The sequence below is a fragment of the Dipteris shenzhenensis genome, chromosome 14 (genome assembly GCF_047967505.1).
Source record: "Dipteris shenzhenensis isolate YYH24624 ecotype China chromosome 14, Dip_SZ_1.0, whole genome shotgun sequence".
Taxonomy (NCBI): domain Eukaryota; kingdom Viridiplantae; phylum Streptophyta; class Polypodiopsida; order Gleicheniales; family Dipteridaceae; genus Dipteris; species Dipteris shenzhenensis.
Window position 1 is genome coordinate 19486137 of NC_141609.1, and position 117367 is coordinate 19603503.

Consider the following 117367-nt stretch of genomic DNA (forward strand, 5'->3'; position numbering starts at 1 on the left):
AGAGATACTCCAACTCTGCATGCTTAATGATCAATTTCCAAGGCATCCAAAAGCAGCTCAACAATTTAATAGTCTAAAGCTTGGATACACCTCCACTTTGGGTAAGTATAAATATAAGTGCATGGAGTGGCAAAATCAAAAAGTAATAATTTCCAAGTTGCAAATTCAACTACTAGGTCAAGCCGATGATGATGCGGAGGGGTCAGCACAAGATCTTTTGATACAAGGCATCACTACGTTATATCAAGAGCTTGTTGCAGTCCTCCACAGCAAGAGGATCACCTTGAAGGAAGAATACGTATACTCTGGAAACACTTGCAAATCAAAATGTTACATGCAGTATTTGATTGGACTAGACCAGTAAGCACAAATAATCTTTGAGATCTATGCCAACACATGGATGAAGACGAGAGGAATTGTCTCTAAGTGGATGCAAATCTCATACGGTTAAAGGCTGATGCAATACTACTATATGAATGCTTGATGGGAAGCCCCCATCTTCAGGTAATAGAGCTAGGCTCCTACCTTTACTGCAACAATCACCAACAACTTCCATGGGATACAACTCCCAAAAAAATCCAAAATTAAAGCTGTCAATGCCTACCAGAGGCGACAGGGATCTGCCAGAGGAATATGTGGTCTACCTATAATCTAATCTCCCATATCTTGCCACTCTCTATTCTGATCTACTCACATCCCTACCTAACTCCAGTACTATCCTCCATACCTTTCCAGAAATCCATGCTAATCCATATTCCTTGCCATGCCTCTCAACACTATCGCCTAATCCAAGAATCTAACTCCTATCATCCAGTTACACCTAACTTTTTTCCAACACTTGACAATCCATCCCTTGAGGATTATCAAGTCGCTAAATCAATTTGTCCTGCTTCCCTCCACTTTCCACCAACTCCCTACTTCTAACTTCTCAAATTCACTATTTGCTTCGACGTCAAGCTTTTTCCCTATAACCTCTTCCTCTCCCCCAAGACCACATGTTCCTCCAATCTCCCTTGAGTTTTCAATGGAAGACACCATTAATGATTCCATTAATGAGCTTCAAGAATTGGATAATCCAATTCGCACACCCACAAGGGAGTTGCAACAAGATATAGTTAGGATTCCCATGCCTGGTAATCCCATTGGTGATTTTTGGAGGCAATACCCAAACATGCAGTCAAGAGGAGGATGGGACCTCTTGGGAATTTCAATGAGTATCCGCCAAGCACAAATCACTCCAAACATTAGCATGAAATTGGAGCCATAGCCTGCTTGGTGTAGACCAAAGCTGCTCAATGAAAAGTACCTCCTTGAATACATGCAGGCTCCATCTCCCTTTTGCACACATCCCACATTTGATGCAGTGCCCCGTCGCTACCGGTGGGATGCCAATCATCATGATCCAGATAATGCAGATGCTCCTCGCAATTGGTCATTAATCAATAGAAACTCTAAAATCAAATGGACAAGCCAGGAAACACTCATCAAATCCTTGGACAAACATGCATCAATTATGCAAAGCAATTATGACAAAACACTCAAGGAAAGTGCAAGATACAGTGAAGCCTTAGCAATCATCCTGGAGGTGTCCCTCACCATTGACAACCATTTGCCCAACCTCAGCTTCAATCCAAATCAATAAATAGATGCTCAAACAACAAGTCGCCTCTTTCAAACGGCCATATCTCTTCAAGGGCATTATGTGTGTTTATTTGAAGAAATGGTTGACACTGGCTTCTAAAAAACTGAGCAAGCAATCTACGGTGTTCGTGGATTACAAGGAAAAAATCGACAAGAAGCTCCCTCCATCTATCGCTACTGCCATCTTTACCATACTCATTGGGTAAAGAAAACCGCATCACCACATCGTGTGCAGACCCAACCATAACTCGAGGATGGGTAATCAGATCGGTCTAGGGGAGTTGTTAACCCTATGGCAACAAGTGCCAGAAGTGCAGTCTAAGACAACAACTATGAGAGCATTGTGTGTGTAGAGTAGTGGCAAAGCTCCGCTTGTAATATCTTGAGCCTAAAAGATAGTATGATAAATCTTAAAGGATGAGGATAGCCAAAATCCTCTCTAGAAAAGATCCAATCATACTTGCAAAATCAGGATCTAGAGAGAGAAACTAAAAGCCGACACTTTCGGAGGTCCCTCCACTTTGTGTAGAGACCCAAAAAGTCCCTCCACTTTGTGTAGAGACCCAAAAGTTCCCCCCACTTTGTGTCGAGATCCAAAAGGTCCCCCCACTTTGTGTAGAGACCCAAAAGGTCCCCCCCAAAAGTGGAGGGACTCCTGTCCAAAAGGTCTCCTACAAAAGAGGTCCCACCACGGAGGTACCTACGAATTGTGTAGAGACCAACATGTATAAATATCTCTCAATGGAATGAAGCTCCCAATCTTTGGGATTCAGTGTTCAAGCTCACTATTGTATTCATATGATTGATCTCCATTGCGTCCATGCTCTCTTACATTATCGTGTTCTAGCATGCCCTTACCCTTGCACTCTCTACCCTTGTACTCCCTCCTCCTCCTTCCTCCTCCCTTCTCCTACCTCCTCATCCTCCTCCTCCCTCCTGCCTCCTCCTCCCTCCTCCTCCTCCTCATTCTCCTTCCTTCTCCTCCCTCCTCCTTCTCCTCCCTCCTCCTCCTCCTTCCTCCTCCTCCTCCCTCCTCCTTCTCCTCCCTCCTCCTCCTCCTCCTCCTCCCTCTCCCTCCCTCCTCCTCCACTCTCCTCCCTCTTCCTCCTCCTTCCTTGGCCCTCCTCCTCAAGACTTACCGTTCAAATCCGCGAAGGAGACTAGCTCTCCACTCCTCAACCTTTGACTCCTCCTAAACCCTACAACCCCCTCTAAACCATGGAACTCCTAGTTAGTTCTCTCAACCCTGTCCCCCTTCGAACCTTGAAATCCCCTTCTAAACCCTTGAACTCCCATGGAAGCGAGAGCCTCCATCAATCGTTATAATCAAGCCCTCTTTCTCATTCATGCGGGCATGAGATCTGCTTTCCATGCTTTAGCCTACACCTCTCATCGGAATATGACCCAATGACCTATGCTACACTTGTGAACACCTATGCTACAATGAGCAACGACACGACTGTAGGTGACCAACACCCTCAGAACCTGCATTTGGGTAAAAGAGGGATACCAACATGTATGTCTTCATGTTCATGTTCAATACAACTTAGTGTACAAGTAGCTATATCGTGTACACTCCACTCTCTCTCCCTCTCTCACTTCCACTGTTGTGGTATCAGAGCTACTAAAATGAAGAAGGAGGGCTTATCATCTCGAGAGCCCCAGGGCTTGTGCCTTGATGAAGCAAGGGCTTAACTCTCTCTCACAGAAAACTCTCTGAATGGAAGATGCCTCATGGAAGGAGGGCTTGACACTCATGAAGGGAGTGGGAGCACCTAGTGCTCTAATACCATGATAGTGGAAGTGAGAGAGGCAGAGAGAGAGAGAGAGAGAGAGAGAGAGAGAGGAGTGCACATGATATAGCTACCTATACACTAAGTTGTATTGAACATGAACATGAACATGAAGATATACATGTGAACCCCTTAGGGTTAGGGTTAGGGCTGGGGTTAGGGTTAGGGTTTTTCCCTAATTCCCTAGAGGTATGGTTGGTGACCTACCATGTGTCACTATAGAGATAAGATTCAATGGAATCTAAAGATCCCATCAGTTTCTTTTAAAGATTCCATTGAAGCTGAAGCCGGTTTTGCGAGCTAGTCTACCGTGGAGGTATTGCTGGTTATAGCTATGGAGGCGGCTCGCTATTGGAGTCGATGTAAGGATGGTCTTCTCTGCCTCTGGGTGGTCATTAATGTTATGATCAGCCATTTGGAGCCTTCTAACTATTGAGTGCCACACAGGCACGGTTAACCTTCTTCTCTGCGTGTGACACATATTGCCACATCATCCTTGAACACTATCATCATTTTTCCCTCTTTTGTGATCCAATCCTTCCAAGGGCCATATCTTTTGATCAAGAGGTAATTTTGTAGCACTCCAAAAAAAAAAATTGCTTGCCAGCTCATGCTCTCCATGATAAGCACCTTAGATTTGCCATCAGACATTTCCATATGTCTAAATCATAAAAACCTCTTCATTGGAACCACCTCCTGATCTACTACAATGCAGCTAGCACATAAAATGAATTAAGATAAAATTATTTTGCTGCATTTGATACTTCAATGTGTAGTCTAGCTGTAGACTAGCACATCCATAGAGGAGATCCAACTCCACCAAGCCAAGTCAACCATTGCCACATTACTCGATTAGTTCCCAACAGCGTCAGTCCCATCGGATCTATCATCGGTGATTCACATTCATACACTGAGAACAGCTCAATCTCTTGGCATTTTGCACTTCAACACCTCAGTGTGACAGTTGGTAGAGCTATCCCTCTCTTGGATTTAGAATTGTTGCATTCTTCTAGTCTACCGTGGAGGTATTGCTGGTTATAGCTATGGAGGCGGCTCGCTATTGGAGTCGATGTAAGGATGGTCTTCTCTGCCTCTGGGTGGTCATTAATGTTATGATCAGCCATTTGGAGCCTTCTAACTATTGAGTGCCACACAGGCACGGTTAACCTTCTTCTCTGCATGTGACACATATTGCCACATCATCCTTGAACACTATCATCATTTTTCCCTCTTTTGTGATCCAATCCTTCCAAGGGCCATATCTTTTGATCAAGAGGTAATTTTGTAGCACTCCAAAAAAAAAAATTGCTTGCCAGCTCATGCTCTCCATGATAAGCACCTTAGATTTGCCATCAGACATTTCCATATGTCTAAATCATAAAAACCTCTTCATTGGAACCACCTCTTGATCTACTACAATGCAGCTAGCACATAAAATGAATTAAGATAAAATTATTTTGCTGCATTTGATACTTTGATGTGTAGTCTAGCTGTAGACTAGCACATCCATAGAGGAGATCCAACTCCACCAAGCCAAGTCAACCATTGCCACATTACTCGATTAGTTCCCAACAGCGTCAGTCCCATCGGATCTATCATCGGTGATTCACATTCATACACTGAGAACAGCTCAATCTCTTGGCATTTTGCACTTCAACACCTCAGTGTGACAGTTGGTAGAGCTATCCCTCTCTTGGATTTAGAATTGTTGCATTCTTCTTGCACGCACACATGCCACCCATGTACAATCATTTTCATTGACTATTTTTGGCATTGGTTCCTACACATGTATACATTAGTCTTATACAAGCTCTTGGCTACTCCTGACATGCAATTGTCATCTTTATTTTACAAGCTTGATCCTTGGCACATCATAGTTCTCACATGACTTAGTTCTGACTCCATCCTTTGCCATAGATGCAGATGCTTAGCAGGAGTTCAGTTTTGATCATGCACTTATTCAGCAGGTAATCACCCTATAGGTATTATTACCTTATATAGTCAGCTTTTGGAAGCTCTATGGCACATGGAAAGCCTTGAGGAAGCAATTTTGAAACTGTCCATGTTGCTTACCTTAAGGATATTACTCAAGAAGAACAGGATGCCACTCTCTTCCTTTTTGTAAGCACGGCCTCTCTAATCCCCCCCAAAAACTAACCACCTGGAAATCTTGCCTATAGAGTCCCTTCTCCCTCGTAGCTTTCCACTTCCTTGCCCACAATTGTCACATGCTTCCTTCACTCATGAGCATCCAACACCCAACCAATCTTCCCACGCATCCTACATTGGGTGGACCACTTCCTCATACACACAAACAACCCAACACACTCCACCATTGGACACTATTTTGGAGCCACCAACTTCTATAGCAGCAGTAGAGCTGACCTACTAGTAGATCATAATCTCATTGATCAGATCCTACGGCCAGCCTTGTTCCATACCAGCAACTCCTAGGACCCTCTACATCTTGACACTTCAACGACAGAGGAGGAGCAATTCCCAACCAACAAAGAAGACACGCAACCCAAGGAGCCCACACAAGAAGGGCCCGACTAGCACCATCTCCTCTAGCCCTTCTAGGACAAGTCCAATCTGGAGAAAATTCTACACTACAAGGGGCAACTCGAGGGCTCCCAACTCCTCTTAGTTGACATTCTAGAGGTGTGGCTGCTAACAAAACTTATCGAAAAGACCTATCAACATTGGCACACCCACCATCCACACACAAATTATGGGGAACTAGACCTTGCATGCCCCCCAATGACAAACGTAGGTCTCCAACCTACATGGCAAATCCCATTTTTGTAGCAATATCATTTTTACGCACCTGTTGCTATGCTGGCCGATCTCGCCACACCCACCTATTTTCCCATAAGGCGGTGGTCACCATGGTCAATTTTTTGGGATCGCCAATAAAATGACTTTAATCTCCTCTTCAATTTTTCCCATTTTTGATTTTTCTCCTATTGACACTGCCCTCAGCTTAGTAGCTCAAATGGAGGCATTAAATGATACCTACGACATGGTGCCGACCCTGTAATGGTAGCCACCTGCCTTTTTTTTTGGTCCTCATTCTTTTCCTCAGGGACCTCCTCACCAAGGAAATAATCATTGAAGAGGACTCCCAAAATCTAAGCTTTGAGATAGTGTTCAACCTCAACACAAGCCCTTTCCAATTCTAGACAAGCACATGTACTTTCACGTGAAGAACCTCCACAACCATCATATCCACATGTACAAAGACATGTATGATACATAATTTTGGAAGCCTTGCCCACAATTTTGTCCCATCTTCAAAAGCCAACTCGATTGCTACTCCATTATGCAGGTCGTCACTTGCTCAACCACACTACATAAATGCCGGATCAGCAAATGGGTTCTAGGCTAGGATTGGTTTCTCTTTGGCCTCTACCGTCTTTGACTGTAAATATCTCATCTTTGGCCTTCAATGGTTCATCTTTGGCCTTGGGCACAAGCAAGCAACAAGTGGTTAACACAAGCACTATTTGGCACTAATATATGGTTAATGCAAGTGTTATTTTTGGCACACGGAAGAGTGCAAAGCTACAAGGCAAAAGTTGCAAGTAGATGAGAGGAGGAAAGGATAGGATAATCATGTCTTGGTGCCAAATGGGCCCAAGACTTATAAAAGGGGGGAGAGAGAGAGAGAGTGGTTCAAAGAATAGGGTTAGCCCTCCCTTCAAAAGGTGGAATGTATAAAAGGCCAAAGGTTTGACTTTGGTCTTCATTCTTGTATGCACATGCTTTTGGAATACAAGTTCTCTCTTTCCTCTTTATTGAGTGTTGAATATTCTTGCTTTCCTCTTGCATTGCCCTTGTGATTTCCACTCCATCCCCCTTCACTCCCCTCTTCTCTTCCTCTCCCTCTCCCCTTCCCCTTCCTCTCCCTCTCCCTCTCTACTCCCCCTTCTTCTCTCGTGGAATCACTTGGCAATAATCTAGGAGTCACTTGTGATACATAAGTGGATGGTTTGTGCTTGTGAAGCTCTCACAAGAAGTTGCATGGGATTGGAGTATCCATCGGCATTCCCCCAAGATCCCCACGACATATGAGTCACCGTTGAGATGTCACACAAGTGTATCATTGGCACATCTAGTGGATAGGAATTTTGCAAAAAAATCTGACCTAAACCCACCAAAATGTCTCTAGGTTTAATAATTTAATACTAGTAAAACCTCTTCATGAGGTATTCTCACATCAATACAAGGCCATACTAGAACGAGCTTGGTGTAATAACAAGATTCAAACTGCTCCTAGACATAGATGTCTACTAATACCGAATGACTTTGCCTAAGAAAACTGAATGGCCAAAATATATTAGTATATTTGTAAAAGCTTTGCATGTTTAAAAGCAAAATTGATATATGTGTGTTAACAAACACACAACGGCTTGAATTTGACTGCTATAGATGAAATTCATCCCCTCAAAACTATAACTTTTGGTTGTTAGCACATCACTGTCAATTTTTGTAACTGCAAATTTCTATTGTAGAACATATTTTGATAATAGAACATAAATATGCAATTATGAAAGAAACCATGATCATGAAGTGATAAGGCACATGTAGCTTAATAAAGCCACACACACATCCAAATATATATTAGAGAGAATAAGAATTTGTAGTAGTTTCATCTACTACTAGTGTTGTTTGAGTGTTGTTTTTGCCCGAGTATCCTACTTCAACACTTCCTACTCAACAATGGTTTCCTATGAAACAAGAACAAACTTTTGTGATATCCCCACTTCCATGTTTGTCTTGATCCCATAGGGACATCCTGTTCATTTAACAAACACATCATTGATTAAAAGATTAACATGTTCTTTAGCCTTATGATGAATAGGAGGTGCTTCCTCATTCTGTAACACTTTCAAAGTAGCATATATACCCCTTCATTTGGCGTAGGTACTCAAACTTCATATCTGCATCCATATTTTTAACTCGGTGAATCCTGAGTGAGTTGAGCTAGAGTTCCCATAGCATTTATGAACAACTCTACTTTAAACATGGCATCTTCATCCTCCTGTTCTCTAGGCTCTTCTTCCAAATCAAGCCAAGAGTGATCTCCTTGAGAGGACTGCAACTCTCCTCTTCCCAATCAATTTTCATAAGTACGTCCTTTGCTAAATTCTCTTGGTTGTAAGTGACTCCCAACATAGTACTTTCCCCAGCAACAACCACAAGCTCACCTCTTGAGGAAGATGGTGATGTCTCGAGACAATGAAACCACTAAAACTAGCCTTTAGAAAAGCTAAAAGGTGGTGACTGAAAATTAACCAACAAGTACTATTATTACTTCCACTTAGAGAACAACTTTAGCATCACAAGACATCTCAAAAACCACAACAATAGCTAGATTACTTCCTCACTGCTCCTATTTAGAAAAACTAGACACTAATTGGCCCCAAACCTTGATGTATCTTTTGGTATTTCTTTATTCCTTTATTTAGTAGGCCAAAATACAGTAAGGTTAAATGCCCTAGCACTTGTCCAAACACAGCCTAATTGAATCTCAACACTAGCAGGCACAAGCAACCCACTACTCAGTCAATTCTTGGCTCAAAGAGGCATTCAATCCCAGTGCATAATCCATTTCCAACTATTCCAAAATCCCATCATCTACAAGGTAGAATCACCCTCTTCCTGGGCTGTCTAAGCATCAATCCCTCACACCTACAAGGTTTGAACTTTGCACATAGCCTAGAGCTCTTACTAGCAGCCTGACTCAGCCACACCACTCTCATAGGCTATCACTAGTGCCAAACCCATGTTGTCCTCCCCAAATTACCCTAGCTAACAAAGAAAAGAAGGTGGCTCTCCATGAAAACTGTCTAATAGAGAATTCTGGGCACATGTAACGCCCTAAGCTATAGGTGCTAACGGAACCCTGTGCTACCATTTGCATTATGTGGGTGAGTAATGCTAGTTGTGGCCTTAGTTGGTAAGCTAATTGGGGAAATGTCTTAGGAGATCTACATTGGGTAGTGTCATGGTTTCCCTAGTGAGCACAATAGAGTAACATCCTTGCTCTAAGGTGCGAGAACTCATTATTGGGATAATTTCTATTGCAAACCCACACCATACATTATCTCTCCATGGGGATAGATGGGGTTCCTAGGAGCCTCTTTTGATTCTCCTACCTTTCATTGCTAGATTCAAAAGTTTAGTGGCCAACTCTTTCATGTTCATTCTTGTGGAAGGCACACTTGTCTCCTTGGCTACTTTTGATGTTGAAGCCTTCATTATCTATGATAAATTTGGAGGAAGGTGAGGACATCTAAACTAGCTTATATGATGATTTGACAACACAAAACACCAAAAAGCAACTCATATTCACCTCAAATTCTTCAAAAACATTAAAAGTTGCTTTTCCTCTTTCTTTTCCTCGACATCTTCCTATTCTCCAAATTCAACACTCTTAGTTAAGATAGATGGAATCGGGCAATGGGTAGATAACAAAAGGAGACAAAACACATTGCAAAAGCTACCTGGCTATATCAGTGCCAAAAATATGTAGTTGTGACGATGATTCATGTGTCATGGGGTTGTTGTCAATACGCTAGTGAGATCTACTCCACCCAACTCTTGGTTGGGAGCAATGCAAAGGCTTGTCGACTACTAGTGTCATCACTCCAGCAGCTTCCAGACTTTGCAATATGACTCCACAAGAAGAAAGGGGGTGGAAAGATGGAAAGAAAGAAGGGGAAGGGAATGGGAATGAGCAGGATGAAGGGGAGGCAAGAGAGAGGGAGTGGCAATCACAAGGGCACTACAATGGAAACAAGAAAATACTCAAAACAACTCATGGAGAGGAAAGAGAGCTTGTATTCCAAACTTGTGCAAACAACAAGTGAAGACCAAAGTCAAACTTTTATTTTTATATACACCTCACATTTTAAAGGGAGGGCCAACCCTATTCTCTTACTCTAGTCTCTCTCTTCTCTCTTTGTACAAATCATTAGGTCCATATGACTCCAAGGCCAACCTATTTAAACAACAAGTGAAGACCAAAGTCAAACTTTTGGTCTTGTATACATCTCACCTTTTGAAGGAAGGGCCAACCCTATTCTCTTACTTCCATTTTCTCTCTTCTCTATTTTTAATCACTTGGGCCCATATAGCTCCAAGGCATAATCACCTATACATTCTACTCCATGATCTTATTAGATCTATAAAAATGTCATGATGTCAAAAGGCACCTTTGTTAACCACATTTTGAGTATGAAAGTCCATTGTTTGGACCTACAAGGGTATCCAAATCTTTGGATTTTTATTGTAGCATTCAACCAAGGTAAAAACCTCGAAGTTTTTACAGCATAAATGGTTTACAAAGATGTAATTTTGAAGGCAAATTTGTCCTTAACAATTAGAGCAATAAATTCTTCCCCAAATCAAGTCAGCTAGGTCCACGCAACAAGTGTCACTCCAAAAACAAGTCAAATCAAGTAAATGGAGCAAAGACAAATGTTGGAATACAAAATTGGCTCCAAATCACCAAATATTTCCCAAAAAACATAGAAAAGCTCTCAAAAATACTAAGACAAGAGTTGATCAGCTGACCTCTATGCAAATGCTATCCAAATACTCCAAGAAAAGTGACTCAGCTCCAAGGAATTGCTCCAAATGTGGCAATAAAAAAGGGATAGCTTCAAGCAGAGAACATTAGCTAAAGCCACAACCTCTAAAATTTAATTGAGTTTGTATGTAGTAGCAAATAAACAATAAGGTGGCACCAATTTTGGCTATAGATAGTGGCGATTTTTGCTACAACAAACGAAACATCCCCAAAAAAAAGTTGTCGTGGTAGTCCCAAAAAGTGTGTGAAACCAAGAAAATAGAATTGGAATAGTCGAGCTATTTTTAATGTCAACCAATAGCAAGGCATAAGAATGGAGGGATACAAAGTAGCGATAGTTCTAGCTCTAATGGCAAAGTAAAATGCAGGTGATGAAGTCCCTAAATGGGGGCCACAACAAGAACAATAGCAAATGCCCCCCAAAACATTCCGGTATATAAGCGACTGAGGTAGCTGACTTTTGCTAAAGGAGACCTTTGCTATATGGTGACAATTTTTGAGTCAACACTAGCTAGAATAAGCAAAGCTTCCCCCAAATAAGGTGGTGCTTTACCCTGAATGTTGATAGCAATAACTAATGAAGATCAACTGAAAAATAGGGACTTTCCTCCATAAAGAGATGGCTAGTAGCAAGATGGTAATAATGTTGTTGTCTATCTGATTGAAGACCACCAAAATGGTAGCATAGAGGTGACCATATTATAGCATTGATGAAAATCGAAAGCCTCTTATAAAAATGGCAGGCAATCTGCAAACTTTCAGTAGCAATAAATGGCACAATTTCTCCAAAGAATGATAACTAACAACGTAACAATGTTGTAGAGAATACATTATGCCAATGTTGGTGTAAGTACATAAGAAGATGAGGGCCTAATTCCCACACACACAAGGTGCATGCATCCCGATGCGAGGTGCACCACCAAGCTGGTTCACATGCTCCGGTGTGAGTGTCGAATTGGCACTCTGGTGGCCATATCAATCCCTAGAGGCCCAAGCCATCGGTTTGAGCATCTGGGTGCTAAATGTGGAGTCAGCACGCATACTTGTATGCTTGGCCAGTGATCTCAGGTCAATTGTCCATCTTCTCTGCTCTAGTCTTGCTCAGCTTTGCTTTGCCCTGCCTTGCCTGTGACATGTGCCCATGATGCTATGCTCTGAGCCTTTGACTCAGCTCTTCTCTATCTCTACCCTGCCATGTGTTTGTATGCTCAAGCACTTGGTTGCTTCTTGCACTCTACCTGTGTGGCCCACATACCAAGTGGCCAGGCCACCCCCATGCAATTATAACATGTGCTTACATACATATATTTGTATGTAAGCACATATATAACATGTGCTTACATACATATATATGTATGTATTATCTACATAGATAATACTTAGGTATGAATAATCTATATATAAATGCATGCGCACGCGTGTGTCTCAAGGAGAGATCAAACGACTATGTGAAGATGGTAGAGAGGTTCAAGAGTCTGGCAAGGTGGTTATGAAAAGAAAATACCTCACAATGTGAGAATGAAGAAGAGAATCTTGCACACACACACACATCTGTACACATGCACGCAGACCCACCTATGCGTACACACTCACTCTCTTTAGACACACTCATACTCTCCTCACACATGCGAGCACATGCACGCATGTTCCATTCTCAAACTCGCATGTATGTGAGTGTATACACACATGCATGTGCTCTCTCTCTCTCTCTCTCTCTCTCTCTCTCTCTCTCCACTTTTATGCCCACATAGTGAGAGCTTTGATTTTCATAACCACCTTGCCACTAGACTCTTTAGCCCTTTTCACCACCTTCATGGAGTCATCTGATCCCTCCTTGAGACTTGGTTTTTTTTTTGTTTTCATCTCGAATTATCCCCAATGCCAAATGCAATAGTATAATTCTTCCATTTAAGGCCTTCTTCAACAACCTTTGGTGTTTACCATTTTTGTCTGATTCCTTGGTGAAATCCTTTTAATTAATTTGGCCCATCTTGTTAATTCCTTTCCATATTTTGGAACATTGAGCATCATGATCATATATTCCTTTTAAGAACTACAAGAAGCTGTTTTTATAGTAAAATTAAATTCATTGACCATTGGCACTTAAGGGATTTTGCTCCCATATCAAATTTCCCTTTTTCATATCTTGATTGGAAATAAAATTCTTGCATTGATTTAGCCCATCAAGGTTTTTTTCACTTAGCCATTAACATGCTACAAATCCATTTGATGCTCTCTTGATCAAATAGGATTTTGAATGTGGTACCATATAAATACAACCTATGCAATTTTGATGCATAGATTACTCATATGTTGAGCAATTCGGATGTGCGTCATCTAGCTTTTTACTCTACTTGTAGACCACTTCATCATACCTATTGCAAAGTTAGTAGCATCTTTTTCGACCGTGAATGGTTCATTGGGATCCACTACTTTCAACACCAGGGTGCTATAGCCACCTCCAAATTTTTTTATTTAGGCTTCTTCACAAATGAAGGTCTTTTCCTAATAAAGCTAATCCATCGTCAAAACATTCAATTTAGTACTATCCAATGTAGTGAATTGATGGTAGAATTATGATAAAGCTAGGAGTTAATATCTACAATTCCTATAAATTTGTGGGATGTGGCCATTCTACTCAAGCCCTAACTTTATCAGGTTCCATACTTATTCCATCTTGGTATATTATATATCCTAGATACTTCACTTCTTTTGCAAGTAATTCATACTTAGATTCCTTTACAATAAGAGAGCGGTCCCTCAATATCTAAAACACTTGCCTCAAGTATTGAAGATGCTGCCTTCAAGTTTTATTATAGACTAAGATATCTATAGCTACATCTATATCTATGTCTATATCTACACACAGATGCACACACACACACACACAAAATGATAAAATAAAATAATTTTGATTAGCAAAAGTGTCTCACATACACAGACACTTATTTCTTCACACACACACACACACATGTATACTTTTCCAACTATGAATTATTCTTTTATGTACCTCCGTGAAATCACTCATTCAATCCTTACTCCACTTGTGACTTAAACTTCACATGTGGCTTAAATTTTCTTTAATTATCTAAGAATCCATATGGTTGTCTATATTCCTAGGTAAAGTGATAACAAGTTCAGGAAAACAGGCATTATTTGTCTACCCAAACGTAACTATGATAACACCTAGTTTGTTTGGATGGTGGCAAGTAAGTGGACCCGGACCTCAGAGCCTGGATGCCTGAGGATTCAATGTCTTTTTTTAACATTATGTTTGTCAAACTCAATATTATCGAAAATTCTTCATTTTGATCAAATTTTTGCAAATTCTAGTTGTTGCATTTTCAACTTAGATGTCTCAAACATTTTTTCCTTTTTTAACTTTTTATCCAATTGATGGAATTAATTGTATGGCTCAATTATTGATGGGACTTTTTAATCTAAACACACACTTTGATTTCCCAACTAGCCTTTGGTCGGCCTAGTGTCATATAGTTAATATCCATTGGATAATTCTTTAGCATGGATAATCCCTAGTCATTTTATGATTCGCCTTATTTTTTACTAACTTTTATATCTATTTTGCATAAGTGGTTTATGCATTTACTATTGGCATCATTTTTCCATTTTGACACTTATCACATAGATCCACTTTTATTCACTTATTATCAGTAGATGGGAAGTGAGTTCCACATGGTGGGCTTACTCCCCACCATGTGGTCTTACCCTTTGGGTTGGGGTGGGCCACACACACAAACAATATATATATATATATATATATTAGTAAATGTATCTCACACACATAGACACTTATTTCTTTACACACACACACACACATGTATACTTTTCCAACTATGAATTATTCTTTTATGTACCCTTGTGAAATCACTCATTCACTCCTTACTCCACTTGTGACTTAAACTTCACTTGTGGCTTAATTTTTTAAAAATTATCTAAGAATCCATATGGTTATCTATATTCCTAGGTAAAGCGATAACAAGCTGGGGAAAACTGGCATTACCTGTCTATCCAAACGTAACTATGATGTTCTAACACCTAGTTTGTTTGGATGGTGGCAAGTCGAAACCTGGATTGCCTCAGGATTTGACATTTTTTTTCAATATTATGTTTGTCAAACTCAATATTATTAAAAATTCTTAATTTTGATCAAAATTTTTGCAAGCTCTAGTTGTTGCATTTTTCAACTTAGATGTCTCAAACATTTTTTCCTTATATGTTTTCCTTTTTTTACTTTTTATTTAATTGATGGAATTGATTGTATGGCTCACTTATTCATGGCACTTTTTAATCTAAACACACACACACACACACACAGGACACACACACACCCCCTTGTAAGACTAGAGTATATCCAATCATATAAATTCACATTTTTATTGTTCTAAAGTCTTGAAATCGACAATGAAAATAAAAGAGAAAACGAGAAAACTATGAGCTAACAAGAAAAAGTTTTGAAGAACAAAAGATAGCAAGCAAAGCAAAGCTTATGTCATCATCAGTGCCCAGGCATAAGCAGCTATACTAGGTTTCTAAAGACCTACAAAGTCTCTTGGGCAAACCCAGTGCTTACTAAAATATGGCAAAACAACAAAAGGGAAAGAGAGATATAATAAGAAATAAAGAAAAAAGGAAGAAGGTGACTAAGAAAAATTAAATAAATAAGTCAAGAAACAAAAGAGATTTATTTCAAAAAATAAGAAATAATCTCTCTCTCTCTCTCTCTCTCTCTCTCTCTCTCTCTCTCTCTCTCTCTCTCTCTCTCTCTCTCTCTCTCTCTCTCTCTCTCTCTCTCTCTCTCTCTCTCTCTCTCTCTCTCTCTCTCTCTCTCTCTCTCTCACACACACACACACACGCACGCACGCACGCACGCACACATGCGCGCACGCGTGCATGTGTGCCCGTGCGCATGCGCACAGAAAGAATGGCAGAATAAATGAATTATTTAAAACATTAAAAACTAAAGGAACCACTTAACTTTTATGTACACTGATGCAAAATTAAAGTCCTTATGTATAAAGCAAATGCATAATGAATTAACTCTTTTTTTTTAATAAAAGAAAAGCAGGCTATCTAGCTCCTTGCTTTTTGTTTTAGCTTATGTTCAATTATTCTAAACTTGCCTTAGGCCGATACACCATCCATAAAAGACTTCATATCTAAGATTGTGCATACTTTTTTCATTATTTTTATTGGATTATACCTCTTGTGTATTAGCAAAACGATCAAACTACTACATTGAGTGATAAAAGCCTCCTTAATTGTACAAAGGAGGGAAAACCTATGGAATTGGAAAGAAATGACTCCATATTTTTGCATACATAAATGTTTGAGTTAATGTGAGGCATTGTAATAATGTGTGAACCACTATATTTAGGTTGATGTTTATCATAAATATCAAGCTCTAATCTGAGGGTTTCAAAGGCCCTTGTGCCTGACTAACCCTTGTTATGTACTACACTGCACACATATTCATATATATATATATATATATATGAAAGACATAGAAGATAAGGGTGATTGCTCTCTCTTTCTCTCTCTCTCTCTCTCTCTGGCTAACGTTGTCTCTCTCGCTCTCTATTGTGTGTAGCCTTCCCCACAACTAATATCAGAGCTTTGGGGTTCTCTATCTCCTTCCTGAGCATGGTGAAGAGATCGTGTGAGCTTTGCATTCGTGAGGCAGCGAGCTAGGAGTAAATTTTGAAGCAATGATGATATTCAAAGTTTGAGGTAGAATTTCGACTTGAAGTCTTTAGTGATGTTGTAGAGGACTTCAAGACCTACACTTTTGCTTTTTACTTTGTCTCGATCCAAACTCTCTATCAAAAGATATAGCTTTTGCAAAAACAAGCATTGGAGAGGAGAAACACCTACACCTTTTTCTCTGAGTGTTGGATCCGGAGATTGAGACCACCATTTGTAGTGCCGTCAATCCCATTGCATTCGAGATGGTCTCAAACCTCTACTTGTAAAGTTGCTGGCCATTCTGAGGTGGATTGATAGAGTTTTGAATCTCTGTGACAACGGCCATTTCCTTCTTAGCTTTGCCATTTCCACCGTGTATCAGATCTCCCACTACAGGCATCCATTTGCAATTTCGTATGTTCCATTCGATCCAAAACCTTTACCTGCAAATTCCCTTCTGATTCCGTGAAGGTTTGAAGGCGTGGTGAATCTCTCTGTTGTCACGTTTCTCTGCTACAAGAAATTTCTCCAAAGTTCCAAGACCTTTCGAATGGATGCCACGTGGTAGATAAGGGTGACCCCCTTAAGTAAATTTTCATGAGGTACATTTTTAAAGTCAAATGCATGGTTGACTTGCTATTTCTCCATCACCGGAATGGATTTTGGAGTTGCGGCAGAAGAGAGAAATGTACAATTTGCGCCATTGATTTTGGACATGCATTGACACCCATATTTTGAGGTATCTCAAATTTGCTTTGTAGTATCGTCTTGAGGTCGTGATTTTGGGCATACGTTATGCATATCACTTTGGTTGCAGTTTGAGCTATGTGTGCTCATTCGTGGTTTGCATTGGGTCATAGTGGATGCTTTACAGGCCATTTGGATGCATTGTGGTCCTTATTGGATGCGCTGATAGGCCCAGATTGCCTTGTGGGATGTTATTTTGATGGACACTTTGCACATGGATGCTATTTTATGCTGAGGGACAACTTTGATACATTGCAGTTGATGCACTGATAGTGCTATGCTCTCTTGGATGAGATATTGTTGATGCATGCCCATGGATGGTGTTTATGCTTGAGGCATTTGACACTTATTAGCATTTAGATTAGTTGAGATTTTCTTTTGGGCCAGATTTGCTCATATGGATGCATAGTATATGCATATGAGTCAGTTGCATTTTGATGCTTTGAGCTTTGAGTTTTAGTGATATTGCACTCTATTGTGGCATACACATTTGGGTGCACCTGGTATTTGGTGTCATTCTTTCTTGCAAGTACTAGCATTTGGGATTTTGCTTTATTCGCATCATGGCATCCTCTTCCATGTCTGAAAAGGAGGTTTTCAGCATTGAAAAGCTTTCTTTGTGGAAAGAAGAGATGATTGATATGCTTATTCAAAAGAAGCAGATTAAACCCTTGGAAGGGATTGCAACTAAGCCTACAACTATGTCTACAGGAATGATTGGAATGAGTTGGATGCATAGAGATAGATTATTTCACAGTAGTAAATGAGAAGACTACAAAAGATTTGTGGAAGAAATTATGTGCCACTTATGAGAAGGAAACTACCTCTAATAAGTGGCAAGAAGGGCCAAATGAAGAAGGATTGCGACAAGCTGAAAAGAGAGCAATAGGATGGCTTCACATTGGTAACGATAGTAAAACATGTGGGTATTGTCCTTATGATAAACCTTTGCCTCTTTATATTTTTTTAGTGGACTTGTAACATATGAACTTGCCTTTTTGAGATTTATCAAGAGTTATAGTCCTCAAATTTGGCTTCTTAGCACAATTAGTCCTTCCCCAAACACCTAAAACATAACTTCTCATGTTTTGCTTCAACAAAATCTTATAGTTTTAAGAATGTGTATCCTTTCCCTTTTAGCTTCTTGCGTGATGTTTGAAAAACCTTTTTGAATGGCCCTTTATAAGGAAACTAGGTGGACTTGGTAGAAACCTTCGTTTGTGTATAAGCCTTGTTTCGCCCTTATTAACCACCTTTGGTTTTGCTATGGTATCATTATATATATATAAGCATAGCCTCTTCTAAATTTTAAGGAATTTTTCTTATTAACTTTACTTTGTAATAGTCTTCGAGAGCCCTTACAAAATTGTATATCGTTTGAAATTCATCTATACCTTTCAATTTGAGTACATATTATTGGCATCTTTATTTCTCTCAAACTCTTTCCTATTGAATACTAGTGGCTTTAAGTCTTGCATAACATTGGAGGTTTCTTTTGGATGAGAGATACCCTTCACATGTAGAAGATGTGGTAACAATATGTGGAGTGATAAATAAAAAATCCATTAGCTTTTATGCTATTCGCAAGGTTTTGAAATGTATTTAAAATGGTGGCTAATTTGTTTTTTTTTAAGACACGGGTAAAAGGAGGAGAGAGCTAGGAGTTAGTGGGAACAATTGCCTCTCAATGCTCACAATGGTACTTGAGCATTGCGTCGTTAGAAAGCACCTTTACGGGCTTCTATCATGGAGGGGAAAAAGAGGGGAAATAAAGATGGTTTTTTGGATGTTTTTTTCCTTGGAAAAGCATCTTTTGGACATTTTACCCTTGGTGCATGACATAACAATTCAAGAGAAAATAATAGAGGGCTATAAAGAAATGTGGTATCAATAGTAGATATATTGTCACATCTATAATTCTCAAGAGTAGGGGAAACAACACCTTGAGGTCTAGAGCTTGGAATGTTATTTCCACTGGTCCCCACTATTTCCCTCGTATTTCTCATGGTCCATCCATCAGTAGAAGATACCCAATGGCTACTACGTTCCTACATTGTGGAGTTCCTTGACGAAAAATGTGGACTCATTCATGGCACCATATTTGGGATGTTGTTTTGTTGTGTTTGGACTTTCTCCCTAGCTCAGGTCTTCTAGGCATGCATACTCGGGAACAATCCACACTGCTATTGCTTACTTTGATCATCTGGAGGAATTTCAGGGGCTTCACTTATCACTGTTAGTGGAAGTGGAGTGCTCTCCAGCTTTAAGATCAGTAAGGATTGGGAACAATTCCAAATTAGAGGAAAGGTGTTTCATGGGCATGAATAAGTTCTTACCTCTCCCCCCAACACACACACACACACTTACTATCCCTTCCTCCATTGGTTTGGCCACTTGCTCATTAGATCTCCTCTCGACAACCCCCCCCTTAATTTCCCTAATCTCCTTTCCCTCAAACTCCCTTATTCTCCCCTTAATTTGTCTCTAATTTTCTCCGTATTTTTTTCTCAATCCCCCCCCCTTTTTTTCCATCTCTCTCTCTCTACCCTCTCCCTGTCTCTCTCTACCATCTCTCTCTCTCTCTCTCTCTCTCTCTCTCTCTCTCTCTCTCCCTCTCTCTCTCTCTATTGTCTCTTCATTTCTCTCCCTAACCTCATTTCTCTCTCGCTCTCTCTCTATTGTCTCTTCATTTCTCTCCCAAACCTCATATCTCTTCATTTCCCTCCCAAACCTCATTATCTATCTTACTAATACTTCCTTAATTTTTCATTTTTCATTTTTCATTTTCTCTTTAATTTTTCCTAAACTAAACTCCCCTTCTCTCCCTAACCAACTCGCACTCTAACCTTCCCTAACTACCCCAAACTAAGTCCTATCCTGCCAACTTAACCCTTTTTAAGTTTAATTCCCCCCTTAACCTTTTAATTAACCCTCCTCGGCTCTACTGCACTCAATTTCTTCCACACTTACTCCTTTGACCCCCCTCGACCTTTGGTTTCCACGCCCCTTCGACCTCCCCACCTACTCCCTCTCATTAAACTTGACTGCTTTGTGTACTATATAAAAGAACCCCGTCCGCCTACACCCCCTCCTACCTCTACCCTACTAAGCCTCTAGTTATATCCCAGTCTACCTTCTATGTATATAGATATACTTATGCTTATTTCTTGCTTTCTAATTATCCTAATTCTTTTTACTAACTCTACCTTGTAATGGCTTGATAAAATTCCTAGTTCCCTAAACCTCATCAAGCTCTAGTAAACTAATTCCCCTAGATTAGTTACTCCCAAGTTTCCCCACGACTCTTTGTCACTTCAACAGGTGGCTTTAGGATAGGTACCCCCACCTTCATAACTACCCTACCCCCCCGCCATTTATCTTGGGATTCTAACTGAAAAACCCAATTGAGCCTTCTTGGGCCGCCTTGCCATTTTGAACGCACGGCTATTCACTCCCCATCTACACACTTCCCCATCCTTTAGAGGCCTATCTCTCTAATGCCGGAGTCTGGACTCCCTGACTGTTCGCCCTCTGCACACCTCGAGGGCATACTATGGATCGTATAAAATTATCGGGCTCCCCACCCCTCTCCTACCCGACCCTCCGGACTACCTCTATCTCTCCCTATTTAAGCCCCTCCCTCACATGGTCTAATTCACTCCGCACGCTCGCCCGTTGTTTCCACAATGCTGCACTTCTTACCTCCTTCGAGGTGATCCTGCTCTTTGTCCCACGCGCTGTACCGCCGATGCTCGCCCCACTAGAGATCTTTAAGGGATAGAAGCTCCCACCTGACTGCACTCAATAGTCTCCATTGTCATTGACTCTCCAAGCCTGCTTAAATCCTTGACTGCGCTGCCCGGTCCCCTCAGTGACCACTGCGGCTCCTTAAGTGTCCCTCTTACGCACGTTTGGCACGACTCCCTCGACTCTTTATGATCTTAGTTCACGTTTACCAAGGTCGCACGACCCTCCAGATCCATAGACTGACAAGGATAGTCCATAGCGACAGTCTTCCTTTTTTTTTTTCAAATTTATAATGCAATTCACCTCTTGTTAAACCCCCCGCCCCTTTTTTTAAATAATTCTACTCACCTCTTTTTACCCCTCTTTTTTCTCTCATTAACTACCTTTATTCCCCTTTCTTCCCTTTAAACACTCCAACATCGTTCTTAAACACATTTTTTACAAACCCCTTTTCTTCCCAAGTTCCTCCCACTAATATTTTAAATACCCTACCCCCTCTTTATACCCTCTCCCTTCTTTATAACCTCCCCCTTCTGTTCATACACTTAATTCTCTCTCATAACCTTCTTTTAGGATTACCTTTCCTTTCTCTTCTCTCTATGTTTTCAGAATATCCCATTTTAATTCCCCCATGCCCTCATTATTATAGTAAACTCTTCTATTATCCCATGATTTACTTGTAAAAGATCGACCTCGCTTCCAAAAAACCCTTTCTCTCTCATTGCAAATCTTTCACACACTTACCAAAAAATATTTTTTCTTGGTTTCTTCTTAACCCTTGGAAAAAAAACCCCATACTAATTTCAACTTATTGTATTCCCTTTCACCTTTCTTAGCACACATCTAGCTAGTTAAGTTTGTTGCTCAGCTTCTATTTTTGTTGTGATCCCGATAATAAGGGAGGGGTGTTTATGACACCTGTCTTCCCAACTAAGTCAAAACATGGTTCTTATCATTTTTCTTGTTGGATGGTGGCAGGTGAGCAGACTCCCCTCTTCAATAAAAGTGATGCTTGCCAGGACTTATCCAAGCTCAACTTCCATACAGTTTCCACAAAGTCATTTCTACAAAAGTACCCACTGCTAGTTTCCTTTATAAATAGGGATTCACCGACTTGTACAAACTTTTTCGTTAATGCAATTAGTCCTATTTCTTTGTCTAGCTTTGCTCTTTTGTCTTTTCACTATGCAAAGGGGTGTTGTAAAATCTTCCACACACACACACACACACACACACACACACACACACACATGAGGGGCACGGCCTACGCTGATAGGTAGCAGAAGTCCTTTTTGAGGCAATGCATGCAACACATGTAGTACGGGTAGCAGTAAGAGGGAATCAAATTCAGAGATTTCGTTTCTCTTATACTTACCTTCATGAGATTTCCTTAGCGGTGGCAGAGAGCTGAGATGTAGAGTGTTTTTTCGAGCATTAATTAGAAAAAGAACAGAGAAAGGGACAAAAAACGAAAAACTACGTGTATGCACAATGACACCTGCAAGTGAGTATATACAATAAGTGAAAGAAATGAATGACTTTTGTCATTCATAAGGCCTGCCCAAAATGTAAAACAAAGGAAAAAGAGAGAGAGAAAGATTGACAATAAAAACGAGGGGCCCTAAGTCTTGAATGCTCACTGGCAAACTCGTCTCAAAGCGATTAGTACACTTAACTCCCACTTGACGACAACCAATCAAAGCATCATACCTATTTTAAAAGCAAATTAATCCTAGAAAGTTTTAATTTCTTGTTTACAAAATGAGAACGATTGCTAAGGCAACCCAGAGGGCAGGCCAAAAAGAAGAGCCAAATCAGGTGGGAGGAGACCAGGAGTTGGCAAGACGATAAATGTCACGTGAAGAGGAAGGAGGATGATGAGGACGATGGAAACTGCAGCAACAACAACAAGTCTTCTCCATCACCACCTTCATTTCCATAGACCACCATCCCAGCTATGGCGATGGAGCTCTCCCCTCCTCCCCTCCTCCTCCCCTTCCCTTCGCCTCCCCTCCCCCTCCCCCCCTCGCCCTCGCCCCCGCCCCCCCCCTTTCATCTCTTTCTCCCTCTCCGACAATCCCACCCCCCTCGAATCCTTCTTCAATTACCACCAATCCTTCTTTGAATGCCAGGAACCTCGTAGCATCCCCCGAATCCTCGAAGCTGGCTCTTTGGCTCCTAGCTCCTCCGTCCTCGTCGTCCTCGGTAGCCAGGAGTTCGTGGACCGCCTCTGCATGGCCTCCTCAGCTTCCGTGGAGGTCGCCCATTTCTCCTTGGACGTCTTGGCCGATATTAAGGAGAAGCACGACGATGCTCGCTGCTGGCACATTAATGTCGCAGACTTGTCAGAGTTTTCGGGGTCATTCGACACCATCTTTCTGAATTACTACCCGATTTTCACGAGCTCTCTCACGAAACTCTTGAAGGACGTTACAAAGCTTTGCAACCCCGGTAAGCTTTTCAGCTCTTACCTTTTAATGGGGGGAAAGGGACCTATCCTGGGACGTTACTTGATGGTTCATGACATCCAGGCGGAACTGTCGTCATCAGCCTCACGCAGGACAAGAAAAGCTTGCTTTCCCTTGGGAACCAAATCCCTGGAATATTGCAGTCTTCTCTTCCCGACGAGAAGGACATGGTCAAGATGGTGTCTGCCCTTCCACTGGAGATCGTCAGTTTTCAAGACGAACCGGGTTGCTACCTCGTAGCTCTCAAGGCAAGTTCTGTAACCCACAATCAGATAATAAAAACAATGTGGGGCTAAGTTTTCATTTTTTGGCTTTGAATAGTGTCCTTGTTAATCCTGCTGCATTGAGTTGGGCTTGCCTGTTATGTTTTGATGAATTGCAATCCTATGTTCACGAAGGGCACACATACAGGAGCTTTCCATTTCATTTACAAACACTCCATCACTAAGTTTGAAGGTGAAATGAGCTAAAGACACATATGCCTAGGTTGTAGTTTATGACCCTTGAACTCGGCAAACTTGCACTTCAGGCTTGTTGCATTGTGATTCATAGAAGATACGGGTGGAACGGGTCCTTGGGGTGGAACTACTCCCTGTGTTGGTGCCAGATTTTGTGGCAGAAATGGATTTTGTCGTAGAATTGGATTTTGTGTGTGTTAGAACCAAATTTTGTGGTACATCCGGATTTTGTGGTAAATTCGCCTTTCCCCCATTTCCCGTTTATTCCATGTATATTCCTTTCTCCCGTGTGCCAGCACACCTCCCCCTACTTTCATGCCATGACGATTCCATGTGTGGATGCTCCACGCTTGCGCTTGGTTGGTGGTTTCCAAATCCCCATAACGACGTAACATTAATCATTTTTCTCATGAAAATATAATACAACACCGTTTTGTAACGAAAAAAATGGTCTCTTTTACTGCGAAAGAAAAGGTAAATTATTTCAAAACAACAAAAGGATTACAAAATCTTCCATCATCTCCACATATTAAGCCTCTTCAAAATGTCAAGGCTTTTTCACACTTGTGTCGGCCATCCTCTTTAGCTAAAGTTCAGGAATGAGCAACTCTAAAGATGTACATGCGCATTGCTTTGCCACTACCTTGATCAAACATATACGGGCCACTAAGTCTAGTGTGCGTGCACACAACGTTTAAGCAAGGGCCATGGATGGATCATTTGTCTTGTAAGAAGAGCCACTAAGTCTAGTGTGCGTGCACACAACGTTTAAGCAAGGGCCGTGGATGGATCATTTGTCTTGTAAGAAGAGGTCATTGTTTCCATCATCACGGGTGTGCAATCAAACTATACTTTTTAAAAGATCCAGAAGATAAGAACAATGCCATTTCCTTTTACTTCCAGCAACCTCTACAACGCCTTCAATGAACTCATCTAAGTGAAGCAATCCCTTTGACTTGTCATGTGCTTGCTAGCACTAGTGTCTATCAACTGGGCATGAACATGTGTGTGTTGGTAGATGTCACTGCCCCACCTGTGAGCCCCCATATGTATTATGAAGAGGACATGGGGGAGGATGACCTGCAATAGGACAGGGATTGAGTCAGATGCCACGTGGGCTGAGAACAAGCAAGCTGAGGGGGCTGAAAGAAGTCTTCGGGAGGCTTCGCACGCCTATGAAACAAAGTACAATCACAGGGTGACTCATACAAGCCGCTATGGGCTGAGGCAAGGGGTTCGCTAAGACCCCTACCGAGTGCTAAGAAAAACGCAAAGAAAACCATAACTCAAAAACAATACACAGATACTCAAAATGCTCAAAAGGCATATCTTGGCGCCATGGTGGCTCTCTTGTGAAATGTGAGGATATTTTGGAGGTGCGTCTTTCGTGTCGTCTCGCACAGTGGTAGGGAGGGTGTGGTTTTCGAGAATTTTGTATCTGGCGAGCCATGGCAAGAGTGACCCCTCAATTTTGGCGCTCACCTCGGAGAAAGGCTGTGATAGGTCGGACATCCATGGTCGTGGTCTAGCCACTCTCTGCTCTCGCGCTCCATGTTGTCTCCTCCCACTAGCCCACTCTGTCCTCATATCATCAATCTCCTCCTCCACTCTGCTGTGTCTTGGGGCCGACTCAAAGGCATAAAAATCCGTGACATGGAGGGGCACTCAATTGCCAAGAACCTATAAGGGAAAGTCACAGTTTACCCTTAAGCAGATTGCCATTTTTCGCAAACCGAGGGGAAGCGTTTATGATGTGGAAATGAGGGTCATGTGGCTGCTCGGTATCTTGAGAGACCTTCGTTCTCAAGGGAGTAGAAGAAGCCGCAAGGACCCACCAAGGCCAGTGGCGGGAGGAGTCTCAGATGTATTGGGACAAGTTAGTGATCTTGAAGCAAGAGAGTCTCCAAGATTTTGAATTCTAAAAGAAAAATGATTCGCTATCGTCTAGTGCACCTTTTGTCATTGTCTGCTGCACTTTTTGGAAGGAACCCACTCACTCTCTCTCTTGCTCACTACCTGAACTGAGAGAAGAATAAACAACTACCTGAACTGAGTGAATAATGCACTTGAAACACAAGTGGAACTGTGGAGTGAGTGTGAGAGTCTAAAGGAGGAATACTGAAGAGGAAAATAAACAACTGAATAAATGTATGCCCAATAGGGCTGAATACAACTGAAAGAATAGATACTGTATGGAGGGGATAACCCTCACTGCAAAAGACTAAAGAAGCAATGTAAAGAGGGAACTGAACCTTCACTATAGGAACTGTGAACTGCTCTAAATAAGCAGCTGCTCTGATGCAGACCCTTGCTGCTGCTGTCTGGAGCTGAACTGGGACCTATAGATGAACCTGTAGATGCCAAGGAAGGGGCAGATCTGCTGCTCCTTGAAGCTGGCCTATTTTGCTGTGGATCCCTGCTGTTGCTGGTGAGAACTGCTGCCCCAAACCAGTCCTAGAAGTGGATGAATTGATGGTCCAAGGGGCTGCCCTTATTTAGGCCCTTTGGGCCCTAAATCTCACCGACCAGGGGCAGATTCCTGCCCAGACCTGGCCCAACTAATCAGGTTGGCTCGGCCAACCACCGATTGCCACGTGTCATATAGACTGATGACATGGCCTTGCCGTCGTGGAGTTGCTGATGTGGCTGCTCTATACAGCTGTGCAGCTGATGACGTGGTTGCTTGCATGGCAGTCCATGCTGCCCTACGCAGCTGATGACGTGGTTACCTGCGTGACAGTCCATGTGGCAGCTTAGTATGCCACGGGCTGAGGATGCCCGTGACATCTTTCACTCTCACTTCAAGGACCCTTGGACCAAGTCTCTACTCTTTTGACTCTTTCGTCTGCCTAATGGGTATGTATGGCGGCCCTTGTTGGAGGCTATTTCTATCAGAGACAGATTGGGCTTGAGTGGAGAGCTTCAGCATCCCCACTGCAGCTTGACTCAGCATTCTAGGTTATCACGTACCTTACCGCGTCAGGGAGTATGTCTCTCGCATTGCAGGGAGATGTAGGCTACCATGTTTCGCCCTATCTTTATCCATGGCTTTGATATCTGAGGGTGACCAGAGGTGTCGGTATGCATGTACATGCAGATGGTCTGAGAGTTTGGGGCTCCGCATAGATAGATTACCCCCCTTTAAGTACGATGTCAAGACCTTCTCCCTCCTGCTCATGTATCATGTGAACCAAGCTATCTAGGAGGATCCCTTACAGCTACACACAAAGCTATCTAGGAGGATCCCTTACAGTATCATGATTTGAGGCCAGAGCTAGAGATGGCACGTTCGCCAGTGGGTCGAGGCACAAATCAGACTAGGGGACCTTCCCTTCATGCTCACCAGATCAAAGGCACGGACGACGGTAGTGACGGCGGCATGTATTCGACGCAGGGGCAATCTAGGAGACCACAGCCAAGCACACATACCGACAGCTGTCAGCGCTTTATCATAGGCATTATGCCACCGCAGCCTCGTACATAACTGACCCCCTCTTATGCATGACCTCTCTGCCAACTTCCAAATGAATCATCAGTGCTGCCAGCTCCCATCTTCTCCATGAGATCAGAGGTTTCTCTTTGTATGTTGGTGTCTTTATGATTATGGCTATTTTGTTTTCATCATGGGTGTTGACACCTGCTTAGAGACTACACCCTTTCAGCTCATTGTATCAGGTTCTTTTGCTCTCATAGACCCTTAGGTCTTTCAAAGACTATTCGTAAACTCTTTTTCTCTCTCTCTCTCGCTCTGTGCGTGTCTTGTGTGTGTGTGTGTCTCTCTCTCTCTCTCACACACACACACACACACACACACACAAAGACACACTCTAAAGCTGACTCTTTAGTTATGACACTCTGCTTGTGATACTTGTGATGTTAATCTCAAATTAGACTTCCAAATATTTTCCATGCTTGAGCTGAAGACTTGGTACTGATTATGTGATCTATAAGTGTAAATCTAATATTTGTTTGCAATGATGGGCACTGCTTGTCCATCTTTTATCTCTCAATCCTCAAATTTTCTTGGCATTAGTAAGGGGCTTTGCACGTGTGCACTCAACTATCTTCCATAAGTCCTTGGTAATGAAAAACATTTATATGGTGAACTTCCATGAACTTCTGGAAATTTTTGAGCGCCATTGAACTTTTCTTCCACACGAAGCATGTTGTCTGTGGCTATGCTTGTAAAGGAAAGACCTGTTCGAGGGTACTGCTGTTGAAAGAAAGAATGACACAATAATATGTCAACGATAGTGAATCTAGGGTGTGAGTTTGCTGAAAGGACCAAAAGGTGGCTTCATAATAGTTTTTTTTGCCTTGTACCACGGGCAAAGTTCAAACTTGCAAAAATACAGCAAGAGACTGCTTTTGTACCAGACTGCCATCCCCTTGTTTTGCATGCAGAGTAGCTTTTACTGCAAAAGTGCACAAAATTGCAGGAAAACACAGAGTTCACCAAGAAGCATGATTTATTCTTGCCATTGTGCATGTTTGTAGTTTCATCTTCTGCATAATGTTCTGTACATTTGTATGGACTTTTTTGAATACAACCTTACGTCATTATGGATGATGTCCTTACAGTGATTCGTGGAATAATGTTGGGACACCTGAGACCTCAAAAACTGCTGAAATTTGCTAAAAAACACACAGAAATTAGTGGGTGAGACCACGTGCTAATTGCGCAGAATCCACCTTGGGCCTGCGTCAGGATGCTTGAAGCAGGCTGAAGGTGAAAACATGCTGTTTGAAGCTGTCTCTGGTTTGCTGAGTTTTCATATGCAGCATGAGTTGTTTCTGGAGATTCTCAAATTCTGGGGAGAGATGCTTTGGGAGGCTGGCTTTGAGACCACAACTCGAAGAGCACAGCTGAAATGAATTGCACACATTTAAGGAACCCTAACCCTAAATGAGATGAAATTCTAGAGTGACATGTAGCATTCCACATGCTACATGCCTAAAATTTTCTTTGACAGTGCAGCCCTTGTGCTCCCCCCCCTTTGCTCGACATACAAGCCTGTTAGAAATGAATCCCTACAGAGGGTATCCCACAGCGGAAGACCGATAGAGCATCCCCAGGAATTACACGCTCACTACGGAATAAATACTTCTTTACTTATGTGTACCTCACAACCATTAGTGTGTGTGCAAGCCAATAAATAGACAATGCTCCAAGAAAGATATAGAATCCACAATGGTATATATCCGTCCAAAACCAAACACAATACAAAAGAGATGTAGAGTCCCACCAAACCGTGGTCTTCTGATCTTACCAAAAGCGCTCCTACTATTTGCTGGTCACCTCTAGATCCCTGAGCCCGCATGCTCCTCTCTGAGCTTATGTAGACTCTCCGTCTGTGATCCCCACACCTTATTGCCGTGGAAGACATCCTAGGTGTTAGAAATCGACCAACAAAGGGTATGCACAGCGGAAGACTGATAGAATAGTGCAGGAGCTCACAGAGTGTGTGTGTGGGAGTGGAATCACAAACTTCTTAAACTTATGTGCATCACATAGATGTGCAGACTCATCAATAGACAATAATCCAACCAGATATAGAAACTACCAAAACAATATATTTCCGTCCAAAGCTATGCACACAATACAAAAGAGATAGATTCAAAGTCCCACTAGAGTGTGGTCCTTTGATCATACCACAAGGCACTTCTACTATCTGCCGGATATCTCTAGACTTGAGCCCGCGTGCTCCACCTGGAGTGTATGTAGACTCTTTGTCCAGATCACATCACCTTGCTGCCCTAGAAGACAGCCAAGGTCCAGCCCTTGGTATCTCAGTCTGCAGCACACCTTATATTCTCCTTTACCTCCAGGATGAGGCCCAAGGGAGTGCCTTCAGGCTGCTCCTGTCAGCTCCTTTGTTTGCTGAACTGTTGGATACAAACTGAGGCTGGGGCCTCTCCTTTTATAGGCTTAGAGCCCCTTCAAACTGAATGACCAGCCAGCCCTAAATGGGCCAACAGGCCTGGTTGGTTGCAGCCCTAACCAATTGACCAGATGGTTGGCTGGTTGGCTGCCTTCCAGCCCTATATAAGGCCCAATGCCAGGCCCTTTGCAGCCCTTCTGCTGCCCCTCCATATCCTCCGTGCAGGTGCCTCCAAGACCTGCTGGTTCCGCCTTTTGCTAGTTCATGTCCACGCATACAAGGACCTGCACCAGTCCTGTACAGCCATGTGTACTCATCCGTACCAGAGGCGCTGCTGTTCCGTACTGTTCCTGCAGGGTCAGCACTTTTGCTGCAGTCCTCCATGGTAGCTTGGTCTTTGTGCTGTCCACATGACAGCCTGTTTGCTGTCCATGTGGCAGCCCCTTTTCTTCTCTCTTGACACATCACCTGCTGCTCCGACCCTCTGCTGAGCTCCCTTGCAGTCCCAAGCAGTGCATACAGATGCCTTTGCAGTCCCGCAACCTGATCTGTTCCAGGCGCCTCTGTCTGAATACCAGACCTGCTCTGACCAGCTCCATTGCAGCCAGGTACACTTCCATGTGTTGCCCACATGGAAGTCTGACTGCTGCCCATGTGGCAGCCCTGATTTCACGCTGTTCATGCTGTACTTACTGCCCACATGGCAGCCTATTTGCTGCCCATGTGGCAGCCTTGCATTCCTTCTCATCTTTGCCCCCGTGGAGATTCACGTGGCCTTCTTGAGACCTCCCTGTTGCCCCTCCCCCAGGCTCACCTCATTCGGGCACTCAGAGATGGGGGGGTGACGACCTGAACTCCAACAGCTACTGCTACAGATTTGCAGAATCGTTCATTGGTTATCAGCAAATGTCCGTATGCAGCTTGTGTGCACCTATTTGAAGGGCTGTGTCATTGCCTGGTGTACTCCCTAGACCTATGAGTTGGTCATGCTTCCATGCTCAGATTTGAGTCTCTGATCACGTTGACACCTAAGCCATGAGAGTGCTTGGTTCAACCTCTGAATTATGCTCAGCAGTTAGCCTCTGAGATTGCCTAGGATGCACAGTCTGGATGATGTCATAGTCTCTCACCCTAGCTCCGAAGGGGGGTTTGTTGGAATCGGAGTCCTAGTGTGTGTGGTCCTAGAGTCCTAGGCCATGTCCTACAGTCGAGTGAGTGTGAAGAGTCTTGAGGCCACTTGTGCCACCTCATGTGGTAGGTGTGATTCCTCCCCTAGATTATAGGATCTAGATTCTCTTGTGTGTGACCTCATCTATGAGGTATCAGTGTGGGAAGATAAGGCTTGCCCAGCCTATAAATGAGGCCATGTACTTGCTACGATTCACCCAACTATCAACATCAGCTATTGTGCCTCAGCTTTTGTCTCCAATCATGTGATGAGTGTCTCTCACCCTCTCCCCATTTTCAACACATCAATCAATCAAGTATGTGTGTGATGCGTCTGAATTGAGGGGACGGAAAGCTAGATGGGCAAAATTAATGCAAGATTTTGATTTTGAAATACGTTATCGCAAGGGTTCGTTGAATAGTGTGGCGGATGCCTTAAGTCGAGTTAAGTTTGTAAATGCTATGTCATTTACAGAAATATCCTCAGACCTATTTCAATCCTTGAGAGGGCTTTGCGGAACTGATAGTCATTTCAGTTCTTATTGGCAGAGAGTCCAGGATGGGAGCTCCATGGTTGACCAAGACTCAGGGATTGTGCCACCTACGGTACAAGTGGCGGGAGGTCAGTGGATGATTAGGAACGGCTTGCTGTTCCGGAATGGAAAGATTTGTGTGCCAGATGTTCTGGAACTTCGATCCAAGATTCTCTGGGAGTGTCATGATGCTCCTAGTGTTGGACATCCGGGTATACATCGGACTCTGTCTCTTGTGAAGCATAACTTTTATTGGCCTAAGATGCGTGCATTTATTGAAAATATGTGGTAGGTTGCCGGGTTTGTCAGGTTACTAAGGCAGAACGCCTTAGAAGCGCAGGTTTATTACAGCCATTGCAAATTCACGGTAATAAATGGGAAAGTATTTCCATGGATTTTATTACTGGTTTGCCTCGAACGCGCAAGGGTCATGACTCCATTTGGGTCATAGTTGACCGTCTGACAAAAATGGCTAGATTCTTACCTACTAGAACAACTATTTCAGCTGTTCAGCTGGCTCACGAGTTTGTGGACCACTTGTTTAAGCTGTATGGTTTGCCCTCTGACATAGTCAGTGACAGAGACTCGAAGTTTACAAGTAACTTTTGGACATTTGTTTTTGAGAAGTTAGAAACTACTCTGAGTATGAGTTCCTCAGATCATGCACAATCCGATGGCAGTACAAAGAAGGTCAACCAATTGGTTGAAGATATGCTTCGGGCTATAGAGAAACGAAAGAGAAACCATAGGGTTTGCAGTGGAGCGATCAGAAAATAGACAATACTCAAATACAACTGAAGAACGGAACTTAGAAAACATAGTGCCTGTCGGTAATATGAAAAACTGAATACAAGAACCTCAAGCCATCGTGTCTGAAGGACCGTGGCTGAGGTGAATCTGTAGAGAGACAGTAGAAAAGATAGCAGCAGAGGGAGCGTCACGCAGTCCTCCGTGTAGCTCAATGATGACGAGGATGATGGGAGCTGAAGCTGCCCTTGGAGATGGCTGAAACCAGCATGCTCTGAGGAAGGAACCTTCAGGCTATCTGGAATAGCAATATGATGAAGAAAAGGAGCTGATCTGGGGCAGAAGAAGCTGATCTATAGCAGAGGAGCAGAAGGGGACAGATCTGGAGTAGGATGGGACAGATCTGGAGCAGAAGGAGCTGATCTGGAGAAGAGGAGTAGAAGGGGACAGATCTGGAGCAGGATGGGACAGATCTGGAGTAGAAGGATCTGATCTGGAGAAGAGGAGCAGAAGGGGACAGATCTGGAGCAGGATGGGACAGATCTGGAGTAGAAGGATCTGATCTGGAGAAGAGGAGCAGATCTGAGCAGAGGAGCAGAAGTTGTGACAGATCTGGAGGAGAGGATGGAGCAGCCAGGAGGCAGGAAGGAGAGGCAGGAGAGGGAGACAGCAGAGGAGAGGTAGATGGAGCGGGCGGGCCTGCAGCAAAAGATGGAGGAGATGAGGATCAGCTGCAGGTCCTGTCCTGTCAAGGAAGTGTGAGGGCAAAGGCCTTTTATAGGCCAGACCTAGCTGGTCGGCCAGCTGGTCAACGGGCCTGCCAGCTGGTCGGCCAACTGGTCGGCCAGATCTGGTCGGCCAGACCAGCTGGACTTTCTGGCCATTTGTTTGGCTGAGAGAGCTGGCCTTTTGGCTGGCCTGTGAGCTATTTGGATTGCCCCGTAAAGTGGGAATTGCTTAGTTGCTGAATACCCCCTCTCAATTGCCAATTTTGAGGGGCAAGACATTGTGTGCTTGGAGCTTCGTGTAGGGATGTCGATGGTGGTGCTGGCTATTCCTGTGAAATGCCCAATAGAAGATCACAAGAGGAGTGCCCTTGCAAGGGAATTGTTCACTTCCTCAAGTGTCGTAGTTACACGTATGATACCAGATAGAAATAAGAACACTGTGAAGCTTGAGAGAATAAGCCACCCCCTCTCACCGCCGAAAAGGTGGAGGAAAGTGCAAAGGGAAAGAACAAATTTGTCGTAGCAGTACTGATAATCCAAAGAGATCGGAGCTGAACAGTGAGCCAGTGTGTGTCCGATCTTGGACCTCGGGAGAGAGGAGTCTATTCCCGCCTCCATGCAGGTAGAATATTCGAAACAACAGTCATCTAGACACATGTGAACAGAAAGGGTCCCTCCTAGGGAGAACTTGTAGATCCTGGAAGTCGATGCCGATGGAGGTAGAGGTGAAGTGTCATGACCCCCTCTTTCAAAGGAATGGGGAGTGTCAAGCCAGAAACCTAGAAAAGGAGGGAGGGATGGTAGTAGAAGATGGAGGTAAGAAAGGAAGGGAGGGATGGCAATAGAAGATGGAGTTCTGAAAGGGAGGGAGGGATGGGAGTAGAAGATGGAGGTCTCTCCCTTAGTGCGCAGCGGAATGAAGAGGAAACTGATATGTTCATAGGAGTGATGCTCCCTGTACCTATGGCCTCCATGAAGAAGCAGGATCTTTAGATCACCTGAGATCTGGGATCTTTAGATTACCATGGCTCTGATCACCATGGCTCTCATCACCATGGCTCTGATACCATATAGAGAAACGAAAGAGAAACCATAGGGTTTGCAGTGGAGCGATCAGAAAATAGACAATACTCAAATACAACTGAAGAACGGAACTTAGAAAACATAGTGCCTGTCGGTAATATGAAAAACTGAATACAAGAACCTCAAGCCATCGTGTCTGAAGGACCGTGGCTGAGGTGAATCTGTAGAGAGACAGTAGAAAAGATAGCAGCAGAGGGAGCGTCACGCAGTCCTCCGTGTAGCTCAATGATGACGAGGATGATGGGAGCTGAAGCTGCCCTTGGAGATGGCTGAAACCAGCATGCTCTGAGGAAGGAACCTTCAGGCTATCTGGAATAGCAATATGATGAAGAAAAGGAGCTGATCTGGGGCAGAAGAAGCTGATCTATAGCAGAGGAGCAGAAGGGGACAGATCTGGAGTAGGATGGGACAGATCTGGAGCAGAAGGAGCTGATCTGGAGAAGAGGAGCAGAAGGGGACAGATCTGGAGCAGGATGGGACAGATCTGGAGTAGAAGGATCTGATCTGGAGAAGAGGAGCAGAAGGGGACAGATCTGGAGCAGGATGGGACAGATCTGGAGTAGAAGGATCTGATCTGGAGAAGAGGAGCAGATCTGAGCAGAGGAGCAGAAGTTGTGACAGATCTGGAGGAGAGGATGGAGCAGCCAGGAGGCAGGAAGGAGAGGCAGGAGAGGGAGACAGCAGAGGAGAGGTAGATGGAGCAGGCGGGCCTGCAGCAAAAGATGGAGGAGATGAGGATCAGCTGCAGGTCCTGTCCTGTCAAGGAAGTGTGAGGGCAAAGGCCTTTTATAGGCCAGACCTAGCTGGTCGGCCAGCTGGTCGGTGGGCCTGCCAGCTGGTCGGCCAACTGGTTGGCCAGATCTGGTCGGCCAGACCAGCTGGACTTTCTGGCCATTTGTTTGGCTGAGAGAGCTGGCCTTTTGGCTGGCCTGTGAGCTATTTGGATTGCCCCGTAAAGTGGGAATTGCTTAGTTGCTGAATACGGGCATATGTTTCTAAGAGACAATCTTCATGGGAAGATTATCTACCTGTGATAGAATTTGCTTATAATAGTGCAAAGCATTCGGGCACTGGTTACAGTCTTTTTATGCTTATGTACGGGTTGCAACCTAAGTCACCAGTTATGATTGGGTTAAAGGGAATCCAAAATGATGTTGCAAAGACCTTCTTGCTAGACATGCAGGAAATGTTGCAGTTTGCCAAGGAGTCTATTACAAGTGCCCAATATCGAGATAGATTTTATGCTAATAGACATCGTTCACCTAGAGAGTTCTCTGAAGGAACGATGGTATATTTGCAAATTCCCAAGGAATCCAAGAGCCTAAGTATTGGTTTGGTTCTGAAGTTATCCTCCAGATACTGTGGTCCGTTCAAGGTCATTAAAAGAATTGGACCAGTTGCATATCGACTAGAATTCCTCCTGATGTTAAAGTACATCCAGTATTTCATGTCAGTTGACTGAAAGAAGTATTGGGTGCAGATGATCAACTTGCTTATCCTCAAGAAATAATAGAAGTTACAGATTTGACTTTTATTCCACACGAACTTGAGTATATTCTTGAATTTCATGAAAGACAGATTCGTAATAGAACTATCACGGAATACAAGATCAAGTGGAAGGATCGTGTTGAGGAGGATGCAACATGAGAGACATTACAGAACCTCCAGAGAACATTCCCGGGTTTTTTAGCGAACTCAGGAGTGAGTTCTTAGAGGAGGGGAAGTATGTCATGTGCACGGATTGGTATCCTGCATGTACTGGGTACACAAGACTAGCTCAAGTAGCCTGGGGAGGCTTAGAGCTAGGCAGGCTTGATTCTCGGGTTGAGTGGCAAGGGTACGAACCAGTTAGAGGTCTTCGCTATTTTTAGCGCTTGGGGTCGAGTCTATGTAAGGGGCCCAGAGGTTCAGTTCTCAGAGAGCCGATGGGAGCAAGTTTCATTCCCAGGTGCTAGGTCTGATCCTGGATTGAGTCGCAGACGCGCGCCTACATCATAGCGTAGCCCAAGGCCCAGCAACAGATCCCAGGCTTCACAGCGCTACCTGGTGGTATGGGACACCAGGCTGGTTTGGATTTGGTTGGGAGTTCGTGCCAGTAGCTCAGCTCATGGCTCGGAGGGGACATCTCTTGATTCGGGATCACATCCCGTAGATGTCGTGGTTGGGTGGTGAGCAGCCTGCTCAGTTTTCTCACGTTGTGTGTGTTCTTGTGTTTGCTTGCAGATCAGAGGTTTCAGGAGTGCTGGGACGTGTCACCGCTGGAGCAGGGTACATGTTTAGGGTGCTTTTCATGGTCATAGACAACAAATTTATGAGTGTATTTAGTAAAGAACACTACAGAAGCAAAAGAAGCCAAACCACAACAAGGCACCAATTATTCAATCAAACCATGGACTTACTTTGAGTTTGATCGCAGGCACTACAAGCATCAGATCATCGTCAACAAAACTAATTGGAGCAAACAGCCTGCAAGCCTGGAGCAACAACAACGAGCAAAACAAAACTATATTTACCAGACTTCCAACAATGATTTGCAGAAATCATTGATGTGGTTTTCGATGAAAAATCATGACTCGATTGACATATGGGCTACAAAGCAAAAAACATTTACAGTTGCACACATCCTGGAACTCGGCCAGGCCTGATAAAGGAAAGACATAACAACCCCCCTGTCTCCTAACTGGGTACATGGAAATAAGTGGAGCCTTTTATAGGACAAGGCACACAAAAATGACAATTACATCATTTTAGGGGGACTACCCAAGGCAGAGTACCTAACACACATGACTCTAGAAAGCCCACTCTTCATCTATCACCTCATGGAGGGATAGACCAGAAATAGCAGCAGTGCAGGCTTGTTCCTAAGGTCCAGAAGGTGTAGCCTCATCGTCTTCGTCCTCGCTCTGCTCCGCAACCAGATTGGCATGTTCTTTGGCTTGTACGTTTGCCATTTTCTTGAAGCAACGATCCTCTAGATGGCCAAGTTTTTGATAGTAATTACATTTAAGAGGTTTTCCGTTCTTCGTGGGCTTATTCTTGAGAAAGAATGCTTTGCCAGATTCGAAGGAAGATTCTGCTTTCTCTGTAAGGCTACGGTCCTCATCAATGAGATGAGCTATCATATCCTTAAAGCTCATATTGCGGCTGACTCTTAGGACAGCAAGGATCTCATTGTACTTGGAAATGTCTTCAATAGTGGAGAGAAGTACAGCAACTTGATCATCATCTTCAACAATGGCTTGGATGGCAGATAATTGTTGGAGAATTGACCCAAGATTGCTCAAGTGTTCATTGAGGGTTTCAGTTTCCTTCATCTTGAGCTTGAAGAGTTTTTGTTTGAGAAATACTTTGGAATTATAGATCTTATTTCCAAACAAATTCTCCAACTTTTCCCAAACGTCGTTTGCTGTCTTATCAAAATCCACATGGTGGATAAGGTTGTTAGCTAAAGCTAGGCGAATGATAGCCATTGCTTTATCATTTTGGTTCTCCCACCAACTGATTCTAGCATCATCACCTTGGGGTTTTGGCTCCTTGCCATTGGTGATATTCCATATGCCTTCTCGCATAAGAAGAAGCCGGAGTTTTGTCTGCCAAGTTGGGAAATTGCTCTGTGAGAATTTCTCGATGAACGAGGAGTTTTTTATGCTATCCATTGGTGGGAAGGTCTTAGCTGTTATTACAGCCAGTGTCTAAATCCCTTACAATGTTTACTCAGATTTCAAAAAAGGCCCAAATTTTACATGGTAGAAGCTTCAATTATGCCAAAGGAAGACACAGAACAGAAAAGCCCTAAATTTTAGGGTTAGGGTTGCTGCAAAATTAGGGTTTGCAGAAAATTGGGGCTTTTCAAAATTTCCTAGAGCATAGTGTTCTAGCAATACTAGGGAAGCTTCAGACGATAAAAGCCCCAACAAATTCACCCAAAATGGGGCAAAAATCTTCAAAATCGCAATTTAGGGTTTTGGGCTCAGAAAGGGGCTGGAAAAGTGTGAGCATGAGAGTAGGCAGAATATAGCGCATATTTCAAGGCCGGCTGTACGGACAGTAGGCTTGTTTTTACGGTGCAACACTCCGTACAGTCCGTACGGGTGTACGGTTTGTTTGCTGGTCAATGGAGAGGCATAGGTCCAGGCTGATACGGGCTCTTGTACATTGATGCTGAGGCTAAAGAGTAGTCGATGATGAGGCTTGGGTAGGAGCTCATGTGGAGAGGCGAACGAAGAAGATCAATAGCGTAGCTCCAAATAGAGAAAGAGGAACGTCATTAGATCAGAATCTAGAGTCCAGCTTGCAAAATAGGTAATCACGAACTGGGTAGTTTGCAGAGGAAAGCGTGAGAAGAATGCAAACGCAGAGCAGCCACGTAGAAAACCTTTGCCTACCTCGCGACCTGTACTCAGGAGATCAGCCCAAGAGATACGCGATGAACAGCTGCAGATAAGCGATGCAACTTCAAAGGATATGTCGGGCAGGAACTAGAGATAAAGGGGCACAACATCCAGCGTGAGTATCAGTAGCACATGTCGATATAGATCAGCTCCTTCATGCAGCAGTTGTGACAGTATGGCCCATCAGTACGAATGGCAGGCAAGCATCAGAGGCTATATGGCACGCGTAGGAGCAACAAATCAGGCCTGTTTTGCGAGCAGATGACGAGCAAAAAGAGAAGGAAGGTGGTGAGCAGAATGAGGAGGAAATGGCGGGCAGAATGGCGCAGCATCAGGGAAGATAGCGGGCAGAAGAGGAGAGAGTGAGTGCACTTCAACAAGGGAGAGTCAGGAAGGAACATGGCTGGCTCTTTCTTTAGTTCATGTCGTCACGCCGTCCTCTTTGTGTATGGCGCAGGTCTCAGACAGCAGCTCCACGAGTATGATGTGCAGGTCTCCATAGGAGAGGCTCGGGAAGGAGTAGGAAACGAGGCTCTAATACCATTTGTTGAAAATGGGGAGAGGGTGAGAGACACTCATCACATGATTGGAGACAAAAGCTGAGGCACAATAGCTGATGTTGATAGTTGGGTGAATCGTAGCAAGTACATGGCCTCATTTATAGGCTGGGCAAGCCTTATCTTCTCACACTGATACCTCATAGATGAGGTCACACACAAGAGAATCTAGATCCTATAATCTAGGGGAGGAATCACACCTACCACATGAGGTGGCACAAGTGGCCTCAAGACTCTTCACACTCAACTGTAGGACATGGCCTAGGACTCTAGGACCACACACACTAGGACCACACACACTAGGACTCCGATTCCAACATGATGATCTGTCAATACAAGAAACCTTGAACAATACAAGTAGTGTCTCCAAACCTTCAGGGCATACACGATTGCATAGAGTTCTTTTTCTAGTGTGGGCCAACGATATTGGGTGTCGTCTAGCTTCTTACTCTCAAAAGCTACAGGTCTGCCCTCTTGGAATAAAGCTGCCCCAATCGCAAAATCACTCGCATCGGCCTCTAAAACATAAGGCCGGGTAGGATCGGGTAATGCAAGAATGGGTGCTTCCTTGATAGCAAACTTCAAGGTTTCAAAAGCCTTGTTCAATGCATCATTCCAAGAGATCGGCTGGGTAGACGTGCGTCCACGACCTTTCAATATGTTTATCAGGGGTGCCGTGATGTGTGAATAATCACGCATAGACTTCCGTAGAAATACCGTAAATCCTAGGAAAGAACAAAGTTGTTTCACAGTTTGAGGGATAGGCCATTCTAAAACCCTCTGGATACGATCCAGATTAATGCTTATACCTTCAGAAGAAATCTTGTGTCCTAAGTAAATGATCTCCTTCATAAAGAAGTCACATTTACTCATCTTAGCATAGAGCTTATGCTATCTTAGAATAACTAAGACAATCCGGAGGTGTCCTATGTGATCCTCTAGCGTTCGGCTATATACCAAGATGTCATCTAAGAACACTACAACGAATTTGCCCAGAAAATCTCGGAACAAATCGTTCATCATTTGTTGGAAGGTGGCAAGAGCATTGGTCAAACCAAAAGGGAATACAAGAAGCTCGTAGTGGCCATACCTAGTTCGGAATGCGGTTCTATCTATGTGTTTAGCATAGATACGGATTTGGTGATAACCCGTACGCAAATCAATCTTAGTGAAATACTTCGCTCCGGCCAAACGGTCTATTAGATCATCGGAACGAGGTAGAGGGTATCGATTCTTAATTGTCACTTTATTCAATCGTTTATAAACTCCATATTCTTCATGTAGAATCCTTCTTCTTTCTTAAGAGGACAGGTGCTCCCCAAGGTGATTTACTTGGGCGAATATAGCCCATATTTAAATAATCCTGTAGCTGTGAAGCTAACTCATCCTCCTCAAGTTGGCTCATTCTATAAGGTGGAACACTAATAGGTTGAGCCCCAGGTACTAAGTCTATGCGATGATCTACTGCCTGTTTTGGAGGTAAACTTTCCGGCAGTTGAGCAAAGAATACATCCATGAAATCATCTAACAGCGTTCTCAATTCACGGTGTTCAAACACACTTAAATCATTTTTGTTATTAACAGAGACAACAAATGACGAAAGCGGAATCAAAACACACTGATAGACATCATAATGAGAAGTGTTTAATATATTCCGAAGCTGCATCACAGATACAATAGGTTCCTAAGAAGAGGGAATGTTATCACACTGAATACAAAATTGGGTGTCCTTATCCAAAGAATAAAGAGTATGGTCCTTCCATCCAATGATTAACAAGTCCACATGCTCCAAGTGCATGACATAGCACGTAAGAGCCGCTGTGTATTCTTGAATCCGGATAGAAAGGGCTTCAATCTTGCGATCCCAAAACTGCTTCCCAGCTGGAAGCTGCACCTCATAGGTGTGATCGCTAGGTATCGTGGATAGCCCCATCTTCTGCACAAGTTTGTAATTAACAAAGTTATGAGAGCTGCCCGGGTCAAAGAGAATGTGAACTCTTTGGTCCCTAACTTCTCCATAAACTCGGAAAAGATCATGGGAACCAAATAACAAAGCATTAAAAGTGCAATTACAAGAGAGTAGGCAAGTAATGACATTTATAGAAATACCTGTCATCGCAACTTGATTAGCTCCCTTGGCTTTGGTACCCAGACCCGCTTGGAGCTTCGGTCCCGACGCTTGCTTCTGGTTCATGCGCTTAGGACAATCATTCTTAGTGTGGCCCCGCTCCTCGCAGAAGAAGCAACATCCTTCCTTCTTTAGCTTCAAGGTACGAAGGAAACAGGCACGACCATTCTTTGCCTGAGTCAAATGTTTCTTGGAGGCGTTATCTATAGACTTCGACTCCCCGGCACCAGTGGTACACTGGAAGAACTTCCGCTTGTTCTTCCCGCCTGTGTCGGCAACTGTGGTTCCCTTTGCGCTGGCCATGGTATCATCATAAATACGTGCGTAATTCATGGCCTCTTGCAGTGTGGTACACTTGTTGTTCTTGATTTGTAACTTGTACGAGTTAGGCAAACCATCCACAAAGAAACCTAACAAGGTCACTGGATCCATCTTTGTAGCTCTGCTCTGCAAATCTCGAAACCTCTGAAGATAAACCTCAAAAGTCAAATTCAGCTTGGACATATCGAGGGCTTTGAGCTTGCCTACGATATCATAATCTTCCTCCTCCTTCAGAAACTCTTTCTTGAAGACCCCTTCAAATTCGATCCATGTTGCAGGCTTGGGTTGGAGTTCCTTCCACCACAATAAAGCCTTTCTTGACATAAACCCGGCTGCAAGCTGTATTTTCTTGTCATCTGGATAAGGGTGAAACTGGAAGTGTACTTGCCACTTGTGCAACCAAGTGTCAACAACCTCCTTGGTATGAGACTTTTGGTCTCCGGGAAAAGGATTTGGAGTGATGTTCGGACCTAACACTGAAGCCATGGCATCCACATGCGTGAGCGCCTGAACAGTGCTAGTCAAAAGTGTGAGTGTGGTTTGAATCCCTTGGAGTTGCTGTGTCAACCCCGTTTGATTCGTGTTAACCTGCTCAAACTTTCCATCAAGAGCAGTGGTGAATTCACCGAAGGCTTTTTTCGTAATCAGATCATCGTAGAGACCCTGGTCATCATCCGCATGGTAGTTCAAATCCTAGTCTCCCATCGCAAGCTCAAGGTCTACAGAATCAGCCATGACTGAAATCTGATATGAAAAGAAGATAGGCTAGAGAAGAGAAATAAGCAGGTGGCCTCGGAACTAGGAGGTAGATACGAAGTGGAAGCTGGCCAAGAAGGAGGCGATGGAAGAAGGGAAAGCTGGTCGATGAAGAAGGTAAGCGGGCTGAGCTGAGCTGACGATTCAGCTCAGATTCTGGAACCTGGAACTCCGCTCCTGGCCGTCCGTACAAAGTGCTGTAGTAGGCTGTACCAATATTCTGGCTCCCGGGCATGAAGGTGTAGAGGGGCTGGAATTCTGCGCAATCTACAGGCTATGGGAGAAGGCAATTTGGCCGAACTTATAGCGGGAGAGCAGGCTTTTAGTAAAGCCCTGCTTTTCCAAAAGCTCACCCTCCAAAAACGGAGGGGTAGCGCTTTTTTTAAGCAGGCTTTTAGTAAAGCCCTGCTTTTCCAAAAGCTCACCCTCCAAAAACGGAGGGGAAGTGCTTTTTTAAGCCTCCAGGCCCCCCCGAAAAGCAGCTGTCCCAAATTGCGATCTGTTCCTATCCTATTTCGCACCTTCCTGCGCTCCCCTTCTACCTGCCATCACCATGCCTGAGCAGCCAGCCGACATGTGGGATCCCCCTTTGGTTCGCCCCAACTTTACACTCTCTCCTGACTCCCTTTTGATGCCTCTACCTGGTCCTCACTACTTCCTCCTAACTACACCTTTGTCCCTATCTCTCAACTTGTCACTTCTTGCAACGAAACCTGCACTCTCTCTCTCTCTCCTTCCTTCTATCCCAATCTAATACCACTTCCCTTAAGCGATGAACCAGCAGACACTTGCAGGGTTTGAGCACGAATTTCGAAATTAGGGCATACCTGGAGAAAAAATCGTCCAAAATTCTCGCAACAGAAGTTTCTACCTCAGGAGTTGGCTCTGATACCAACTGACACGTCCCAGCACTCCTGAAACCTCTTATCTGCAAGCAAACACAAGAACACACACAACGTGAGAAAACTGAGCAGGTTGCTTACCACCCAACCACGACATCTACGGGATGTGATCAGGAGATGTCCCCTCCGAGCCACGAGCTGAGCTACTGGCACGAACTCCCAATCAGATCCAAACCAGCCTGGTGTCCCATACCACCAGGTAGCGCTGTGAAGCCTAGGATCTGCTGCTGGGCCTTGGGCTACGCTATGATGCAGGCGCGTGTCCGCGACTCAATCCAGGATCAGACCTAGCACCTGAGAACAAAACTTGCTCCCATCGGCTCTTTGAGAACTGAACCTCTGGGCCCCTTATATAGACTCGGGCCCCAAGCGCCAAAAATAGTGAAGACCTCTAACTGGTTCGTACCCTTGCCACTTAACCTGAGAATCAAGCTTGCCTAGCTCTAAGCCTCCCCAGGCTACCTGAGCTAGTCCTGTGTACCCAGTACACGCCGGATACCAATCCGTGCACATGACAAGCTGTCTCTTTGCAAGCCTAGACCATCTCCTCAGCAGCCTCATTGTCACAACCGTGATTTCACGCTGTACATGCTGTACTTGCTGCCCACATGGCAGCCTATGTGCTGCCCATGTGGCAGCCTTGCATTCCATCTGATCTCTGCTCTCCCTGTTGCCCCTCCCCCATGCTCTCCTCATTTGGGCACTCAAAGATGGGGTGTTGACTCCGACAGCTACTGCTACAAATTTGCCGAATTGTTCGTTGGTTATCAGCAAATGTCTGCACGCAGCTTGCGTGCACCTATTTGAAGGGCTGTGTCATTGCCTGTGTGCAACCGCAAACGTTTTTTGCTTTGTAGCCTGTATTTCAATCCAGCCATGATTTTTCATTGAAAACCGCATTAATGATTTCTGCAAATCATTGCTGGCTGATGCTTGTAGTACCTACAATTAAACTTAAAGTAAGTCCATGGTCTGATGAATAATTGGTGCCTTGTTGTGGTGGTCTGGCTTCTTTTGCTTCTGTAGTGTTCTTTACTAAATGAACTCATAAATTTGCTGTCTATGACCATGAAAAGCACCCTAAAGACGTACCCTGCTCCAGCTCTCTCTTTGCAAGCGTAGACCATCTCCTCAGCAGCGTCATTGTGACAACCCTGATTTCACGCTGTACATGCTGCACTTGCTGCCCACATGGCAGCCTATGTGCTGCCCATCTGGCAGCCTTGCATTCCATCTCATCTCTGCCCCCGTGGAGATCCACGTGGCCTTCTTGAGACCTCCCTGTTGCCCCTCCCCCATGCTCTCCTCATTCAGGCACTCAGAGATGGGGGGGTGACAACCTCAACTCCGACAGCTACTGCTACAGATTTACAGAATTGTTCATTCACGCAGCTTGTGTGCACCTATTTGAAGGGCTGTGTCATTGCCTGTGTGCAACCGCAAACATTTTTTGCTTTGTAACCCGAATTTCAATCGAGCCATGATTTTTCATCGAAAACCCCATCAATGATTTCTGCAAATCATTGTTGGAAGTCTGGTAAATATTGCTTTGTTTTGTTCCTTGTTGTTGCTCCAGGTTTAAAGGCTGTTTTCTCCAATTAGTTTTTGTTGACAATGATCTGATGCTTGTAGTGCCTATGATTAAACTCAAAAGTAAGTCCATGGTCTGATTGAATAATTGGTGCCTTGTTGTGGTCTGGCTTCTTTTGCTTCTGTAGTGTTCTTTACTAAATGAACTCATAAATTTGCTGTCTATGACCATGAAAAGCACCCTAAAGATGTACCCTGCTCCAGCCGTCTCTTCGCAAGCCTAGACCATCTCCTCAGCAGCCTCATTCTCACAACCCATCGGGATAGGCCACTGTAGTCCATTCAACCAGCCAGCTCAAGCACTGCCGTGTCAGCTTCCTACTGGTGTCTACCTCTTTTGGTAGTTCATCTATATCTTGCCCAGCCCTCGTACCCTAGTCAGACAGGCCACATTTTGTTGATGTACTGCTTGCGGAGCCATGTCCTTCTGTGATGTAGCTCTACTCTTTCTCTATCTTTTGGTTTCTGGTTGGATGATAGAGAGCTGGGACTAAAATCTTACGATTACTTGCTTACTGCAGAAATTGAAGGCTTAAGGAGGGAGGCTCTTGCTTTGTTGGCTGTTCTGAGTTCGATAGCGAAGGATTCCTTCTTGGAGATGCTTGTGCTCAAGGGAGTCTTCAAGTTTTGGGTGGTTCCCACTTACATTGTGGAAACCCTGCAGTTATCATTTATTAGCTTTATTTCCCTCTTGTTGGGAAGAATTTTGAAGTATTAGTTGTATGTTTCACTGAGCCATACAGGATAGTGTGCAAGTAAGGTTGTGTCCAAATTTTTGAGGAAGATTCTAGTTCCTGACTGTGTATCTGATTCAGATGTTATTCCAAGGTGTATTTTATCACAAAGGCACATTGTGCCCTCATTTATCCTCTATGATGTGTTATATGCAAAATCTCTCTCTCTCTCTCTCTCTCCCTCTCTCTCTCTCTCTCTCTCTCTCTCGCGTGCGCACAGTGTAGGAATTCTGTTTTGCAGTTATCTTGTTTCTTTTAAATTTTACTTTTGGACATCGAACAAAAGTGCATTACACGACATGCCATTGACAAAATTGTTGGAAAGGTTCGCTTCTTGTACCAGAGTAACTGCTGCTGAACTGGATTCTAGTGTTCTTCTTCGTATTATACTTTGAGGCTAACAAGAATTCTACCAACATATTGTTGTTGCTTGAAGCACGCCAAAGGCATGAGCATTCACAGCAGCAGTCAAGATTCTTCTTCATTAATCTTTTAAAATTGAGCGCTCTACATCTTTACTGGTCTGTGTTCTGTTTGTGGGTTATCGGCATGCATGTTTTGCTTTCTGTCGTACTTTTAGCTTATACATGCCGTCAGAGGAAAGGCTTCATATTTAGTTGCATTAAATTTCTTTATATAAGTGTACATGTGGCATGCATGCGCATGCTTGATGGAGGGTTAGGAGTTTTTTAAACGATTGGCTTAGTCTAGTGTCCATGTGCCAATTATCTGTTCCTGGGGAGGGAAATGCACCTGTCTGGAGTGCTGAGTATTATTTTATATAAATAGCTAAAAAATGTGCCTCAAGCTGATCACGACACAATACCATGTATCAGTCTCTTTACCGTCCCTATGCTATATTGATTGTCTTTATGCTAATCATTCTTTGCTTTCCTCATATCATGTCTTGTAGCCATCATCTACGTGCTTGCAGATTTAGAGTAGAAACTTACAAGAAGCATGCATGCATTATCTGTATGGTGGTAAGCAAAAGTTTCAAAGGAGCAAGAGTGGGAGTAGCTTGCTGAGGATTGGGAGCAAGGGGATGGGGAGGTTTTGGGGGCAACAGAGGCAAGGGAAGCAGAGAAGGGAGGAGGGTCCACAAGCTGTGGGGTTGCAGGAAGAGATGCAAGGGGATCTTAGGAGAATTAGGTAAGACAGAAGAATTGGGGGGAACCTGGGATGGGGGTATGAGACTAGAAAGAGTTTAGAATCTGTTCTTGTTCATGGGACATGCAACTACTTATCATATGTCTCAAGTGTACAGACTTTGTGCCTGTCTATATAGAACGTTCAGATTTATATTACAGGTATCCTGACATGCTGTTCTGGCAAGGCACACCTACCGTAGTTTTCATTTTTCTGTTTCAAGTGTGCTGCCCATCTCAAACCCCCTTCTCACTTGACGTCTTCCTCTCACTGTCCCTCATACTGTCTACAACCTTGCTGTGCTCTCTAATTTCTCCGTCCTCTGAAATTGCCACATGCTCTTAGTGCCTTGTTGCTCCATTCCCTCGTGGATGCCACACATAGTGGTCTAGAAATGCCACCCTTCCACAAGATCTGTTCCCATTCCTCAGCGGTTTGTTCTGGAAATGTGCTGTTTGTTGTAGCACGTCACTCAAATCAGGTGGTTGCCCCTACTTTTGGGTGATTGTGCTATGGGTTCATGCTCTCTTTCAACACCCTTGCAACTCATGGTCGTATGCTTGTTTGTAGTGGTTCATGCTGAAGGTTTGGTGGATTCTAAAGCAGGGATTACCGATTACATTAATTTGACTGTTGGTTAAACTTCCCATTTAATGGGAAGTACTGCATAGTTTTCAAACACACAGCTGTGATTATGCATGCATGATGTGTGCCAGTTTGCTTTATAATTCTCTCTTTGTGTGGCCATCTATTTCTGTATTTCTTTTGCGTCACTAGTCATGTAACTATGAGGTTACAAGTTAATTATAGACCTAGCTAGGAGGATCAAAATGTAGATTCTTTGCTTTTATACTTGGCCATGCATAGGTTTTTAAAATACAATGTGTTCCTTATATTTCCTAAATTCGTGCTTCTTTTGTGATGATTTTAAAAGGTCAAAACTGTGTTGCTTTCACAGCTCACAGGATCATCTCCTACAGGAGCGAGTAAGGATGCTGATCGGGTGGCTGCTTGCAAAGGTGCAGATAGACTTTTGACGGCAAACATCTTTCCTTAAAATTTGGTTAGCAGCCTTTATGGGCTTCTTCACAGCTTCGATTTGATAGATAGTTTGACATTGCTTATTTTAGATTCTTTATGTATACACAGATTTAGCACCCTTGCATGGACCATATAAAATTGTTACATGTGTTGGAAATTCTTGGAATGTCACTATCATTAAGTTCGAGAGTGGTTGTCAGTAGGAGACAAAGAGTTGTCCTACCTTCCCACAGAGGGCAACATAGCAGATATGTTTACAAAGGCACTTCCTCGTCCCAAGTTCGAAGTCTTTTGACATGCTTTACACTTGGTTCCCTTTGTTACATGATCTGGCATACCTTGTACATTCATAGGTGGCTATATCCTTTTGGATGGACATGTGCCACCATGACCAGAAAATACCAGGTATTCTGAGACGTTTCTAGAATACTTCAGCCCATACCATGGAGGGTGGTTTGTAGGCCATCTTCTCCCGGCCGTATTGATGCCCTCTGGGCCCTGGTATGTGCCATGTAGCTTTAGTTATTGGTACTTAGGTCACCTAGTACTTTAAGTGTCTTATGACACCTAGTACTAGTGGTACCACTAGGACACTAGGTCCTAGGGTTCTCTTATATAGTACTTTGTACTTTCATTTTCATTCTACTAGTTGATGTGACAGCTTCCACTTCTTGCTCCACTCTTGTGCATCCTTTTGCTTCTGTGAGCCTATAGGGCTAGCTTGTGTGCTAGTCCCATTACCTTGTTGCGATGTTCTAGAACTCCTTTCAAGTAGCTCCCTGGCTTTTATTGGCGTCCATCTTCTCAACTTTGTTGAGGGAAGCCATGACTTAACCCCTAACCCCCCTCATCAAGAAACGTTTATGTAAAGTTTCTATTCTTTTCTACTAAATCCTAGAGAGCCCGGGTGCCGTGTTGATTGTTTCCAGGGCACTCCTTCAAAGGTAACATCCACTAGTTTGCTACTTGTCACAATCACCATTACCTTTGTCTTATCTATATTGACCTGCATTCCGGAGTGTTTTGCAGAATTCTCTCAGCCCATCCAAATGTGCTTTCAAGCTCTCCTTGTCTTTTGCAAATAACTCTACATCATCTGCATAGACTAGCAAAGCGGACCCTGCAATCTGAACGTCTTCCTTGCTGTGTATTCTTATCCAAGAGATCGAAAAGGGTTGGTGAGAGGGGGAAGCCTTGCTTAACCCCTATGTTACTGCTTATATGACCCATTGACTAACGGTTGTGCTAACTCTGCTAGAACCCTCTCATAGAGTTGGTGCGTGGCTTCTCTGAGTTCTTGAGGGACTTAAGATTTCCCATAGGTTCTTACGTGGGACTGTATCGAAGCAACAATAGACAGCCTTTGCAATGTGTGGCTCCTTTAGTTACAGGCAGCAGCCCTTATGGCAACCAGATGATCAACCGTCGAGTGTTTGGGGTGGAACCCTGCTTGGGATAGTGCCCTGACTCCTTGTTGCTCTGCCCAATTGTTTTTTTTTGCTTAAGCACAGAGAGAGAGAGAGAGAGAGAGAGAGAGAGAGAGACTGAGCTTGCCTTTTATAAACAGAGGAGAAAGTGCTCCCCTTGTATATAAGAGGAGAAGTTATTCATGGCCTTGGTCGAGGAAGCAGACAGTTGGGATTCCCTACAGGTGCAATGGTTCCAACGAATATTTTGGATTGAGTTGGATTGGTCTGTTTGTGCATCTGCAGCAATGTGTGAAGCGTGTTCATTTCCTTATCATTTCATTGCAGCAGTTTGCTTTAGAGTAATGTATAGGTGACATATCTCTGTTTGCCTTGGAATGACTGACTGATTTTTTGGTCATTTTTTGAGTGTGAACATCTTGTCATTTTACTCGGAAAGTAAGGTTGCTTGCATAGATTTAACATATTTTCTTGATATGCATGCCAGCCAATCTGTCTATGGAACGTCTACCCTCAAAGGTCACAGAATTGGAAAAAGGTGTATATTATGGGTGGGCTCAAATTGTAGGATCAGGTCTTGATTCTAGTGTTCATCAGATGGTTATGAATGTTGGGAAGCGACCCACTTTTGGAAGCAGTGATAACGTTTCATTGGTAGTCATTTGACCCACTCTAGGCTTATTTAATGAAAAGGGAAAACGTTAAACTATCATTTTCATTATTGCATTTTGCATGTTAGGGATTTCTAAATACAGTACCCTAGGTTCAGTTAAATATATGCTTATTGTTTTTGTATCATGATTTGTATTTATTCAGTTGAAACAGTAGCATTGATTTTGGTCTACTTCAAAGGGAACTCCTTAAGTAACGTTACGTGACATATTTGCATCTTATATACATGGCTTTATTTTAGTTTAGCTTGTGAAAATAAAAAAAATCGTAATGTGTGCAATCATGCACTTTCTTCTATGCAATTTGAAATTAAACCAGAACTAAGTATGGACTTGTTAGTTTAATTGATCTCGTGTTTTTGAGTTTAAATTTTGTTTCCTTGCTTTGTTTGTCCTAGTGGAAGGGGCACTACAACTTCACTTAGATAGAAAGACCTGATTTCTTGTATTTGTTGATATATCTAAATGCTCAGTTTGTGAGGGCTAGAAGCAGGAGATTTAAAGTAAGATTGGGCTATACCTAAACTATTAGCCAATAATATCTGCTCTGTACAATACATCCAACAGAAAAAGTATAACACACAAGTGGCATGTGTAGCTCCTGTGAAAACAACAGCCGATCACTCATGTCGAGACCAGTAATCATAAAAACAAAGAAACGTGGGATGAACATTATGCCCGGTATAGAAGGGGAAACTGTAGCAGTGTGCAGCCCAAAATTCAGTAAAGAGAACAAAAATAGAGCAGCCTGCAGCTCGAATCCCAAGCAGCCAAGTACAAAAGACTAGCACAGCTGTCTCCTTGCTGAAATTGTTTCTTCCCAGTCTTTCGAGTCGATGGAGACTTGCTGGTGCAAGGTCCTGGTTTCTCTTCATCAGTGTGCTCATCCAATTCGGCACATCCTTCATATCCTTTGCTACCAGCCTCATGTCTTGGTAACCAAGCATACCATCCAGTGGCCTTACTCTTTAATGTCTTTTGTTTCCTTGGGGAATATAACAAATGTTTTTTAACAAATTAATAGAAATGATTGAAGGGGAGCATTCTGTTAGACTAAACAATGGTGTGGAAAGTGAAAAGACAGCAAAATAAACAGTGCAAAGAATGGTGTGGAAAGTGAAAAGACAGCAAAATAAACAGTACAAAGACAAGTAACAGTAAACTTGCAACTGCTTTTATGAAAGTTAGGTGCTATAGAAGACTTGTTGTTGTAACCTGTAGTGGAGGCCATAGGTTCTTTGTGCATCATTAGCTGTATCATGTACGCGATTTCATTGTACTCATGTTGATAATCTCTTCTTTTCTTTCCACATGTTATGTTTCAAGGACATAACTGATTGCTATGGTTTACAATCAGTGTATACAAATTTCAAATAACAAAATGATCCTGGTATGGAGTTATCTTTTATGACTTATTGTTTTATGCATAGGAAGTGCACATTATACATGATTATGGTGTCAATTTCTATGGCAAGGAACTTCGAGTAGTAGTGATGGGATTTATCCGTGAGGAGATGCAGTTTTCCAACATAGGTATGCACTACTGAAATCTAAGCTATAGATTTTTGTGTGTGTGTCTGTGTGTGTGCGTGTGTATGAGAGAGAGAGAGAGAGAGAGAGAGAGAGAGAGGTCCTCGGGAGGCCTCATGGGCCTATGGGACAAAACACACACCAAAAAGGTAAACACCAAACATCAGTTATAGACTGAGAGTCTCTTGGGAGTGTGTACAGCACTCACAAAGTCATTATAGGAGGTTAACTATGGTCTACTACAAAAGATGATCAGCCTGCATTACATCAGTTTAAGACTGAGAGTCTTTAGGTTTGGACTCGAAGTCTCTGATTAGTGCTTTTCCATCTCTGTAAACAGCCCATTTTCCTTCCTTTTGAGCATCCTTCACTCTAGTCAATTCAGTGGCCTTCGGTTTGAGCTGAGTTGGGGTGAGCTCCTCCCCTATCCATATTTTAGTACCTTTCAACTTATTGGTTGCTTGAGAATCTTGCTTCGTGTCCCCTCCTGTAGGACAGCTATTACATCTTCAGCATCCCACTCTATTTGTGGGGTTCCTTCTATGATATTTTCTTTTGACTTCCTTCAAATCAGCCCTCTAGTAGCCCTTTTATGCGTATGAGTCGTGCATTAACCACTCTCTTTTCCTATTCTTGTACATCCGATGTGTTGACTTTAGTATCCAATTTTGCTGTAATTTCTTGTTTCACTGGTTGGAGCTGAGTTGTAACCAAGTCCTGGACTTTAGTCACCATCTGTGGTGTGGGTGCTGCTGTATTGTGTATCTGCAATACTTCGTGAATGATTTCCTATTTTCCTTGTCCTTCCCATGCATTTGTTTTCCTCTCTAGAGCTGCAAGTATGAGCTCAACACGGATTTCCTGCTGTAGGTAATAAGTATGCTGTTGTGGGTCTATCATGCTTACCATTCTCTTCTGCTGCAAATAGTTCTTGGCATATGGGGAAGGTGTCTTTGCAAACACGTAAGGGGGAGGTGAAGGGAGGGCCGCAACTGAGGAGTATGAGGCTTTGGTCGGGGTCGAGGTAACAGTCTTGGCCTTGGGAAAAGGCACGGGCATTCTAGCTTTTTCATGGTGGCCTGCATGTATATTGGGCACCCCCCTGCTGTGACTAACCCCCAGGGTTGGGTTGGGGGCTCAGCCCAAACCTTGGAGCGTGAGTCCGGCTAGAAGCTCCTACTCCGGCTGATGGGTTGGTGCTGATGAGGAGGGTGCTGCTGATGGGCTGCCAATAACGAGGGAACTGGCAGCGCAACTACTGCTAGCTAGAGAGAGAGAGAGAGAGAGAGAGAGAGAGAGAGAGAGAGAGAGAGAGAGATGTATTAACGTCCACGGGAGGCCCGCAAAGAGAGAGAAGGAGAGAGAGAGAGATGTATTAACGCCCACAGGAGGCCTTGCGGGCCTATGAGACAAAGTACACAGAGGGGGAATCCTTACAAGATTTTACAGCCTTATCAATTACTGCCTGCTTTCTAGGCCCTTCCGAGATGTGAAGTCGGGCCTTTACTTCTGCTAGCTCCAATCGTAGCTCTCTCACTGCTTGCTGCAGATAAAAAATCTGATCCTATTGCCCGAGGATGGGCCGTTTTGAGCCTTCTTGTTGGTAATTCCGTGCGTATGGAGAGGGTGTCATGGCTGCAACTGTAGAGTACCGAGTCCTAATGGATCTTGAAGGAGTTGAGGGGTGTGAGGGGGACTTGGAGGAGAGGGTAGGCCAATCCATAGTTGGCTGTATGATGAACCCCCTGGCTTAACCTAACCCCCGGGTTGGGTTGGGGGTTTAGTCCAACTGGGGGTTAGGGAGGACTAGAACTAGACTAGGATTAGACTAGGTACGGACGGGAGATATTGAGGATGGAGAGGTGTTGACGGGTAAAGGTACGGCTGTACGGGAGGTACGGTTGTACTGAAGGTACGGCTGTATGGAAGGTAGGGGAGGCTGTACAGGGGAGAGGGTGTACGGGAGAGGTACAAAAGATACGGGGAGGTTGTACGGAAGGGACGGTACTGGAGAGGCTGTACGGGAAGGTACGACGGGAGAGCTACGGGAGGCTACGTACGGAAGGTACAGGAGCTAAGGGAGGCTACGTACAGGAGGGAAGGTACGGGGGGCTACGTATGAAAGGTACGGGAGGAACGGTATGGGGGGGAAGGTACGGAAGTTACGGGAGCTAAGGAAGGCTACGTACGGGAGGGAAGGTACGGGGGGCTACATACGGAAGGTACGGGAGGGAAGGTACGGAAGGTATGGGAGAGCTTTAGAGCTAGAAGCTTCACTAGAGATCCCAAACACACAGCAATCAGCTGCCTTGGATGCTCTATAGTGGGCAAGAGCAATGCAGCTACTCAGGTTAGGTGCTCCTCAATGAGCTTCAGTGGCCATCCGTAGTGCAAGCTCCTTGGACAGCACCCTCCTGCATTGAGAGAACTGAGAGAGAGAGAGAGAGAATGTGAAAGGATACTGAAAAAGGCCTGGTTATGCTCCACTTGCTGCTGTCCACCACAAGGCGCCTTTGTTCTCGCAATGAGAGAACTAAGAGAGAGAGAGAGAGAGAGAGAGAGAGAGATAGAGAGAGAGAGAGAGTTTAAAAGTCTTCAGAAGACCGATGGATCTATGAGACAAAGAGAAACCTGATACAAAACAAGCTGAAAGGGTGGAGGTACTAAACGAGCATCAAGACCCTTAGTAAAAAGCTAAATGCCACATAGTCATAATAACATCATATCAACATCAATATGGCCATCTCCATCACTACCACCGCATGTCATCAGAATATAAGGCGAGAAGCCTAGATCCGGTCCAGTATCACAGCTGCAGCCCCCCTCCCCCTCAAGGACGGTGGGGGAGTGGTAACATGAAATTAGAGATACAGTGCGGTCGAATGTCCATGGGCGCGGCCATGCACTGTCTCCTGGTTGTGACTCTACGTCTGATAAGGGCTATGGTGACCCCTATTGGTCGCACTCCTGAACATGGAGGGAACGTCCCCAAAGTGTAATCGTCGCCGGCTCTGGATCACATTCGTGTTGGAGGCCTGCGGGGTGAGAGCCTATGGAAGAACTAAGTGATCATACTTTGAGAAGAGCTTGCTAGAATGCCTCGTGCGTGTCTTTGTGATCTAAGTGCTCTCGGTGTCTTGACTGTCTCATGAATGGAGTGGCCAAACATCTTTGGTCTAGAAAAGAGAGCTCTCTGAAGAGACAAAAGTAGCACCCTTGGATCTCATAGTATACAGGGCATCTCAAAATGTAATGCTCCTCCGACTCGATCTCCTGTATTGCCAGCACTTAGCTTTGGTATGTGCCTTGTAGGTTAAATCAACTCATAGAGTTGACTTCACTGGTAACCATATGGTTGACTTGGGGGCCATATAGGCCACCCCTTTGTATTTTCTCCTTATCCATTTGCAAGTACTCTATTTTGCGTTTGCTTGTTGTCTGCTCCTTGCATTCCTTTTGCAATCCATTGCTTCCTGCACCCAACAATGGTATGAAAGCATCTAGATCTCGACCTTCCTGTGTCCCTTGCTAGATCCTATCTTTTGGCGTTGGCTTGTTATTGAAACAACTCGACATTTAGATGCTTGATGTTTCCATTTGCTGGTCACTGCATTCATCGTCAACAAGTCTGCGCCAGTCTACCGTACATCGTACGGTAGTCGTCTGTACACACGACGACTTGCTTTTCGTAAGTGCGTCATCTGCCGTACCAGAGTCTGTACATTGTTGTACAGCTGAGCGCCAACGCTCGTACAGCTAGCGTCCATACATCTACAAGTCAATGTCCATACAGCCAACCTGCCAGCTTACTCCAGCCCCTCCTCCCACACCCGACGAGGCCAGATGGGATGGTAGAGATGCCCAAGCACATTCTATCATTGTTTTTTCAGTCAGGAGACACATCATTCCTCACATTTGGTCTTACAAGATATTGAAGGCTGTGTGGGACATCTTGGCTAATTCGCAATGAGGTATGTGTTGCTTTCTTATGCAGGCAAAAATTGGAGAATGTCAAAATGGAAGAGGGGGACAGCACGGATGCATACATCACAAAAATCAAGGATTTTCAAGAGCAGCTCATCAATGTGGATGAAATTATTCCAGATGCTCAGGTAGTGTCCACGACACTCAATGGACTTCCCGAGTCCTACCAGGGGTTTGCTACTACATTGAGGTTGGTTGTCATGGGCAATCCCAACACTTATACTTTCGACCAGCTTGTTTCCCTTCTCCTGCAGGAGGAGCAGAGTCGCACAAATCGTGCTGCCTCTCAAATTGCAAATCAGGCTTTTGTCGCTAATCACAAAAATAAGGGAAAGAACGTGCAAAATTACAGCAAACCAAAGCCTTTGGAGGTTCATCTATTGCTGGACACTCATCTAACTCTGCCTTGTCTGATGCAAAGAAGAAAAACAACAAACACTATAATTATTGCTGGAAGCCACGACATGACATTTCTAAATGTTGCAAGCGCATCGCCCCTGAAAAGAAAAAACAGCAAAAGGGACTTACTGTCACTACTACTGCTCCTGCCCCCGATCATGGTCATGAGGCAGCAAACATTGCTCACCATGAGTAGGCTTTCACGGTGACATGGGAGTACCATCCAGAGAAGCATGTTACAGCCTTTTCTGTCTTAGATTCTATTATCTAGGTCAGATTGGTGCTTCGACAGTGGTGCTTCCAAGCACATCACTTCTTGCAGATCACTCTTTCAGACATTGGGGGCTGCTCCACATGGTGGCACAGTGACTGAAGGATCTGAAGGGGGAAGAAGAGCAAGAGGGAGAGAGTGTCAGAGAGAGAGAGACTCAAATGTGCGGGTGTGTAGTGATGAGCCACACCACAAACTCATTAGTTTTATTAGGATTAGGTTTTATCCTATGACTGTCTTAAGACAGTCATAGATGTCTTAACTTTAATAAAGGGGTGGCAATGTGCCTTTACCCCAACAACCTCCCACCTAAAGGCCAATGTGCCTAAAGGGGAGAAAAGAATAAAAATTACAGCAATATACAGTTACTGTATGCAGGACCATAAAATAAGAATGGTCTCATCCTAATCCCATGATGTGGCGGCAATGTGCAAACCGCTCAGTAGGCAAGCTCTTAGTGAGCAAATCTACAGGATTATCATCAGTATGCACCTTCACAAGCTCAAGTCGCTTGTCTTCCAGTACCTCCCTTATGAAATGATATTTCACATCTATGTGCTTGGTCTTCTGATGAAAGACCGGATTCTTTGCCAACATGATAGCACTCTGACTATCACAATGCAAAACTGGCATATCTCCTGTAATGCCCAAGTCTCCCACCAGCCGAGTAAGCCATATTGCTTCCTTGCAAGCCTCAGTGGCTGCAACATATTCAGCTTCAGTGGTTGACAGTGCAATGCATTTCTGCAACCGAGACACCCATGATATAGCACCAGACTTCCGGTTATCTGCATTCCCTGCATAGTCTGAATCTGTAAAACCATGCACCAATGCATCCTGCCTACCATAGCATATGCACAAGTCTTTGGTACCCTTGAGATACCTCAAGACACCTTTCACTGCTTCCCAGTGCCTCTTGCCTGGATTTGCCATATACCTGCTGATGACTCCCACCACAAAAGCAATATTCGGACGAGTGGCAACCATGGCATACATCAAAGAACCAACTGCAGATGCATACGGAACCTTGGCCATTTCAGCCTTATCATCATCTGATCTGGGGCTGTCCTTACTGCTGAGTTTTAAATGTGGAGGCAACGGGGTACTAATAGACTTCCCCCCCTCCATTTTAAAGCGCTGCAGTACTTTGTCAATGTACTCTTTCTGTGACAGAAACAAAAGTCCCTTGGACCTGTCACGAGTAATCCGCATGCCAAGAATATGATTTGCATCACCCAAGTCTTTCATGTCAAAAGACTTATGCAGTTGTTTCTTCAAAGCACTAATCTCATGCTGAGATTTACTGGCAATAAGCATGTCATCCACATATAGAATGAGTAGCATCAAACTGCCATCCTTTGCCCGTTTGGTGTACAAGCAATGATCGGTCTCACACCTATGATACCCTTGGGACTGCATGAAGGCATCAAATTTCTTGTACCATTCTCTTGGCGCCTGCTTGAGTCCATACAAGCTCCTCTTGAGCTTACACACAAGCTGCTCTTTCCCTTTAGCAGCATATCCCTCTGGCTGACTCATATAGATCTCATCATGGAGATCTCCGTGAAGAAAAGCTGTCTTCACATCCATCTGACATAAATCCATGTCGTCATGAGCAACAAGAGCTAACACTGCTCTCAAAGTAGTCATTTTGACTACAGGGGAAAAGATCTCATCAAAGTCAATGCCCTTCTCCTGCTTAAATCCCTTGGCAACCAATCTGGCCTTATACCTCGGTAAAGCATTTGAATCCACTTTGACTTTGTAAACCCACTTGCATGGCAAAACCTTTCTGCCTGCAGGTAACTGCACCAAGTCCCATGTATCATTTTGAAGTAGGGAGTCCATTTCTGACTGCATGGCTTTCTCCCACTTCTTTTTCTCTGTTCTTCCCATAGCTTCCTTGAAGCTGGAAGGCTCACCACAATCTGTCAGCATGATAAAATCAGCCACATTATTGGCTCCTGGAACAAACCTGGCAGGAGGCCGTTGTACACGGGTGCTCCTTCTAACAAAATGTTCCAGATTAGGCTGCTGTCCAGCCTGTTCTTCATGCATGACGGGTGGCTGTACCACCATATCTGGCTGTTCTACAGCCCCATCTGCTGGCATATCCAGTGGTGCATCATTGGCAAAATTATCTGGCTGATTTTCAGCCTGTATACCCTCTTGAACAGGGTTATCTGCAGCAGCCTGCTGCTGCATATAAATGGGCATTCTTTGCTGTCCAACATCATCATAAATAACCCTCCTGTATTCCACAGGTTGCACGGGTTCCTTGTGTACACTATCCTCTTTAAAGATGACATCATTGCTGCGTATAATCTTCCGTTTAACGGGATCCCATAACCTGTACCCCATTTCACCTTCGTCACCATAACCCATAAAGATGCATCTGATAGACTTTGGATCCAGTTTGGTGCGCAGTTCTTTGCGTACATGAGCAAAGCACTCGCGGCCAAATACACGTAAGTGCTTATATGAAGGTGGCTTGCCAGACCACACCTCCTCTGGCACTTTCAACTCCAAAGCCTTGTTTGGCGACCTGTTAATAATGTGAACTGCTGTTTGCACGGCTTCTGCCCAAAAGCCATGGGGTAATGCAGCATAAGACAACATACATCGAACCTTCTCCTGAATAGTTCGATTCATCCGCTCACTTGCACCATTTTGAGATGCATTATGAGGGGCTGTGAGTTCCTGTTTGATGCCCTTAGCTTCGCAAAACTGCACAAAAGCATGTGACACATACTCACCCCCATTATCGGATCTGAGGCATTTCAGCCTACGACCTGTCCGATTCTCAACCTGAGCGACAAACTTTTTGAAAGCATCTAAGGCATCGCCCTTATGCTTCAAGAAATAGACCCACACTTTGCGTGTGGCATCATCAATGAAAGTAATAAAATATTTTGCACTCCCTAGTGATAACTGTGGCATCTCACACAAATCAGTGTGCACTAGATCAAGTGGTGCTCTATTTTGGGGAGTTCTCCTCTTATGAGGAGTCACAGAATGCTTGCCAAATATGCAATGATCACAAGTAGGCAAATCTGAAAAAGAAAGAGACGGCAGATAACCCAAACGTGACAGTTCTTGCATTCCTTTAACAGACATGTGTCCCAACCGGCTATGCCACAATGAAACCTTTGGCAGCTCGGTTATGGCAACAACATGATTACCCACACTGGAAACATAAAGAGGGTACAAGGTATCACTCTTAAAACCCTCAGCCACTACAGCCTGGCCATCAGTAATCACCCATTTGGAATCCCCAAATGTGGTGTGGTAACCACTGTCATCCAATAAGCCAGTGCTAATCAGATTTTTCTTGATTTGCGGCACATGGCGGACACCATCAAGCATGAATATGCGTCCATCAGGAAATATTATCTGTATACTGCCAATCCCTGTAATCTGACATGCATAGTTGTTCCCAAGATGAACAACTCCATGAGTACCTGTGTAGGAAGTAAACCTCTCCCTATGAGGAGTAACATGAAAAGAAGCACCTGAATCCAAGAGCCAGGTGTGCATGTCATGGCCATCAATAACCAAAGCATGTGCTATTACAGCAGAAGAGCATAAAACATCATGTATGTCACTGTCACTGTCCTCTGCTGCAACATTCACTGTATCCAAGTCATCTGCCTTGGCCTTGCCTTTGCCTTTGCTTCCATTGCCTGCATCCTTTGTTTCAGCCTTCTTGGCTTTCTGATCCCGTATGAACTTGAAGCACTTAGACTTCACATGTCCCTTCTTGCCACAATAAAAGCATTCAATATCCTTTTTGCCACGGGACTGACTGCGGGATTTGGACTTACTAGCAGATCTCCCCTTCTGCTGAGTCCTGCCTCTATCCTGTACCTGCAAGGCATTTGAAGACTTGCTGCTCACATTATTCTTCCTGCTCATTTCCTCCATAAGGAGAGAGCTCTCTACATCAGCATAAATAAGAGTGACATTCGAATTTGACAGGGTGGTCTTGAAAGTGTCCCAACTCTCAGGGAGGGTACACAGCAAGAAAGTAGCCTTGAACTCCTCATCAAGATTCAATCCCTGTGCAATCAGTTGTGTAAAGATGGCAACTCACTCAAGTGTGAGGTCATAGCTGTACCTTCCTTCATGCGAAGATCAACCAGCTTCTTCAACCAATAAACCTTACTGGCTGAGCTCTTTTGGGCATACAATTCTTCTAGCCTTTGCCATAGACCATAAGAGGTCTTTTCAGCCTGAACATTGAACACAAGAGTATCAGAAATAGTGAGCATGATAGCTGCCCTTGCGGACAAATCAAGCTCTTCCCAGTCATCAGCTGCCATGTCAGATGGCTTGACACCCTTCACCCTTATGGGCTTAGAAATCTTCTTTAACAGAAGTACATTCAAGCACTGTTCTGCCCATAAAGCATAATTGTGTGCTCCTTCCAGTTTCTTTATGTTCAGAATTGAAGAATCACTTCCCCCTGATGCCATATCAGATAAGGAAAGTATCTAACTCACTGGAAGTAAAAAAGACTGAATAAAAATTCTGATTTCTCAGAAAAAACCTGCTCTATTAAGAGCCAGGAGCACTCACAATAGTGCTGTTTTTTTTTTTTTAAAACTGTCAGGAAAATCTGCAGCAAAACAGTAAATGTCCCTGCAAAAACTGTACCTGCTGACACACTGTACCGTGCTCAAAGAGGCATAAAATCTCAGAATGCTGCAGCTGCTCAATAAGTGCTTAACAGTGCATAATCAGCTGACAAGGCACAAACACTGCTGTAAACACTGCTGTACTGGCTGTACTGATCACTTCTCCCACCTCAGATGAGGTATTGCACTGAGTTAATATGCATAAACCACTTGGCAAACACCCAAAAAAAAATGACACTTCAGCCTGTCACAAAACCTGCAACAGAAAATGGGATAAATCCCAAGCAATCACTCTTCTGCCAAGGGGATAAAATGCATCTGAAGATCTCTGTCGGTGACCCAAGTGCTATCAAACAAAATCTGGGCAAAAGCCCCTTGATCTGACACCTGAACCAGGTGAAAAACACCTCAACACTGAGGTAGTATGCAATATGAAAGTCTCTCTGACAAAATCAACCAACAGTGTAATGCATATACTGTCCTGTGTAAAAATGACATACACAGATCCCAACGTACAAACACTCAATGAGGAACCTTTTGAGCACTGTCAACGATGGACAGTTAGGGACCGAGTAAACTCGATGCGCCCTGGCCAAGCGTGGCTCAACTGAGGTTCTCTGAGTGTTGCACAAGAAATGTGACCTGCAAGAAAATGTCACCTCGACACTGCGGAAATCGAGACAAATGTGTGCTCTCTGGCACCACACTGCCTCAAGGCATCACCTGCTGGGCAAAAGCCCTATGATCTGCTCACCCGTAAACTGAGATGCAAACCCAGTAAAAGCATATGTCCTCTTGCAAAATCAAGGCATGACCTTCCCAGAACAAAATAACTGTGCAATCAACCACACACTGTGGTTCTCTTCACCTCAAGCACGAGGGAAATGAAGGTACTTGCTGTACTTTCAAGAAAAACACAGTTTTGAGAACTGAAAGATGATCCTGAATGAAGAGAAATGAAGAGCAGAGTGCTCTTTCTCCTTCTCTTTCTTCCCCAAACAAAAAAAATGTACCTGCTGTACTTTCGTACTTGCTGTACTTGTGCAAAATCCAGATCCAAGGAGAAATGTACTCCTCTGACACAGATCCAAATAAAAAATGTACCTCCCTGACGCAAAAAATCGGAATCAGCTCCTTGCTCAGTTGAAGGGCCTGTCAGCGTCCGTACGGTAGTCCGTACTGTACGGCATAGGGCCGTCCGTACGGATGTACGGCGCGCAAAAATGAGCCTGCGCCTGCATCTGCGCGATGCGCTGCCCCCTGCGAAGTGGCACGCTGCTTCGCTGCCCTGCCCTGCGCGATGCGCCGCCGCCTTGCCTGCTCGCAGCTGTAGCAGCTAGCAGCTGCTGTTGTAGCTGCTAGCGTTGTTCGGCGCCGCCTAGCCCTGCTACAGATGCCCGCTCTGCCTCGCTACTGCCCCGCTGCCTCGCTGCAGCGCTGCTGCCCTTGCAGAGGCTAGGTAGAGGTCGAGGGGGTGGGTAGGCTAGGGTAGGGAGTGGAGTAGGGAGAGCAGGGGCTCTGATACCAGTTGAATGATCTGAAGGGGGAAGAAGAGCAAGAGGGAGAGAGTGTCAGAGAGAGAGAGACTCAAATGTGCGGGTGTGTAGTGATGAGCCACACCACAAACTCATTAGTTTTATTAGGATTAGGTTTTATCCTATGACTATCTTAAGACAGTCATAGATGTCTTAACTTTAATAAAGGGGTGGCAATGTGCCTTTACCCCAACAGTGACGTGTGCCAACAATGCATCATATCCCGTGAAAGGGATTGGCCAGGTCGAGATCACTTCAGTTTCAAGTGATATGGTCACGCTTATGGACGTTTTGTTTGTCCCAGGTATCGTCTCCATTGTAGCCATATCCTTGAATGGCTTTCGGGTTCTCTTTGATGGTTATCATGTGCCGTGTATGACAACCGGTATGATGAAAGCATAGTACTTACTTGGTCACTTTTTTATGGGCTGTGTCATCTTAATGTTTATGACAAACATCTTGCTATAGAGGCAAATTTGGTGTGGCTGAATCTGTAATTTCAGATTCCCACTTATGGCATACGAGGTTGGGTCACCTCAACTACAAAAGCTTGGTTAAAATGCATTCACAGGACATGTTGGTTGCTCTCCCACCCATGCATGCACCGGCTAAACAGATGCTTGTTGGGCAAAATGCAGCGTTTCTCATTTCCAAAGGATGGGACAGTTGGTGCATCCAGGAAGTTTCACCTTGTGCGTAGAGATGTGTGCAGGCGGAATCGGACAACATCTCTTGGGGGCTACCTTTACTTTTGTACCTTTGTGGATGACTACACCAGATTCACTTGGATATATGGCATGAAGGCCAAATCTGATGTGTTCTCATGCTTCAGACATTGGCTTGCCATGGCTGAAAATGAATCCGGGAACAAGCTCCTTTCTCTACGCACTGATAGGGGGGGTCGTACATGTCCCATGAATTCTCTGATTTTTGGGCAGCTTGGGGTATTATTCATCAATGAATTGTGCCTTATACTCCGCAGCAGAATGGGCTGGCAGAGAGGAAAAATTGGTCAGAGATGGAAATGAGCCGGTGCATGCTCAAAGGGAAGTCTTTGCCAAATAAGTTTTGGTTGGATGTTGTTATGTGCTCCAACTATGTGCTCAATCGGGTACCCACAAAGGCCTTGAAGACTATCACACCTTACGAGGCATGGCACGGCTGCAAACGTGAAATTTCTCATATGCGGGTGTTCGGGTCATTGGCTTATGCTCATGTGCCATCTCAGCTGAGGCATAAGCTTGAAGACAAAGCTGTAAAATGCATATTCATTGGCTATAGCACATAGAGCAAGTGATACAGGTTGTATCAGCCAACACGAGAAAGGTCATTGTTAGTAGGGATGTTATATTTCTGAAAATGTGCCTTTACCTTGGCTGGAATGCAAAAGACAGCCTATTGTTGATGCCTCAGATGTCTTTGATACATTGTTGCCTCTCTTTCAATCGCCCACAGATACAAAGAAGCCAGTGCAGAGTGTTGTGCCATACACTTCTAGCAGTGCTCATCCTCCACCTGTAGCTCGTTCACCGCCTCAAAGCCCGCTTGGTTGCAAAGGGCTATGCACAACAGCACGGCATTGACTTTGAGGAGACCTTTGCTCCCACATCATGCATCACTACTATTAGGTGTGTTATTTATATGGCATCTCATCGGCATTGGGAGGTTCATCAGCTGGACATCAAGACTGCCTTCCTTCATGGTGATCTTCAGAAAGAGGTTTATGTCACGCAGCCACCTGGTTTTGAACAATTGGGTTCTGAAAATATGGTTTGCCAGCTTAGAAAAGCCCTCTATGGATCGAAGCAGGCACCACAAGCATGGTATGTAAAGATACATGCATTTTTGACAGCCTGTGGCTTTCAGAATAGCCCAACCAAGGCCACGTTTTATTTTCGAAAGAGTGCATCAGAATTTTTAATTCTGATTTTATATGTGGATGACATGCTTATCACTGGGCGAGATATGGAAACAATTGCAGACTTCAAGGCTGATTTACAGCAGTCTTTTGCCATGACAGATATGGGCCGGTTGCACTATTATTTGGGCATAATGTTTGCATACGTTGAGGGGGTATAATGACGAGTCAGTATATTGGACAGCTCCTTGATCGCTTCCAGTTCGAGGATTGCTTGCCTACATTGGAGCTTGGCTTTCGTTTCTCCTCCGAAGATGGAAACCCACCATTTGATGCGTCCCTTTATCAACAGGCTGTTAGTTGCCTTATATACCTTTGTCATACCCGGCCTGATCTTCAGTATGCCATTTCCCAATTGAGCAAGTACATGCACAAGCCTAGCATGCAGCATTGGCAAGCAATGAAGCAGGTCTTTCGATACTTGACGGCCACACAATATTTGGGTTTACTCTATGGTTCAGAGACCCCACTTATTTTGCATGCATTTACGGACAACGATTGGGCAGGATGTTACGACACGAGGGTGTCATGCAACGGCAATTGTTTAATGCTTGGAGCTTCATGCATCACTTGGTTCAGCAAGAAGCAACCTACAGTTGCCACATCCACTTGTGAGGTTGAGTACAGAGCGGCTTTCACAGCTACAGTAGAGTGCGTTTGGCTTTGCGAGTTACTCGTAGATCTTGGTACCATTCAGCCCGACTCTACTATGATCTACACTGACAGCCAGAGTGCTTTGGTAGTTGCTAGAAACACAGTGTTTCATGCGCCCACAAAGCATATTGAGGTCCACTACCACTATGTCCGAGGGCCCTGGAAACACTGCCTTTCTAACCCGTCTAGCGAGGCATATCCTCTTCTCAGAGGGGCCTGCATGGCTGGTCTCATCATAAAGATAGGGCCAGAAAAGAGAACCCATAGGTATATGTAGGACGAAACAATCTCAGCCTGTGATCCATCAAAGGTGAACCACTCTTTATGCATGGTTGCTCTGGATGTATTGAAGATCATAGCCTTGGCCTTACCAAGATTGGCTTTCAAATTATGTGACTCGCAAAAAGACTGCAATGCATCTAAATGTCTTTGGAGGCCCTCCGCAGAGGAAGATAAAAGTACCACATCATTTGCATATAGTAAAATCTGAATCAAAGCGCTAGCTAGAGAGCCTCTAGCCCTTCCCAGTGTCTACATAAATGTCTCGATCTCATCTATTTAGAGGCCAAACAGGGTTGGTTAGAGAGGACACCCTTAGTTCTCATGATCTCATTTGTCCATCCAGCTCCTATTCGGACTCTACCTGAAACCCTCTCGTATAGTGACATGACAGTCCAAATGATCTCGTGGTCATAATTCAACTCCTGCAATCGTCTGATGAAGTGGGCTCTTAGTACCGTATCGAAGGCCTTGTGGAAGTTCACAAAGCAACAGTAGACCCTCTGCTTCCGTACCTTGGCCTACTGGATGACACACTAGAGTGTGAGTATGTGGTTCATGGTCCTTGATCACGGCGAAATCCTTTGCTCTGAGTCCTTGTATCTTTAGGAATTGACTGACCTCGGAGTCAGGCACGGATGCATAGAACTTGGACATGACATGTACAATCATGATGGTCCTTTAGTTTTTCGAGGTGATGGGATCCCCTGCCTTGTGAATGGGTAAGATGGTATTAAGGCTCCAGGTGTGTGGAAAGCCAAGGTAAACAGCTTCATTGAAGAGCTTCGCTAGGATAACACAATCCCTCATGATCTTTCGCTCGGCCATTATGAAGCTTCATCATAGCATCCTTAACACCCCCTTTCGTGGTGAGGTGAGGTCAGGGACGGGCTGGTGTGAAATGCATATAGCGTGCATTTTATTCCCTTCTCATTCGTACATGAGAGAGAGAGAGAGAGAGAGAGAGAGAGAGAGAGAGAGAGAGAGAGAGGTATTAACGTCTTCAAGAGGCGTCGCGCGCCTATGAGACAAAGTACAAAATCAAAAGTGACACATACCCGTACAAGCCACAAAGGGCACTCTTAGACCCTTTGTTGGTACTATACTAAAATCAAAGATACAAAACATGTAAACTCCAAATCTAGAAGTAGTGACCAATAGATGTACTCAATTAATCTCAGATAACGACTTGGAAGACATATCCACAGAGAGAGAGAGAGAGAGAGAGAGAGAGAGAGAGAGAGAGAGAGAGAGAGAAAGAAAGAACGACTCGGAAGACATATCCACAGAGAGAGAGAGAGAGAGAGAGAGAGAGAGAGAGAGAGAGAGAGAGAGAGAGACGTCCACAGATGGTCTCGCGGGCCTATGGGACAAAGTAGACCACAATAGAATGGAAACTCATACAAGCCTCAAAGGGCTGAAGCAAAGGGCGCGCTTGGGCTTTTGCTAAGTGAGCTATAGCTATAGATCTCAAAACCTCAAAAATTCAGAATAAGAAATAGAAACCCGGCATCTTAGTATCTCTCTAGTGGGCTGTGAAGATCTCTGGGATCTGCATCTATCGAGCTGTCTCGCGAGCGGCAGCGGATGGCGTGATCTCCTCGACCTTTGTGTCAGATAGGCTATGTCAAGAGTGACTCATCGTCTCAGACAATCTCCTCTGAGGAGGACGGAAATAGGTCAGACCTCCATCGTGCGTGCCTTGGTCACTCTCTGTGTTGTGTGTGGACTATGCGTCCCTCGCCCGGCAGAAAGGTGCAGAGACAGAGAGAGAGAGAGAGAGAGAGAGAGAGAGAGAGAGAGAGAGAGAGAGAGAATATGATATGATATGATTGTATTAAAGTCCTTGGGAGACCCTTCATGATCTATGGGACTGGCGATCACTATCAATTAATAGTGTTCCCTTACATCCAGTGAGAAAAATTACAAACTTGTCATGTATTGAGTACTTGTTGGGCTACCTTGTTGTCATGTGCATGGTGTACCTAGGGTTGCAAAGCAAGTGAACGTGGGTTACGGGATAGCATAGGGCTGGATGGCTATTTTTAGCTGAGATTGCTATATATAGAGATTGATTCATATATAGTGCTCGCTTTCTATGGAGGGAGCTATTCATAGCATTGTGCTATCTATAGTGGGTTTCCTGAGGGAGGGTCAGTGCTATTGTGTAGATCGGTGGAGCGCTCCTCAACTGATGGATGGGGCTTGGACCCAGGCCGAGACTCTGGCCATCTACATGGCGGATCATAGGTGGTGTATCGAAAGTCCTCTGGACGGGCTCAGGTGGTATGGGACGCCTGGGTTAGATACGGGCCTATGGATGAGTCGAGCTATAGCCCACGTGCTCGTGGGTGGTCGGGAGGATCGAGGCACTTGCGCTATGATTCTGGTTGTATCGAGGAACGAGATTCTAGGTCAGTGATAGGGTCTGATCCTACGGGGTCGTGTCATTTGGTATCAGAGCCGTCCTATCATGATTGAATTCAACGCGAGGTATGCAGAAAAGATGTCTTCCAGGTACGCTTTTTGAGATTGCTCTTGCAAATCTGAATTTCCGCTCATGTATGGGCTGAATTGTTGGCTGATGATGTGCGCTCATGATGTGGAAGGGAGAGTGTGAGAGCACACACACACACACAGGATAAGCAACAAGAAGTGTGGGGATAAAAGGTATGTGTGTACCTCCCCTAGTACACAGTAAAGCTTTTTATATGAAAGGATAAGGTCACAACACTAAGTACGGTGTACTTAGTGTACTTAACAAATAAAGTGTACTTAACTGTACTTGGGTGGCCATAGAGCCTTTACCCCAACAACCTCCCACTTAAAGGCAATATGCCCTCAAGTAAAAATAAATGAGGCTCAACCTATACCCATCAACTGTCTGCAATGTGCAAACCGCTCTGCAGGCAAGCCTTTTGTCAACAGATCTGCTGGATTATCATCTGTGTGAATCTTGACAAGCTGGATCAGCTTATCATCTATCACCTCCCTGATGAAGTGATACTTTACATCAATGTGCTTTGTCTTTGCATGAAAGACAGGATTGTGTGCCAACTGAATAGCACTCTGACTGTCACAATGCAACAATGGAATATCACCTGTAATGCCCAAATCTCCCACTAGCCGAGATAACCATTAGGCCTCTTTGCATGCCTCTGTGGCTGCAATATATTCAGCTTCCGTAGTAGACAAGGCTATGCATTGCTGCATCCTTGACATCCATGACACTGCACCTCCAGTAAATGTATAAACATAACCGGTAGTAGACTTCCGGTTATCGGGATGACCAGCAAAATCTGAATCCACATAACCATGCACCTTTGCATCTCGCTTGCCAAAGCATATGCACAACTTCTGTGTGCCCTTCAGGTATCTCATGATACCTTTCACTGCATTCCAATGCTTCTTGCCTGGATTTGCCATATACCTGCTAACCACTCCCACTGCAAAAGCAATATCAGGTTTGGTAGCAACCATGGCATACATGAGACTGCCACAAGCTGAAGCATACGGAATCTTGGCCATTTCAGCCCTATCAGCATCTGAGTGTGGGCTGTCCATTGCACTGAGTTTCACATACGGAGGCAATGGAGAACTAAGGGTTTTCCCACCCTCCATATGAAACCTGTGTAATACTTTGCCAATATATTCGGTTTGAGACAAATACAACAAACGCTGTCCCCTGTCTCTCCGTATCCGCATTCCCAGTATGTGATTTGCATCACCAAGGTCCTTCATATCAAAGGCCTCATGCAGTCTTTTCTTAAGGTTATCAAGCTCCTTACGAGCTGTACCAGCAATAAGCATGTCATCCACATATAAAATGAGAATGATTAAGCTGCCATTGGCAACCCTTTTGGTATATAAGCAGTGATCGTCATCACTTCTCCTGAAACCTTGGGACTTCATGAAGGTATCAAATTTCTTATACCATTCCCTTGGTGCCTGTTTCAGCCCGTAAAGGCTCTTTTTAAGCTTGCATACAAGTGACTCCTTGCCCTTGACTGCAAATCCTTCTGGCTGCTGCATGTAGATCTCCTCATGAAGATCACCGTGAAGAAAGGCTGTCTTCACATCCATTTGGCATAATTCCAAATTCTCACATGCAACCAAAGCAAGTACAATCCTGAGTGTGGTCATCTTAACTACTGGAGAAAAGATCTCATCAAAATCAACACCATACTCCTGCTTAAAGCCCTTGGCAACCAACCTGGCTTTATACCTTGGCTTAGCTCCAGGTGTAACTTTCAATCTATACACCCACTTGCATGGCAGTACTTTCATGCCCTTAGGCAACTGCACCAATTCCCAAGTACCATTTTTATGGAGACTGTCCATTTCAGACTTCATGGCTAGTTCCCATAGCCTTTTGTCATGCATTTGCACGGCTTCCTTGTAACAGGAAGGTTCTCCACAATCTGTAAGCATAATAAAATCTGCTCCTGGAACAAATCTGTCTGGCAGTTTTATTTGTCTAGTGGACCTTCGGACCCATTGGTCTTGCTGTCCAACTTGCTGCTCACCTAAAACAGGTTGCTGTTCTAGTAGATCAGGCTGCAGAATTATGCCTGGGAGGTCTTCCAAAGGTGGCATGTCCCGTAGTACATCTTCCGCCACTGCGGGCTGTCCATTTGGACCTGCTGCAGCATCATGCATTGGCTGATTACGCTGCTGTTGTGGCTGATTTGCAGCCTGCCTGAACTGTACAGGATGTCCCGAGTCATCAATGTCAACCTCTGAAGCATCAGAAGGCTTATCTGCTGCCTTAAACATACATGACTCATCAAATAAGACATCATTACTGCGTATTAGCTTCTTATTCACAGAATCCCATAGGCGGTAACCCATCTCACCACTGTCACCATATCCAAGAAAAATGCATTTAAGAGACTTAGGATCAAGCTTGCTGCGATTTTCTCTGCGTATATGCACGTACGCAGTGCAGCCAAAGACCCTCAAGTGCTTATAGGAAGGAGGTTTTCCTGTCCAAAGCTCCTCTGGCACTCTGCCATCTAGTCTTTTATTTGGTGACCTATTGATGAGGTGTACTGCTGTTTTTACAGCTTCAGCCCAAAATCCATGAGGTAAAGCAGCATGTGACATCATAGAGCGAGACTTTTCCTGTATGGTTCTATTCATACGCTCTGCAGTGCCATTTTGCGCTGGACTGTAGGGAGCAGTGAGTTCTCTTTTAATACCTCTAGCATCACAAAATGCATTGAATGCATTAGACATATACTCCCCACCGTTATCTGATCGCAAAGCCTTCAGTGTTCTGCCTGTTTGGTTCTCAACCATAGCAAGCCATTTCTGAAACATTGGAAAGACATCACTCTTCAATCGAAGAGGATACAACCACACCTTCCTTGTGGAATCATCTATAAATGTGACAAAGTACCGTGCACCTCCAAGTGAAGGACTAGGCATCTCACACACATCTGTATGTACAAGCTCAAGTTGAGCATCTTTATGTCCTAATCTCCTTTTATGAGGACACTGTAACTGTCTACCATATATGCAGTGCTCACAAAACTTTAAATCAGAAAATTTAAGAGACGGTAAGTAGCCAAGGCGAGCCAGTTGCTCCATTCCACTTATGCTCATATGTCCCATCCGGCTATGCCACATAGAAATATTCGGCAGCTCGGTGGCATGAATATCAGCATGATTACATACTTTAGCATGAAGAGTATACATTGTGTCTACCTTAGAGCCTCTGGCAACAACCAGGGCACCTTTGGTGACCTTCCAGAAACCATGACCAAAGCTGGTCACAAAGCCTTCATCATCCAACATGCCAGTAGAAATCAGATTTTTCTTGACTTCGGGTACATGCCTAACATTGTGAAGCATAAGCTGAGTACCATCAGCAAATACAAGCCTGACATCTCCAATAGCAACAATACTGCATGCATGATTATCCCCTAGAAAAACGACTCCATTACTGCCTGCTGCATATCTTACAAACAATTCTTTGTAAGGTGTAACATGGAATGAGGCACCTGAGTCAATGATCCAAGAGTGCATGTCTGCAAGATCTCCTGCATGGAGAGAATGAGCATCCAAGGTAGAGAGAAATAGCACCTCTCCCTCACTGTCATAACCGTGTGTAGAATGAAGCTCTTCAATCTTCACACTGCTCTTGCCATTGCTTACTGGTACAATTGCTTTTGCATCTGACGCATCAGTGTTTTTGGCTTTGTCTCTCTTATCATTTTTCAGTTTAAAACACTGCTTTTTAGTATGTCCCTTTTTGCCACAGTAGTAGCACTCAACATCTTTGTTGGAGCGGGATTTGCTCCTACCTTTTCCCCTTTCCTGAGATTTGCCTCTTTGCTGACTTCTCCCCCTTGCATTTAAGGCATTGTTAGGCTTTACTGCATCTTGAGCTTTCAACTTCTGCTCTTCTTGCAAAATCAGCCCTGTGATATCTGAAAAACTTATGAAAGTGTTTGCATTTGTTACAGCTGTGGTGAATGTATCCCAACTTTCAGGAAGAGAAATCAAGAGTGCCATACCTTTGGTTTCCTCATCCACCACATATTTTTGATTTGCAAGTTGAGTGACAATTGAATTAAACTCATTGAGATGTGCATCCATGGAGGTCCCTTCCTTCATCTTCAGATTGAAGAACTTGCGCAGCCAATATATCTTTGTGGCTACACTCTGCTGCTCATATGTGTCCTGTAGCTTTTTCCACACACCCCAGGCTGTTTTCTCACCATCAACATTCCAAACAACACTCTCATGGAGTGACAATTCAATTATGGACTTTGCTGACAGATCAGCTAGTGCCCAAGCATCATCAGATGTGCCAGTGGGCTTCACACCTTTGTGTATAATAGGAGCATGAAACTGCCTGAGAATTAGCACATTCAGGACCATCTTTTTCCACATTGGATAGTTAGCAGCACCCTGTAACTTTTTAATATTGAGAAGAGAAGATTCCGAGGATGAAGCCATTATAATCAGCAAGAAATATAACCCACACTTAGGTGCCTGACTCCCTACAAACCAAGTGCTCACTTGCACTTGAACTGTGCTCAAAGATCCAATTCCTGCAGCGGAACAAACAGGAACTGCACTTGTACTGTATCTTCCACTTAAGCAGAGATTTATCACTGTTTACTGCTTGCTGCAGTTTCAGAACAGCAACTCTGTTTGCATCATTTAATGAACCGTTGTACAACCAGCAAGATTCTGAATTTACAGAAGCATCTGCCCTGCATACACAGTGAAAAAGACAGCAGTGTACTTTGCACTCTGTACCTCTGTACCGTGACTGAATTCAGTCAAAGCTGTTGACACAGGATAGTCCCCGATTGTACCAGAAAGTACAGAATCAGTATTTGACTGTTTGACTGTTCAAAAAGTCAATTTCAAGCTTCCAGACACTTCTAAAAACTGTATACACAGTTTAGAACAGAAATTGGGCAAAAGCCCCTTGACTAGAAGCCAATTTTGAAGATTTTAGTGCATACACAGCTTTCCCAAAGCTCCACTGATCACATAAAGCATCCAGGTGTTTCCCCCAACACTGATATGCATAACAATATCAAAAGCCCCAATTCATATGCATCTGCCACTGTCCCATAAGTCATAAAATGCATCAAATCCTTGCACAAATCAACTCCAATGAGGAGGATATATGCAAATAAGTGCGTGTAGAAGCCAATGCTTGGCTGTGGCTGCAAAAGCCCTTTGATTCCACAGTTCAGAAATGAGAATTTCTCTCACATTGGATATGGTGATGACCTGAACCTGTGGCCACGTATGGCTCTAACGGCGAGTTTGATGGTAGCCTTTGACCCGGGCTGACGCCGATGGCGTCGCTGGCTGATTGTTAGCCGCTGGCCGTCGGTGGTTGCTGGTGGCCCGATGGGGTCGCTGGTTGGCGCCGCTTCACTAGCTGGCGCCGCTGGATGGTGGCCCGTTGGTCGCTGGCGCCGGTGGCTGCTGGTGGCCCTTGGGGTCGCTGGCTGGCGCCGCTTCACTAGCTGGCGCCGTTGGCTGGTGGCCCGTTGGTCGCTGGCGCCGGTGTCTGCTGGTGGCCCGTTGGCCTTGGTTGGCACCGCGTGGCCAGTGGCCCTTGGCCCTGGCTAGCGCAAGGCCTCAAGGAGCTGCTAGCGTAGCGCTAGCAGCAGAAGACGTCGATGGCGCCGTCTGATATCATGATAGGAGAGCAGGCTGCTAGGCGCTAAAAGCAGAAGCAGCTATCGACGAAGCTGATTCGGGCGAATTTCTTGCAGGCTGTCGATGCTGTCTAGCGATGGCTGGCGGTGCTCCTTGGCTGCAGGTAAGACCCACGTTTGGGCACACCCACGTTTGGGCTCTGATACCAGTTGTGGAAGGGAGAGTGTGAGAGCACACACACACACACAGGATAAGCAACAAGAAGTGTGGGGATAAAAGGTATGTGTGTACCTCCCCTAGTACACAGTAAAGCTTTTTATATGAAAGGATAAGGTTACAACACTAAGTACGGTGTACTTAGTGTACTTAACAAATAAAGTACTAAGTGTACTTAACTGTACTTGGGTGGCCATAGAGCCTTTACCCCAACACATGATTGGGAGAGTTGTGGAAGAAATAGAAGTCCATAGGTTGTGTGCTCTCTCTCGGTTGCTACGTGTTTGGAAATCGTGATTCCCTGAGAAGGGTAGGCGATGAGAAGACTTGATGCTTTCAGCAAGAGATATGAGGATGGATTGTTTCTGACCTATAACTTCCCACGCTTGGGTTGTTGATGTGATTGGCTGTGTGGGGACGCATGAGAGTGGGCTGGTTAGGGAATGAATTTGCTCTAGGTTCTCAAGGATGAGATTCCTACCCTAGAGACCTAGATTTGCTGCAGTTGAGAAGTAGGAGGAAAGAGAGGGCGTAGGGGCGATATGATTGGGGGCAGGCGCTTGGCTTTGGGAAGGAGCGTATGGCCTGATTTTAGCGCGTTTTGGCTATTTTTGGCTGGCTGGAGAAAAGCGGGACCAGATCTATTAAAAGCGAGACTGTTTTTGGGTAAAAAAAGCAGGTTGCTTTTCTGGTTTTCTCTAGCAAGGAAAGCACTTGCTCTAAATCAAGCACCCACCCTAAATTCGCCTAGCTTTTGATGGCCCTTCCTAGCTATTTATATACCCGGGATTCCTCTCTCTCTCTCTCTCACTTCAGCCCTTCAGCGCATGAAGGCGAAATTTCCACCCTCTTTCTGTCTGAGATCAGCCTATCAGATTCCACCATCTTTCTTGCTGTCCTCTACCCGCCTTCTTCCTTGATTCCACGCGGCACGAGATTCTCTTTTGCTAGTGTGAAGAGCACGTGTTGGACGCATCTGTTTTTCTTCTAGTCCCTCTCCCGTGCGAGATATTTTCCAGCCATGGAAGGACATCAAAGTAATGAGACACCTACGTTGGATTACTGTTTTATTGAGATGGAGGACGAGGCTACATCGGAGGTTATTCCTTGTAGACCTCCTGACTTGCTACGAGAGATGGATTCCTTGATGGATGAACTATGGGCAGCTCTTCATTACTATAAAACCCCTCAGTACCAGAAATATATTGAAGAAGGCTCATGCTGTTCTAAATGTAGACAGCTTGTTTTAGAGTCTTTATACCGCTTCTGTGCTATTGAGACGCGATGAAGAGGTTGACATCCTCAGTTTTGACCGACACCCAATTATTTTTTTGGCTTGGCTGGATCTTTTGAACCACGTTTGGTTCAAGAAGCTCCCCAATTTTGTATGAATTATAAACTGTCTTGTTATTAAATTGACCAGGTTTGGTTAATTTGGTTTTGATTTGTAACTAAGTGGCATTTATATTTGATTGGTTTTTTCAAATTATATAACGTGTACTTTTGTTCCATATATCTTGAAGGTATATGATACATTGAGGATGCCTGAGACTTTGTTACATCTTAAACTGGACTTAACTAAGACAATTGGATTTCCCTTTCTCGAATCTTGGTGCGTAGATTCCTGTTTGGTTTCTATTTGAAGTTTTGATCTCGATGTGATTGTGAGTTATGGCGTTTCTTCGAGTTACCGTTTGGACATATGAAGGTTCTTATTGATTAGACCAGGATTCGTCTTGTTGTATACCTTCTTTGAATCATGTCCAAAGGCGAGGGGTCATTTTGATTCCCACTCTTTAAGTCCGAGGTCATGGATAGTCAGGATTCAAGAGTTGTTAGGGATGCTACCTACTGGTTTTCTTCTTTGACCTATTGGTTGGGGTATTGTAACACAAGGGGGTGATATAATCACATTAAGAAAAGGATTGAGAACGGATTCGCCACCCTGACTCAATGTGGGATGGTCTAAGGGATTGGCTACCCTGATTCACTCATATTGTCCACCGAGTTTTTTATTTGTAGTATACTTTGGTGGTATGGGACACTAAGGTATGTTACATTTAAGATTCTCTGATGTGGTGGTGTAATCTAGCGTGAAATAATACCCAAGGACCTCTAGGGTGAAGTACAAGTAGGCTGAATTGAACTGGGGGCAACCTATTTAACGAGGGCTGACTAAGATTCTTTACCCTGAGAGAAGCCATGTATTTTTTGGGTTCAACCCTGGAGCTCCATAGTCTAGACTCAATCTAAGGGAGGGTTATCACATATCTTTTGATGATGGTATGTCAGTGCCTTGTTTGGAACTTGATGTTCCTAGATAAGAGATCCTAAGAACTAGCTGATCCTGTGATCGGAGCGGTTTATTGTGCACAAGTTTATACAGGATATTCGATAGTGGACCTTATTTTAAGAGATTTCGGAATGGATCGTTTCCGTAGTCTTTCACATAGGATGTTATTCCTATGATGGTTGACTATATACATGTCTAGAACAGTACCATTGACTGGATATAGCCAACTGAATTTTTATTGATTATCCTCATGTAGGGGCATTTCGAGGATAGATCAAGGGGACCATATTTTTTGTCAGGATTTTACCAATTGATACTTCCATGAAGATTCTTCCATCATGAGTTATGAACGGATACCTAATTGTTCTGCGATGGAAAGTCTGTCATGTATTTCAACCCAAGAATTTGAATTACAAAGGTATTCCGTTGAGGGATTTTCTGAATACTAAGTAATTCAAGAATTAGGGTTGATAGAAATTGCAACCCAAAAATTGGCCTCGAGGGGTTCAATTGATGGGGTTGTTCGAACAATGATTCCCCGATCTCAACCTAAGATTTTGAGTTCAAGGATACTCAATAGATAAGGTTGATAGAATCATTTACCTTCAGGTACAGATTTTACAATGCTTGTGTACGGATATGTCAATGGAATTAACTCTGTGGATTCAAGTGTTACTTGATTTCTCGAGGAGGATACTCGATGATCCGTAACCTTGTTTAGATTGAGAGATTTACTTTCCTTGGGTTGGTTATCAAAGCTTGTGGCTTTGGCCTTAGATTCTCTTTGATTGGAATACCATGGAAAGTATAGCACACTCAAACTGATAGTCAGAGTATAGTCATTGGCATTGACTCATCTTCACAGAGAGTTTTTGGGCTTTCTGGTGAACTCAGGATTGAGTTCTTAGAGGAAGGGGAGTATGTCATGTGCATGGTGTACCTAGGGTTGGAAAGCAGGTGAACGTGGGTTATGGGATAGCATAGGGCTGGATGGCTATTTTTAGCTGAGATTGCTATATATAGAGATTGATTCATATATAGTACTCGCTTTATATGGAGAGAGATATTCATAGCATTGTGCTATCTATAGCGGGTGTCCTTCTATATAAAGGGAGGGCCAGTGCTATTGTGTAGAGCGGTTGAGCGCTCCTCAACTGATGGATAGGGCTTGGACCCAGGCCGGGACTCTGGCCATCTACATGGCGGATCATAGGTGGTGTATTGAAGGTCCTCTGGACGGGCTCAGGTGGTATGGGACGCCTGGGTTAGATACGGGCCTATGGATGAGTCGAGCTGTAGCCCACGTGCTCGTGGGTGGTTGGGAGGATCGAGGCACCTGCACTATGATTCTGGTTGTATCGAGGATGAGATTCTAGGTCAGTGATAGGGTCTGATCGTGCAGGGTCGTGTCACTTGTGTGCTAGACCTAGTACCTTGTTGCGATATTCCAAAACCTCTTTCAAGTAGCTTCCTAGATTTTATTTCCTTTTTTAAGGGGGGGAAAGGGGGCGGGGGGGGCTCTTTAGTTCCTTGATTTTGTTTTTTATTAGTCACCTTCTTCTTTTTTTCTTTATGTCTTGTTATGTATTCCTTTGGTTTAATTGGCGTATTTTAGTAAGCACTCGGTTTGTCCAAGAGGCTCCGCGGGTCTTTAGAAACCCGGTATAGCTTCTTATGCTTGGGTGCTGATGACAACATAAGCATTGCTTTGCTTGCTATGTATGTCTACCTTTCGTTCTTCAAAAAAAAATTTGTTAGCTCATTTTATCTCTCTTTCCTTTTCTCTTTTATTTTCATTGTAGAATTTTGGACTTTAGAACAACAAAAATCTGAATTTGTCTGATTGCATAGATTCTAGTCTTACAAAGGTCTATATATATAGATGTATGTAGCCCCTTTGATGTGTTTGAGATCGGCAATGCATCATTTGCATATAGCAAGGTGGGATGAGAGTGTGTAGGTGATGATTCCTCCTCGCCTATTGCATCCACAGAAGATGCTAATTGATCAAAGTAGAATTTAAAGAGGGTGGTAGACAGTGGGCGCCCTTGCTTCACCCTTTTAGTATTAATAACCTCCTTGGACATATCTATGTTGCTTGTGACCATCGCACATAAAGCCAGGATTGCCTATGTGATGACATACTTAACACCTAGGTCTGAAGGTCATCAGTCGAGGCCTTGATAAAAGCCTGTAGGTTGAATATGCGATTGGGGGTGGTATGATCATACCTTCAATGCTGGGCTTAATGTTGTCATGGCTGCTCACTGTGCATACTCGTTGATGTGCATCTGTAGCGTTGATCCATATACATTGATGTGCATCTATTGCTGATTCATATACGCTGGCTATCAAATGGCCCACCGCAATATACATTGAGTGCATCTCTAGTGCTGATTCATATACAGTGGCCTTCAAATATGCCACCGTGATAGTCCGGTAGTTGTCTGCACCCATTGGGTCTTATGATTTGTAAATTTGGATGATATTGTTGCTCATGGATATGAGATATCCTTTATAGAAGGCCTTACAGCAAAGAGACAACACCTATGTTTTATATATTGGATCCATGTAAACTTTTGTAAGTCTGTGGAACAGTATCCTACGCGTGAGAAAGAGTTTTATGCTGTTTTCCATGCTTTAAAGAAGTGGAGACATTATCTTTATGGCTCCAATTTTCTGATGTATGGATAATACATTACTTAAGCAATTTTCTAACGCTTCAGAGTTGCATGGTCCAAAAGCAAGATGGTCTGATGTGGTGCAAGACTTTGACTTTGAAATACTATATAGAAGGGGAGCCACTAATTTGGTGGTAAATGCCTTGAGTTGCATTTAATGCTTAAATACTTTTGAGTTTCCCTAAGATGTAGACTTTCTCTAAAAGAGACCTGTAGGTGCTAGGCAATATTTTAGCCATACTTGGCAGGTTGGGACATATATCTAGATGAATCCAAGAACATGCCCAAACTCATCCTCTAAAAACACAACACGTGCAGTTTCAATCTCATGATCCAAATGAATCAAATGGCTTGAACTCAAGGGGAAAAGAAGTTTGGGATTAGTGCTCTATTCAAATGGTCTCTTACACCTAAAGGGAAAATTCTGGGTATCAAGTGTTTAAGACATGATGAAAAAGTCCATTATATGTGTCATAACACCCCTTGTGCTGAACATCCTAGTATCCAATGAACATTGGCTTTGGTCACGTAGGATTCCTATTGGTCAAAGATGTGAATGATGTCGAATGATATGTTCGGGATAAGGCAGGGTGGTGGTTGTATCCATTGAAAGCCCATGTAAGAATTTGCAATGGTTATAGTGGGATTGCCATGATCTAACCACAAGCATGATGCCATTTGAGTGGGTGTTGAACAGACTGTCCAAGATGGTCAAGTTCATTCCGACGAAGACTATAATTTCAGCTCCACAACTAGCAGAGTTGTTTGTGGAAAAGTTGTTCAATGTGTATGGTATGCTAGCTGAAATTGTCAGCGATTGTGATCCCAAATTTATAGGTCATTTTCTGTGTAATGTGTTCAAGAAATCGGACACAAAGCTGAGTATGTGTTCAATTGATCATCCAAAATCAAATAGACAGATGGAGCATGCGAATATATCCTTGAGGGTATGATGCAAGCTTATCTCTCACGGAAGCAATCTGATTGGAAAGAGTATCTTCCAATGGCTGAATTTGCATATAGTAGTTTAAAGGATTCTACAACTAAGTTGAGTCCGTTGATATATCAAAGGCTCCATGGACTACTGGACCACAAAACATAAGGTTTGATCTGCTGACGATCATCCTTCTTTCTGCAGTGTATGTGCTGCCATTTCAGCTGAAGTTCCTGAAATAAGCTCAAGGCAGATGAAACCAACACAATAACAAGCAATCCCTTACTAGGGCACACCTATCTGACTCTTGGTCACCTTCCTTCTGGCAAAGGTACCTATCATTCAGACATAGGAGATGATTCATGGGCTTGAACTGAGGTCTTCTTCCCAAGGTTCTCACCTCGAAGACCTCCAAGCTCCACCCACTTGTGATTCTTCCTTAGAGCTCTGATACCATGTTAGAAAACATGGACGGAGAGCTTGCTTGTTGTAGCAAACACTCCACAGTGGACAATTGTGTACAGAAACATACCCCAGGAAACACACAATGCTTGATTCAAATCTCTCTCCTTTTTTTTGTGCACACAGATGCAGATAGAGATAGATGCAGACACAGATACTGAACCATGCATAGTAGAGTAGAAACAGTAAACATGTATTGCTTCCACGATGGACAAAACCTTATACAAAAGGTGTGCTCAGTGTGCCACCGGCTAGCAGATACGGTACGCCTAGATGTGGACCCCTTGCACCTCAGAACAGTCTTGTTCCTTCTTCTAGCGCCTCCATAAACTGTCACCCTGTGTGCTCCTATGGAGCTTCAGTGGGCTTCTCAGATACCGCTTCGTCAGACCTCCTCGCTGCTCTGCAATCCATCCTATGATTAGGTACTGATATTGCACTGTTCCTTGACCTCCTTGCTGCTCCTGTATGCAGCCACTGTATGAGGCACAAGGCACCCTGATCCCTGTGCTCCTGTGTACAGACACTATTAAGGTACATGAAAAGTTATGCAAAGGCCCTCAATGGGCTCTTTATATTGGGATGTTTTCCCTCTGAACAACTGGCTGACCCTAAGCAATAACCAGCAGATCCACAGACTGGGCCAACCCAGTCTGATATAGCCGACCTGCAGCAGATTTTTGTGCTCCAGCACAGCCACGTGGCAGGAGCCTGATGGCTTGTGCACTTCCTGCATAGATCTGACTGCACCCAGCAGTCTGCTGACATTTCCTATGCACGCCGCTGCTGTTGTACTGTCCTGAGTGGCCATATGGCAGATCCACCTTTTGCTGCTTGGAAGTAGTGTAAACTTCTCTCATGGAGTGCCACTACAACCTAGATAGTCTCTCCTAGTATTTGGAGCACATTGTTGTCTCCTGACCGAGCGAGTGTGAGTCATGGTGTCAAAGGCCTTCGTGGAATTTGTGAAGCATAAAAATATGGACCGACATAGAATAGTCGCGATGGGAACCTGTCTGGCCACAGGGCATGGTTGCCCTCGTTCGACGTACAGAACGTCCCGTACCGTACCGTACGATCCGTACGTTATGTTCTTTTTTTCTTTCTTTTTTTTTGGTTTGTGTGGCCTTCGTTTGTTTTGGATGGCTGGTTTCGTTATTGGTGGTGGTTCTGCCAAACTGATTTTGGGCCTCCCAAATGGCAAGGTTCCATATAAATCCCCTCTCTGCGCACTATGATCTCACACTAAGCATCTACCTCTCGGCTCTCCCCTCTCCATCTCCAACAAGTGACAAGGCTCAAGCTGCATCAAGCATCTCCATCTCTCTCCCTCTTTGTCTCCATCAAGCACCTTTGTAACAAGTTTTAAAGCTTGTACAAGTACCTACTCCAAAACTCTACAATCTCTTCTTTTTTTGAACGTACCATTGGACGTAGGCCTAATATTTTTTAGTTCATTTAGTACCACGCTAATATGGAACGGTACGCATCGAACGTGATCACACGTGTCAATCATGCCATAGGGTTTTTCTGTCTTAACCCAATCACTAATCTCCTCAGCTTATGTTCAAGGTTATCTATTGTTGTTACTTTATCTTTTGTCTTGTGCCTTGTACCACGACTTCCCAACTTGCTTCACTTTTGGAGGCTTTTGCTTTCTTCGGTTTCTTTTGGGTTGTGCAAAGTATTCAGCTATTTTCCTTTTATAAATCTTTCGTTTTCTAATTAGTCATGTGTTTGCCTTCAATCTTGTTGTTACTTGTTTCTAAGCATCCCTAGCATCTTTGCAACTTCATGTCATGCCTATTGCATCCCTAGCATCTTGTAACTTAATGTCATGCCTATTATGTCACGGTATTTTCGTTTACGGTCGTCTTCAATTTTTTGAAACAAGTGAGGGGCTGTTATGTCAGTATCTTTGTCAACTAGTTGATCATCTCCTTTCCATGTGCCATGACCATCATTTATCCCTCTTGGTTTATTTTGCTTGTTAACCACCTCTTTATTGTCCATTCCCAATTGTGTGTAAAGTGACATTCCAAATCCTCGTCTGTCGTAATTCTTTAAGCTGAGATTGAGATTTTTGCTTAAGTCATAAGGTTTGAGGATCCTTTACCATCATGTCCGTGTGTTTCCAATGCTAGAAAACAGATCAAGCTATGCAAGCATTCTATCTAAAGCCACCTCCCCATCCCATTAAAAGAGAGAGAGAGAGAGAGAGAGTTTCACTTTATTTCTATTTTCTAGATGAGTTGATCAAGAGGATACAAGTGGACATACATCCCATGAAAAGAGAGAGAGAGAGAGAGAGAGAGAGAGAGAGTTTCACTTTATTTCTATTTTCCAGATGAGTTGATCAAGAGGATACAAGTGGACATAAATATTGCACATGGACGTCTTTCTAATGAGAGGATGCAAGTTTCAAGGGATCCCTTCTTTTGTTGCTAACATAGTTAATGGTTGCATATTAACTTAATACTGTAATTTATTTTTGAGGCAATGAAACTTTTTTTGTTTGTCGGTGCTCTTTATGATAAAGAAGTCCTCTTTTTTGAGGTTTTTGATCTAAGGTCTATCCTTCTATGGGAAGAACCATGCACTCCCACTCAAGGTATTTGTTGGAATGGCATTACAAGTTTCCTCTTATGTGAAGTAATTGTGAGTTTTTCGTAAGATACAATTGTAGTTGATTTCTTATTATTAACCAACAGTGGCAAAGCATAGCGTTGTCAACCCTAAAGCCTTGCTTGTGAAGAAGGTTGAGCTCTACGATCTATGTGAAAAAGTTGTAATATAGGGATATCTATGCTTGTCTATGCCATATTTATTGAATTGATAATGCCTTAATTTACTTTTGTTGGACTTTTTGGCTTAGCATCATAGATGGATGAAGCCGTTATTATTTAAAATGGTTGAGTTAGATGGGGATCAACATTGTCCTTATCGAACATTGACATATCTTAACATAGGTGTCGTGCAACATATCTTAAAAAGGGTCTCATGCACCTACTATTATGTGTAAAGTCTTACACAATAGATGGCTACAAGTGAAGCATTTTGCAATTGTCCATGGTAACGCGTATTTTGCAAAGACATATATTGACATTTGCTTAAAATTTATCTTCATTAATGCACTTAATATGGTCTTGTGAAGGTTAAACACTTTTATGTTTTTATGCTAGCCTTCCTTTTAATGCTTATTGTGATCTTGTTCTTTAATGTTAGCCTTTAGTACATGTGAAGTTGTGCATCGTCTATGTTTGCCATTCAGAACGTAAAGAAGTAGACTAGGATGTGGTTCCTCTTTGAATGAGTTCTTGTTGCATTTTCTATTGAGCACATTGTGCATGTGATTCTTGAACGCGCCTTTCAAGAGTGTTTGAAATAATTTTAAAGGATGATGACTTCTTTCAAGTTCATGAATCCAATTACTTTACAAGCAAGCCTTGTAGGTGGTTGTTAAAACGTAGGAAGATCATACCTTTTCTATTTTATCTAGAAAAACCAAGAATGGTGGATGAATTTGACTAGTGAGGAAGCAAATCACAAGTGTCCATAGTAAGTAGTCCAACTAATTATTAAGGCATAACTTGGGGTCTCTACCCCAAGTATAAATAGTCCAATTAATTATTAAGGCATAACTTGGGGTCTCTACCCCAAGGATAAATCGAATACGCATGGTAAGAACCCGAAGATTTTTTAGAAGATGATGAGATAGGCATTAGAAGGATGATCGCAAAAAAATAACGTGAAATTTCAATAATTAGTTTCAAAGATGCCTTTCAAATAAGGAGAACCAACAATTGAATATGTGTGCGTGCATGTGTGTGTGTGCGTGTGTGTGTTGAGAGAGAGAGAGTGAGAGCGAGAGATTATGAAAGTCTTTAAAAGACCTAAGGTTAACGAAATTGAATAAATTTAAATACAACAAAAGGACCCATAAAGTGGGGGCATCCACTCCCAAGGTTGATGTTTCAGGGGAGACGAACATGTAGAGAAGTACACTCTAGTGTCTCTACAGAAGGGTGTACATAGCCTAGCATAATTGTATGCATGAGAGCTATGGGCCATGGGGGATACTTGCATGGGAGACTGTCAGTTGGTTGTCCACTAAGGTGTCTTAATATATGTATGTTGTTGGTCCAAATCGGTTAGTCAATTGAGGATAGAAGAGATCATTTCAATCGATAATGGCTATAGTGGAGCTGAATAGATCCTCACGCATAACTTGGTTGACCTCGTGTGATAGGAGGGGAGAAAACAGAGCATCCATGTTGTACTAGAAGGGAGGTAGTCTATCCATGTGGAGCCCCAGTCGCTCAAACCATCTCTCTGTTCGTGCATATCAGCACCTCTGGTCCCCTCTTGCTGCAAGTGCCATGGAAGAGGACAATGCTAGCCATGGTAGCTTGCTACACCTAAAGGTGTAAGCCCCATACTCCCTGACTTGGTACAAATACATGATGACCTGAAATGCAACATCTAGATGTAATGGGGGTGACCCAAGCTCAAGTTTGAATGATCTGGTGAGGAACGGATGGCTTAGGTCCACGAATCATCTGTGATAACATGAGAACTTGTAGCTGCTCCACACGGGACCACTCTGTATCTGACAAGTCTAGCCCCCAACATGGGCTATTGTACATCCCCGTTGGATGGACCAAGGAGTCAAAAAGCAACCCCTTGGTTCATGGATCCTGAAAGTGCGAGCGAAAGAATTACCTCTCTAGTCTAGCCAATGAAGCATATCCTCTATTCAAGCGTGCTTGCATCAGGGGTTCAGAGTAAAGATGGGTCCGGAAAAGACAATCCCAAGATAAGTGTATGATGAAACTATCTCAACAGGTGACCCATCAAATGTGAACAGCTCTTGGCGCATGATGACTCGAGATGTATTGGAGATCATAACATTGGTTTTACCCAAGCTGACCTTCAAATCATGAGACTCACAAGAGGATTGTAGTGCGTCAAGGTGTCTCTGGAGCCCCTCTGTTGAGGAAGACTAGAGAGCCACACCATCTGAGTAAAGCAATATCTGGATCAATGTGCCCGCAAGAGAGCAACCTATCCCCCCCTGTGTCTGCATCACTGTCTCAAGCTCGTTAATGTAGAGGCCAAACAAGGTAGGTGATAATGGACACCCTTGTTTGACCCCATAGGGCTCATGATCTCCTCTATCCACCCAGATCTTGCTTGGACTCTACTTGAAACTCTCTTGTAAAGTGCCATGGAAGCCCAAATGATCTCCTAGTCATAACTCAAATCATGTAGGCGTCGTATGAGGCAGGGCTCTCGAAACTGTGTCAAATGCCTTGCGAAAATCCACAAAGCAACAATAAATCCTTTGCTTCCGTGCCCTCGCCTCCTCGATGATACATATGAGCGTGAGAATGTGGTCCATGGTTCCATGATCACGCCAGAATCCGGCCTGTCCTGCTGCTCTAAGTCCTCGACACTCCGCAAATCTGTTGACCTCGGAATCAAGTACTGATGCATAAATCTTGGACATGACATGTCCAATCACAATGGTCCTGTAGTTATCCGGGCTCATGGGGTCCCTTGCCTTGTGGATGGGTGATATAGTGTTAATTGTCAAGGTGCATGGAAACCCCAAACAAACAGCTTCCTTAAAGAGCTTTGCTAAGATTGGGGCTAGGAGGTTAATCCCATGTGCAATGAACTCAGTGCATAGTCCCTCTCATGATCCTTCACTCAGCCATTAGGAAGTTTAATTACGACATCCTTTACTCCCTCCCTAGTGAAGAGGGTGCAGGATGTGGGGTATGGCATATGTGAGAGGTTAGGGATTGGATGATTTGGGATGTCATAAAGTGTGTGTACATAATCAAACCAGACCTGAGTGTCAGTGAGTGGTGAAGGGGACCGCCCCTCTAGAAATCTCCGCCAAAAGTCCTTAGAGTTGTTAATAAACAAAATGTTCAGTAGCTCCTCCTTGTTTCGACGAACAAAGTCTAGTTTCTTTCTACGTACCAGTCGCGATGGTACTTGCATAGCGTCTTTGGTTTGCTCGGAAGACTGTTTTTGGTTTTGAATCTGAGCGACTGTTTTTTGTTTCAAGTATGAGCTGACGGCATAAAGCCTTACAGTCATCATCGTACCAGCTATCACAGGGTATGGTCCCAGAGGGTGGTGGGCGTGAAGGGCAGCCTCGTGTAGTGAGCGGGTGACCAAGGCAGCACGATCCTTTAACAGGGGTATGAAGTCGATATAAGCGACAAGTATGTACGGATGGCTAGAGTAAGTAGGTGAGTGATTGCGATCAAAGTGTATATCATGGTAGGTGGAGTAAGAACTCAATGGGGTGGAAGGTGATGTGCGACGGGGAGTGGAAATGCTAAAGAAAATATAGGTATGACCAGCCCTTGGAGGGAGAGGTGCTATGGTAAAGTCAGTGATGCGAGATGTGAAGCCAAGGGATCCCATAATGTAGTCAACAACGATTGAGCCTCCCCCATGTGGAAAGCATGTGAAACCACTTGAGGCAAACCATCTATCAAGACCATTATAAATAATGAGATCATGCATCCTGTTGAGGTCTAATAGGACATGCCCATAAGATGTGAACGGACCTTCTCTGTTTGTCGAAACCCGTAGAATACTTGCCTCCTCAAGGTCAATGTTTGGTAGTAGAGTGGAATCATCCATGAACTCGAGGAGTGGTACCTGACGGGTGCCTGTCCACGCGTTGAAGTCCCCAACTAGGACTTCTCCGCCGCTAGAGAAGTCAACAATGGACTGATAAAGAGCAACAAATGGAGATGTCTCATCCTCACTTCAAATATCTTTGGCAAAGTGGGAGATCTCAGGGGGGGAAGTAGCAAACTGCAACAAATAGATCCCGACGGCCGTCCATGTGCCGAATCTGGATCCAAAGAAACCTAGAATGTGCATCTCTCTACTCTACTGAAATGGTCCCCAAAAGTGTGGATCTGTAAAGGATTGTGACTCCACTTGACCCTCGAACTCCCCCTGTATCCCTCATCTCACCTCTGTAGGCAAGACTCCCATGTATACTCGCTGACTACTAGTAGTGGCGCTCTGGACTCTTATGTGTCTCTGTATAAAAGACTATGTCGTGACCTATATAGGATTCCAAGAAGTTCCTTGGTTTTGACCATAAGGTACCATTATAGTTTCAAATGGTACATGATAGGGTCTCGGATATCTGAGTCTCATAGACCCCACTTCCCTATGTAGGGGAGGGGACTGGTGTCCTACGGGGGCTTGTAAGAAGTTGTCCCTCTCGTACCACTGCCCACTTTCCCTCCTTTTGGGCCTAATCTCGTTGCTGCTACAACAAAGAGTGTCTCGTCCGGGTGAGGTCCTCATCCATGGAGATCGCTGGTGGTGGGTGATCTGGAAGGACTGACTTGCGTCATAAAGCTGAATGTCGTGTTTGAGTGTCATGGAACCGTATGATTGTTTATGCATGTGTTTGCACAAGATTACTCTTTGTGTACACCTATGGCATGTGGTTTAAAGTGCTATAGAGTCTCTCTCTCGCACGCGCACACACACGCACACACACACACACACACACACACACACATGGGGAGCATGTCCTGATGTGATGCCCTAGATGATATTATGACATTCAAGGGCATATCATTGTATCTTCAACCATGGAGACACGAATATGGAAAGAGTCATTGATTATCCAAACTAGAGATATACTACACTCTTCGTATGAGGTCACCCAACTCATGTTCAAACTCATGAGACTTACCATGTGACTTAGTCCCAAATAGCAATAGATCACATAATTCCTCACATGAGGAGAATTGGGTGGGAGGCATTGTGATCGTGACCTTGACTTTCATCCAGGCTTGGTTAGTAGGATGAATGGTGCATCATAGAGGTAAATCTACCTCATGTCACCCAAGTACATACTATGGGGAAGAGTTAAGTAGAAACTAATCAAGATTATCAATTTTCTTATGGAAAATTGGTCAAAATAGAAGATCCATCTTGTGACACCATATGAGACATTTATTAGATACATGTTATTCAATAAATTAATACTAATAGAGGCATCCAAATAAGGTAGTATACTATGGTGGATTACAATGCATATTGTATTGAATATAGTCTTTGAGGATCTACTTAGAAGATAGTGTATTGCCTGACAAGAGATGTTGCATTTGATGAATAAAAATAAAAATAGAGGTGCCTAAGGACCGCCCACGTGCGTCTTCGGGCACTCATGACTAATATATGATACATGGGTCTTCGGCCACTCATGACTAATATATTATACATGTGGGTCCTCGACCATTGATGATTAATATATGATACATGACACACACCATGACATAACGGTAACTACTTTTGTTACATGAGCTTTTTTCACTTGTTGCTTCTAGGTTCATTAGTAGTTTCTTGGACATGTGATAAACATTTTCAGTTCTCCCTTGCCCATGCACGCCTATGTTGATTTTGAGTGTCTTGGTCTCATAAGATTCTTTTGGGTTTTTATAGATGTTAATAAGCATGCCTCTCTCTCTCTCTCTCTCTCTCTCTCTCTCTCTCTCTCTCTCTCTATGGATCTCACCTTTCTTGGTAATTTATGACGATATTAGAGATGTAGGTAGTGTGTCGAGTTTGTACTCATTGGGGACTTCAATGCCAAAACCAAGGACATGGGTAGACATCTTGGATTTCTACAGGGTTGTCTAAGCAATCCTAGATCTTTAGCTTGAAGAGTTGAATGTGGTCAAGCAGTATGACATATCGGACCTTCCATCAGACAATGTGAGATATACTTGCTAGATATGTGTACTAGTTATGAGCTCTTCATCTACAATGGACTAGAGAGGTGGCTAGGCTCAGAGAGATATGCATATCCACATGGAGGCGGTCACAATGTAGGGGACTACAATGTGGGATCCCCAGCCTTTATGGCAATATTCTTTATCTCATAGTGCACTCCCTTATGCCAAGAGCACCCCACTTCCAATTATCTTTCCATTTGACCATTCCCCAACCCATATAGGACACCTATAGGTCCATCTTCTCCACATCTTAGCAATACGACTTTGATCATTTTGTAGATCACATTCATGGTAAATATCTTGCCACTCTCCTAGAGCACTCAAATGAGCAACCTAATATGCTACACCAAAGCCCTTCTACTCTCTAACTCCATCCACATTGCTACACAACCACAACATTAAGGACCATGGAAGTTGGTTGAATGGTTAATAAAATGAATTTGAAGCTTAAGGTCCATTCCCTTATAAGAAAAGGGCCTAGCATTAGCAATTCTTTTATACTAGGAGGCTACATTAATCAACACCATATGAATGGATCCAATTTTAGAGATGGGTTATAGTAAGAGAAGAAAACTAGATATGGTTTGTAGCAACTTAAACATGACAACATGAGATCTTACCCTATAGATGCATAATGGAAGGAATGTCATGTAATAAATTTCCCAGTATACGATAATCAATGGATTTCAAAAATGTTTTAAGGAAAGAATCAATGCAAAGCTTTTAAGACATTGTTGGAGATTAGGGTTGGTAGAAAAGCACCATTGATACCATCTAAGAATTGTACTAGTTCTCATTTCTCTAACAAATATTTCATGCATCTAGAATTGTACTAGTTCTCATTTCTCTAACACTTGTTTCATGGATCTTTTTTTTGGGGTTAAGGGTTAATTCTGCCAGTATCTTACCTTCATTACCACTTCTAAACCCTTCTGATAGTTTGGTTATTAAACTCAACTTTTTCTCAACCCAGTACCACCTCTCAATCGTCCCTCCTTCTCAACCCTCCACTAGAGCATCTCCCATAGGAAGAAGTGAAGATGATGTGAGACATGGCTACTTGTAAAGGTGCAGTTTGTGCTTCACCTGGCATAGACTCTTGATGGCAAACATATTTCCTTGAACCCTTTGAACAACAGTTGTGATTTGAAAGTTAGTCCTAAATGTTTAAATAGTTCTAGCATTGAGAAGAGCTAGCTTGGATCTGTGAGCTGCACCCCCTCCCCAACCCTCCCTCCCTCCTCAACCCCCCGTGCTTCTTCATGGACCCCTACGCTATCGCCTTGAGCCCCAGCAGGAGATGTCTTGCCTTCGTGCCCTTGGAGCTATTCACGGTGGTAGCTCTACCTTGTTTCAATAGGGTGCATCAACAGTCACACCCCTCGCTCTCCTTTGGTGCCTCTAGCTCGTTCCCGCCGTCAGCTACCTCCCAATCCAACCAGCCTAGCCAGTGCCCGCACTGCAAAGGAGCAAACGCACGTCAAGGCTGTGCCCACCAAACGAGTAGGGTGTTTTTCCTTTGCAAGCTCTACGTGGGGTCACGATACTTCTTTTCATCTTTGGCAGGCAAGCTCTGGGTGGTTCTCTTCTATCTTGGGGAGCTTTCCTCTTGCTTCTACTAAGAACTGGCACCAGTGCCAGGGCTTTCTTTGTCCTCTTCCTCCTTAAGTTTCCATCTCTTTCTCACTAGGCAGTGTAGTTTTTTTGCTTCCCTTGGTGATTCGATTTTTGGTGGCGACCCTAGGTCTAGCCAGAGGGGTTCCATGGCAACATCCTCAACTCCCCCAGCCATCGAATTTCTCATGTCACCGACTGACAAGCAATAAGTATAGTCAGCAGTGGATAGGATAGGGCCACCGCGGATAGTTTGCCTTAATCCCTCGAGGAGATAGATCACGAATTGGATCCAGGCCAACCTAGCATTAGATAGCAACCACATTCAGAAGGTTGCCATCTACGGATGAGGCAATTTCCTCCTCCAATTTGGCTCCTCGGATACAACTTTGGATCTCGTGGAGAGGAGTCCTATTCTCGTAGTCCCTCATTTGGTGTATCTCATCCCTTGGTATCACAGATTTATGGTGCAGGACATGGACTCTACCCACCATGTCCCCCACTTTTCGATGACACTCTGCTTCCCAAGGCTTCCAAGGGAGTACAAAACCGTTCTTCCTTCTATCGGATGAGCTTTTGGCATAGTTCTATAGTATCCCTCAGAGTCAGAGACAACTATTTTAGAGATGATGGGGTTCCTCACCTCCTACTGGTTGTAGAGAGCCCCGATGCCCTCCTAGAGGTGATCCTCTTGGAGACTCTTAAGAGAGGTACCCTTTGACAGAGGCTAGAGATCTCTGGTTTATCAACCTAGTGTTTGAGGTATAGGTAGAAGGGGTACCTTGCCAGAGATTGCACGAGACAATCAAGCAGGGCCCATCCCTCCACACAAGAGATGTAAGGACAGGGAAGGTGGACCAAGGTGGGGAAGAAGAAGCAGAGTAAATGGGCCAGGAAGAACCAATGACAATGGGCCAATCGTAAGAGGAGAGCATAGGAGGTAGCATTGTCATAGAGAGACCAGGTTTGAGTCCCCCAGATAGGTGTATCATGTGATCCGGAGAGAGGGCCTTCAACCTCAAGACATTCATTAGGCCCCTCCAAATCCCCCCACCTCATCCTCCACATCGAGCATAGAGGAGGAGGCTCAAAAGGCCTAGTGGCCCCCACCATATCGTCCAACTCCAGCAGCAACGGATATCGATTTGCACAATGTGGATGGGCCTTCATGTAGGTGAGGCCAAGATTGGTATTCTAAATGTGTATGCCCTTGCTTGCAGACAACATCGTCCAGCCTTCTGATGATGCATCACAGATTGCCTGCCAGAGATGGATTGGTGGATTGTTAGAGGTGACTTGAACAACCTAGAGTTCATGGAGGATAAGTAGGGAGGATCCTTTTTTGCAAAGATGCCAATTGGTGGGGAGAGGATCACTTGGAGCAGTTCATTTTTGTGATTTGCAAGGATCATTGGCAAGAGCTTGAGTTTACCAGAATTCCGAGCAGTCTATAATTCTCCTCTATAATTCTCCTTTGGACAGAGGCATCATGATGAGCTGGTAATCTGTGAGGCTTTACATTGAGAGGTGACTTCAACAACCATGAACTCTAGGTTGTTGAAGTCATCTGTGAGGTAATTTGGTATGACAATTCTGCCTCACAGATTGCCCTCACTTGCAGACAACATCATCTAGCCTTCTAGTGACGCCTCACAGATTGCCTGCCAGAGGTGGACACATGCACATGGACCTGCAAGGGATCCTTGAGATGGCCATGGATTTCTACAGTCAGGTCTTTTAGTCGGAGGAGACTTTGCCCACCATTCTTTTGGCTAGAGAGATGGTATGGGTGTAGTAGTGGTTATGTAGAGCCTTAGCAGACTTTTGGATGCGCCCTTCATTGATGAGGAGCTTCGGGAGTCCTTGCAGGCTCTTTCATCCCAGAAGTGTCTCGGGGAGGATCGTTACTTCTTTGAGTATGTATCCACCCTCTTCATATTAGCTTGCCATGAGATCTTCCCTCCCACATTGCTTGAGCAAAGGGTGGATATGCTTGATCCCGAAGGGGGAGATAGCTCAGATATTTTCCAATGGAGGCCGATCACCCTTCTTAACATGGCTTACAAGATCTTGGCCAAGGTCTTGAGCCTATGTCTGGGACCTCATTTACCACATTCACGAGACAGATACCAGTCTTGTCTAGGAGCACAGCATCCTAGATAATATCTTCACTTTTTGGGAGGTAATGGACTAGACCAGGGGGAGTCAGAGCCTCTAGCCATTCTCCTTCTTGACTTTAAGAAGGCACACAACAAGGTGGAGTGGTCCTTCTTGGAGGGTACTATGTAGAGACTTGGCTTCTTGGAGAGACAAATTAGAGGGGTTTAGCTCTCAATGCGGGCAGCTCCAGCGAGGTGATTATCCGGGGTCACTTAGGAGAGGCCTTTCCTCTTTCTCAATGAGTGAGATAGGCCTGTCCTTTTTTGCTGTCTGTCAATTCCTTTTTGTAGTGGAGGCCCTAGGCTATTTTTTGCACTTCCAGACACTTTATGTGGCTTCCGATCTAGAGGAGGAGCTCCTAGATTTTACTGCACTTTATGTGGATGGCTCAGCATCCAGCCTAGAGAGGGTTAGAGGAGCCCTGTCCATTTATTGCAAGGCCTCCAGAGCTCACATAAATTGGACTAAATCTATTGGATTCTTCACAAGCCTGGAGGAAGATCCAACAGGTTTGATATTGGGGAGCGGATTTTGGCTTTCGGTGGATCGTGCGAGGGGAGAAGGCGAGGTATCTGGGTTGCCAGGTTGGCATAGACATCTCAGTAGAGCAGCAGTTCAACCTAGTCCTAGAGAGTGTTTAGCGCAAGCTTTTGTACTGGAGCTCTGCCAAACTCTCGCTTGCAAGTCGAACATTAGTGCTGGTTAACTAGGTACTCCTTGCCACGGCTTGGTACATTGCCTCTTGCTGGTGCTTCCATCAGGGCTTGTTAACATCCAGGAGTACAATCGCCGAATGCAGGATAATCAGTGATTAGAGGTGATTAGGCTTTATGATTTACTTCAACGGTTGTTGCAGCCATGGAAGGAGTACAGTACAAGCTCAGGGAGTTTGAGCCCCAAATACCCCAAGGTCAAAGATTGCAGGCAACGGGCACAAGTTATAGGTTCTAGCTCATAGATTGCAGGTTCCCGCTCACAGGTTGTAGGTTCTAGCTGCAAGTTGTGGTTAAGTGTCTTGCGGGAGTTAAGCCTCGCCACTCTAGGTTTTGAGCCTCGTAGAGGGGGTTTGAACCCCAAATAGCTTAGGGCTTGGAGGCGCGAGACTAACACAAGTGCTATTTGGGAGCCGATTATGAACACCTCCTAATGCCAGGCTTGTCCCAAGCGCTCTTATATGGTTAACACAAGCGCTATTTCCGCTAGTAGAGAGAGATGGAAAGAATAGCAATATGCCTTGGCACCCTACGGGCCCAAGATCCTTTTTATGTAAAGAGAGGGAGAGTGCTAGAAGGAAAAGGGTTGGCCCTCCCTCCAAAAGGTGACATGTATAAGAAAGGCCAAATGGTTGAATTTGGTCTTCATTGTTGTTTGCACAAGTTGGAATACAAGCTCCCTCTTCTCTTCCAAGAGTGTTTTAGGTATTCCCTTGTTTCTCTTATAGTGCCCCTGTGTTTGCCACTCCATCCCCCTTCACTCACCTCTTTCCTTCTCCTTCTCCCTCCCTTCTCCCCTCTCTTCTCCCCTCTCCCCCTTCCCTCTTCTCTCATGGAAACACATTGCAACAATCCGGAAGCCGCTTGAGTGACACATGTGGATGGCTCATGCCTTGCATTGCTCTCACAAGGAGTAGCTTCGAGTGGAGGCTCCATCGACATCTCTTCAAGATCCCCACAATACGTGAGTCACTGTTACTTTCTATGGTTAGGATCGGATGGAATATCGAACACTAGAGACATGATAGCCTAGCAGACTGTGGTTTTTTCCCATGAGAAAGGTGGGCTGGGCATTATTGATCCACAGATGCAGAGCAAGGCCCTCTTGGGCAAGTTGATAGTGAGAGGCCTTGCTCCAAGAGCGGAACCCTGGAAGCTCCTCATCCAGCGGTGGGGACTTCTTGGAAACACCCCTCGAATGGGAGGCCAATGGCAGCAATGCTACAAGTGGATCTTCTCTGAGGTTCCTTTGACAGGGAAGGGGTCTCCATTGATGAGAAGTCCTTACAAAATGTGGCAAAGATTGGTGGACGGATGGACTCATTCATGCTAGATTGTCCTATAGGGAGGAGTTTGAGAGATAGCTGCTCATATGGCACCCAGAGATCAGAGATTTGGAGGGATGCATGCTTGGACAACGACGAACTCACATTGGATGGACACAATGGGACAGTGCACCAACTAGGTCCTTTGGGGCATGGAGACGGCTTCCTAGGGAGGCAGAGGCTCGTAGATAAGCCCTTTCTCATCTCCAAGGAGCAACTATTAGGATGGTGGAGATTGAGGAGGTGATCCCAGATACATGGTGGGATGGATTGCAGAGTCCATGGATTCCCCCATTGTCTGGCGGCGGACAGTTCTTGAGGACAAAGATCCCGCTCAAGATACACTTCTGATTCTGCTTAGGATATGCTTCTTACCTGAGTCTCTCGATTTCTACCAATCTCGAATTTATAGGGAGGGGACCTATGGGACCTAGAGGCTCACTCTAGGTAGAGTTGGTGATGATGAGGCAGAGGTAGACCTAGAGGCTCTAGAGTGACAGAGAGTCAAGATAGTGGGCTGCTTGGGCAGGACATGGTACATTGATCCTACCATAGTCTTATCAATCCCAGAGGGTTTAGTTTGGCACCTCTAGATCTGGGAGGGCAAAACCTTATGCGACCTTCACTCGGATCCATGAGAGTGGTTCTGGAGCGCCCACATAGGGCAGTCGGCAAGATGTACAGAGAAATATCATAAACTATTTTTGGCCTCGTCTTTGTCCAAGCTTGTACCCATGCAAGATTTCCTACTTTTTTTGGCTGATGGCTCATGGGGGTCTACCCATCGGCTTCTAGCTAGAGTAGATATAGGTAGACGACAGAGGCACTAGACGTGTGGATGGAGTTTTAGAGATGATCCCTCACTACCTATGAGATTGCCCCATCGCACAACGGATTTGGCTAGCGACCTTCAGGTTTGTGGCTAGTACACAGAGGATGAGCAGGGATTTCACTTGGGGGATGGAATCGTGGCTCACGGTTGGAGGACACACCTTCACGATTGACCCTATCTCTTTGACTTACAAGATACATGGACAATGGGTCTCTCGAATTGAGATTCATGATGCGATTCCACCTTCTCGCTCACACCCACCACCTTTACCAGAGAACAATGTGTGGGAGAGGACATGTTCCAGCATCACTACCTCGAACATCTAGGTTGCTTGGTGCAATCGAGTGATGGGAAGCTAACCAATGTCTCGCTAGTAGCCATCTAGTAGGGCATCATCTTATCATTGCGTGCCATTTGGGAGCGTGGTACTTTAGGCTCGTGAGCAACAGCTGAAAGGTGGGAGCATTTCTGCCAAACATGGTCAACAGAAATCTTTTGCACCCTTTTCGCGAAGGGTATTCATTGAATGTATAGACCACCGCCTTGGTTGCTAGCTCCTGTTTCGAAATCTCTTTAGGCAGTGAGCCAAGAGATCATGGTATTGTTTGTCAAACTCTATGGTATGCCCAAGTGAAGTGATTGTCTGATCTAGTATTAATATCTCATAAATGGACCTTTCCTTTCCAAATTGGGATGAGTCCTTAAAAATCTTTAAACTATTGGAGTTAATGCTTGTGCAATCGAGTTCTACATGCAACTCCTACATGCAACTTCTATATGCAAGTTCAACATGAAAAGAGAGAATGTCTTACAATTCCTACATGCAGAGAGAGAAGCTCTCCAACTTGTATAAGTACCCCATAATGGGATGATGCCACACTCTTTGGGACATTGTGTTGAGTTCTACTTTGGTATTCCAAGCAATTGTCTCCAATTGTCCATGCTTCCTTGCACTCCATGTCCAAAAGCATGTCCTAACCTTGCATCTCCTCCTCCCCTCTCCTCCAACCTTGCAACCCATCCTCTCCCTCTTCTCCTCCCCTCTCCTCCTCCCTCCTCCTCCTCCTCCTCCTCCTCCTCCTCCTTCCTTCTCCTCCCCTCTCCTCCTTCCTCCTCCTCCTCCCTTCTCCTCCCCTCTCCTCCTCCCTCCACCTACCTTCTCCTCCTTCCTCCTCCTTCTTCCATCTTGCAAACCATCTGCATGTCCAAGCACACCAACTCCTTTGGTCTCCCCCTACCTTTAGTGCCATAGACAAGGACAGAGCAAGACAAGGTAGCCTCAATCCTGATGTTGTGGTGCCGAAGTCTTGTACTCTATGCAGGTACATAACCACTTGAATGGTTGCATCAAGCTGGAGGGGGGTAGCTACAAACTGTAACTACCAAGACAAACTATAACTACCTTTAGTGCCATAGCCAAGGATAGGGGAAGCGAAGGTAGCCTACTCAATCCTGATTTTGGGGAGCCGAAGTATTTTACTCCATGAAGGTACATGACCACTTGAAAGCTTACATCAAGTTGAAGGGGAGTAGCTCCAAACTGTAACTACCAAGACCAGTAGATGTGGAATCAATAGTTGACTATGGATCATCTGCCAACAAATAGTAAAACCTATAGCTTCTCTATCCACCAATTTGCCTTTAATATGCCTCTAATAAGTATGGGCCCCAAAAGGGGCTACCATATGTGGGGGTTAAAGGTCACTGTGCCTTAACCCCAGTTATGTACAATACTCAAACACATATATAAATGAATGAAAAAGAAGATTAGGGTGGTTCTGCACCCACCAAAACTTGTGTGGCTCTCTGTCTCTCTCTCTCGCTCTCTCTCCCTCTTCCGTTCTTGCTTCCGTTGAGAGCACTCTCAACTGGTATCAGAGCCCGGGTGATCTAGCTGAGCGTGCGTGAATGCTTGAAGCTCAGCAGCTCTGTGGGAGGAAGGAGAAGCTTTGTGGGAAGCTTTGTGGGTGACTTTACTTGCATCCGAGTGTGCAGAGACCTTGGAGGAACCTTTGGAAAAGTCATTTTGGCTTTGCGAAGTGGTTTGAGAGCCTGTTAAAAGCTTTCAAAGAAAAAGTCGTTTTTTGAGCTTTTCCCTGTTCCGTTCGATGACAGAGACTCCGTATTGACTTGTGGAGGCAACTATTGCTTGCTTTTGGTGTCCACATTACTTCAGGAGCTTGGAAACACCTTCATTCTTGAATCTGGGATCATTTCATTGGATTTCTGACTCACTGTGTCAGTTCCTGCGTTTTTTGCCCGGGTGTTGGAACTCAAGTTTGGAGCAACCATTTGCAGATCTGTCAATTCCGGTGGACTCAGGAGGTCCTAAAACTTCTATGTTGCTCATCATTCGCACTCCGGTGGAGTTTACAGATAGCTCTGTTTCCAAAAACGTTTTTCAGTCCGTGTGTTGGACCCAGTGATTGAGGCCACGGTTTCCAAAACCGTCTGTCCCGTTGCGTTCCGGACGCCCAAAAACCCCTACCTATCAGTTCTTGCGTGATTCGGTGGAGGATTTTCAAAGTTATAAATCTCTCTGTATTCGATTTCGTCTCTCTGTTATGCATTTTGCATACTAAGGTTTTGAAACCTTAGATTTATGCCACATGGCAGTGGATAAGTGTTGACTCCCATTTCTCACTCATCGATTGGGATTTTGGAGTTCTGGCAGAAGAGAGATATTTGCAGATTTTCTTGCTGAGTCCGATTATGCAATGGCGCCCATGTTTTGAAGCATCTCAGGTTCTATTTTCAGTAGCGCTCATTACCGTGGGACTATGATTTCTTGAGCATACCTTATGCAGATCACTCTGGTTGCAGTTTGAGCAGTGTGCGCTCATTCGTGGTATGCATTGGGTTGCAGTGGATGATTTATAGGCCATTTAGATGCATTGCGGTCCTTATTGGATGCGCTGATAGGCCCAAATTGCCTTGTGGGATGCTATTTTTATGGACGCTTTGCACATGGATGCTATTTTAAGCTGAGGGACAGCTTTGACACATTGCAGGTGATGCACTGATAGTGCTATGCTCTCTTGGATGAGACATTATTGATGCATATGCCAGTGGACAGTGTTTATGCTTGAGTCATTTGGCACTTATTGGCATTTTCTTTTGGGCCAGATTTGCTCATATGGATGCATAGTATATGCACATGAGTCAGATGCATCTTTTGATGCTTTAAGCTTTGAATTTTGGTGATATTTCACTCTATTGTGGCATACACATTTGGGTGCACCTGGTATTTGGTGTGATTCTCTCTTGCAGGCACTAGCATTTGGGATTTTGCTTTATTTGCATCATGGCATCCTCTTCCATGCCTGAAAAGGAGTTTTTCAGCATTAAAAAGTTTGATGGGACAAACTTTTCTTTGTGGAAAGAACAGATAAGGGATGTGCTTATTCAAAAGAAGCAGATTAAACCCTTGGTAGGGCTTGAAGCTAAGCCTGCAAATATGTCTGAGGATGATTGGAATGAGTTGGATGCATTAGCAAAGTCTACTATTAGACTTCATCTTGCAGAGTCAGTTTATTTCATAGTAGTAAATGAGTAGACTACGGAAGATTTGTGGAAGAAACTGTGTGCCACTTATGAGAAGGAAACTGCCTCTAATAAAGTTTACCTCATGAAGAGGTTGTTTGAGCTGCAGATGAAGGAAGGGGTCTCCATTGCTTCTCACTTGAATGAATTCAATATTATTTTCAGCCAGCTTCAGGCTCAGAAAATGAATTTTGATGCGGAGACTAAGGCAATATTTCTCTTATGTTCATTGCCATCCTCATGGGATACCTTCCGTACAGCTGTTAGTAACTCTGCACCTGGTGGAGTACTGAAATTTGATGATGTTGTGGGTAGCTTGTTGGCCGAGGAGATTAGACGGAAGTCTATGGATGGCAACAAGCAGGATGCAGCCTTAAATGTGCAAAGGGGCAGATCACAGTTCAGGGGGAAGTCCCAAGAAAGAGGGAAGTCTCGTAGCAAATCCAGGGCACGGAACATTGAGTGTTACCATTGTGGCAAGAAGGGCCATATGAAAAAGGATTGCTACAAGCTGAAAAGAGAGCAAAAGGATAAGAAAAAGAATGCAAATTGGGGTGCAAATCAAAAGGAAGAGAGTCCAAGGGAGGATAAAGGAAAAGTGAAGATCGAGGAGATCAATGTAGTCACACATGATAGTGACAATGATGTTCTCTTCATGTCTAGTTTATCTACAGAGTTGCTTACCACTTCAGATGATGCATATTCCCAGGATTGGATTTTGGATTCTGGTGCTTCATTCCATGTTACTCCCCATAGGGAATGGTTCTCCACTTATGATAGTGGAAAGACAGGTTGTGTGCATCTTGGAAATGACTATGCATGTGACATAGTGGGAGCAGGTGACATAAAGTTTTCTTTTGCAAATGGGTCTGCATTTGTTTTGAAACATGTGAGACATGTGCCTAAGCTGACCAAGAGTCTTATTTCAGTGGGTCAGCTAGATGATGCTGGTTTTCACACCACTTTTGGCTTTCAGAGTTGGAAAATTCAGAAGGGCTCTATGCTTTTGGCCAGGGGTGCCAAGTGTGGGACTTTGTATCCCTTACATGTATCAGGGGTATTTGATCATGTTGTTGCAATAACCGAGCAGCCAAGCACTTCTTTGTGGCATTGCAGGTTGGGGCACATGAGCCAGAATGGAATGAAACTCTTATGCCGTTTGGGTTATGTACCGCATTTGAGTTTCTCTGATTTTGAATTTTGTGAGCACTGTCTCTATGGGAAGCAGACTAAATCAGCCCATAAAAGAAGGGAAAAGAAAGAGTTTGAAATGCTTGATTTGGTGCATTCAGACGTATGTGGTCCCATGCCTACACGGTCATTAGGCGGGGCTGAATACTATGTGACATTCATTGATGATGCAACTAGGAAAGTGTGGGCTTATGCTATAGCTCGGAAGAGTGATGTGTTCCAGGTATTTCAGAAATGGCTAGCCTTGGTTGAGAATCAGTCAGGTAGAACGCTTAAATGCCTACGGACTGACAATGGTGGAGAGTATCTCTCTCATGACTTTCAGCATTTCTGTGATACACGTGGGATTAAGAGGGAGCTCACATCCCCTCGTACTCCAGAGCAAAATCCAGTTGCAGAAAAGATGAATCGTACCATTCAAGAAAGGCTGCAATGCATGCTTTCCAATGCAAGTCTTTCTGGTGGTTTTTGGGCTGAGGCAATGAAGACTGCAGTGCATGTGATCAATAGATCACCTAGTAAGAGTTTGGATGGTGGTATTCCTGAAGAGGCATGGTGTGGCAAGAAGCCCTCTTACTCTCATTTGCGTATATTTGGGTGTGAGGCATATGCACATGTGCCAAAAGAGCTTCGAAAGAAGCTAGATCCTAAGTCTAGGAAATGCATCTTTCTAGGTTATGGTGAAAGTGGAGAGATGGGCTATCGTCTCTGGGATCCAGAAGCAAAGAAGATCATACGCAGCCATGATGTGGTCTTCAATGAGAAGAAGATGCATAAGGCACCCATGAGGGATGTGGAAATGAGGAGAATCACTTTCCAGGATGTGAATCCACCTGCATATGTTGATAGGCAGCAAGCTGTCCATGCACCAAATGTGCAAGAAATGGTACAACCAAGTACTCCCACAGGTATACAATCAAGGGTAGATGATGGATCATCTATTGGTGGAAATGATGAGCCAAATGTGGCTGATATGCAAGTGGGACAGCAAGCTGAAATGCCCTTGAGAAGATCATCTAGAGTGTCTAGACCGCCTGATAGGTTTGTTCCAAGGGTAGACTATGTGATGCTTACTGATTGCGGGGAGCCTTCTTGCTACAGAGAGGCTATGATGCGTGAGGATCAACGCAAGTGGGAGTATGCTATGCAATCAGAGATGAGTTCACTTATGAAGAATAAGACTTGGGACTTGGTTTCTTTGCCACATGGAAAGAAAGCATTGCCATGTAAATGGGTCTACAAAATGAAGGTCACAGGTGATGATGTGCCTAGATACAAGGCCCGTTTGGTTGCTAAAGGGTTTAAGCAAGAGAAGGGTGTGGACTTTGATGAGATATTCTCTCCGGTTGTGAAGATGACCACACTTAGATGCATGCTTGGACTAGTGGCAGTAGAGGATATGGAGCTTATGCAAATGGATGTCAAGACAGCTTTCTTGCATGGGGATTTGCATGAGGACATCTACATGGTGCAGCCGGAAGGCTTTGAAGAAAAGGGCAAAGAGCATTTAGTTTGCAAGCTGAAAAAGAGTCTCTATGGTCTTAAGCAAGCACCTAGAGAATGGTATCAGAAGTTTGATGCTTTCATTCGGTCCCAGGGTTTTAGAAGGAGTGAAATTGATCATTGCCTCTACACTAAAAGGGCTAAGGATAGTAGCCTGATAATCCTGGCACTATATGTGGATGATATGCTATTGGCTAGCAAGAATACTTATGAGCTAGATGCATTAAAGGCGAAGTTGCATGAGGCCTTTGATATGAAGGATTTGGGACTTGCAGGTCATATTCTTGGTATGCGCATCACGCGTGATCGGAGTAGGAAACTCCTTTGGCTTTCACAAAAAGAGTATGTTACAAAAGTATTACAGCGTTTCAATATGGAGGGGGGGAAGGCAGTGAGTACTCCATTGCCTCCATATGTGAAACTGAGTCATACAGATAGTCCCAAATCAGATGAGGAGAGGGCCATGATGGCCAAGGTTCCTTATGCATCAGCAGTTGGGAGTCTTATGTATGCTATGATAGCTACTAGACCAGACATTGCATTTGCAGTGGGAGTTGTTAGCTGGTATATGGCTAATCCAGGAAAGAGGCATTGGGAGGCAGTTAAGTGCATCATGAGGTACATGAAGGGTACCAAGGAGATGTGCATTTGCTTTGGTAAAGGAGACATGCGTGTACTTGGGTACACAGATTCAGACTATGCAGGGCATGTGGATAGTAGGAGATCCACTTCTGGTTATGTGTTCACCTTTGCAGGTGGTGCAGTGTCATGGATGTCTCGTGCACAGAAGTGCGTGGCTTTGTCTACCACAGAGGCTGAGTATGTTGCAGCCACAGAGGGTTGCAAGGAGGCTATATGGCTTGATCGGCTAGTGGGAGATTTGGGGATTCATACAGGTGTACCGACATTGCATAGTGATTCCATGAGTGCTATTCAGCTAGCACGGAATCCGGTCTTTCATGCAAAGACCAAACACATTGAGGTCAGGTATCATTTCATCAAGGAGGTACTTGAGGACAAGCGCATAGAGCTTGTCAAGGTTCATACAGATGATAACCCTGCAGATATGCTGACGAAGAGTCTACCTAGTCAGCGGTTTGAGTATTGTCGTGTATTGATGGGCATTGGATAGTATGCTCACTGGTTATTCTCCCTTAAAGGCACATTGTCCTTTAAGTGGGAGGTTGTGGGGGTTAAAGGTCACTGTGCCTTAACCCCAGTTATGTATAATACTCAAACACATATATAAATGAATGAAAAAGAAGATTAGGGTGGTTCTGCACCCACCAAAACTTGTGTGGCTCTCTGTGTCTCTCTCTCGCTCTCTCTCCCTCTTCCGTTCTTGCTTCCGTTGAGAGCACTCTCACCATACATACAGCTGGACAAACAAAAGAACCAAATAGAAGAGATTTAGTCGTGGGATCTTGAAAGTGCCATTGGAAAAACTATCACTTAAGTCTAGTGAGTGTGATATACCCTTTGCTTAGTCTATCTTGCGTAGTTGGTCTCATCAGGACGATCAAGCCTGTGAAATGGACTCTTAGGTAGTTATAAGATGCAAGAATCTCCATTGCTTTCCCATCAAAGGTGGACTACTCTCGGTGTGATACTACCTAATATATGTTAACCTGCAAGCAATTAAAACATGGATAACACCTACGACAACCAACAAAAGTAATGAGTTTTCATGGCATGCTCAAATTTCACAAAGAGTTTGTGAGAGACTATTCAGAGCTTGCAGCCCCACTTACAAACATAATGAAGAACAATCATGGCTTCAAATGGACTCTATAATCTTAGAAGTGTTTCCAACTTATTATAGAGAAGATGTAAACATCACCTCTCTCCTAGACCTCAAGGAAGAGACCCTTAAGGCCTAAGGCTTGTGTGCAACAACGATCCTCCACTTTGACATCGACTACCACTTCTTTGCCTTACCCTCTGCCCCCTCCGGACCCTTCTCCCCTTCCCCCTACAGACACATCCCCCCCCCCCTTCCTCCCCCTTTGCTTGGGCCCCAGGATGTGACTACCCTCGTCACCCCTCATCACATCACCCTTCCCTCCTTGTCCAATTTGCCTCCACAAGTGTGGAGAAGTGGACTCCGTCACTCTTCAACACAATGATGGCTTCAAGTGTATCATGGGCTGATCTATAGCAAGATATCCCCCTTGTGGCCACATGCAAGATGGCCTTCTATAGAGAGCACTTCCTTCGATTGTGCGAAGATGATTTTATTTGGGGCTCAAAGATATCCATAAATCAATCTCACATATAGTACGGATCACCATGGGATAGATTGAGGTATGATGGGAGATTTGAGGCCATGCGACATCATAGAGATCTATGACTCCACACCCTGCAACATGAGGTAGAGATTCAAGAGCATGTCCGATGTGGTCCCATATACTTTGAGATTTGGAGGAGATATCATTGCCTTTTCACCCAAAAATACACAAGCATGAGCAGAGTCATTGACTACCAAAATACAAACGCATGGTCAGATCTATACTCACGAGGCTTACCATGGATCATAAGCCTCATCGGTAAGAGATTCTTTAGCGTTGCCACTATTGTGGGACACTTGCTTTTGCTCAGGATGGACAAGAAGTTGTCGCTTCTTGTCACACTAAGCATGTTGGTATGCTTTACAATTGTCATGGATAGCCCTATTATAGACACATGCCACAAATGAGGGACTTCTATTGAAATAATTTCCTCCTTTCTTCCACATGAGCGAGGATAGCTACCTATTTTGAACCAAATAGGATCTAGGGCTGAGTGAAGCCATTTTCACTCGAAAAGAGTAGATTATTTTTATAGAAGACCATCTTTGTGGCATGCATCTGTTGTAGGGTTTGATCTTTCACATGACCCTTATCACTGCATCAAAATGCCCAGCTACTTCACGATGGCCACGAACACACCCCAACAAAGAGGAGACAAAGGCAACATTGACAAAATCTCAAACGTGTGCCAAAGATAGAAATCGGACCCACATGGAGCTCTAATTAGTCATTGATGACAAAAGACAAAAGTATTCCTTTCTATATCTTAAGTCTTTCACTTTCAATTTTAATTGACTTGGAAGTGTCTAGTACACCCCAAGATACCAACTATGGCCAAACGATGTAATCCACTCATTTTTATAGGTCTTCTTGGTTTGCCACATAAGTTGTTTTCTCTTCTGAACCATTACCCTATATATTACTATTGCCACACATCTCTCTCTCTCTCTCTCTCTCTCTCTCTCTCTCTCTCTCTCCCCACACACTTTTTTTTGTGAGAAGAAATCTTTTATTGCTGTAAAATAATTACATTCATAGTTACTTCAAAAATGGAGTAGCTATTACTCAACTAAAGATCTCAGTATAAGTTGTATATACATCCTGATCAATCAAACGAGTCTGAACACAATCATAGAATGATTGCTGCAGAGATCGTTTGAAAAAAATAAAGGATGAAAAAAGGGGATCACCAAAGACTCTATGATTTCTGTCCATCCATAAAGTCCATAGTGCCCAGTAGCGTACCCATATAAAAAATAAATCAAAACCATGTCTCGCTGGATGAAAACCAAACAACCAGAAAAGCCTGCCATAAGTAACAGTAGGAAATCTTGCTCAAAGCCTCTATCGGATGAGAGCGATGAAGGCACAAGTATGTGGATAGAACCAAAAGATGTGCATCACAGATTCAGTAGGGTGTAAGCATCTGTGACAAATAGCCAGAGCAATATGTCTATATGCAAGTAGCTGGCCAGATGGAAAAATGCCAAGCAGGACTCGCCGAAGGAAAAGCTGTTGTCGAAGAGGGACTTTGTAATGCCAAAGGAGACGCAGCCTTTTTCTCCACCACTTTAGTGGGCGATCCATATGCTAAACAATATTTGCTCTATCAAAAATCCAAGGCGGAAGTAATAGCACTTTATACAGTGATGGCACTGTGATATGTGAGAACTTCAAGGGATGGGCTGAAGAGGAGGAAGAGCGTAAAATCCAATCCTCAAGCCTATTCTGAAGTTCCAAGTGAGGTACCGACAAAAACGGTTGAAGCATTGCTGAAATCCTATGCCATAAAGGACGATAATGAGCTCCCAAACCGTATTTGCTGGCAACCATAGAGTGTACCATCATCTTGAAGTACATCCGCCACAGATGTAATGCCTTTAAATGAGAGAAAGTAAGAATGTCTTGGTTCTTGAATGGCCAAAGAAGGGTGGAATACTTTAGACTAATAAATATTCCCAGCCCTCAAAGAGTTTCCCGACAAAGAGTCTCGGCCATGCCATTCCAAGTGGGATAAGATATGTTTCCAATCAAGAAGCAGGTGAGAAACAAAAGGGCAACCTCTGATCTTGCCTTGGATAGAGCCAAATATGAAATCCCACTGAGTAGGTTGCTAATGCCCAACGGCAGAAGTATGAATATGTAATAAGAGAGAGTGGATCATGAAAGCCCACGGCTGATCTCCTTGCATAAACTGCAACATCATTTTTCCTTTGTGAGCAAGTCAATGCATGTGAATATTGAGAATGTTCAGACCCCCGTGCATCTTTAGAGAACAAAGACGATGCATAGAGAGTAATCTGAGACTTTTCTTGCCATTTTTTGCACACCAGAAAATTTCCATGATAGTTGACATAAAGGAATTCAGCTCTGCCTTAGTGAACATAATGAGAGGCAAATAAAATTGTATGTATGCTATCAAAATGGATTGTGCAATTCGCAAATGAACATGTAGTGGCCAAGTTGCAAGCTTCCAATATTCAAGTTTTGCCCTTAACTTTGTCAACACCCAATCAGTTTGTTGGGAACGGGTGAGTTCCCAACCTAGAGGATAGAAAAGATGTCAAATAAATTAAGAAGCGAGGACAATTTCCCAGGCCATAGAAGAGTGTGCCATTCCTGTTCATGCAACGGCAACAATTTTGATTTTTGAAAATTTACCCGAAGACCAGTAGCCAATCCATATGTAGAAAGAGCCTGCATAATCATGGACAGATCACTCCGAGTATTTTTTGGGGTAAAGAATGAATCATCAACATATGCTTAAGCGATCATGCTGTGAGTGCCAGCAATCTCCAAACCATGCAACTGGTCACTATCCAAAAGGTGGTCCAGATATTGAAGCATTGGATGAGTGGCTATGGCAAAAAGTAAAGCACTTAGGGGACATCCTTGCCTAACAGAACAGCCAAGAGTCCAGGATGTAGAAATATCCCCTGAAAGTATGTAGGCAGCTTTACTATCTTGATATAGCCAAGTGATAACTTGTTGCATTTTTGTGCCAAATCCCAATGCCTGCATAGTCGATGAAATAAAATCCCACTTAACAGTATCAAAGGCTTTGGCAATATCAACTTGCAATAATAAAACATTTTGCTGCGTGTATTTGGCATATTCAATTCCAACATAGGCATTAGCAATGTTATCTGTGATATGCCTACGCAGAACAAAGCCATATTGGGCAGGATGCAACCCATCATGTAAAAACCCCTTTAGCCGATCGACAATCATTTTTGTAGTAACTTTGTAAATGACTGGCATAAGGGTGATAGGTCTCCAGTCTGCCAAAGATTCACAGATTTGTTTTTTTGGAAGGAGTTTAACAATACCTCTCTTCCATGTGTCTGGCATTTTCTGATTTTTCCATGCAGCATTCACCATATGCAGCAATGTATGCTTCAAACGAGGCCAATATTCTAGAAAAAACTCAACTGTAAGACCATCCCATCCTAGAGATTTCCATCTGCCGCAAGATTTGATTGCATCTGACAGTTCCCTCTCGATAAAAGGTTCCTCCAATTCCAAAGCTTGAGTAGTGGAAATAATAGGAGAAACATGCTGTAACAGTAAATTTCATGCAACCAAAGCTTGCTGTGAGGGAGGAACTGCAGAACCAAATTGCTGAGAGAAATGATGCACACAAACAGAAGCAAGCTATGACCACGAGGTGGTCCATGATCCATCAAGCATAAGCACCCTGCAAATTTCTGTTTTTAATCTCCTCTGATGTAAGCTTTTGAAAAATTCTTTGGAAGAGCAGCCTTTATCTCTAAAGGCTCTTTGTCTGGCTCTAGTCTCCCATTCAGCCAGTTTTCTATGATCATTGAGTTGAAGACAATGTCTGGCCTGGCATAGTGTTGTTTGCTCATGCAGGGACAACAAACGAAAATGGTTGAGTTTAGTGAGATCCTGACAAGTAAGTTTGGCCTGAGCAATAGTTTCCCTTAGAGTCTTCATGTAAGACTTGCCATAACCTCTTATCACAACTTGCATTTTGGAAACAAAAGAATCCCAGGCATCATCAATATGAATATGGCTGCGAGAAGACAGAGAATGAGATGCTTCAGTAACCATGGTCTTAAAAGCAGCATGTTGCAAGTAGCTATTGTTCACGATCAGGTGTCGCCTTTGTAGCAATCTATCATCTGGCATATCATGAAAGGATAATCGCAACCATAGAGGTGCATGATCGGAATGCACAAAGGCATAGTCAATCCACATTTTGCATGTAGAATCTCCATTTTGTTGTGGAGCTACACTATACCATCGATCCAGACGTGCCTGATAAGAAGAAAGAGCATTATGTTGGAATGTGTATCCAAGTGACAAAGGCTGCAATTCCTTCCAAAGGTCCACCAAATCCAGATGCATCAGTAATTTAGACCATGCATGCCTTTCAGCGGTTAACATATAAGTATGTCTGGAGGTATTATCACCCTATTGAGGAGCATTATTGAAATCCCCACATATAAAGGCATGATATCTCCATGGATATTGTTGCATGGCATCCCAAATTTTAGTTCTTTCTCTAGAGGATTGAGGTGCATAAACAGAGGCAAATTCAAACACCTCTCCTTGAATAATGCATTGAAGAACAAGCCATCTGCCTTTGTTATCATTTAAAGCAATAACTGATTGAAGCTCATGTTTGATTAAAATGACCACCCTTGAGAAAGAGTGCTCTCCAGCATAGAAAATGTCATAGCCACAATAGTGTCCTGTCTTTCCTGCATAGACATGTTGGTTATGTTCTTGTAATGCCACTACGTCAGGCTGAAATCTATTGATGTACAACCACACTGTTTTCCATTTCCTACTGTCACACATTCCCTAGACATTGAGTGTAAAACATTTGATATGAGCAGTCATATTTATAGATATTTATAGCAATATAACAACTATGTACAACAGCAAATTTCATGATGTCAAGCCTGCATTTCTATCTCAGGGTCAATGCTTCTCCCCTGAGAAGAAATATCCACCTGAGGAGTAGACCGCAAAGCAGCAACCTCTTCTTCAGGGAAGAGTGTTCTGCTAGCTGTCACTACAGCCCATGTGATCCCAATTCTTGTATTGACCTCTGGGGTGTTTTCACTAGAAGACGCACCATTCCAAGTACGAGGGGATGGAAGTCTTCTAGCTGAAATGACTTTTCTTGGACTTTGCCATCCATCGGTTGGAGGTTTCTGTCCTTTTGTCAAGGGTTGAATAGCAGGAGGTGAATGTGAAGAAACATTCCCATTTGAAACCACTGGAGCTTTGCCTTTATCTTGAATTTCAAAAAATTGTCTACTACCTTTGTTTTTATTTGCAATAGAAGTAGGAGCATCTTTAGTAGGCATTTGAACCAATAAAGCAGCAAGAGGCATTTTATGCTAATTCATTGGACACTGTGAAGCCATGTGTCCAAATTTTTTGCAGTCAAAACAAGCCCCTGCAAATAGTCCCTATTTCAGTTTATAAAAAGCACTTCCCATGTCCACATTATTCACCATGACTAAATAAGAGTCTGATGTGAGATTATCAGTATCCCAAAGAATGCAAAATCGATTTGAATTGCCATTAGGCCATGGTGGACAGACCACTTTGCCTAAAGAAGCTGCAATTTTAGGTAAGAGTGAGGCCATGCATTGTGGGAAGTCTACAACTTCAACCCAGACCAGGCATTTGTGTCGGATTAAAGCCTGATAATCCCTTGTGGGAGACCATGGCAATACATGCACCATTTGTTGCCCAAAAAAAAGAGGGGAATGTTCCAAAAGCATTTGTTTGTATATCTCATCCACCATAATAACCTTAAAAAACCCCTGACTGCATAGTGCACTTTGCGAACAAACGAGCCAGCCAATGTACGAGTCAACCAGTTGCCTATCTTTGCAGCAGGTGGCATCCGGCTTGGAAAAAATAAAATGACTGCATTTTTAACATATTCTCTGACTGGATCCACAATTTCATCTACTTCCACCATGAGGCCAACTGATAGAACCGAGTCTTTCCACTCTTTCCTTGTGTCTGCAAATCCTTCATGCATGACATCATGGACCAGTTGGGCCTCAAGAGTATCATGTACCGGGTCATGCTGGCCCTTAGCCTACTTTTGCTTCTTGCAATGAACCAAACATTCCTTTTGAAATGTCTTTTCATAGGAATATTCAGCCATAGCTTTGTAAAAAGTGGAACTCAGAAAAGAGGTACTTGTAAAGTGATAGTGGAGGAAAAAAATCAGTCCCAAAAAAAGCCCACAGGAAGCCCACAGAGGAGCAAAAGAGTATATTTGTAAGGAGAAAGAAGGGAAAGAGGGATGTAGAGGTCGAGATAGGATAGAAAACAGTTTTGTAGAGGAAGAAGAGAGAAAAAACCAGTAAAAAACCCCAGATGAACTATATTTTAGAGGAAAATGAAAGATTTTGGCAATGGGAAAGGTGCAGCAAACCCAGAGACTGAAGAGGAGAGAAATGGGAGCGAAGGTCTTCAAGATCAGTGCGTAGCTGTAGTCCGAAGGCAGAACCCTGCGCAGAAAACAAACCAAGAACCAAATATGATGTGGAAGCAGCAGACTGCAACAGGCGAAATGGTCCGTACAGGCCGTACAGCTGTACGGAAGCTGTACGGAGGTCTGACGGGCTGTACGGAGGCTTATGACTACAAAAGATCGAGTTCAAGGTGTTGATGCAGCGCAACAGGGTGCTGATGCTCACGGGCTGGTTGCGGGATGCTTTAGAGCTGATCTGCAAAGCTTCTCCACTCTCTCTTCACTCTCACACCTCTCACCACACACACACACACTCTCTCTCTCTCTCTCTCTCTCTCTCTCTCTCTTCACCACCACACACACAGACACACACACACACAAAGTGTCTCTCTCTCTCCCCACACACTTTTTTTTGGTAAAATCCAGTGCATTGTATTTATATTGTCATAACTTTACAAGAGGGAAAGTCTCCAAGATGGAGAGTATCCCAAAGATTAGAAGCATAAAAAGAAAAGCTCTATGCAAGAAGCATGTATATCACCCTCATGGCAGGCATCATATAAAGATTGCCGCAATGAGGCTCTAAAAGATTCATATGACTTGTGAAACTGGCGGCCCAAGTATGCCAAATTATGCTCTTCCCAGATTATCCAAAGAGCCCAATATCTCACCCATGAGAGAAAGAGTGAGTATTGAGATAAAGACCTCCTAAATCTGCCAAATAACCAAAAATGTTTCCCAAATATGTGACTTGGGAAACGGAGGCGAAGATGATCTGAAATTTTCCCAAGGAGGTTCCGAGAAGACGGGCAGTGCCAAAGCAAATGAGGGACAGTCTCTGAAGGAGCCTGACACCGTAAGCATGTGGGTGGTGCAACGTGACGTTTGGCAAGTGTGATTCCCACTGTCAATGTGCCGGTCATGCATCTCCAAAGAAAAAGTCTTTTGTTTCAAAGGCATTTTACACCTCCATAATATTCGGAGATTCTTCCGCCACCATGAAAGGGACTGCCTGATATGCCACAGAGTATTAGCATATTGATGAATCCATGGGGCAGGCTGAAGAAGCTTGTAGACTCTGATGGAGGTCAAAACAGGCAGAGAAATAGGATGAGAGCATGTAGCAGAGGGGTACAATTGCCAATCCATAAGCCTGTCTGTGTCAGCCACAAGAGGAATAGGTAGAAAAGGATGCAAGAGATCAGCAATTTTCTTCCATATCAACCTATGATGCATTCCCAATGCATAAGAGGCAGTGGCCTGAGGAAAAGGTAAGACATGGCCTTGATCATCTACCACATCATTAATGTATCTAATTCCCAATTTCATGAGATTATATGCCCGAACAGGTTCCTGTAAAGCAAGTGGAATGTCAAAGATGGCACTCCAATGAATACTTTCTTTCCTCATTGAGTTTGTCCCCGAGCGATTATCAGGAGCCCATTTGACCTTAGAAAGTACTTGTTTCCAGTCCAGTATCAAAGCAGTAGAGAAAGGGCAGCCAGGAATCTTCCCTACAAATCTCCCAATGACAACCTCCCAATGATCAGTAGTCCAATGGCCATAAGCAGATGTCCTCATGTTGACACACATAGATGCTATCATACAAGTCCATGGCTGTTGTTGACGGAAAAAAGTATGGAGCATAGTCGCCTTCCTTGCAAGTACATGATATCTGATATTTAGAACATTAAGTCCTCCATATGCATCCTAGGAGAGCACACCATTTCCATCTTCAGTAGTCTCAATGCTTTCACAGTAGTTTTTGTCCTCCATAACAGCTCCATAGCTTGAGACATAAAGGCTGAGATATCTCTAGAGGACCAATGTAGCAAAGGCAAAAAGAACTGAACATAAGACATTACAATAGACTATACTATTCTGAGCCTGACATGAAGTGGCCAAGTAGAAATTTTCCAATATTCCAATTTATGTTGAAGTCTTTGAAAGATCCATTTTAGTTGTTGCTTCCTGGTGATATGCCATCCTATAGGATATCCCAAATGCCTGACTACATCTTTGGAATGCACTACCTGACCTGGCTAGAGAATAGAATGCCAGTCACATTGTTTCAAGGGAAGCAATTTGGATTTGTCAACGTTGACATGCAATCCCGCTGCTAATCCATACAATGATAATGTGGTCATAAGCATGCGGACTTCCCGGGGAGAGTTCTGTGGCATAAAGAAGGAATCATTAGCATATGCCTGTGCCAAAAAGGATGCAGCCCCAGAAATTTTAAGACCCGTCATCTGTCCTGTGTTTGTAAGATGATCAAGATACATCAAGAGGGGATGAGTCGCAATGGCATAGAAAAGAGCACTAAGGGGGCAGCCCTGTCGGACTGATCTACCCAATATCCATGACCGAGATAGATGACTTCCAAGAATGCACTGGGAGGTAGAGCCATAATAAAGCCAATAAATTGCATTTGCTATCTTGGGACCAAAGCCCAACTTTGTCATGGTTTGAGAGATAAAATCCCATTGAACAGTGTCAAATGCCTTAGTGATATCTACCTGCAATATGAGCACATCTTGATTCGAGTACTTAGCATATTCAATTGCAATCAATGCATTGGAGATATTGTCATGGATTTGTCTTCGCGGCACAAACCCATACTGATGAGGATGAAGGCCTGCATTCAGTATCCTATGAAGCCTATACACAATCATTTTGGCAATGAGTTTGTAAACTACAGGCATCAAAGTAATAGGCCTCCAATTTGACATATGATCACAGAGATTTTTTTTTGGCACAAGTTTGATTATGCCATGCTTCCAAAGGTGCGGCAATTGATTTTCTTGCCAGGCAACATTGATCATTTGTAAGAGAACATCTTTCAAATCATCCCAAAAAGAAATATAAAATTCCACCGTAAGACCATCCCAGCCAGGGAACTTGTATTTGCTGAGATGGGACGATGCATTATCAAGTACTGTGTCAGTAAAAGGTCTCTCGAATAAAAGAGCATCATCCATTTCCACTATCTCAGAAACATATTGAAGAAATTCAGTCCTCGCATCAGTCATTTGATTTGATGGGGAGCCAGGGGTAGAGAACAATGTCTGGAAGTAATTTTGGCATTCATCTTGGAGATCAGAGAAAGAGTGCATCCAAGTGCCATCTAGCTTCCTTACCCTTAGACATGAGTTTTTCTTTCGAGTAGCATGCAGGCCCTGGAAGAAGGCTTTTGATGAGCAGCCCTTATCCATGAGGGGCTTCATTCTAGCTCTAATCTGCCATTTGTGCAATTTCCTCTAATCATTATCAGTCAGTTTGATCCGGACTTGTGAGAGGGAATCATTTTCTGATTCAGAGAGAGGCCTTAAATGTGAAAATTCAGTCAATTGTTGTGCTGTCCTTTTTGCCCATTTGACCTCATTCCTCCATGTAGCCATGTGCCAGTTTCCATACTCCCTAATGACATTCTGTATACGAGAGACAAAACTGTCCCAAGCATAATTCATGTCCTCCTGGGCATGCAAAGGCAAGGGATGAATTGCAAATTTGATCATTTGTTGGAAATATTGATGTCGGAGATAAGCCTGATTAACATGCAGTAATCTGTTGGAAAGAGTCGGCAAATCATCCAGTGGCATACCAAATTGCAGATTCATCCATAATGGGGCATGATCTGACAAGCCCAATGAGAAATCTATGAGGAGGGGCATGATCTGACAAGCCCAATGAGAAATCTATGAGGAGATGAAGGCTAAAATCTGCATATTGTTGTGGATAAAACAAATACCATCTGTCAAGCCTTGCCCAGTATGTTGTAAATGCATTATGATGAAAAGTATATCCGGGCACTGACCCTTGTAGAAGCAGCCATAAATCTTCAGCCTGCACAGAAAGAAGCATGTTATCCCATTTTTGTCTTTCCGATGATAGCATATGAGATCTTGAAGTGGTGTTATCTCTTGGCAGAGGGGAATTATTAAAATCTCCACAGATAAATGCATTGAATCTCCATGGATATTTGCTCAAAGAATCCCATAGAGAAGCCCTTATGGCAGAGGTCTGGGAGGCATAGACTGATGCAAGCTCAAGAATGTCACCATTGACATTACATTGTATGACTATCCATCGGCCACTGCTGTCATTGAATGCTAACTGAGGCTCCAACTCATGTCTGACCATTATGCATACACCTGAGTAGGTAGTGGTACCAGCATAATATATATCATAGCCGCCAAAGTGATCATGATGACTAGCCTTAGAGTGTTGATTATGCTCTTGCAAACAAACAAAATCTGGCTGCATTTTATGTACATAATTCCAGAAAAGCCTCCACTTTGAGACATTGCAGAGGCTCTGTACATTGTATGTAAAGCACTTAAGTGTTTGATGCATGAAAGAGATATATACAGGAAAGTATAAGTATGAAACAAGATATCAGAGAGGCAAAGCCTCTGCCTGCATGGGTTGCATGCTTTCATGATCCATGAAAGATATGGCGTTCTCCCCTTCTTCAGAATCACATATGGGAATACCCTTCTTCAAAACCCCCACCCAATTTTGAAGGACAGGAGCTGAAGTAGAAGCATGTCCTGGTAAGGGAGAAGAAGCATCCCATTGACGAGATTGGAAGGGGCGTTGCTTCAATACAACCACCTTCTTAGGCTGTTGAAAACCATCCCGATCTGTCCCCACAGATTCCTTCTTCTCCTCTTTTTCTTTTTCTTTTTCTTTTCCTTTTCCAGCAAGTGATTGCACCTGATTAACTCGTTTAGCATTCTTTGCTCCATTTCGATTTGCTGCCTTGGCTTGCAAATTCTCATTCTTTTCCCTTGTCTGGGGCGGCAAGGCATTAGGAGGGAGTTGATGCAGAACCATTGGGCATTCAGAGGCTAGATGCCCAAACTTGTGGCAGGCAAAGCAAGCGCCTGCAAACACACCCCATTTCAAGTCAAAAAACTTTTTCCCCAATTGCACACCCTCAACTTCCACTGCAATAGAAGGAGGGGTAGGTGAGTCAGTGTCCCAGAGGATGCAGAATCTGTTACGATTTCCCATGGGACGTGGAGGACAAATGGCCTATCCCAATGAAGCAGCCAAGCCAGGCAATTCTTCATGCATATAATCCGGGAAATTCACAACCTCAACCCATACAAGACAATGATAAGACTTTGGTAATCCTTGTTTGGGGACCAAGGCATGGCATGCACCATCTGCTTCCCGTAGAGGGGAGAAAGCTCAAGGAGCCTCTGCTTGCACAAGGCATTTGATAAGTGCACCTCATAAAAGCCTCTGGATGCAAAATAGACACCCTCTACAAAGCATCCTCCAAGGATAGACTTGATCCATTGCGCAACATCACTGGCTGCTGGGATTCTTCCTAGAAAGAAAATTATTACCGCGGTTTGAGATAGCTTCTTGAGAGGATTCACAAGGGATGGCAATTTCAATTTATATGTGACCTCTGGAACTGGTTTGCCCCATTCCTGTCGTGACTGCTGAAAGTCATCCTTAAGTGTATCAAACACATATTGAGCTTCCATAGTAAGCTCATCATCCTGTGATGCAAGCTGAGAAGGACGACGCTTGGCATCTGCAGATCTTTCTTTTCTAGCATATATACAGACATCGGAACCTGAAGCCATGATTGAGATATGGCAAAGCAAGGAAGAAATAGAGTGAAAGATGAAGCAAACAGAGAAAATGTACGGAAAGGCACAGGGAAAAGGTGCAGAACTGTACGGCAGAGGCTGTACGAAAAACCTGTATGGAAGGCCTTGTATGGGATAGGCTGTACGGAACAGCAAGGAAACTGTACGGACAAGGGAGTACCGTACGGAAAAACCTATACGGGGAAGCGTGTACGAGATGGACTGTACAGAACAGCAAGAAGGCTGTACGGAGGTTCGGTACGGACAAAGGTGTGCTGCACGGAAATATGTACGAAACTGTACGGGAAAGGCGGGGTTGTACGGGGAAGCTAAAGGCGCTGAAAGTATTGCGTTGTACGGAAGGGCTGACAAAAACCGTACGTACGTACGGGAAACGACGAGGTGAGGGAGCTGTACGGGCCTGCACGTCAATTTGCAGAGGAGTTGCGACCCTACGTTTGCAGCTGGTACGACCGTTGGGAAAATCCGTACGGCGACCGTACGGACGTACGGACAGAGGGGGGTCTCTCCACACACACACACACACACACACACACGTGCATGAATGCATGCACACACACATAGTTAGTGTAAAGAAAACCAGTTGAGCAGCAGGCACAACTGCAGCTCAAATGGCCATTTTTTATCAAAACACATTTGAATCCTAACTTTCCACATGCATTTTGAATGTCCAGGGTTTATGCATGCTAAACCAAATCTAGCAGTGAATGTTGAAGAATATGTCGTCAGTGGAGGGTGGCTCCCAATGATTTATGGTGGCTTGGAGCTTACTGGCATGTTATGGAAGAATCACGTGTTATTCATGTGTGGAATTTTGGACCAGAGTTAAGACAGCAAAAGGACCAAGAAGCTAGTTAAAGGCTGCTGAAACCTGCTATTCTGTCTGATCAGTTGCTAGATGCGGGAAGCACCAGTTTGCTAGTCCGTTATGTCCCCTATGATGAGAATAAAATTGAATATAAGGAAAACATGTACTCGTTGAGGGATGATTGGGAATTAAAAGAGTACTAATAATCCAGAAAAGTAACAGAAACTGCAGGAACAACTGAAGCAAATGGTGGGAACCAAGTGTCTTAAACCTCGTTGTTAGCATCTGAAACTTCACACACGTTACATCCATCACCTGCAGAAACATAGTGCCCAACCTTAGTTTTTCTTATCATACGTGACTTTCTACACTTTATCAAATGCCTGAATATGCTTGTTATCAAATAGAGCAAGAAAGATGTGCAGCAAACAGGCAGGCTGACACAGGACAGGATCCATAACTACTTTCTGAAAGCAAGGAATTGCTGATTCCTTAAAATATCCTGACCATTGAGCTTTTGAGTAGCCATATCACATGCTAAGGGCTCTACAACCAGTCTCAAGCTTTTCAGTTCATCCACTGACTAAGTAGACTAAATTCTCA

At 43.9% G+C, this 117367-nt stretch overlaps 1 protein-coding gene across 3 annotated transcripts; it reads left to right on the forward strand.

Moving 5' to 3' along the window:
• Positions 1–23044: 23044 nt before the first annotated feature.
• On the forward strand, positions 23045–82682 carry LOC147894308 (uncharacterized). Of its 3 annotated transcripts, none has more exons than XM_087385063.1 (7): positions 23045–23679; positions 23760–23944; positions 47781–47841; positions 49431–49514; positions 49778–49944; positions 51396–51494; positions 82238–82682. In XM_087385063.1, the coding sequence occupies exons 1-6, from the start codon at positions 23103–23105 to the stop codon at positions 51447–51449; spliced, it is 1128 nt and encodes a 375-aa protein (XP_087241189.1). In that variant the 5' UTR covers positions 23045–23102; the 3' UTR covers positions 51450–51494; positions 82238–82682. The 3 variants fall into 3 exon arrangements, with proteins under 3 accessions (XP_087241189.1, XP_087241190.1, XP_087241188.1); XM_087385064.1 differs by lacking the exon at positions 82238–82682 and adding an exon at positions 82138–82168; XM_087385062.1 differs by having other exon boundaries at positions 23046–23679; positions 51392–51494; positions 82238–82678.
• The last annotated feature ends 34685 nt before the right edge of the window (positions 82683–117367 follow it).

Bases quoted from the DNA above. Each gene is read 5' to 3' on its own strand.
- LOC147894308 (XM_087385062.1), top strand. From the start codon at position 23,103: ATGATGAGGACGATGGAAACTGCAGCAACAACAACAAGTCTTCTCCAT. The intron at 23,945-47,780 runs GCAAGTTCTGTA...TTGCTTTCACAG, and splicing joins GCTACCTCGTAGCTCTCAAG to CTCACAGGATCATCTCCTAC. The intron at 49,515-49,777 runs GTGCAATGGTTC...TATGCATGCCAG, and splicing joins ACAGTTGGGATTCCCTACAG to CCAATCTGTCTATGGAACGT.